Consider the following 134,404-nt stretch of genomic DNA (forward strand, 5'->3'; position numbering starts at 1 on the left):
TGGGTCAACCACAGCTCAAGGAGTGCCTTCCATTGAGAATTTACATGCCCATTAACTGCAGCAGCACATCGTAAATATATGTACTCGAATAAATGTAAAGGCTGATATACAGTTGCGGTTAAGATAATAGTAAAGCGACAATGTGATAAAATTGAAGGACATTGCTGGTACACGAGAGCTTCGAAGGTTTCATATATCTTTGAAGTATGTTCTAAATATTATCGAATACTAAAAAGCCTATCCTTATATCCTCCCACTCTCTCTGGGGAGCGATGCGAGCGCCACAAATAGAATTGAATAGAATTTATGCCTGTAATACGAAATTTTAGAATGTTCTGTAATATTTGCTCTCCGTATGATCGTAGCTAAAATTGCGAATACCAAGGAATACCAAATTAGATCGATCCAACTTGTATATTCTCTCTACAGAAGAAAGGCGAGAATCTTGATCGCATGTTTCATAATAAGTGGTTTGGATAATTTGTAAAGTAACCTTTTATGATCCCCGCAATTGTATCTGCTTTCCTTAGATTTTGCCATACGTGCACCACTCGGATTGGAGCTTGCAACGCACTCAACTGTGCCACAAAAAATATGCTTTCCAATGTGCATTTGCATGTGAGAGCACAGAATGCAGCGAAATAGTTTTGGCTAAATATTCGGGAAAATAAAATTTCATTTGGCTGCCGGAAAGCGGCTGTAAGAAAGGGAAACCGAAACCCTAAAAGAAGTGCACACACTTTCATGTTGACCCAGAGAGAGAGAGGAGAGGAGAGGCCAGGAAATGTTGCCAATGTCAGAGCCGGAAAATGGAAGTACAAATTACAGTGCATATCCGAGTGTAAAATATTTTTAGGGCCAGGCTAGGGCTAGCCGCACATCAAGTGCGGAGCACAATGAAAAATAATAAAACGCCTCTTCAGCACTTTAGGCCCGGCCTCCATGTATCCATGTATGCGGTCAGAATGTGTTGCCAAAAATAGTCTCTTCTGTTGTTTCTTCTGTTGCTTCTGGGACTGAATGTAGACACGTGCCCGCGAGCGGGGCCCGGTAACAATAAAGTAGGAACGGCCCGGTAGCCTCGAGAGCCGTATAAATGCCAGTGGCAGAGCCTAGCAATCAACAATCACCATGGAAGCCCAACCGGTTCTACGATATCTGCTGGTTTGCATCGCCGTTGCACTGGGATTGGGTGAGTACCATTAAGAACTCTTAAGGGCTGTGCGATTTGACACATTGTTTCCTCGACATGATAGTCCTTCAGGCGAAGGCCGACTGCCCATTGTCGCGGGCCATGATTGAGGGCACCAATCGGATATTTGCCAACCGCGATCGCAGGGGAAATTACGCGTTGAAACGTGTCCAGAGAGTGCAAACTGGCGAGGTGCTCCACATGATCTGCCAGCCGAACGACATCGTACAGACCACCTGCCAACAGAACACAAACTTCACCCGACCGCTGCCGTTGCGTTGCAATAACCCTATGCCTGCCACGGCCACAATCGTCACCGATGCATCCTGTCCGGCCACAATGTACTCCATTGGCTACACGATTAACAACCGACGACTGGAGCTGTATCGCGCCTGCTACGATCGCACCAATGTAAGGGCCCTCTTCACGACACACACGGTGTACGGCAAAACCTTCTGTGAGTACTCAATGATCTCTCCCAGCTCCATTGACTTAAAAGGCTAGGCTGTTCTCCCATCCCACAGTTCCAGCGCGTCCCTGCGCCGATTTCAGCCGAGATAACGCCCTGAGTGCGGCGGATGCCAGGACCTTCACTGTCCGCAGTATTTACGATGCCTTCAGGCGTATCTTCGGAAACAACCAGAGATACATTCCCAACAACCGGGATGTGGTCATCAATCGCGGACATCTGACTCCCTCAGCAGATTATCTGTACGGGGACCAGATGTGCGCCACCTTCAAGTACGTGAATGTGGTGCCCCAGTTCAAGACCATCAACGACCGCAACTGGGAGACCATCGAGCGCTGGGTGCGCAATCGCATCCGCGGAGGTGGTTCGCTGAGGATCAAGACGGGTGCTGTTGGCACTCTCATCCTGCCGAATACTGCCCGGCCCCCCGTCCCTCATCGCGCGATTCTGGGAGCTGGCACAAAGAACCCCGTGCCTGAGTGGATGTACAAGGTGGTGCGAACCTCAACCAACCGGCCTCTGGCCGTCTTCCTCACGTACAACAACATATATGCTCCACGCCGTCCCAGTGCCCCACGATTTTGCACTAGCGTCCCCTGCCCCATGGCCCTGGTCAACAATGCAGCCGCTGGCTTTACCTACTGCTGCAATGCCACCATTTTCAACATCTGATTATCAACGAAAGTTCACTGAATGAAAGCTGTCAAATTTATTCGAAAATATCCCAAATATAATATACTCCATTAAAGAAACCAAAATGATCTGTTCACTAGTATTGAAACATTTGAATAATCTTTTATTACTCCAAAATAAAATAGGTTTTGGGTTGTCATAAATGTATAAGGTCTAATTTTATTATAAACAGTTTGAGTCATAGGTGTTTGTGTCTTATACGTAATAGTTAGTACTACAGCCATGCTTGGGGTTTTCCAGGGTGTTCTATTATATTTTATTTACTTAATTAATTTGTTTCATAATTGTAGGTCATAACATTTGTCTAATTAGAGATTTATTAAAACTTGCTTTAAGCTGATTGCTACTGAGCTACTACTGAGAAGACTGATAAGAACATGTATTGATAGAACATATTCGTCCGATCCGATCGTATAAATTCCAGAGGCAGAGCCTAGCATTCAACAATCATAATGAAAGCCTCACGGGTTCTACAATATCTGCTGGTTTGCATCGCCGTTGCACTGGGATTGGGTGAGTAACATTAAGAACTCTTAAGGACTGTTCGATTTGACACATTTTTTCCTCGACATAATAGTCCTTCAGGCGAACGCCGACTGCCCATTGTCGCGGCCCATGATTGAGGGCACCAATCGCATATTTACCAACCGTGATCTTAGCGGAAATTACGCGCCGAAGCTGATCCAGAGTGTGCAAGCTGGCGAGGTGCTCCACATGATCTGCCAGCCGGACGACATCGTACAGACCACCTGCGAGCCGGACACCAACTTCAACCCACCGCTGCCGATGAGTTGCATTTACCCCATGCCCGCCACTGCCACAATCGTCACCGATGCATCCTGTCCGGCCACAATGTACTCCATTGGCTACACGATCAACAACCAGCAACTGGAGCTGTATCGCGCCTGCTACGATCGCACCAATGTCAGGGCCCTCTTCACGACACACACGGTGTACGGAAAAACCTTCTGTGAGTACTCAATGATCTCTCCCAGCTGCATTGACTTAACAGGCTAGGCTGTTCTCCCATCCCACAGTTCCAGCGCGTCCCCCCGTCTATTTTAGCCTAGATAACGTCCTGAGTCCGGCGGATGCCAGTACCTTCATGCCCAGCAGTATTTACGGTGCCTTCAGGCGTATCTTCGGCGAAAACCAGACATACATTCCCTTTAGCCGGGATGTGGTCATCAATCGCGGACATTTGACTCCCTCGGCAGATTTTCTGTACGAGGACCAGATGAGCGCCACCTTCAAGTACGTGAATGTGGTGCCGCAGTTCAAGACCATCAACGACCGCAACTGGGAGGCCATCGAGCGCTGGGTGCGCAGTCTTATCCACGGAGGTGGTTCGCTGAGGATCAAGACGGGTGCTGTTGGCACCCTCAAGCTACCGACTGATTCGGAGCCCCCCGTCCTTCGTCCCATAATCCTGGGAGATGACACAAAGAACCCCGTGCCTGAGTGGATGTACAAGGTGGTGAGAACTTCAACCAACCAGCCGGTGGCCATCTTTCTCACGTACAACAACATATACGCGCCTGAACGTCCAAATGCTCTAAAATTTTGCGAAACTGTGCCCTGCCCCATATTCTTGCCCAACACGGCTGTCGATGGCTTCACATACTGCTGCAACGATACAAATAACTTTGAATTAGATATAACCATGTACGCACTCCTTGCATAATTGCACACACATACATATGTAACTTTATTACTTATATATTGCTTACATGTATTGCATTTCTTCAGTTCTCAGTCAATTCAATTCACAGTCAAAATATTCGCCAGTCCGTCGATCGGCATTACTCGGAGTTTACGGCCAATGTAACTTTTTACATTAAAAATTTGAACAAGATCAAGATTTTCGCTTTTTTTGGTACGACAGGACACAGGATATATGTACATATAGTCACAATGAGACGATGGTGTATCTGTATCTCGAGCCGCCAAATAATTTCCCCCTGCCAATGTGAATGCCTGTCGGTGCCTGCAACTGTCTAGTAGCTTAGACCTGCTAGTAGGGCCACCAAAGATTTTCTCCTACTGTATCTATATGCCTTGCCCCCTGGAACTGACTGCTGCTACCCGTTCGCTTGGCCGCTAGATCGCTAGACTGCTGTTATCCGTCCTGCTCCCCCTACTAATGAATGTTGGGACGAATAGACGAGTGGTTTCAAGTGCGACCTTTTATTTGATTTTTCCTGCTGCACCTTAGATTTAATTTTAGATAGGTTTTTATGAGTGCTGATGACAAAATGCAAGCCACATAAAGTTCATTGGATGCAGCTTGAAAAGACAAGCCCTTTGTTATTATACGTGCCCCGGCAAAGTAAACACCACAGCCGGAAAACCACTTGGCGATGCCTGATAATAACCGCAGATAAGAAAGGGTGGGAGGAGGCAGCCCACCTACTCGGCCCGGGGCAAGGACTATCTTGAACTGCATGTGCACGGCTATCAGCGATGACCTGAGAAATGGAAGAAGGGGGGCGGTGAAAGTTGCAATTTCTGAGCTGGCGCCACACGCACGTTGTCATCTGTTGGATTCTTAAAACCAAAAGGTATACGCAGTAGAATAAAAGATGCAATATGGGAAAGGCCATATACGAAACTGCCTGAATAAATATAAGTCTACTAAATCATCTCTCAACAAAAATCATCTCGCATCATCTATTGAAAAACATCAGAAAGATAACGCATGAGGCATCAGAGCGATAAAGAAAATCCCTAGTGTCTAGCCAATCTCTCGAACGGTCATCAGTTGTCACTCTAAGCTTAAGCTGTGAAGATGATCTACATTCGGGACCCATTCTCATGCTATCTCTACGTTGCACACTCTTCGTCGTGCAGTGTACTTATGCTGGCGGAGAGGAGCGGAGAGGAGTGAGAAGCGAAAGACAGATAAATAAGAGTAGAGGAAAGAGCAGGAATGCCTGTCGTGGTTTCAGAAATTTCATGAAACGCAGGTTATCATTAGGTTCGTTCTTAAAATCAAGAAAATAAGTAATACAAAAAAGAGACCTCAGAGCGATTAGGAAATTCCCAAAAAAATATGTGCGAAACACCTAGAGGCTAGACAATGTATCAAGCGGTCATCAGCTCAAGCTGTGAAGATGATCTACGTGCGTCTCTCTCTCTACGTCTTAGTCTATTTCTTTATAAGTTGTAATATAATGTGTAGACATTTATTGTTTATAAGAGTCATTATCTTCGTAGTACTCGGAAGCGCTCGGGCTGATTGTGTGCTGAGCAGACTATCTTGGACGTTGACATGCAATGACTGCATCTTTCAAGAGGCGATGCAGTTACTGCACCGTCAAGTGACCCGTGTGAAACCAGCAGAAGGCTGTTACGCGCGGATCCCAGGCAAAACGCAGCCCTCCTCCCGCCCAACCGACCGAGGGGCATTGCCGCATGACGCACGGTGCGTAGTCGAACCGAACGCGAACATGCAAGAAAGATAGCTATTAGACTAACATTCGCGGAAAATTAGCACTAAACTTACTAAGAAACTAAGCATGCAATCAAAATACAAATACCACTACAATTACTAATTAATAGAAAGGTGTGTAAGGATGAGTAATTTAATAAGAGGAAGAGAATTAGTGGTGGATATAATATGGTAGAGGGAGACCCGAGCATAAGACCCTAAACGGTTCATGCAAGGAATAATTCGATCTACAAAGTGGAAGGAACAACGGTATAAAATTTCTAGTCAGTCTAATAGGAATCGTGAAGTTTATGCGGCTCAACAGATCAGGGCTGTCTATGTCACCCCTGATCAAGTTGTGCATAAATATCACACCAAGCATTTTTTCGGGCTTGTGCCACACACGATGGTTTGAGTTATCATCTCCAGCATAAGGCTCCTTAGGTTAGGTTCTTAGGTTCCTTGAAATGCGAACATAGTTCGATTCTCGAAGCCTTTTTCTACATGTTCTGCAAATGCCTTCAAACCAGCAACCACAGATGGTTGTGCTCAATTCAGTCAAAGTCGAAACGAATTTTACCATTTACATGGCCCACACAAGCAACTTGGCCTGCCCCTCTGCCTCCTTCCCTTAATTTTGATACCAATTTGATACCACACCTCGGCACAACCAACCGCGGAAACTGGAAAACCATCGAGAACTGGGTACGCCGACAACTATCTGATGGACACATCGCTGCTCTAAGAGTCTGCACAGGTGCATTGGGGGTGCTCGAATGCTCATCGCGCTGACATTCCAATGTTTCTGTTGGACAACAACCAGAATCCCATTCCCAAGTGGATATCCAAAATTGTAAGCCACAGGCGCCCGCTTCGTTTTCCTCACCTACAACAACGCAAGTGCAACCTCACGGCCGACTGGAAAAGCCGTGTCAAACGTTTGCAGAGAATTACCATGCCGAAACTTAGGACTTAATGAACGGGAAGCAGGGGACACCTTCTGCTGCGACGCATACTACGATTATTACTAGTAATAGTACTACTCCCACGATTAACGGTCGTTTGCTGAAGCCTGGCAGCGTGAAAGCTTTTGTTGCGAAAATCAAGTTAAGTTTGTAACTGTGTTTGGAACATGGCTAAAAAGCTCCGAAAGCCCCCGGAGGAAAAAAAAGCGTTTAATTCTTAGAATAAACCCTTCCTTGAAGAGTGTGCTATAAAATTGATCAAATTTAAGCATCTCCGACCACATAGGAATATTCCATAAAAAAAGAAGCTACTGTGAGGAAATATATGTTGTTTCTATAGGTAATTTATATGTTTTGACTAATATATAGATTCCATAGTATGATACCGATAGTATGATCCCAAGGCTCTGTGAATGTAGAGGAACTGTGTCAACCTTGGGGTTGGACGAATTAAATGACGCACGGTATACGGTATTCCCCAGAACATTTTTGTGCTCTGATCTGGCACTGCAGGGAGCTAGTTAATCAGTTAATTACAATAGATGATTATTGAAGTACCCAGAGAAGGCATCTATAGGATCGGCTGATAACACAAAGTTTGTTTCCCAGTCAGAGCTCAAGTGATTATCAGTTGCATGGCGGAAGATGAACTGGCAACGGAGTCTTTCCTCAGTTCTAGTCTATCTCTCTGGTCTTTACTATGGACACCAAATGCGTGCTGGGTTGTCTTTGGCTCGATTAACTGCAGTAACTGCAAAATCACTGAGGGCTATATGTCCGATGGCTAGCCAACACAAGATTCGATGTTCTGAAAGTCTGCACCGGTGCAATGGCTGTCCAATACCAGGAATGGAAACATGCAATCAATTTACCTATGGGCCCCGACATAAATTCCGTTATCAAGGTGATGTGCACAATCTTTAGACATCGCTGAGGCATCTGCTTCGTTTTCCTCACCTACAACACCGGATGGGCCTGTGTGCCAACAAATCTTCATCGAAGGATGCACATTCTGCTGCGATCTATGGTATATTGTCCGAACTAAAAGTCCGAATTTAAAAGGAATTTGTTAAAATATAACAGATTTGTGGGTCATAATATTCTATGGTTTAATGGCAACGTAATTGTGATACAATTCAGATACAGTCAGATAGCCGTATATTAGTATTTTACTCCAAATTAGGCTTTGTCTATATTTATCCGATCCCTTTGGCTATAATTTTCTATATTTCTTCAGTACGTCGTCAGCATTCATACAGAAAACATTATACAGCTCAACAAAAACTGTAAACTTAAACAAGCTTTTTTTTCAAAAATGTAATTAATAATTTTGCATCTTTTCGCATAGATAGTAGATTTTTTAACAAGGCCTTTCAATATTATTCTCGTATATGGTACAAAAAAAACTCTGAGTTGTTTATAAAACAAACATTTATCCGAAGACGGCATGTAATTCAATTATATAGTCATTCGATTTGGATGACATAACTTAAGCTTAGGTAAAAAAAAATAGTTTAGTAATGTAGTTTAGTTTAGTAATGCTTTCAATTCAATGCTATTGCATTAATTAATCACTTATTAAATTTGCGACTTGCGTTTTGTGGAAGCACCCATTTTTGCGTTTTCAAAACTGAATCGGAAATGTTTTTCGAAATTGAAAACCGCATACCGGCCTGCCTGATTAATCATGTTAGAGATATGATATATTTAGATAGTCGATGTACATATGTATATGTATTTATGTACATATGTCACCTTCCTGTAGCTCTAGTAGTCATAAAAATATGAGATAATATCTGATTTTCAATTAGTTAATTATTTTGTTAACGACAGGAAACAACACTTGTGGAACAATAATGTGCCTAGAAGGTATCTATGTAGGCTACTCTTTGAGATTGCTCAGACAAATGCAGTACGATTTGTCGGTTTTGTCGTCGATGCAGGTGGCATCGTCCTCATAGGAATCGAGGCGACTTATAGACGTCACATTGACCTCCAAAGCTTCTGTAACATTATTGAAGACGACTGTGGCCCGGAAATCGGCACTGTTCTGTTTTACCTTGAACATAGTGCGATATACGGCAGTCTCGGAGAGCGATATATCATCGTGGAAGCTCTGATCGAGGGGGATCAGAATTTCGGTTTCGTGTACATAAGACAGTGATAAATTGGCACAAATTGCACTGAGATTTCTGCCGCTGAGGTATTCGTTGATGCGGTCAATGACCCGAGGAGCGATGCGAAGGGGCCAGTCGCCGGAAAGCCTCTTGTAGGGCAGACAGGTGCAATAGTGCTCCGGTATGCCAGCATCTTCGCATGACCGATGCTCGTCCATGGGATAGAACACCGAGTGACATTTGGGGCAATCGTGGGACTTGGGCAGCTCCGGTTTCCGGCCTTCGGTATCTCTATCTCCGCCTATCTCTACGATGTGCTTCAGAGTGTTGTGCAGATCATAGTTGGAGGTCAACCGATGCTGATTCAGTTCCAGGGCCTGGGCATATTCGGGGTAATGGGCGCGGAACCAGGGCGGCAGGTAGATGAACATTGAGGGAAGTCGCGACTCCAGAAAGCCACTTTCCAAGTACATTAAATCCCCCCAGCGTGTACCGTGATCGGAGAGAAATATCACAATGCTCTGCTCGAACACGCCATCAGCCTCAAAGTCCAGCATGTACTGCAGGACGTAGTCCTCCATTTTCGATGGCATTCGGTAACTGTCATGGCTGAAACTGTTCGACCAGAACAGGCCCCAAATGGGTCGCTCATCCACGTACCGCCTGGCGAACTCCTTGCACAGATCGTAGGCATAACTGCTCGTTTCCCGGCGACCAATGCAATATCTCCGCGAGCACTCGGCACACTTCCATGTGTCCAAATCCGACTCGACTGCCTTCTGGAGAGGCCTGACGTAGTAGTCCGTTGGCTGCTCCTTGAAGCCAGGCTTAAAATAGTTGAAGGTGTTTATCCCAGACTCGTCCTCGGCAAACGCCGTCAGGTAGCTGGCGTTCCTGAAATATTTCCAGATGAAGGGGATCTGGTCCAGACAGCCTTGGGTTTCCCAGTCACAGACATTTTCCCTGGCCGACTCGGGACTATAGCCGGCCAGAAGAGCCATCAGATTGGGAAACGTGTTGTCGCCTATCTGGAAGGCCAATTAGTTGCTGCTACGGCCATGGTCCTTAGTCACTTACCTTGTTGTATCCCTGAAGCTCGTACCATCCACTGCGCGTGAGAAAGTTGTATACTTTGGGCATGGTGCGCCTCAGATTGATTCTCGATAGACTGTCGATGCCGAACATGATGACGGACGGCTTCCGCTTCGATGGCTCTAGGAAGAGTCCTGGCGGCGGGGCCCTGTACTGGACGAGCGTGTAGGCATCGCTCTGCAGGATGTGCGACGTATTGTCTATCCGATGGCAGCCCAAAATCAAGCCCTGAACATGCACCGGCACCACATAGTCCTGGGAGAAGTACTTGCGATCCACGCTAAAGACAAGAATTAGGTTCCGAGGCAAACCAAATATCCCTTCGCGTATAGTACCTGTCGTAGCCGTCAGACGAGCTACCTTTTATCTCCTGGTAATAGCAATTGTACTCAATCTCGCTCGAATTGAGCAGCTGGGAGGCAAGAGTCTCATTGATGTGCAGCACATAGCGCCGTCTGATCACATCGTAGATCGGGGTCACCAGGGCGGTGTCGTTAGAGCAGGGCTCGTACACCATAGGCTTGTAAATGGCCATTGCGTCCGCCCCAAAGGGGTCCACATACGGAATCTTGCATTTTGAGCTCTCCACAAAGTACAACGGCAATGCAGTTACATCGCTCACATCGATCCCATCGGTCCCATCGCTTTGAAAGGCATTTGAGTCATTCGCGTCTTCGGAGTCGTCTAGGCTTGTTGTCACTGCTTGAGGTGCTCTAAATTTCGGTGACGGACCATCGCTCTTTTGTTGTGGCAAAAACACTAGACAAATCGCAAAGAAACAACAGAATACGATCCATTTATATATTGGACGGAACCCGGAGCCCATGTTGCGCAGAGCAAGAAACTCGAAAGCCGACTGACTATTGTACCCAAACCACACCTTTAACACATTTACTGATAGACTTGCCGAGCTAGTACATAGGTATCGCTGTTGTCAACCCATTGACTGTTGAACTCCTTCCCACCTGTTTAATATCTTGGGGCTCCCAATTTTTTGAATCTATCAGAAGTAAATTGAGTACATATTACCAATTGACAAACGAGATTACATACCAATCAATGTCTTATCAGCCCCAGCCCAACCACAACCCCCGCATGCTGACATCGCGAAGTGTAAAGGTTATCAATCAGAACCCACTGCGTATGCTTTTCTGCCGAAGAGCATCATTATCCGTGAACGTTGCAGAGTTATTTCCCAAGAACTTGTCCCATAATCGCTGACAGTGAACGATTGATTAACTGGAAATGATTATCTCATTCATATGCCCCTCGTTATACCTTCGCAAAGGGTTATTTGAGTATTGAATATATTCTCCTTAGAACTAGGGCAACTAATGACAAATATTTATCGCATATTTTCCTGACAACTTCAGTCGTTTTCCACCGGAAACGATAGCAGCATATCGCTATTTTATTTTGCGCGCCGTGTTTTTATTCGATCGAAATAATTACGGTCAATACCTTCTACATTCTTAAACTTGATCCCACCCATAGATATTTATCCTGCCCAACACGACTTAATAGACGAAGAAGGCCTTAGTGAAGCATCACAGCGCTGTTGAATAGTGTCAAAGTCAACTTTGCTTATATAATGGTTTCGGAAATTCGGGTCATCGACTCGACTCGACTAACACTTTAGTGTGATTTTTTAAAGATTTATATTAATTTTGGGTGAAGGTTTTGCTTTGGCTGTTATTTACTTGGACTGGAATCTCAACTACACTCTAAATCAACGTATCCATTTTAACGAGAATTTAAATTTGATAAGTTGCTTACATGTGTACATTTTCAAAAGTTCGCGCCAATCTCGGTGCACTGCTTGCAGCACTGGTATTTTTCCAGGATTTCTGTTTCAGGTTTACACTAGTAGTGCTATTTTCAAAATAGTGTAAAGCACAGGGTGACCTTTTACGGTATTTTTAATACTTTTCGGTATTTTTTGAGGTCAAAATTGAACCGAAGGTATATTTCGAAATATTTTACCGATTTAATCAATCTATTAAATTTCATTTTCAACGTTATATAGAAATCTAATAAAATCAAGTATTTAGAATAGGCCAGTCAAGTAGAAAATTGATTCATTAAACGGATAAAATAATGTGGGCAGGGCAAAATGTTCCATATAGCTTGTTATATTCCACGGAAGATCAAAAACGAGGAATATGTAAAATATAACTTGAATTCGTCAGTATATTTGCGGTATATTTTTGAAATGAGACCGTATATTTTGGTGCCGTTCTGAGGGTCACACTGGTCTTGACCAACATTTTTTTTCGCCGCAGTTTCGCCTTAGTAACAATGAGTCCCATTCCATACACAAATGTTGATGCAACATTTACTTGAAAACCGTTTTTTGGTCAAAATAAAATACTTACAAGCAATTTAAAGAAGCAATCTTGTAAAAAATGTATTTATCTATGCGATAAAGCTAAGTGGGCAAATCTATATAGCTTGGCAATACCCGATTCGCCGCAGTTTCGCTTTAGCAACAGTGACTCCCATTCCATACACAAATGTTGCTAATTTACCAGCAACATTGCAACTGTTTTTTTGTTGAACTATTTTGCTTAAACCTTGTTTAGTCAAAATACAATAAAAGCAAGGACTAAAAACTGGCCAGTTAAGTAGAAAATTGATTCATTAATCGTATAAAATTATGTGGGCATAGATAAAGGCCCGGTTGACAACATTTAAATCCTTGTCGCTCACATTCAAAAAAGTTCGATTTGGCGCGCACCACTCGGTATATTTTTCAAATGAGACCGTATATTTTGGTATTTATTTGAATCGGGTAGAATATGTAATAACCGGTTCACAGAAATGAGTCCCATTCCATGCACAAATGTTGCGCATTCCATACACAAAAGATGCAGCAACATTTACTTGAAACCCGTATTGTAGTCAAAATAAAATACTTACAAGCAATTTAAAGATGTTAGAAAATAGAAAATGTATTCATCTATGGGATAAAACTAAGTGGGCAAAGCTGAAAACTCTATATAGCTTGAAATATTCGGATTTGGCAATACCCGGTTCGCAGCAGATGAGTCCCATTCCATACACAAACATGTTGCTAATTCCATGCACACATACCCTGGGGAAATGGATGATATAGAATTGCGGAAATGTGTGTCATTCCAGGCACTAATTAATGCAGAAACTTTTAAACGATATTTTGCAGCTCATCGTCTGTCTACAGAGACAAAGAACTGGTACTGGGATCAGGATTTATATACAAACACCTAATCAAATGCATGAATAGACCAAAAAAATGCAATCTAAAACAAGGCCTTTGTTAATTACATTTGAAAGCAGCTTGGAACACAGTATCTTTATATAATATTCACGAAATAGGGTATAAAAACGCCATACCCTGGTTGACAACAAATGAGTCTGCAAATACCAGCAACATTGACGTCACAACCTGCGACTATTGAACATTTTTGTTGAAATCGTGTTTTTGTCAAAACAAAAAACATGCAAGTACTTAAAAATAGTTAATCTTGATCAAAATTGTTTCAGCAATCATATAAAATTATCTGGGCAAAAATAAGTGATCTATATAGCTGGGAATATTCGACGAAAGAAAGATTAACCAAGAATTAGTCGTCATAACCGGTTCAGAACAATGAGTCCCATTCCATGCACACATACCCTGGGGGAAATGGACGTTATAGAATTGTGAATATGTTTGTCTTCCAAGGCTCAGTAGGTATCAGGATCGACATAAATATATACAAGATACTAATAATGTACTTGAATATGTCTAAAGAATATCAATTTGAGAAAAGGTCTTAATAAATTACGTTCGATCTTCATATAAAATTAGCGAAATAGGGTGTACAAAGGCCTATACACGCATCACGTCTTCAAATACCAGCAACATTGCGACTCTTTTTTTGTTGAACTTTTTCGTTTAAACCTTTTTTTACAAGAAATACAATAAAAGCAAGGATTAACAACTAACCAATCTTGTAGAAAATTTATTCATCAACGGCCTAAAATTATGTGGGCATGGCTAAATGTTCCATATAGCTAGTAATATTCGACGGAATATTAAAAACGAGGAATATGTGTAATAAAACTTGAGTTGGTCAGTATATTTACGGTATATTTTTTTAGTGAGCCAGTATATTTTGGTATATATTTTCGAGGGTGTGACGGTATATTTCAAAGATAACTCCGCGGTCACACTGGAAAAGCGGTCGGAATCAACAACGGTCTGCGTCTCGCAAAAAATTTAAAATAAATAAAAATGTAGTAGAATTGTGCCTGAAATGTCGTGGTCGTGATCCGTGTGCAATTGTCGTGCTCGAAATTGAATGTGCGCGAATTTAGCCGTGCAACAGAATCGAGGCGGCGCCACCGCGACGCCAAGCCAAGCCGAGGCAAAGCAAAGAAAGAAAAATATCCTTTGCCCACGCAGGATGGCTGTGTGAAGCAAATGGGAGAATAAGTCGTCAAAGCAGTGGTAGCAGCTGAAAAAGGAGAATAATAAGGGGCAGTGGCAGGAGGGAGAAGCCAAGCCGCAACTGCTGCAAGAGGATTACAATAACAACAACAACAACAACAGCTACATGAAAGTGCTTTCGATGTAAGAAATCCAACAGCAGCATCACAAGTGTAATATGTGGATGATGTTGCAACGTTGCGGCGAGTGCAACGCAGAGTAAAAGCAAAGCAAAAGCAGAACAAACAAAACGAGAGAAAGAGAGGGAGTGTGTGCTGTGTTTTCTCGCTCGCTCGCTTCTCAGTGTGTGCGTGTGCGAGAGTGTTTTGTCATTGTGTGTGTGTTTGTGTGCGAGTGTGGGTGAGGGCGCCCCCTTACAAAAAAAATTATCGTTTAATTTCTTTCGCTTTTGCCACAAGCGGGTGACTTTTGTGCAACTCTGCCACAAAAGGGGATGTCCTCTTAAGCGGTGGCTACAACAACAACAACAACCAAAGGAGCTGCACCAGCCACCACCCACCACGCTTCTTATCAGCCCACTGATAATCCGAGGTCGCCGACGCTGCCGCCATGAACTGATTGCCACAAAGAGGTAAGTGAAGACAGTTAGTAAGACACCTAACAAAACGATGGTTTGACCTCCCTCGCTGCAAGTCGTGTAGGAAACGAATGCCAAATTTGCCAAAAAGAAATAAATTAAAACACGTTTGCCAACGCCAGCCAGTGGCAGCGGTAGAGGCAGTGGCGGCTGCATTCAGCGATCTCCAATTAAAGTTGCAGCTGAAAGAAAAACCGGCATGCCGCCTGCTGCCTCCGCATCTGCTGCTGCTGCAGCGCCTGCTGCTCAAAAGTTAAACGAGCCAAAGAACAAGCAACAACAAACGGCATAAATACGAGTAGGGGAAGCATCTTTGAGGCTCTGGGATTCGAGGCTACAGATACCCTGGAAGATCTAACGTTTGTGAGGCATTCAAGATATCGATGAAACTTTTATGCAAAGTCAACCACTTTTTCTCTGTTTTCCATTTGCTGTAAAATATTGCAGAATTTAAAAAATAATTGTTTAAGTCTCGTGGCAGCTGTATGATTTAGTAGAGCATGAAATAGAGATATAATTTCGATCAATTTGGTCTAAGATTTCTATGCATTTTACAAATTATCGCTCAGGCGAAAGCCCGCAGAGTAAGACCCTTGCAATGAATATTTCCGAAACATGATGAAAATACAAATTTAAAAATCCACTAACTTTGGCCACGTTTTTATTATTTTAATCATTCTTAAGCAGGCCCTGCTTCGATGCCTGCCTTCATTCTTTTTCAATGCCAAACACCTCCTAAAACGAATAAGGCCCTCCGTACAGGGTATAGGAAACTACGCACCAATTGCAAAGGCAATTCATGAATATGCATGAGTGTATGTGTGTGCATAAACATGTGGGTGGCTGTGTGTGTGTGTGTGTGTGTGTGTGTGTGTGTTGGCCGCACTTTAAATATTTCAGCCAACTACACACAAAGTTCTCCTCTGGATGGCGGCCGTTTTTTTTCTGCGCCGCCAACTTTTGAAATGAAAAATAATCATAATAAAGGGCCGCTGCCGCCGCTGCTGTGGAGAGCAAGAGATGAAGAAGGCTCCTCCAACAATGCCCCACGGTCCGTCCCCCACACTCTTTTTTTTTTGCAGGAAAATCCTGAATGTATGAATGAGTTAATCAGAGAGAGGGAGGAAGGGAGGGAGGGAGAGGAAGAGCGCCAAAAGGCAACAGTCGGCAAACGAGACGCAGCGTCTGCCACAATGCTGGTTGCTATCAACAACAACAAACAGCGAAAACAATACCCACTAAAGTTTCACTAGCATTCACTAGCAATGAATCGGAAGATGGAAAACCCAGAAGAGAGCTCTTTGATGACGACTTTATCCCCCCCATTTATACCCTTTTCCCCAACCAAGGGAGGCACTCGTTTAGAAGGGAGGATAAAGTTTATGGAATACTTTGAATATTTGCATAAAATTCGGGATCCATGTAAATCGGAAACAAGGTATATACCCTTTGTTCCAGCAGGGGCCTGTGAGGATGTTCAAATCGGTATAGGATAGTGCTTATTTCAAAGAATGATGGATAATGATGAATAAAAGAAATATCTGCCTGAAATGTCACTCAAAGAAAACTACTTATTGCTTCCTATGAAAATATCTATCTGATCTACCAACCTCATGAATGCACCATACTACCCCGCACTGGGTGGAGTGTATCCCCAATGTTATGACAAAGATTCTGACGATGATTCTCTTGTGCCATAAATTGCGATGGCATTCTGTGTGCTTTTAACGGGTTCGCTTGTTACATTTTTCGACATTTTTCGCCATTCACGTAATTGTTAGACCCAGAAGCAGACCCAGACCCAGAGCCGGAGTCAGAGTCAGAGCCAGACACACTACTACTCAACCGGAGGCTCTACTCAACCGTTTGTGTCTGTCTGTCTGTCTGTCCATCAGCAGGTTTCCAGTGCCCCCTCCGCTACCGTCTGACTGTCTGACTCCCAGCTCCATTTCCATTCAGGGTCTCTCCCTCTCCCCCCTCTCTCTCTTCCTGTGTGTGTGTCTGCCTCTCCATACATTTTTTTCAAGCTCAAGAGCACTGCCGACAGCTGATGTTGGACCCCTGTTCCTAATTCTCGCTGCTTTGGTCTTTTCATAAATTTGCATTTGCGGTCCAGGCCAGACCGAGGCGGTGGATTTTTTCATAATTTGTTGCACAGCACAGGCCACGGTTCGTTGCACTTTTGTCAAGCATTTGGGCACAAGTTTTCGGTTGAATTTTCGTCTTGTACTTTCCAGAATTTACACAACAGTAAAACGAGTAATCGCATGGCAATTAAAATTTCATTTACCCAAACCCCATCGAAAGATATCGCACACAAACCGCAGCATTAAAATTTAACCACACAGCAGGTGCTGCGTCCTGGTCCTACGCTGCCACTTTGGGGCAAGGCACTTACCGCCGAACCTGCCACCGAAACCCCAAAAATTAATTGAATTGAGACACAAAATTTACAGAAAAAAAATTAGGGAGAAGGGAAAAAAAGGGAATAATTTTATGTGGTGGCTGTCACATCAAATACATTTCATAATTTTATTAACGGCAGCAGGGGTTTTTTTGTGAAGGTCCTTTAACGCATTTACTGTCCTACAGTGCCAGGGATAGGGACGCATGGTTACAGGGCTGCGTCATCCTTGGAGCGGAACGGAGAAGTGTGAAAAGCTGAAATGGCGCTTAGGGCCAGGCCATAAAACGATTGTCGTACTGTCGCACAACCTTGTAGCGGAGTTGATTCGAACTTCACTTGAATTTTCGAGTGTGCCCCGGAGTGTGGGTGCCCCGGTGTGTGGGTGTGCTAATGACACCGCACTTAACCCATGTCTCACAGAAATGGGCGTGTCGAAATGCGGCCTTAACAGGTAGGCAACACATTTTTATGAGCACTTGACGAGGCGCTGCTTATCACCCAAAACACCTACTCAACACTGGCCCCAGGAGTCGCCGTCTCACTGGCTCTCGCTGTGATATCTCCAGCTGCATCTCACTCGCTCTCACACTGCTTTCTCGCTGTCCCTCTACTGCTTGCTGTCCTGTTTCGCGGTTTCCCTGTTTATGCGGAGTTTATTTTGCAACATCAATCCATGAAAATCGATCAGGAAAGAACTTAATTCCTTAGAGAAATTAGAAGGCAACTCCTTGATTATATATTTATGTATTTATATAAATTCTTTTAGTCGAGAGCCGAACAGTAGGGATTTCTGGCAAAGCCCAGTTCCGATTTCGTGAATTCTACGCATCGTATACGCCCCGCATAAACATTGGATCACTCTCCACTGTGCAGCTCCTCTTTCTCTTGCTCTGTCTCTGTCTCTCTTCCATCTTTCTTTCTCGCAGCTTAACACTTGAGTTGGCAATTTTCACACGGCTTTAATGTCTAGTTTTATGGCTGATATGCCAGTTAGATAGAGCCTAAGCCGGGCTTAAACTCTGACCAGACATGGCCCGTTGCCGCCCCCTACCGACAGACAGACCTCGCTTTTACATCTGTTTTTCTTCGTTTTTCCCAAGGCCTGGCCAAAATGAAAGCATTGCCAAAGAAAATAGTGGAGAGGATGGAAAAACTTGCCGGCAAAGTTTTCCGTTTGAGGAGGCGGAAGGGGGGACTCAAGATGGTACATATTTTTTTTTACAGATCTCCAAGTTGCATGTTGTCAAAATTGCTTTGACGTTTTATTAGTTTCGAGCGGAGTGGAGCCCCCGGGCAGTCCCGCACTCCAAAGCCATCATCATCGTCGTCGTCGTCATCTCCATCTCCATGCCAAAAACAGAGAGTACAAATCGACAGAAAATTTACATAAGAAACGACGTCTGAAGGATGCTTCACAATGAGAGAGTGCTGGGCACAGCACACTCCACTCTAGACGGCGCTAAAAATAACAAAAAAAAAAGCAGCCCAAACCCCAAATGAATGCTGACCAAAAGCGAAATGAATATGGGAATATTCAACGAATATGCAACGAACGGGATAGACATATTCGAAAATAGTTTGTGGCTTGTGAAAGAGCCGGTGACCGCATTAAATATTTCCCGCTTTTTTGGAACGTTTCCAAGCAATCCAGGAACTGGAGCCTCCTCCACCCCCCAGGGACTCCTAAAGAGATTTTAGTTCTTTTACATATTTTATTGCCCTTTTTTTCCTATGATGGATAAAGAAGTATAGATTCCAATTTATAGAGTATCTGTGGCACGACTCTCTGTAATGTTCGGGTAGGTTCAGGCTCTGCTTCAACGTTATTTTTCTAGCCACAAATGAGATTTGTGCGGGGCTATTTTCGTGGCCATTGCAACCAGCGATAAATAAACCAAGAAAAGTGCACAAAAGTACCATTTGTTGGAGTTTTCGTACCCTACTGTCCAGGTGGGGTAAAGAGGTTGATGCGAAAGAGGTTCGCTGTAAACAATGTTCCCATAAACGAGGGGCTGGCACGAAAAGAGACCATTCACCACGAACGATTCGATATCTTTTATGTGGAAATCCTCGAAGAACAAGGAAAATACCTGCTTTAAAGTTCAAAAATTTACTTTCCAATACTTCCTGAAATTATGGATGATATACGATTTATGGATGGAATATTTCATCTGAATGAAAAGTGTTGCCCATAATATCCCAGAAGCATTGCATACCCAGGGTATCTGTAATACGACTCTCACTAATTGGTGGTGCCTCTCCTTTCTATGCGGCAAATAGAGCACACGGCGGTGGTGGGGCGGGGCGGGGCAACTCCCCAAAATGAGATTTGTGTGCAGCGCTGGCTATTTTTGTGGCCATTGCAAGCAGCGACAAAACTAAAGAAGAAAAAAAAACAAGCCGAAAAAAACCTCCATGACAAATAGTTCAAAGGCCCTGCTGTTCGCAGAGAAAGAGGGAGAAGAGAGAGAGAAAGCCGCAGCAGCCGTCAAGTGTGTTCGTTGTTTTTGTTATTTTTAGCAGAACGGCTGGACGCACCCCAGGGGGAAAGAGAGCCCCAGTCCCAGTCCGAGCCCTGCCACATGTCAGTGGAAATAATTAATTCATTGCAATGGCCAAAAAGAGGTATTTTTTTTTAGGTTCAACCTGGAAATGGGTCAACCCAAGCAACCGGCCGGCAGTTTCCTGCCTTTTGTCTTTTGACGATCATGATTATGACGACGCCCTCATGGGGCACACCCCACAAATGCCACCACACACACACACACACACACACACACACACACACACACACACACACACACACACACACACACACACTCAACCCAGTCGATTTGCCCTTTTGGCCTCTGCCCCAGAATCTAGATAAATTTGATTATTGCGTTTTGGTGGCGTGTAAATTGTTGCAACTTGCAATCAACCAATTTCCATCGGATTTTATCGATTCTTGTGGGGCTCTTAGGCCTCAATGCAGTCACGCCAAAGAAGTTCATTAAGGAAAATCGATTGCAAAACGAGGCCCTGTCTTGGGGGCTCCTTTGACTATTCTCATTTGATGGGTTCTGTTTTTATAAGTGGCGTACAAAAGGCGGTAGATATTTCACAGATAGAAGAAGTCCAGTATCTAGGTGTTATTCTGGATACTCTATGTGGTGCTCTCATTCTTTATAGCCACTAACTTAAGACGTCTAAGCATTACATCAGCCATAATAGCCACTAATGTTGTGTGTCCGTTTCCACCATCTGGATCTCTTAGACTCTTAAAGTCGTATGGAAGTGTCATGTTCTGATGATATTTTAAGAACACAAAAATTATGTTTGGCTTCAGTCCGCCTAAGAAATATTAGGAAAATGCTGTAGTACACACTGTTTTACACATAACACATCGGTCAATAAGTCCCCGGTCTGAGAGTAGAGTAGAGAGCGCCTGTACATAGTGGTTTGGTAGAACAGACGCTTTGTATGTATGTCATTAGGATCATTATTGTGTGAGTTATTGAACGATTGTGGCTGACCCTCAAAATACGCATCAGTTTTGGCGAGGACCTCACTATTCGATCGAAATTTCTTCCCGAAATAGTAGCTGGGGGCCAAATCTGGCGAATACGGTGGGTGCGGGAGCTGCTCGAAGCCCAACGCGTTCCTCAAAAAGGAGTAGTCTATACTTTTCTGTTTGACCATAGAGGCATGTCCCTCGGTCAGGATCAGGAAGACTTAGGAGGTTTAGGTTCCAAAGGTACCTCAAAATTCTATAGAATGTAAATTTTAAGGCTCTTTTAAGATCAAGGGCTATAATATTGAAATATAATCTGCCTATCCATCGAAAATCAGCCGAATCTTATAGGAATTAAAGATAAAATAAGTTCTCTCTAGGAATAAGAACTTTCTGTGGTGGAAATGTCCCTTAAAATGCTTTTATTTGGAAGTTTGTGTTCCAATTCCGTTTCCAAATATAAAATAGTGGGTATCCTATAGTCGTAACATACCCTTTGGTGTACTGGCTGTCTGTAATTTAACTGATTATGAGATTGTTGACTTGTGGTCTCCGCCGCGCCTTCTCTTCCTGTTCTCTCCTTTGAGCTGTTGATGTGGATGGGTTGGAGGGGGGTGGCATGGTACTTAAAGGGGTGGGTGGAACGAGGGGGAAAGTTTATACACACACACCCATACATATGTATGTTTTTACAAGTATAAGCACACTTTTTACGCAGCTCCTCTTGCTATTGTATTTTATTTACATTCCGCTTTGGCGCTCCTCTCCGTTCTCCCTTCTCCATTCTCCTCTCGCCTTTTGCCGTTCTCCCGTCATGGTCAATGGCCGATGGGGCATGAGGCATGAGGCATGCGAGAGAAGGCAGCCACAACGACTACGGAGAGCTCTGGTGCCGGTGCCGGTGCCGGTGCCCCATGTTATGATATAATCTGCGGTTGCACCCCAAACAACAAGAATGATATTTCCTTCGGAGGCTTTCCATGCGAGCATTTCATCAAGTTTGCTGCTGCCGCTGCATAATCTCTGCTCGTTCTCTCTCTCTCTCTCTTCCCTCACTATCTCCTTCTGTGTCCCACCCTCTTTAAGTATCTTCAATGTAGCTTTCGTCAGCTGCCAACAGCAGCGTTCTAGCGTCTAAATTAAACACGAGAGAGGGACAGAGAGAAAGAGAGAAAGAAGCACACACAAGAATAGAGAGAGAGACGAAAATTTTTCGGGTCGAAGCTTTTAATACTCTCTCGGAGCCGACGACCATTTGCACGACTTTTTCTGTCTGTACTTCGTCTCTGACGGCGGCCTCGCTGCCGACTCAGCTTCGTTTTTTCGTCACTGCCTTGGAAGAAGCCCGTCGCTGCCCAGAAGCCAATAACAAAATACGCACAAGTCTTTCCCAGGAAACCAAAAACAAAGTACGTTGCTTGGGCAGGGATTTGTGGATGGACACGAAGGAAAATATATACAAATTGGATTTGTTATACCATCCCGCAGCCTATTTCTCACATAAACGCTATAGAACATTTACATGAACATTTCGTGATACCCTCTGCAAGGGCACTGCGAAGTGTAAGAGAAAGAAAGTGTAGTGTGGCTGCCAGCGGCAAGTGCCGTTCAGTTTAACTAACGGCCTGTCTGTCCGCCTGTCTGTCTGCCTGTCTGTCAAATGGGTGCGGTGTTAGTTTTTCACGTTCTTCAGTTAGTTTTCCATTTGCCCGAAGATGAATGCAAACAGCAACAGAAGAAGCAGCAGCAGAAGGGGCTTTGGTAGCAGCTACTAAGCAGAAGCCAGGAGACCTTGCAGCAGGTCCTTTTTACGGGAGCATCGGCATCCCTAGTCATAATTTGCATAACACTCGCACTTGCACTTAGTGGATGACCCAAATTTGACAGCCGCCCTCATGGGATGAGGCAAGGCATGAGGTCTTTTAGGCGGCCGCTGCTGCTGGCAGGAAGGAGGAGGCTGTGGGGCACGATCGTGTGTTGTAATTAACGGGGGAGGAGGTAGGAGGCAGGAGGAGAGCTGGGGGCCGCAAAGGTCAGGGATTTGCTGTCTGACGGCAAAGGCGTGAGGTGAAAGCGAATTTGTTTGTAATGCCTCTCCCCAATGCCATGAAACCATGACAGCGGCACGGACGGTGGCACAGAGGAAAGCATGTGGCCGTTAAGCTCTTGCTAAATATTTCATAAATTACGCAATTAGGCTAATTTGTTTGCGGGGGCCAGTGTGGCATACCACATGGTATGGTCTAGGACCAGCCATAGAGAATCGCAGCCTTGGAAAATTATGTGATTCATTCAGGGCAGGGCTTTAATTTACTGCAACTTAAACATCTAAAGAGTGCAACTAAATAATCTCTAGTCGGAAGTCAACTGCCTGAGTCATGGAGCACCTTGCGATAAGGAAACATCTACGAATCGTGGCTGAGTCCACAGCTGTAGGTCATGACTGGAAGATAAAGACAACCCAAAGTCCAAAGTGCTTGCTGGATTATTGTGGGCAGTGTTCCACTGGAAAACATTCATCAAATGATGTTGAAATTACCCATAAGCGAAAGGAAACACGGGCTTTGCGTACGGCATGAGCGATTTCGTATTTCGGACGATAAATAATTTAATTTTATTTCAAATTAGATGATAGAAGATGATAATTGATTGTAAACACTCCTTTATAAATAATAATTCTCATTTCAAATTCAAAAACAAACCCCACAATTTTAAAGACCACAAGAAGAATGCAGTCCCGCCCTCCCGCCTGATTCATTCCTTCGTGAATACTTGAGGTTTTATTCCCTTTTGCTTCCACATCTCCAAGGAACCATTGACCATCATTAACAAGTCGTTGATAGGCACTTGAACGTCACCTGCGGCGTGTCCCTGCAGCCCCCATCGTACGATTGATTTCCCCATGCAATAATCTCTTGTGCAACACACATTTATCATCGGTGGCAGGGCCCTCGAATGGCATGCGAGCCACAGACAATTTACGCAATGGAAAGTGCCACCATGTGTGGGTGCCCCTTGCCGCCCTACCGTCCAGTGGCGTAGGGGGGTTACGGCGAAGGGGGACCATTTATCTAAGTTTTGCTGCCATCTCTTGGATTTTCATTTATACGGAGTGCTGCTGGTGCTCTCAATTTCCGTCTGCTGGGCGTGGCCCCCCGCCGGATCCCTGATTAATGAATGAACGAATGAATGGCGATGTCAAGTGACAGCAAATGCTCTTTAATTTACGGCTTCACTGACTCTTCGACATAGCTTTTGCAGAGAAAGTAGAAAATAAATGTAAAGCAAGTGGAAGTGCAAGTGGAAGTGCAAGTCCTTATGTAAACCCTGACGCTGACACAGACGCTGACACAGACGCTGACTCATGTGGCAGGACTCATGTGAAAAGCGACTGTTTATTGCATTTTAAAAATGCAGAATGACAGCCAGCACCGCACTGCACTCTATGCCGCATTTTCCCTCTCCTCCGTGGCTTCCGGTCACTTCTCGGGCCTCCTGCTCTAGCCTGCCACTTTGGGTTTTCCCAAACAATTGTAATGGGCTTTTCCTGTTGGCCAGTGGCAGGAGCAGGCCTGACCCAAATATGTCTGCCATTTGAACGTATAATTGCTTTGTTTTCTGTTCTCTGGACTCTGCTTTCTGCTTTCTGTTCCCTAAATGAAGTTGTCCAACATTTTGTACGGAACTGAAGCCCGACTTCGTTCCAATTAAAATACGAAATTAATCCCCGAAAGGGAGGACTTTCGAGGCGATTTCCTGCCTCTTCAATTTTTTTTGTTTTTTTGTTTAAACAAAAATCGAACAAATACGTGGCGCACATTTCGCACACGCTGCTAATTCTACAATAAACAAAAACTCAAATTGTTTAAACATTTAAGTACTCTGTGGGGCTGCCCCTCTTTTCTATTTGCTTTTTAAGGGGGAGAGGCGCAAGGCCTGTAATCTATATATAAACCATGCCTCGTGGAGTGCCATAAAAATACCGCTTTAATTTATGAGATTTCTTCGATTGGCGACCAACTGTTAATTAGCGTGGCACAAGGTCCCTGCCACAGCCCAAAATGGAAGCATGGACAAGCCCCACAAATGAGGCATGGATGGCCAAACGAAGCGTGACAGCAATCTAGCCAAAAGTTGCATGCCACGCCCACAACGTTACCCAACCAGGCGCCAGTCAATTGTTTGGTTTTGTTGGAAGAGGGAGTGATGGGCAACACACTTTTGGCTAATTGTTTGCGGCAACACACAGACCAGACCCGACACTTGGCTTGGCTTCAGCTTTGCGGATGATCATGGAAGAAGTTTGAGGGCCCCTCCGGAAGTTGGGAACAACTTCTGTTGACTCGTATAATCTTGTTGTTACACATTCCACTTGTTGATTCATTTACTTTTATTTATCTGCTGATGAATCCACCATTTATTTAATCAGAACTCTTTATCGCGATCCTGCTGCTGGTTCGTCATATCCGTGGTGAAAATTATGTGTATACGAGTATTGCAAATATTAGACGTTGCTGCAGCACCCACACAACCGCGGCCCCGCTCTCGCCACAGAATTAAATGCAACGGACCGCAAATTGGCAAATTGCTGCAGTGCGCCCATCATCGCATCGATGCCATTAAATTTGATGGAGGGGCTCGGAGGCGGTGGAGCCTTCTGTGGCGGTGTCTATGGTCATGTCGAGGCGGGACGGGACGGAACGGGACGGCACCCAGCGTTAATGTTGTTTGCCAACGCATTAACATGCAACCAAGGCCCAAGGCACAGCCGTCACATTACGCATATGCCGCCACGTGTCCACCTAACGGTTTGCTGGCTGTGTGTGTGTGTGTGTGTGTGTGTGCCGATACCCTGTTTTAGAGGGCAAGGAAGGAAGAGGCATCCTCAACATATGAGATAGGGGATGATGGATGCCACAGTTCTTGGGATTTAACAGGGGAAATTCTTATTTCAAGCAATACAATATGGAGCCAAAAAATCGTATTTCACACGCATTTTTTTTATTTTTTTTTTTTAAATCATCATATTTTTTTATGTTTATTTTATTTTTAATAATACCTATACAGCAGTCATCAGTCAGGAAAAATTAATAATATCCTCTCCAAGTTCTTCGACTTTAATAACACACATTTTTTTTGTATTTTTTTTTTAAATCCACATAATTTTTTCTGACTGTTGACTGTTGTATAAATTGCTCCAAAACTAATAGCAAACAACAAATTGTATTACTCTTTTTATTTTATAAATAAAATACAACTCTTATATGAAAAAAAAAATAAATTTAAAAATTGTGTTATTTTGTATAATATTTTAACATTTCTAATATTTTAAACAAAATAAAAATATTTTTGAATTTCATTCACCTAAAATTAATATTAATTTTAATTATTTCAATATTTTATTTAATAATTAATATTTAAAATTAAATTTTTCAATTAACTTGTAAATAAATAATAATAAATACCGCATCATTTAGTGAGTGTCGAATGATCCCGTTTTGTGTCATTCCCAAAGAGTATGTCCTTTCGCTTATGGGAAAATCAAAATCATTGCCATCCTCCCCAGTGGACCCTAGGGTATAACCATATTCGTTAATAGAACTGTCCTTCCCTTTCCTGGTTTTGTAGTGTGCATTCTGCCAATTAGTATCTAGTCGGTCGACCAGTACCCTGTCCCCCCCCTCCCTGGCCCCTGGTGGCCCCTGGAGTGGCAACAAAGTGACGGCGTAAATAATTGAGTGGCCAAAGTGCCGGGTCCACAGACGAGTATCTGCCATGGAAACGAGCACGAGTATATGCTTTGTGATGCAAAATGGAAACGCCAAACGCCAAATGCCAAATGGAAATCGAAATGGGAAATCTTATCGAATTGACATAGTTAAGTCAACGACTGGCCGCCAGACAGTGGTCGCCGGGAGGCGTAGCCGTGCGCGGTAGGCGGATATTCGGTTGTAATTATGAACAATTTTTAGCACTAAACAAGCGGCCATTGGCTTCCATGTGGCATGCGTCCCACTGGGGGGACCAGCGAGCGGCCAATAAACTTGTTTCTCGTTTAGCCAACATTTTGATTGCAGCTATCGCCCACTGGCCCCCAGAAAAAGCCGCCTGATGATTGCTGGGGGGGCCATTGATTCCAAATACCAGTCTATGACGCAGCCACGGAAGGGGCCATGCTATGCGTATGCGTAATCCGCCCTGTACTTCCTTTGTTTGCACTGATATCACGGCCGTAAAGATAAGGTTCGGCAGCAGTTCGTTGGCTGTTGGCGGGTGCATTCATCCATAGATTACGGGCCATAGATCTGCCCCACAAAGTGCACTCCGCCTCGGAGAAGTCAACTGCTCTTAATTGTCACTTAATTGACTTTATTTTTAGTTGGTTTTTTGACTTGGAGAAGGCGGTGGGGGGAGGTCTTTGCATTCACAATTTGTTGAGTGCTTCAATTAAATGAAAAACTTTTCCATCTGACACACACAAAGGCGAAAAAAAGGAAAATCCAGCCGTGGACTCCACTCGGGACGACCTGGCGATGCGGTGAGCCGACTTCCTGGCGCTCTGCCTCTGCGGTCACAAGCCGCAAAAAGCATTTAACCCACATTTGGCTTTGGGCAGAAGAGACCAGAGACAGAGCCTCAGAGAGCTGGCTTTTGCATTATGCAAAGTGCTCTGGCCGGCACAAGTTTTGCCCGTAAGCCGCCAACTGACTTTGGCTCTGTCGCCGTCTCCGTCTCTGGGTTTAGTTTGAGGCCAAGATGGGGAGTGTAGGCACATGTCGCGTGTGTGGAGGATAGGACGGCGATGGCGATGGCGATGGCGATGACGCTGACAGCTGCAAGTGGCGCTGGTTAAGCAGCATTTTAATTTCCCTGCCGCACACTCGCATTAATTAGCCAAAGTCCAAGCCAGAGCCAAAGCCAGAGCCACAGCCAGAGCCACGTGAAACGCGGAACAGATCCAGTCAGAAACGGCAGCTGGAGAGGCGAGCGGCGTTTCAATGTGTATCAAGTGACCAATTTGTGGGCCCCGGAGTGGTGCGGGGGGTGTGGGGTGTTCCCGCGGCTGTCATTTCTTTGAAATATATTGGATGTATACGGAAATTGAAACCCTACAAAAAGAGCAGACAACTCTTAGGCCAAACAGTGGTTGAATATTGCTTGAAACAGGAGGGAAATGGAGGTGAGGTAGGGGTCTTGAAGATTGAGAGGAAACTATGGGAAAAGGGCATATTATATTTAATATTTAGTGCCAAGATTTTAAAATGAATATCAAGCGATTTGCTACGAGAGTGGAAATTGTAAGGAGAAAGTGCTCATATTTTTAAGAAATATATTTCATATTTAAAAGAAATATATTTCAAATTTAAATAAACAAATATTTCTTATTTATTTTTCTAAATACATAAATATTTCATATTTAAAAAAAATGTATTTCATATTTAAATAAATTAATATTTCCTATTTAAAAAATATATATTTTATATTTAAATTTTTGGATTTTTTTTATTTAATAGTAATGGCCTTGTAATTGATTAAAAAATAATACTAAAATTTGTTATTTGCTGTTACTTTTGGAACAACTTATAAAAAAATCACAGGAAAAATTATGATTTAAAAAATAAAATTTGAAGAATTTGGAGGGGGATAATTTTTGGTTCAATTATCTGTCCAGGTTTCTAGGGTAGAGGTCTTCTTAGATCATCCTGTTGGGCATGTCGACTGGTTGTATTTTGGCAAATTTAAATTAAATATTTCTATATATATTATATACATTTTGTAAGTGTTTTATATTTTTATTAAAAATACTTTTTCATACATTTATGGACGCTCCGAAAGAGGGAAGGAAGTAAGGGGGAAAATTTATGTAGCAGAAGGAGTGAAAAGGCAGAGATTCTACCTTGGGCTCAAAAACCGCTTCAAAATATGGCTGTGGTGGACCCAAGGGCTTTCTGAAATTGACTGCGACTTCAACGAATATTTAATGCAAATACTATGGGTGTGTTTCCCTCTACTACCCCACATTCTCTGAGTGTACAGATGATATTCTTCCCCCGAAAATACACTCCCTTTTCCCACAATGTTGTGGGTCACTGTGCCGTGACCGATTGTGGTGGTCCCTTCTGCCTCGTTGGTGAAATGTATATCAAGAACAGCAGACACACACACACACTCGCCCCGGACATGCCCCGGACATGCCCCAACTATCATTCAACGGCGCTGCCACACCACTGACACAATTTCAATTTGCAACAATCTAAAGTTTGAGCGCGCGAAAAATGCAAATGCAACACGTGCCCCGGTCCCTACAAGACCCCACTCCCCCCCCCCCCCTCCCCTATAAAATTGCCATTAAATTAAATGTATGCGACAATAAATTAAATAAAATATGCAATATGCAGAGAGAGAGAGAGCAAGGGAGAGAGCGATAAATGTGAGTGTCGCCCCTGCCACCTTCTTTTTTCTCCCTCTCTCTCTCATGCCCGTTGTTGTTGTTGTTGCTGTGCGTGGGGCATCGCTGACATCATATGCCATCATCTGTTGTGGCACCGCCGCAGCTGGCTCTGGGGTTGAGCGGGTTTTTGGGCGTGGCTCGGGCTCCCCCGCTCGCTGCATTTGCATGCTAATGGAGGAACGCTGTCTGTAATTTATGCCCTGTTTTTTGTTGTTATTGTTATTCTTATCGCAGTGCCACACAGTGTTTCGCAAGGTCAAGCGGTGCGCCAACTTCCGGAGAAGTTGAATAGCCGTAAAGTAACACAAATCATGAATAACAATTGTACGTACGAATATCTCTGACGAAATGCAGGATTTATTAAGTGGGAAATTAACAGGGGAAAAGACAATACGGACTCCGATGCAGATATCTCCTTGGAAGACTGAAGAACAGGGAAGATCGGCACGAATCTAGTGTGTCCATTCGCCTATGGGAACATTGTGTCCACGCAAGTCGCCGAAGGTGCCGCCGAATCGAAAGCGTGACCCACGTCTCGCTGTCTCGCTCTGCCCTTCAGTCCTTATGGGCTATGACTCAATCTCTTTCTCGAGAGAGAGTGAGCCATCGTTCTTGTTTTTGTGAGATTTGTTGCCATAAACAACACGTGTGTGCCTTGTACATGGCCTCGCACTGAAAGATCTCTGTGAAGGCCTCATGAGTGGAGGAGTGGACACCCTTTCTCCTGCCTCTTGTTGGTGCTGCTTTGATGAAGAACAGCTGTTCCGTCGAGTATTTGTCGTGCTCGAAGATAAGTGGGGAATATTTATGGTTGGGGAGGTGGTTGTGGCCAGATTTTCGCAAAAGGCGCCATAGGAGGCTCCTCGACAGCAGCTCATGGCTGCCTCCCAGGGTGGATGGAATAGCCTTTGATAAAACGGCTCCAGTGGCTGATCATGGACAGACCCGGTATCATTCAAGAGGTTTCCGGCATCCCAGGCATTCCATGCCCTCGACGTCAAAGGCGTGCTGCCGCTGCAGCCGGAACTCGTCCATCCGGGCATCGTATTGCAGTGGCAACAGGGTCTCCGGGGAGGATATACTCTGTGGCTGTTTGGAAAGAAGGCAGTATTCGTGACGGGGAAACGCTCAATTTGTCCTTTTTCCGGCGTGCCGCAAGGCGCCAAAGCTGCAACTGGCTGTCGTGGTAGCCTGTGCCTTGCCACTGCAGCTCCTTGTAGTAGTCTATGGATTTTGAAGGCCCGCATAGCCCAAAGATGGTCCCGCATAAAGGCCGTATGCTCATCATTCATCCATCATTCGTTTTCTTCAAAGAGCTGCTCGAATTTCATCATTAGCTTCTCCACAAGACGCTCCCTCGTCTCACTCGTTCCTCTGGAAACCCTGCTATGACCAGGTGGGGCACTCGTTTCGTTGTGGAAACACAGGCAGAGCCATGGAAATCCTCACAGAGATTGACACTGAGTAGTATCCGTATCCGTGCCTGCTTCGGCTTCTCGAGAGCTAATCTGCAAGAGATTCGAGAGCTGCAGGGGCGAAACGGATACGCAGAAAAGGAGGGTCATGATGGATGCACAAGAGACACTTCCGACAGCTCTGAGGCTGTCTGGAGTCGCCTCTTATCGGGCACACTCCATTATCCAGAGGAATCATATTTAATTCTCAATTAAAATGATTGGCTCTGGCTTTAAATTGAATCGATTTTCGACTAGAGATGGCCCTCCCTCGTCTACTGCTGCCACCGAAGGTTCTCCACAGTGGAATGTGGGGCATGCTTGTGGCATGTGTTGCTCATTTGGGCGTGTTGTTGTCGATTTCGATTAGCAGTCTCTTATACGAGTTTGTGCACCTGCTGCTCCGGGAATTAGCATCAATCCATCACGACGGCAGCTCCACTTAGGCCATAACTTTCGATGGCATCTGCCTCTTGAAGCTGGTTAACACATCGTTACCACAAATTGCCACAGCCAATGGCTGTGGGCCCCGAAATTGGGTCTCCATGTATGGATTTTGGCCCCACTTTTTCCAGGCAAAAATTTAATTAACTGCCAAAAACTGATTCAATTATTGCTTCATTCAATATGCGATTATATTGGATAATTGGCCGGCTAAATCTCTGTATCTATAAATCTAACTTCTGGCCTTCGATTTGCCCTAATTGCACTTCAAACACACAGTTGCCACAGTGTGGCATCAACAGAAAACCAACAATATTTAACACTAAATTTAACTCTTCCTCCCCCTCCCTCTCTGTCCCGATTGGGATAGTTTTTGTTTGCTTTTGTGGCAGTATTTTCCTTGAAACTTGTGTGCTTTCTTCTCGGCCAACAAATGCAAGTGACAGGCAATTTAAACTGCAGTTAAAGCTGGCAACAAAAGGGGAGAATTTTCGATTTTCCAGAGGAGTTTAGAAGCGCTTTGTGTGGCTGGATAAATATTTTAATGAAAATTGTGCAGGAAAATATTTTATTTTATCAAAAAGGGGACCAATTTATTGGTAAATGTTTTTAACAAACTTTAAAGAGCAGTGAATGAAAGATATAGGCCTTCCCAACTGCCTTAATGGAAAGAGAGCTAAAACCTTGCCATATCTTCGGCGAAATAGGGACCGATATTGATCGGTAAAACCTCCTTTTGGAAGCAGCTTTATTTGTATTTTTTTGGCACATTCAAACCATAATTGTATAGGAAATATTAATCACATTTTAAACTCCACATAACTCCCGTTTTTCAGTTCTTTTATGACCTCGAATGTCTTTTTTCCTCCAGTGGATCGCTGGGATTCCCTTCCCTGTTGGCCATTTGGCTGTCACTCTGGCTTTGTGCCTGGGTGCCTGGTTGCCGGTTACTTAACTTCAACTCAAGCCAACAATCCACGTGGCTGCTCGCTTGATGTCAACTTGAATTCCGCTGATGTGCGGTGCACTTGACCGTGCCCCGTGCCCCGTGCCCCGTGTCCGGAGTGGCAGCGGAAATGCAGCAATTAAGCGGCAATAAGCTGAACCCAATGTGCACGCACAAGCCACGCCCAGTTTTCTTTTGTGTGTGTGTGTGTGTGTGTGGCAGGGGCACGTGTCAGCAGGGCTAAATCAAAGCCGAAACGGTGGCGTCTCCGACAGAGACGAGGCAGGCTGCCCCTCTTCCTCTGTCTGTCTGTGTGTGTGCAATCACAACGAACATTAATTAAACCTGGAGCTTAGGAGACTCCAGACAACGACCACGTGCTCCTGCATTCACTCGTAATTGACCTGACCCTTGGCCTTTGTGTGCCTCTGGGAAAAATCAATTCCATTCGGAAAAGCTACTTGGAAATGCCCTTTCAGCCATCGAGGCAGACGGACAGACAGACAGAGACAAACATTTCGACAGTTTTCAGTTCAATTAAGAAGATTGCCAGAGAAATGGACTCGTAATGGAAGGACAGTGAATGCCACAAGGATTCGCCTGTCTGGAGACGGAATTTTAAAGGATTCGTCGGTGGGGGGACTGAGTGCCAGAAGGGAAGCAGAAAGCCCAAGGATCTGCTGTTCGGAGAACAGTTTTCCATAGTTGGGGACTTGGAGATGGCTTCACAGCGAAAACGAGGCCCATCTGAAGAGGGGGGCATCGTTTTCCACTTATCCATTGCCACGCCCACTCATTCATCAATAAACGAATGAAAGGACAAGGTTGTAAAACGTCAGGCAGCAGTCAGGACAAACTGTACCCCCTCTCTCCCCCACAGGGTATATTAATTTGATTAAACACATGGAACATGGCATATAACCCAAATATCTGCCTCCTTGTGCTCCATTTTGGGGCCAGGACACGCTTCTGCTTCGTTTGGGCCAGGTCCTCTGTCGCTTCTGGCGGTTCTGTGGTGGGGGGTTGGGCCAAACACGCAGTTATTGAAAGACAAACAGAGAGAGAAACATGAAGAGAGAGGGACACAGGAGGACATGGAGACACACAGAAACATGAAGAGACACAGGCAGAGAAAGAGAGACCAGAGCAAAGGAAAGGAAACCCTGGGCTGACAGTCGAGAAGGAAACGGAAATGCCAAAAGGCAAGTGCGTGTGCCTGCATATGCCACAAGAAGCGGCACATGCGGCACACGAAGCGGCTAGTGGGGTAGGGGGGAACGGGGGAGGCAAGTGACAAGTGTGTGGAGCAGATGTAAAGGTGATATCGGGGTCATTGTAGTGTTTGTCGAAAAAAAAACGATGTCAATATGGAACAACACCAAAGACAAGGGGCAACATGGGGGGGGGCAACATGGCAGTTGACATAGTTAGACAACCGAAAGGGAGTCGTCTCTCAAGGGGGGAGGGGTGGGGCTGTGCCTTACAACCGAGATACAATGCAGCTGCATGATAAAAAAACAAAGAGAGGGAGAGAGAGAGAACGGAGCCACAAATTGGAATATCAGCAAAGCAATTCAATAAACAGAGAGAATATGGAATAATCCAATTCCGTATCAAATATTCAATTTCCATGTTTATTGAATTGCTTTTGCGAGATTTCAATTTATGGCAAGGCTCTCGGGGGGGTCGCCAGAGGAGCTTATCAATAATAAATATATAAAATAAATAAGAACAAACCGGAGAAGACTACGGTAAACGGAACTGCAAAAATGTAGAAAATATTATCTTTCCTGAAATGTAAATTGGAACGAGAGATAACCAGTAGGCGGAACATTTTATTGTGGGGCAGAAGTGTCTGAATCGACACCAAGTCGAAGCTCGGTACGCGAGGATTCCAGGCAAAAACTCCCACCGACCGAGAGGCGTTGCCGCATGTCGCGGGAACTTTAATGAATATTTATGGATATCTGACCCTTTTTGGGATTTTAAAGGGCGATTTAAAGTATAAAATAATCAAAAGAAAACATTTAAAGCATCAGTTACAATCTGTTGAATGCAACTCTATAGTTTCTTGGATCTTCTAGAACTTCTCGTTGCTTTATGAAGCAGATTTAATGGCTGTTTCGAGGAGGTACTGTTTTGCAACCCACTTGGGCCCTTAAGTTGCAAATTTAAATCCTTTTAAGAGCCCTTCGACTGCAGTATTTGATGTGATTTACTTCTGGACTTTGTCGACTGAATGATACGATGATTGGTTTATACGATGATATACGATGATGATTACATTTAGTCATAATTAAGAATAATTCTAAGGGACTTCAAAGTCGTGTTTTTCTCGGAACAAAATAAAATATTCAGGCTGTTGTTCAGGCGATGCTTTGCCGTGAACAGAGGCTCTACTTAACTTTATAGCACACCCCTCTAGAACCCAAATAATCCTCATTGATTCCTGCATTGAAGCCCACTTTTCTTGGGGGTTTTTCCTCTGCCACTAAGCAGGAAAAAACCATAGTTTTCCTAGAGCTTATCCCCAAAACAAATCGACGTTTGGCAGTTGCCCTGCTTGGGAGTTAATAAATGTATCATAACTCTGGAAATGGCACGAAATTGCAGGATATAAAAGGGGAATGGAATGGGCACGACATGTGAAGAGTGTTCTTTCGCCACTTCAGATGTTCTCTTGGCCCCGAAATTGTGTGTCGTCTGTTGAGTGCTGAAAAATGCATGGAAAGTGCAGCAGCAAGCAGGAAGTTTGAGGGAAGCCTGCCAAAGGAGGGCAAAGCAGGGCAAGGATACGGCACTCCGTACGCCGTGAGGCAGTCATGCCATATTATACGAAAATCCTTTGCCAAGAATGATGATGATGACGATGATGATGATGAGGGCGGTGTCAGGCTTAATCTTGGCATTTATATACGTGATCCTTTGCCTGCTCCGCCTCGTACTCTGGCGGAATTTTCATATTTTCCTGTGCATGAAATGCATTTATGTAGCCATGAAAAATGTAGGTTTAATTAAGCGTTCACCCTGGGGCCACCTCATCGTGCCAGCATCCCGACAGCATCCTGTTCCCATTTTGCTCTGCCTGGCATACGGCATTGTCCTGGATGTCCTGCTGGATGCCCGCATTGAATCCGCATCCGGTGCCCGAGAATTTACAGCATCGCTAAACACAATGCCAGGTTTTTTGGGCAGCAGCAGCCCACGGGACGGGAGCACTTGGGAGAGGCCGCCATTGTATTACAGAATTAAGCGCATCTGAAAGCCGAACTCGGTGAGCATTTGCCTGGATCTGTGCTTTGTGTGAATACCCTTTGAAGGATGGGGGCTACATGGAGTTCGGGAATCGCTTAAGGATTGAGTGGCGCCAAAGGGATGCCTCCTTTTTAATCACTCTAAAACACTGAAGCTGTTCCCTGAAAAATACCCCAAAAAAACCAATCTGTACAGTCTCAGGCGTTTACCTGTGAATGGCAATGGACAAGGTGAATGGCAAAAGTCACCGATGAGATTTTCGATGTTATCGTAAAGATTTTGTATAGTTTTTCAATCCAAAGTTTTCCAAGGAATCAATTGCCTCCCATTGAGGGCTCTATTTCAAATGATTTTCCATCATTGAGATGGATTTTATCGTTAAAAAAACCCATCGGAAAAGTAAAATAAAAGATGGAGATCCTTCTTGAGGATTTATTTTTTAATCTTCTGAGCTATTTTCAAGGGTATTTCCCCTTCGTTGCTGTTGATTTTGATGGGTTTTTTTATAAGTTTTTTTTCTACCCATTTTTTGTACTCGTTTGTCATCGCCTGCAGCCAAGGGGGGAGGGGGGCTGGAGCGCTTGAAAATCGATACGGAAGCGTTCCTCAGTGCTTCTTTTGGGTGTCGCCCCTGAGCTGATTTTTGCTGCTGTTTTTTGCACGTACAACAAATTTGGCTGGATTTGTACCTTGGCTTTGGACTCTGCTGCTGTGTTGCCCCTCGGCAAACAGTTTGATGCAATATTTGATCTGTTGTTTACTCTCCCGATTGTCGCCTCCTCTGATGAGTCCTACACAGCAGGCCATGCAGTATCTCTAGATGGTATGGTAGCGGAACGGAACCCTATCCCAATATGCATATATTTATCCGTGTCTGCGCACTATTTGTAATGCATGGAATATATTTTGTTTACGAAAAGTTATGGCGTGAATAATTCAACGAGTCAACAAGTCGGAAAACTTATTACTTAAACATGAGCCGGGGCACTGGCCCCGCCCCGTCCCGCCCATGCCACAATGCGTCCATGCCTCCATGGAGACCATCATCGTAATCAACGGCGCAAGCGAATTTTACAAAAAGAAAAAAAAACTCAAATGCGAAACGAAACCAAAATATGTATGCAAATACAAATTAATGGAGTACTTCCTGTCTGCCATCCTTTCGGCAATAAAAAACAAACAAAAAAGAGTGCTGTCGAGTGGGGATTCGACGAGCAGGTTCCCTGTAAAGAGCGGGTCTTGTATCTCAAACAACTACAGCGACAAAAAATACACTAGCTACACTGTTTTTTTTTTTTAAGTGTTATCCTGGAACAGTATATGACAACATTTATTACCAAACATTTTTTAAGTAAATTTATTCAAAGCTTTTACTTTCATTTTTTTACCCGATAAGAAAAATCAATACAAATCAAAAATAATAACTAAGCAATAACAATCCAAATAATAGTCATTCAATAAAAATCAAGAATAACAATTATAATAATAGTTCTTCAATAAAAATCAAGAATAACAATTATAATAATAGTTATTCGATAAAAATCAAGAATAACAATTATAATAAAAGCTATTCAATAAAAATCAAGAATAACAATTATAATAATAGTTATTCGATAAAAATCAAGAATAACAATTATAATAATAGTTACTCAATAAAAATCAAGAATAACAATTAAAATAATAGTTATTCCATAAAAATCAAAAATAGCAATTATAATAATAGTTATTCAATAAAAATCAAGAATAACAATTATAATAATAGTTATTCCATAAAAATCAAAAATAACAATTATAATAATAGTTATTCAATAAAAATCAAGAATAACAATTATAATAATAGTTATTCCATAAAAATCAAAAATAACAATTATAATAATAGGTTTTCAATCAAAATCAAGAATAACAATTATAATAATAGTTATTCCATAAAAATCAAGAATAACAATTATAATAATAGTTATTCAATAAAAATCAAGAATAACAATTATAATAATAGTTACTCAATAAAAATCAAGAATAACAATTAAAATAACAGTTATTCAATAAAAATCAAGAATAACAATTATAATAATAGTTACTCAATAAAAATCAAGAATAACAATTAAAATAACAGTTATTCCATAAAAATCAAAAATAACAATTATAATAATAGTTATTCAATAAAAATCAAGAATAACAATTATAATAATAGTTATTCAATAAAAATCAAGAATAACAATTAAAATAATAGTTATTCCATAAAAATCAAAAATAACAATTATAATAATAGTTATTCAATAAAAATCAAGAATAACAATTATAATAATAGTTATTCAATAAAAATCAAGAATAACAATTATAATAATAGTTATTCCATAAAAATCAAGAATAACAATTATAATAATAGTTATTCAATAAAAATCAAGAATAACAATTATAATAATAGTTACTCAATAAAAATCAAGAATAACAATTAAAATAATAGTTATTCCATAAAAATCAAAAATAACAATTATAATAATAGTTATTCAATAAAAATCAAGAATAACAATTATAATAATAGTTACTCAATAAAAATCAAGAATAACAATTATAATAATAGTTACTCAATAAAAATCACGAATAACAATTATAATAATAGTTATTCTATAAAAATCAAAAATAACAATTAAAATAATAGTTATTCTATAAAAATCAAAAATAACAATTATAATAATAGTTATTCTATAAAAATCAAGAATAACAATTATAATAATAGTTATTCCATAAAAATCAAAAATTACAATTATAATAATAGTTATTCGATAAAAATCAAGAATAACAATTATAATAATAGTTATTCTATAAAAATCAAAAATAACAATTATAATAATAGTTATTCTATAAAAATCAAGAATAACAATTATAATAATAGTTATTCTATAAAAATCAAGAATAATAATTATAATAATAGTTATTCTATAAAAATCAAGAATAACAATTATAACAATAGTTATTCAATAAAAATCAAGAATAACAATTATAATAATAGTTGTTCAATAAAAATCAAAAATAATAATTATTCAATATAAATACATACGCAAAATGAGTATATCCTAAGATATCCATAGCCTCTATAGAGTCGAAAACGGGTTTCTCCTACGAGTACGAGTAAGAGTGCGAGTACTCCCCGAGTACAGGGTATGTACATTAAAGCAGACCGAAAACGCAAGAGGCACTCACAAGCGGCAGATGTAAACGCCCTGTCTGTGGGTGCAACATTTCAATTACATCCGCCCCATGCCACATCCGAGGACCACTAACATCCTTTTACTTGCGGTGCGGTGCGGTCTATCTTGGTCCTTCCTGCTGGCAGAAATCACAGCTCCAGCATCCAGCTCTCTCTCTCTCTCCCTCTCTTTCTCTCTATCCTGTCGAAAAATTTACATGTTTTCTTTTACTGTGTGGGGGGGTGCCTGGCATTTGGCAAAATATTCCCACGCCGCATATTGCTCAAGTTCATGCAGCTGCCAGTGGCAGACAGAAACAGACGCAGATAGGCAGCCACAGATGTGTCTGTGTGTGTGTGGCCCCCATGCGGATTTTTAATGAAATTTCCACATAAATAATACGGGGCACTTTGTGTGTAAATCGAGTTCCTTTATTAATTAAATCTTTGCTGGCAATTTGTTGAAATGCTGATCGATGCCCTGTCCCGATTCTGTCCATCTGCCATTCGATGCCTCGGGGCTGCGAATTTCTCTGGCCAATTACAATGCGTGATTAGCAGTCCGTGTTTAATTAGCGTAATTGCTGCAGGGGGGCATCTAATTAAACTTTACAAAACTACAAGAAAATCGCTGCAAATTAATTGAGGAGAGCCACACCGGGGGGAGGGGGAAAACTGCTGTGGAAATGGCACTCGAACGACTGCCCCTCGATTGTAAGACACGCACTTCTGCCATTAAAACTTGCATAATTAGCAGGCACACTTTCTGTGCTGGAAAGTCTTTAAAACTCCCCAAATCAGAGCCAGTCTCCGTACCCTTCCGATTCCCATTTCCATTTCCATTACAATCGCAAATCAATTTGGCCTCATAAAGGACAGAGAATCGAGAGAGAAACGTGCAAATTGCAGGATACTTGAATGCAAACCAGAACCAGAACCAGAAGACGAACCACAACCACAACCAAAACCCACTGTGTACGTGCTCCATTGTTGGAGCGACCAAATAACGTTGGAGGTGGCGGTTGCTGCCTCCATGTGGCGTGCATCCCAGGATCCATCCATTCAATAATTACGTTTAAGCGGCCACAGCGGAGGACGCGTCGCGGGTCAGGAAGTTGATGTGTCGCCTCCCAGACCACACCAGACCGGGGGCTGGGTTCCATTTGACTTTCTTCTGATGGAGGATGTCCGGGTGGCTGTCCGGGTGGCTGTCACACGCTCAATCAATGGATTTTACAGCTGACTGGGCCAACATTATGGTAATCTGCCACACAGTCCTGCCTTCCCGCCTCGCATCACCCTTCCGCTGCGGTCCGGCTGCAGCCGTCGTCAGGTTGCAGACGTAAATCATTCATTTCACTTGCGACGATTTTTTATCTCGTTGGAGTGCACAGAACGTGCTGAATTTGCTCCATTTCTATGGCGAAAGTTGGACAACAAGAGAGTGCCGTGCCGTGCCGTGCTGCGCCGTGCCGTGCAGGAAGGGATGTATGTATCATTAGTTACATTGCCGTTGGTCGTTGCTCGTTGCCACCTACAAAAGTCCCATTACATTACATCCTATGCGCCATGCCACCCAGCCCCCATCCAGCACCCATCCAGCACCCATCCAGCACTCCTCCAGCAACCATCCATTGCTTCCTCAGACAAGACTCAACGGCTAAATTGAAGTTTAAAATAAAAACTTTGTGGCATGAAAGACATTATTTACACAGAGGCAAGTCACTTACACTGAGCGAAATAAAGGAAAAGTGTAGGTTTTTCCTGGTTCCTGGTTTCATGGTTGAGAGAGCTCTGAAATCCTAGAGGATATATCTCGAAATATGATGGAAATCGGGTGTAATGAGAATTTAAGGTAGTGGCTTCTAAAAGGAAACATTCGTAGAAAAATGCGCTGTACAAATGTCCCATAAGCGAACGGACATATACGCTCCGAATGCCACAAACAGAGACCATTCGCCTCAAGGGGTTCGTAGAACAGAAATTTGTAGTGTTATGCGACAAAATATAGCCAGCAAATGTGAGGATTGCCTGCAGACATAATCAGCTGATGATTCTTGTTCTCCCCCGAGTGAATGGCAATGGACAGTCACACGTTAACGTGAGCTAGAATCTCATGAGCACATGGAACTGAGGCATAAGAAGGAGATTTGGTTGATAGATGGAAACTATTGGAACCTCCGCTCAAGTATTTGCCCTGCAGCTTCCTTTGTGGAACATATTTTTCGCTTGGTGCACCGCAAAGCCGTGCCCCGGCCTCCCTGCCTCCACACCCTAGTCATCCTCCTCAGGACACACACTCGTATTCGTACGCTTATTCGTACTCGTACATTCGTAAGCTTAGAGATATTCTATGGTATGGCATGGTAAAACCCGAGAACAAAAGATACTGCGCGTAAGGACAAGCGCAGGACAGAAAAAAAAAAAACTGATGACATGTTGTATGCATGAGTGTGTCTATGTGTGTGTGTGTATGTGTGTGTGCGTGTGTGTGTGTGTGTGTGTGGTGGTGGGGTGAATGCCTGGGGAGGAGCCTGCTGCCAAAGGGTTAAAAATGTACAGAAATCAGGTCAATTGTTTTGCAGGATGCTAAAAAAAAGTCGTATAAAAAACGAAAAGCGAAAAAATGGTAAAAGGAAAGTGCTATTTAAGTTCAAGTAATGGCCCACTAAAAGCCCAGCATAGACGCCAGCAGAAAAGGTAATTTGCGCTATCTTCAAGGCATAATGCCACTAAGGAGGGAGATGGCGATGCTTATCGTAAACAGAGTCTCAGATCGTTAAGATCTCCATTTGGTTTTGTTGTAAGAGAGCTTAAAGATGGTTCAGAGTTTGAAGGTTGAGAGTTTCTTCCTCCATGATATTTTCAATGTTTCTGAAGTAGTTTTAAAAGTAGTCCAACAACAGCAAAAACAGCTACCCCTATGGACGCATCTCTCGAGTCGATCATTAATTAATTAATCATGCTCACGACATGTATTTGGTTTTTCGGGCTCTCAGACATTCTCTTGGACACTTTTTCGGAGCAATGAGAGCAGTAGAGAGGGCGCATCCAGAGAGTGAGATGATAAACTTGTAATTTTATTATTTTTTACGTCTTTTCATTATTTTTTTTGGCTTTCTCTGCCCCAACGAAGGCACAGCAGTATTGTCGTAATATTTTAGATCTAGAACTATGTGAAAAGGTAGCAAAGTCCAGCAGAATGTTATATTTTGATAACACGTTTTTTGTTTTGTTTTTTTTTTTAACTTATTTTTGTTGTTTTTTTTTTAAGTCATCATAATATTTTCTCTAGACTTTTTTTTTAAGTTGCTCCAAAAGTAATAGCAAACAACAATATGTATTATTAAAAATAAATAAATTACTTATATTTATTTATATTTTTTTTTACTTTTTTAAAAATTATTTTTAATATTTTTTTTCTTAATCATCATAATTTTTTCCTGTGACTTTTTTTAAAAGTTGCTCCAAAATTAACAGCAAACAACAAATTGCATTATTATTTTATACTCAGCCTTTAGTAAAAAAAAAGGTAAACAAATTCTATATGATCCCCAATATTTATGAAATATTTAAACAATTTAAACAAATTATCACCCGAATAATACACGTTTATTCGACTCAAATATGATTCGATTAGTGGCATGGGATAGACGTACGATGCCAGTGAATTTTCATGGTATTGGTATTTGAATGATGGCTAAGCAGATTACTAACCTCCTCTTTCGCAGCCAGCAGACAGCAAACGGATTACCGGCATCCTCCAGATACAGATACAGATACAGCTGGAATCAGCTCTTCGGCAGAAACAGAAACAGCAGCAATGTCTAAGCACACGGATAACGATAATCTGCGCAATGACATCTATGAAAATCTGCCCTGTCAGGCGATGTACAACGAGTCCGTGCGGAAGATCCATCAGCAGGCCTCCAGCATCGTCAATCCAAATGCCAACTCCATAGGCAACTGCAACTCCACGCCGGCGAACCACAAGGCCTCCTCCGGCGGGGGCGGTGGCGGTGGCAAGGAGATGCTGTATGCCACGCCACTGCGAAAGTCGGATCGCTACAAGAGCGGCGAGCGGAGTCGCCACACGACTGCTGCCGAGGCGAAGCTCTCCAACTACCGGGACTCGAATCGCCTGGCCAGCGCCCGCAATGGGAACGCTGTGCAGGTCACAGACCTGGATGCCGACGAGGACGACGCCGAGGGCGATGGGGTGGTCGGCTGTGCCTCGACCAGCGCCCTGGTGGGCGGCTCCAAGTACAGCAACCAGCACTTGGGCGGCGGCACGGGCACGGGCACAGCCACAGCCACAGCCAACCAGCAGCTGGAGGACCGGCGGATACTCAACTTCCTGAAGGACACCACGCAGCTGCAGAAGAAGCTGGAGATCAGCGGGCGGGACTGCCCCAACGCCAGCTTCTCGAACCTGGCGCGCGAGGAGCACTTCGCCAATCTGGTGCAGCAGAACTTCCCCCAGGAGGTGGCCCAGCACTCGAACGGCGACACGAACGGCGGCTCGGCGCCCGAGGAGGACGGCCAGGAGGCGGCGGGCGGCGCCAAGGAGGACACCGACGGCAATCTGGAGGCGCTGATGCAGCGCAAGGTCTCGCCGGACAAGGAGGTCAACGGGCTGATGCACAGCAGCGGCCTGGAGTCGAACAGCCGCATCGTGAGCACCGTCTACATCCATCGCGAGTGGGTCCTGAAGAAGATCGCCCTGTGCCTGGAGCAGCGGACGGCGGGCAAGAAGCCGCCCGTGCCGGTGGGCGGTGCCCTGGGCGGGGCAGCGGCCTCCTCCTCCGGCTATGTCTCGGCGCGGGCCAAGGCGGCGGCCATCTCCAGCTCCAGCTACAACGGGTGCCTGGTCCTGGGCTCGAACGGCTCCGGCAAGACCTCCATCTGCCAGGCCATCATGAAGGGCAACTCCGGCACGAAGGGCATCCTCAACAGGAAGCTGCTGGCCTGCTACCTGATCGAGTCCCAGAACCCGGAGTGCCACAGCCTCTCGCTGTTCATGCGCAAGATCGTCCTGCAGCTCCTGAGCCACGCCTCGCTGATCAGCCGCGACGACAGCCAGCGGATCATCGACGAGGGCTTCTCCTTCCTGCGCGAGGAGGCCCAGCAGCAGGAGTTCAAGCTGGACGAGGCCATGAACAACATCAGCCTCAGCGCGAATGCCGAGGAGCTGCTCATCGAGGAGCTGAAGCGCGGGGCCGGCGACTGCGACGCCCCCCAGGCCCTGGACTCGGGACACTTCCAGTCGCAGCGCACCTCCACCATCAACAAGGCGGCCAAGAGCTGTCTGACCCGCCAGCAATCGGAGCCGGCTCCGCTGCCGGACCAGCCGGACGATCAGCAGGCCGCCAACAGCTACGGCACGCATCCGCCGAAGCACGGCAGGGAGCGCGGCGAGCAGGACAAGGACATGGGCAGCGAGAAGGAGCTGAAGGAGCCACCTGCCAGTCGGCCAGTCGGTGCCAGTCCCAGCAAAACCAAGTCCAAGATCCCCATCAAACGGGGAAGATTGGGCAGCGGCGTGCTCTCCCCCTCGAAGCTGGCGATCATCAGCAACGGCGGTGGCACGGCCGGCGGCCAGGCGATCCAGCAGGGCGGCGGCGAGGACATAGCCGATCTCGGCACAGAGCAGGAGAAGAGCGAAATCGAGGCGGCCATCAAGGAGGACAAGGCGGGGGCCAACAACGAGGAGGAGGACAAGCCGGAGGCGGACAAGGACTTGACGCCCGGCAAGGAGCAGGAGACGGCAGAGGCTGAGGCGGCCAAGCCGCTCATTGATTTCACAGAGAACGGCCCGGTGAATGGCAAACGGGAGGAGGAGCAGGAGAAGGAGGAGCGCCAGGCACCGCCAGCGCTCGCCGAGAAGCCCAGGAAGCACACGAACACACTGCCGCCGCCGTTGCCGAGGACCAAGAGCTGCCGCACCATCATCGCGGACGGGTACTACGAGCTGCTGCTCTCCAATCCGGAGATCCTCGAGTGCCTCAGCGTGGACAACATCGAGACGAACCCCGACGAGTGCTTCAAGAAGGCGCTGCTCTTCCCGCTGCTCGAGCTGACGCCGCCGAAGACGGCGCTGCTGCTGCTGATCGACTCGATCGACGAGAACTACATCAACGAGGGCCACCTGATCTCCACTCTGAAGGGCGGACGCTGCAACGCGGCCGTCCACAAGAGCCGCAACGTGGCGGAGCTGCTGTCGAACCACATCCACCTGTTCCCCAAGTGGCTGTTCCTCGTGTGCACCACCAAGAAGCAGACCAAGCAGATCACCAGGATGTTCACGGGCTTCAAGAAGATCACGCTGGACGACCTGCGCAAGTCGCACGTGGTCAAGGACGTGCAGGAGTACATCATCAACCGGCTGAACTCGGACTTCAAGGACAGCATCATGCTGACCAAGGAGATCATCGAGTCGCTCCACCAGCTGTACATCAAGTCGAACGGCTGCATCCTCTACTTGGAGAAGGTGCTGCACGGCATCAAGGACAACTTCTTCAGCTTCCGGGAGATCAAGCTGATCCCGTGCACCCTGAACGGCCTGTACTTGTACATCTGCCAGAAGTCCTTCAACAAGAAGCAGTACATGAAGATCCGGCCGCTGCTCAACGTCCTGCTGGCCTCCTCCGGCTACGTGGACAAGCTCTTCCTGTTCAACTGCCTGCGCACCCACAACTACGCGATCGACTGCCAGGAGTTCGAGAAGCGGCTCCAGCTGATGCGCAACATCCTCGCCTACGACGCGAACGCCCAGCGCCTCAAGATATTCCACAACTCGTTCGCCGACTGGCTGGTGGACGTCAAGTTCGCCACCAAGAAGTTCATCTGCGACGTCAACGAGGGCCACGTGATGATCTCCATGTACTACCTGCTGGTGGCCGACACCTTGTGCGCCAACACGGTGCGCCGCTTCGCCTACCATCTGATCAAGGCGGGCGAGTGCCTGGCCAGCCGCCACGTGGACATGGACCTCATTCTGATGCTGCTGGAGTCGCGGCTCAACCTGAGCGACTGCTTCTACACGAACCCGATGAACTGCTGCGCCCAGTGCGAGCACGACTTCAAGTACGACGGCAACTTCCTGCCCAAGACCCGCGCCATGCTCGAGCGGTTCCTGGCCAACGACCTGAGCGAGCCGTTCGCCCAGTTCCTGTGCGACTTCTTCAAGCCCAGCCTGCCGACGGACGCCAAGATGCTGAAGCTGCTCATCGAGACGGGCATCAACAACGCCGAGGCGCAGAACTCCTGCGAGTCCTCGCTGATGTCGCCCGAGCTGTCGGAGAAGTCGCAGAACATCGACTTCGAGCTGGCCGACCTGCTGCTCTCCAGCGAGAAGAGCTGCCTGCTGGAGACCCAGCGGGCGGGCAGCCCCTCGGAGCACAGCGAGCCGCCGCACGAGAGCCAGGACGACAACGCGTCCAGCACGCTGCACCAGCTCTCCGACTCGCACCACATCGAACTGCACAAGGGCAAGGCCCTGATCCACATCCTGGCCAACGACGGCAACCACCAGCTGCTGGAGCGGGCCCTCAACGCCTGCAAGAGTCCCATAGACCTGGAGATCGAGGACTACAATGGCCAGACGGCGCTCAATATCGCCGCCAGGAACGGCCACCTGGAGGTGGTGAAGCTCCTCCTGAGCTTCTCGCAGCCCTGCAACGACGGCACAGGCAGGATGAAGCGCGTCGACGTCAACCATGCGGATCGCGATGGCTGGACCCCGTTGCGGTCCGCCTCCTGGGGCGGCCACAGCGACGTGGTGCGGCTTCTGATCTCCCAGCCGGCCTGCAAGATAGATCTGGCCGACAAGGAGGGACGCACTGCTCTGAGGGCCGCCGCCTGGAGCGGTCACGAGGACATCCTCAAGCTGCTGATCGAGTCGGGAGCGGATGTGAACTCGGTGGATCGACAGGGTCGCACGTCCCTGATTGCCGCCTCCTACATGGGCCACTACGACATCGTGGAGATCCTCCTCGAAAACGGGGCGAATGTCAACCACCTGGATCTGGACGGACGCAGTGCTCTGTGCGTGGCCGCCCTGTGCGGCTCCTCGGGCTACAGCAAGGTGATCTCCACGCTGCTGGACCACGGGGCGAACACGGATCAGCTGGACAACGACGGCATGTCGCCGCTGCTGGTCAGCTCCTTCGAGGGCAACGCCGAGGTCTGTGAGCTGCTGCTGGAGAACGGCGCCGACCCGGACCTGGCCGACTTCATGGGACGCACGCCCCTGTGGGCCGCCTGCACGGCGGGGCATGCCACGGTGGTGAAGCTGCTGCTGTTCTGGGGATGCGGCATCGACTGCATGGACTCCGAGGGCCGCACGGTGCTGAGCATTGGGGCCGCCCAGGGGAACGTGGAGACGGTGCGGCAGCTGCTGGACCGCGGCCTCGACGAGACGCATCGCGACAACGCGGGCTGGACGCCGCTCCACTACGCCGCCTTCGAGGGCTTCCACGAGGTTTGCATGCAGCTGCTCGAGTCGGGGGCGAAGATCGACGAGTGCGACAACGAGGGCAAGACGGCCCTCCACCTGGCCGCCCAGGAGGGGCGCCTCAACTGCGTCCAGGCCCTGCTGGACATCCACTCCAGCTTTGTCGACCAGAAGGCGCACGACGGCAAGACCGCCTTCCGGCTGGCCTGCCTCGAGGGGCACATGGAGACGGTGGAGTTTCTGCTCAAGTTCTGCTGCGACGTCAACTCGAAGGACGCCGACTCGCGCACCACGCTGTACATCCTGGCGCTGGAGAACAAGCTGGAGATCGTCAAGTACCTGCTGGACATGACCAATGTGGATGTGAACATTCCGGACAGCGAGGGCCGCACGGCCCTCCACGTGGCCTCCTGGCAGGGGCACGCGGACATGGTCAAGACCCTGATCGAGGCCGGGGCCGATGTCAACTCCATGGACCTGGAGGCGCGCTCGCCCCTGCACTCGTGCGCCTGGCAGGGCAACCACGACGTGATGGGCATCCTCCTCTACTACGGCGCCCTGGCGGATCACGCCTGCAAGCAGGGGGCCACCGCCCTGGGCATCTCCGCCCAGGAGGGGCACGAGAAGTGCGTGATCGCTCTACTGCAGTTCGGCGCCAATCCGTACAAGTCGGACCACTGCGGACGCACGCCGATCAAGCTGGCGGCCAAGTCGAGTCGCACCAGCATCCTCAAGATCTTCGAGAGCTACACCAAAAGTAAGACCAAACGCAGGAGCATCCTTGTGCTCTGTTACTAATGCTTTGCCCCTCTCCACCTCTCCCTACCACCCCTAGACGATGCTAGTAATCCCAACGAACCCAAGTTCCATGCCCACGCCAGCATGCTGCGCTCCCCGGACCAGCCGCCGGCACTGCCCCTGCACCAGAACCTGGCCCCCTATCCGGCCCACGCTTCCGCCTCGTCGGTCTGCTCGGCGGCCACCACGGCGACGGTGCACAACGGCAGCCAGCTGCACGTGCTCAACGCCTCCAGTTCCACGCACAGCTCGAACAACTTCTACCAGAACACCATGCAGTCGGACACGAGCAGTTTGCACAAGCGCAAGAGCGTCATCTCTAGTCAGTCCACGGGCAGCAGCAATGATGTGAGTACAGGCCACGTGGCCCATCGGCGATCGGCCTTCGAATCTCATGGGTTTTGTTCGTTGCAGCAGGCGCCGCTTACCTTCACACAGCAATTGCAGCGACAGAGCAAACTGAGCTCGCGGAACAATCTGATGGTCAATTCGAAGCATGCCTCTGGATCGGGTCACAAGTCCAGTGGCGGAGGCGGCGGCGGCGGTGGCCAGCGGCATTCACAGATGCTGCCCGATCTCAGCGAGCATCAGCTCGGTAAGAATATCAGAACCACAGAAACCACAAACGAATTTCATTCTTTAATCTGCGAATAGCTTCCAATATGACCAATGAGGCGGACATGTACGACATGGAGTGCATGTCGCCGCTGTATGCCACGCCACCGCATTCGCCCAGCAGCGAACTGAGCTCTCCCGGCCAGCTGCCGGGGCTGAATGCATTCGTGGATGACGACAGAGCCGGCACGAGCAGTGGCGCAGCCAAGGCCTCCCTGCCGGACAATCATTTTGCCCGAGACACGCACATGCGCATAATACTGGGAAATCTCAAGGAAAACCAGCCCAGTTCCTCTAGGTAAGTCAAGGGACGTTCAAGCAATCCTCAACAACGAAAACTAATCCTTTTTGTGTCTCCCGAAAACAGCAAAAGTAAGCGCAGTGGTGTGTCCAGCAATCCGGCAATGAGGCTCATACGCAGCCGCTTCGATGCCGCCTCCCAGCTCATCCGACGCACCAACAACATACTCTCCTCCAGCAGCAACCAGGGCTCCTCCAGCATTGGCGTCAAGTCGGGCACCTTCCAGTGGCGCAAGGAGAGCCAAATGTAATGGGGGAAGCAGTCCTCCAAGCCGGACGAACATACTCAATCTTCAAAGTTATAATTCTAATTTATTTCATTTGTATCGTACTTTTGATAAAGTATTTGGTTTTTTTGTGATAGTTTCAATTTTAGTAAACTTTTAATCTGTATTCTGATTTAACTAAAATATATGTAGGCATATACTATCCATACAGAACGTAGTCTAAGGCATGCGCCGAGTATCAAGCTAAAGAACCTTACATACAATATATAGAATACGATATTTCATCATAACCACCCTTTTGGCATGCAACTTGTAACTCGTAGTGGACTTTTTTCTTCAATGTAGGCAAGAAATCAATCGAAATTCAAATTCAAATAGAGACACAACACCACGACACGAATGTATACTGGCGGAGCACAGCCCTGTGCTCAGGATGTAATTTTAAAGTATTTATTAAAATTAACAAACAGAAGCAATAAATTATAGTTCGAGTTTAATATAATTTACGCTGTATCAAGCCCCAGGATTGTGGGGCTCCAATGCTCATCTATAAGCAAACGGCAAACGGCTATAGCCATGTAATTTATTTAAACACTGATGATTTATGCTGCTTATGTCAATTCCTTGAAGCCCACAACCCAAGCGATATTCGCTCGCAGACAAAAGAAAAACACTCAATGCGGTCCGTTCCTGTACCTAAAACACTCGTCACTAATTTTATGTAAACCAAACCCCTCGTAAGCCGAACGAACAAACAAAATACGCATTATGGAATACCCTCTATGGAATACTATTTTCTGAGCCTCTACTCCCATTACTGCAAAGCAGCGAAATAATAACGATACACACCGCAGACAACGTACTTGGCTAAACACCAAATAAACCACAAAAGTTAAACAGCGAACACACAACAGAACACAGCATTGACGATGGAAACCTAATTAATTGTTAACGAAGAACCTTCAAATATAGTAATATACCGCAGAACACAGTTGTTTAGATATAAATACATATTATATATATATACATATATATTTCAAAAATGCATATTTACAAGTTACAGAACAGAGTTATTCAGTGAAACACCGTATTATAATAATCATTAAAGATAACCGAACAGACTTACACACACACAACACACACGGGCAGACAATGCATCAGCGATAGATGGGGAGAGGTCTAAGAAACCAAAGATAAAGGATAAAAACCATTTGGAAGTAATATACACATGATACCTATACCTAACACATAGCTGCATATATATACTATATGCCTACACACATATGTACTTACACATTGTACGAGCAGTAGTGTTGTAGTTTGGAAATTGAGAAACAAAAAACAAAAGGTTGCAATTGAATTATTGACAAAAATTGATACAGGAACATTTACACAAGAATTCTGAGTGTGTTAAATTTACGAGTAAACAACTTTTTGAGCGTGGCGACGAATACCGAAGCATATATAGGTACATACATACATATATATACATAAATATATAACTCTGAATCTGAATAAACTGTATATTCATACAAATAAACTAAAGTAGTCTTTTCTTCAATGTTCTTCGAGGAATGTACTCTCGTACGCAGTCTACGACTTGCTGCTGGTGTCGACCAGTATCTTCGGATTGGCCACATGAAACACGCTGGGCACCATTCCCGCCAGCGTGGTGAACAGGCTCTCCGATATGTCATCCGGCAGTAACAATTGCAAAGTGCTGCAAAAAGGACAAACCAATTAATGCGAGGCTGGCGATCGATTAACACAAAGCACGGACCTTAGCTCGGCGCCGCCCCAGGACGCTGATTCAATCATGAATCCTTTGGCGCATTTGAAGACCAGCTCCGCGCGCCTGATGCACCACTGCACTGTCATGTCCTCACTCATCTCGTGGCGCAAGAGAGCCGGTATCGTCAGCGTGGTGATGTCATGTCTGCTGGCTGTCTTCAGGATGTTCCTCAGGCCCAAAATCACCGGATGACGGGAGTTAATCTCGCTCGGACTGTTGATGGGCTCGTCCGAGATCAGGTGGAATATCACATGGGATTGAGACAGATTCGAGTGCTTGGTGATGAAGAAGTCTCCTGTTTTAAGTCGGGGCACGTGCTTTTTGGTGGGCGAGGGCGTGGCGCTGCCCTCGGCACTGCTGTTGCTGCTGGCAGTGCTCGGAGTGCTGTTCGAATCGGTGGTGCTGAGGCTGCGGATCTGCTTCTCGATCTTCTCCAGCTGAACGTCGATCTGCTCAAAGTGAAACTCTGTGGATCTGTTGGCGTTCTTAATGATATTCTTGTTGGCCTCGGCCTGAATAGACGGCGTCAGCACGACGACACCGCACAGCGAGCTGGAATAGAGGCCTAGGGCCATGTTCAGGCCATTTAAGCTCTCCTCGGCATGCAGGGGACTGCAGAGCTCTGTGACGTTGGCACTGAGAATGCGGATGTTGTGCATGTGCTTCAGCTGCGAGCCCAGATGTATGGTGAAGCTCTCCTCCATCGACGGCTGCTGGGACACGAACATCGAGGAGCGATTGCCCAGCGGCGTGGCCACCGGCGAGACCTGAAACATTTGGCTCACTTGACTCGTGATCCAGTCCCGGTATTCGTTCTTCTGGTGACCCATCTTCGCCTCCAGCTCCGACTCGTAGCGCTTGCGGACAAAGTTCTGGGTGGTGTACTGCTGTGCCAGCAGGTTGTTGATGTCCTCCGAGGTGGTGGTTATGTCCAGCTGATTGATCTGGCTGTCCATCTCCTGCTGCTGGCTCGTGTTTAGCGTCTCCACCTCGCTGTCCATGTGCTCCGTCATTCCTGCTATTACTTTGGCGTAGGCTCGTTCCCGTTTGAGGATTTCCTCCAACGAAGAGGAGTGCACCAGCCGGTGGAAACTCTGCGCAAATATATCCTCGTCCCTGGGGCCTACACGATCGGCAAACTGCAGCAGCTCGTCCTTATACCGCCGGTCTGTGTCCCGCACAATGGCCTCCAAGTCGAGCTCTTCGTTGGCCGCCTGTGCAATTAGCTTCTCAGCGTAGTCGTCCAGGAACTTTTGGTGCTCAGTGTCGACAAAGTCCTGCAGCTGGTTTTCCAAATCTACAACAGAGATCATGGATCTGTCACCAAATTCTGCCTGCATTTCGTGGAATACCTACTAATGTTCTCGCCCAGATACCGCATCATGGGATCCATTTGGTTGAGGAGCAGCGTCAGACACTCCTCCAGATTCTCCTGATCGAAGGGGAATTTGATGTCCAGCTGGGCTACGCAGTCTTTGTTTTCATGGTCCTTGTAGTTGTACACAAAGGTCACAGTACGTGTGGCAGTAGAGTCCATGTCGGAATGCGTTCGAAGCCGTTCAAAACATTAAATTGTCAATTTACGCCCCCGGAAAAACAAAATTAGAGCGGCTAACAGCTGATTTTGCACGTCAGTGTGACCGCGGACCTATCGTTAAAATATACCGTCCAATTTTAAAAATATACCGTAAATATACTGACGAACTCAAGTTCTATTATACATATTCCACGATTTTGATCTTCGGTAGAATATTGCTAGCTATATAGAACATTTAGCCATGCCCACATATTTTTATCCAATTAGGGAACATATTTTCGAATTGACTGGTTTATTTTAAATACTCGCTTTTATTGGATTTCTATATACCGTTGAAAATAAAATTTAACAGATTGATGAAATTGAAAAAGTATATTATATACCATCCGCAAAATAGCAAAATGTGCTGTAAGGCGCAACGTTGAGAAAAGGCCATTTTTTATTTAAATTCAAAAAGTGTATAATATTAAAACAAGTGCAAGTTGGTTTTCAGTACTTCTTTATTATGGAAGGTAAAATAATAAAACAAAACAAAAATATTCAAATACGTACAAAATGAGTCATATTTTCAGCTACCTCGAGGGGAACGAACTCGTACAGCTTCCCTTCCTCCTGAGGCTGCGCGTTGAACGAACATTCCCAGAAGCCAATCTGAAAATTACAACTTTTGTGCTGTTTTGGAAGGAGGAGACTTACCCCATGGGCCGGATCCCGGATCCCCCATCATCGAATTGCAAACAAAGGGTGGAGATGGTCCGTGGCTGCTTAGTAGCGCGGGCGGCCGTCTTTTCAGCGCTTCGCATTACTTTTCAGCCAACTTGCAACAAAAATTACAATAATACATAGTTGTAAATGTCATGATGTTACAGGGAGGGTGGGAAGAGCGTGAAATTGTGATAAACGAACGAAATATTGAAACCAGATTGAAATAGAGTGAATAGCAAGAAGAGTCGCAGTAAATGAAGTAGATGTGAAATGGCCCGCCCGACAACGAACGCTACGTTAACAATTTGCTGGCTGCTTGCCTTTCTTCTCCTTCCTCGAATCTCTCGAAATCTCCTTCAATCCAACTTTCCAACTCTCAGACTTACACTTCTGCTCAGATAGATAGATCTCTGCTTCGCTCTGCTGACGCGCTGCTGCTCTGCTACAACGTTTCAAATATATACACAAAAACTACAAAAATCTTTAGCTAAACATTATTTTTTTTGTTTGGTTTTTTTTTGGGTTTTTTCTTTTCGAATTTACATCATTCATTTGCTGTATATACTTATGTATTTTCGAATCTTGTATTTCGCTACATTAAAGTGTAAAATTTCGTTAATTATAATTGCGCTGACCTCAGACGACAACTGCATACAGACTGATTGCTAAAAGGTAGATTACATTTAATTGTTGCTTGATTAAAACTAAACATTGGAGATAAGTTAGTTCCATGTCGTCACTTATGCGTACAAGAAAGCTAAGATATTCCACCGAACGGTTACGGTTACGGTTAGGGTTACGATTAAGGTTGGGTTCGGTTCGGTTCAGCAGTTCGCTTGAAACTGAATGTGGTGTGTGGTACTCGTAATCGTACACGTGAATTAACGCTAAGGCGGCGTGCGGCAGGGGCAGCTGTGAAGGATGGATTGCCATTGCCGCCGCGCCGCGCCGCACTCTTTTAAGATTATGACAACTTAAGCCTAGTGAAAGTCGTAAAATGTAATACATATTTTCATAAGTTTGTTTTGTGTGTGTTCTGCGCACTGATTATCAGAAATGTTTGGCGGCAGGCCACAGCACAGATTGCTACATACTCGAAATTGTACAAATAATGAGGCCTCTCGGCTGCCGCCTTGAAGTTTTACATAGCTGATTGCACTTATGGGGTCTCGGTAACAAGGTGGTAAGGTAAAGACGGTAAAGAGATGGTAAAAAATTGTGTGGATTGGATATACAAATGTTCGCTTGTACGCGCTTTTCATCTAATTTACAATGTTACTTATACTGGTTGTTGTTCTTGTTGTTGTTGTTGTTGCATTGTTGCTACAAATGGTTTGAATTTAAGTAAGTATATATTTCTATGGGGTATTGGATTGTTTAGATGCGTCTCATAGAAGGTAATCAATCAATCATCAAGTGCAATAAGCATTAGTGAATCGAAGCGAATCGAATCGAATCGAATCGAATCCTGGCCAGCTGCTGTGTACGTGTACTTCTGCTTGTTGTGTGTGTGCATGCTGTGTGTGTGCGACTCGACTCAATTCGACTCTCTCTGAATAATGCCTTGTCTGATATTCAATCTGTGCCCTCTGTAATCAATCGATGCACACACACTGCTGCTCTGCTCTGTACTTGTACTTGTACTGCTGCACTGATCTCTCATTCTCATCTCATCTCATTCTTTTCTCTTTCTGAACTGCACTGCTCTTCTCCTGCTCTGCTCTCCTTTCCTCAGCCTCATCCTCATCCACTTCTCTGCTCTGCACTGATCCTGATTACTCTCTTCTCTTCTCTGTCATGTTTTGGTATGGTTTGTGGTGCTCGGAAAACTTCTTCATACTTCTTCATACTCATTGAATTGCGTATCGTTTACTTGACTGTGACTTTTGGGTTTATACTGAGCGACTTCTAATTTATCACCTATAAAATGTCGATAAATGAGAAACGTTATTTAAAACAGGTTGTATACGAAGAGAATTCTTAATTGCTGGTTTTTGGTAATGGTAATGGTATTGGTATTGGTTTTCTTTGCTAAATACGTTTATAAAATAAAATAAAAATACTATACAAGTCTTAATTAATGTTCATATAGATTGGCTGATTGCTTGGTTGGTGGTTTCGTTTCGTTTCGTTTTAGGAAAAACAAAATGTTGCTTGGTTTTCAGGTTTGCGTTTTCAGTCCCAAATTCTTTTACAAACTACCAAAGAAATGGCGATAATTTAAAAGGCCTACTCGCTATGTTGATAAAAACAAACAAAAGAACAGATACACGTTTGTAGAATCAAACGAAAGATTAATGGATTGATTGGCCATGGATTGGATAGTATTAGTTGTTGGTTGGTTGCTTGGTTGGTTGCTTGTTAATCGACCGACTTTTACTTCACTTTACTTTACTTTACTTTCGTAAGCCATAACTAAGTAAACAGATAATGGTGTCTCACCTCGTCTGGTATTCTCCCTCAATATCTGCGGCTGTTGCCGCCACCGCTATTGAAGCCCTGATTGTTGCCGCCATAGTTGCCTTGGTTGCCACCGCCTAAAAGAAAACCCAGATCACATAAGATCGTGTAAGCATTCTCCACTAATTACTTTGCTGATCATCTCATCCGCCAGACGGACTACACGAAATACAACTAAAATCGTAACGAGGCTCTACTCGCATCACATAGCGAAAGCCAACGTCCGTTTATCTCACAGTATAGTGTTTATTTTTTTTGTTTTTCTTAAAGCTAACTGCCAAACTCTATCGATGTTCTAACAGTTAGGTGTCAGGGTATTGTGTGGTAAATCTCTCAAGTGCGTCTATTTGTTTTAACATGATTCATTCGGTACGATTTCTCTCACCTGCTTTGTTGCCGAAGTTTCCGCCTCCTTGGTAGGGCTGCATGCGGTTGTTGTTGAAGTTGCCGCCGCGCTGGGGACCGCCGCTGTAGCTCTGTTGGTAGCCGCCGAAATCGTTGCCCCCACCGCCGTTGCCCCAATTGGAGCCGCCGCCACCGTAGCTGCTGCCGCCATTGCCATTGTCCCAGGGACCCATGTTGTTGCCTCCCCAGCCGCTGTTGCCGCCGCCTCCATAGCCGCCGCCGCCAAAGTTGCTGTTGCCGCCCCAGTTATCATTGCCCCCACGGTTACCACCCCAATTACCGCCGCCATTCTGCAGAAAATATCCATACGTCAGTCAATTTATAATGCAATTAGAAAGTGGATTTAATCGAATCACTTACCCAATTACCGCCGCCATTCTGATTGCCGTAGCTGCCGCCACCGCCGCCCATGTTGGATCCACGGCTTCCGCCCCCACGACCGCCCTGACCGCGACCCCCACCACCGCCGCCGCCGCCGCCTCCCATCTCGTTCTGCTTGGGCAGGGCCTTCTTCACGTCCACCATTTTGCCATTCAGCTGATGTTGCTTTTGCACTGAAAATAGTCGAGTGAGAGTGAACCCAAATTAGTATTTGATTAGCAATTGATTAGGCAATCAATCCTGCATTCGAGAACTGGGAAGCAGTGTGCCAAATACTCTTTCATCGCTGATGCACGCAAGCACCAACAACAATGATATAATACTGGCTGGGTTTTCATTTTACAGTCATGAAACGCCGCACAGACACATCAAACATTGCTATGCGGAGCTGGGACTGTGTATTAATTGGACATCAAGAACCATATGGAGATAGATTTTATATGAGTGTAACGAGGCTGCGTGTTACACAGAATAGTTTTTGATTTACATTCGCATAACATAGCTTAGCCGACGCTATCATTCATCTCACAGCGTTTAAAAGGAAACTATTCAGGCGTGGGGATCATGCCAGACAGTTTGTCAGTACTGTGTACCCTTGAAGGGTGGTTCTGGCGTTTCAAAGGGTCATTTACAGTGTATGTGATGGGTATAGTGTGCCAAATACTCTTTCATCGCTGATGCATGGAAGCACCAGCAACAATGATATAATACGGGCTGGGTTTTCATTTTACAGTCATGAAACGCCGCACAGACACATCGAACATTGCTATGCGGAGCTGGGACTGTGAAGAATATGGAATGATGATGATATTGTAACGATGAGGGTGGATTGTTCTAGCTTGAGGCTGTTGTGTATCAACTTCACATACAGGGTGGATGGCTAACAGCCCTTACATTGAAAATTTTCCGGGTGTGCCGGCTGCTTAGTATACAGAATGAAAAGATGCCTTTCTACTTACACACAACTTTGTCCACGGGATCGTAGTCATCGAATTCAACGAAGGCAAAGCCACGCTTCTTGCCAGTCTCCTTGTCCATGACAATATTGATGTCCACAATGCTGCCAAAGTGCTGGAAGTAGTCGCGCAGACTCTGCTCATCATGGTCGTCCTTGAGGGCGCCGACAAACAGCTTCTTGACGGTGGCCCCGGCATTGGGCGAATCAATATCCTGACGTGGCACGGCACGCTTGGGCTCGACAACACGTCCGTCAATCTTGTGCGGACGGGCCTTCTGGGCCTCGTCAATCATGGTCGAGTGCGAATAGGTGATGAAGCCAAAACCACGCGACCGCTTGGTACGTGGATCCTTCATGACCACCACATCGACAATTTGTCCCCATTTCTCGAAATGCGCCTTCAAGTTATCATCGGTGGTGCGGTAGTCCAGACCACCAATGAACAGTTTACGCATATGCTCCGGCTCGGTAATATCCTAGGAACATAGGCAAATTATTGATTTTTTCACGGTCAGACATAACCTCTCTCCCTCGCTTGGAGGCACATGCGTAATTTTCAAAATGGCGTCCGCCGAGACACGCACTGAAAAATCTCAACTCCTGAAAATATCTACTTACATCATCGTGGCCGTTGGAGTTTCCGTTCTGATTATCGTTATGGCCGCCCATTTCGACTATTTTTAACGTTTAATATGCTCCACTTATATTTATTTACACGAAAAATTCACAGCTCACTCACACAAGCGACGGCGTTGAAAAAAAGTGTGACCGCGGATTTATCGATAAGATATACCTCAGGAATATAACAAAATATACCGTCACATTTTAAAAATATACCGTAAATATACTGACGAACTCAAGTTCTATTACACATATTCCTCGTTTTTGATATTCCGTAGAATATTACTAGCTATATGGAACATTTAGCCCTGCCCACATAATTTTATACGATTGATGAATCAATTTTCTATTTAACTGGTGTATTTTTTATACTGGCTTTTATTGCATTTTGCGTAAAAAAAGGTTTAAACGAAAAAGTTCAAAAGTTGAAAAAATTAGTGAGTGTAACCGCGGATTTATCGATAAGATATACCGTCCGACCCTCAGACAAATACCGAAACATACCGCCTCATTTTAAAAATATACCGTAAATATACTGACGAATTCTAGTTATATTTTACATATTCCTCGTTTTTGATCTTCCGTCGAATATTACCAGCTATATAGAACATTTAGCCACGTCCACATAACTATATCCGATTAAGTAACCTATTTTCTACTTATCTGGCTTATTCTAAATGTTTGCTTTTATTGGATCTTGTCTAAAAAAATTTCTTCCAAGAACAAACGAACTGTATAAATAGGGAACTTGACATTCGTATTCAGCAATTACTCTTCATTACCTTCTGGGCGCTGTCTTGCCGCTTCTTGTATCTGCGGATAAGGAGCATACCCCCATACCCGGATGGTGGAGACAAAAGTTAAGGATGAAACAAGCTATAGAAGTTTCTGTACCCTTATTACCACAGCCGTTACGTTTGAATATCAATTTGAATCAAGCCTGAATGGTATACCATCCAAGGGCCAATTATATCCAAAAAACATTTTGAATCGCTCCAGCTCCTGAACATGACCATCTCGTTCCCGATAAATGTAATCCAAGTCGGATGACTATACATGCGTAAAACGTGCTTTTATCTCCTCAATTCCTTCCCCTGGCCTTAGAGCTAGCGACTTTTGAACTTTGTTTCTATGCTGTGTGTTGTACTGAGGAAATATAATGTTCTGAATTTGTGCTTGGTTTCTTTAGTAATATCCAAAATATGTAACATTTAAATCCTACAAGGAATTTACTTATGGCTTTAATTGAGACTAGGAATTTTAATAGTGGACTTTGGCTTTCTACTTAACGACGCTGCTTGATTCTTAGGCGTTTCCAGATGGCCAAATTCCTCTTATATATGTTCATAGCAATAGAAGCTTGCAATTTCCAATTGTCTTTTTCCATCTCGTCCATCTTCCTCCAGATCTCGCCCGCACGTTTTCCCATTTGGGAGACGTTGTAATTGGGATGCTCCATCTTTATTCGATGACGTCCTTGTACGTTCATCCACATTACATATGACGGAGCGGGACGTTTAGGTTTAGGTGGAGGAGACATGCTTGCAGATTGATTGCAGGATTTACTAATTTTTGTTGGCAGAAACGGAAGAATATTATTTATTTTGTAAACAAATTACAGTTTGGTTGATAGGCGTTGGTAAAAAGCCTACTGTGGAGTCCAAAAAGTTACAATATTATTAATTAAATTTTTGCAAGCAAATTTGCTGTGAGTCTACAGTTTTGGTTGAGCTATGTGATGTTTTCCGCATGAATGTTGAGAACGTACTGAAAAATATAGAAAATTATATTCAAAGGGATCGGATAATCATAGACACAGCCTACATTGGGGTAAAAAACTGATCTACGATTATCTGGGGGATTAATATTTCGTACTATTGAAATACACTAGAATTGCACATCCATTCTTTATAAAGCAGCTATGTTAGGTGTATATAGTCATCAGATCTTAATAATACTTGTTCGAAACCCACAAACAACATAAGAACTTCGTTGGAAATACCTTCAAAATAGATAATTTCTTGTCTTCGCAGTAGGCTGTGTTTATAGTTTTCCGAAGACTTTGAATATGATTCTCGAACACATTTCAGTAGATCGTACATTCGTAGGGAACACACGACTAACAACAAGTTGAAGCTAAAAACCAATACACATACATATTGTATTGTTGCAAACAAAATTTACTTTTTTTATTCTTGATTTTGTATATTTTGTTAAAGAATGGAGAGGTCTCGATGTCCCAAACGACCAGTAAACGCATATATAATGTGGATGAACAGTTCAGGCCGTAGCAGCATCAAGACCCAACATCCCAAATACAGCTTCAAGCAAGTGGCCAGAAAATCTAGTAGTCTATGGAAGAAGATGTGCGAGTACGACAAGTCTTTGTGGCATATATACGCGTCCGTGGCTATGATCCAATATAAAGAAAGGATGAGCGTTTGGCAATCACAACAGCGCCCGAAACCAGAAGATCTGATGTCTCCCACACAGTCTCCACAGTCTCAAGTTCATCGTCGTCGATCTCTGCGTTTGGCCAACAATAGACTGAACAATTGTCACTCGTAAAGAAGTTACATAAATGTTTTGGATGTTATTTAGAGTTCCTGGCAGTCTTACCAGATGATTAAATTTAAATCGTTTTAAAAAATACAAATGAGAAACGATTTCAAAAGAGTACTACACCACAAGTACTCTCAACTGAATTCTAGCACTAACCAATAGAAAAGGGACTTTCTGCGACTATTTAAATTTTTTAATGTCAAATTCAAAATTAATAATTAATTTGATCGATTAATTCATTCAAAACTGAATCTAAAGGTTAAGTTAATTACAGTAACTATTTGGCTGGCTTACAATTTCTAATAGTGTTTGTGCTTTGGCTAATACTAAAGAAAGTTTCGTATGAACTATTTACAATACCATAAATAACTACGCTATTAATTTGAACTAATCTAAATGTATCACGTATTTGCGAGCTCAGGCCGTCTCCGAGCGCTTCTGTGTGTAGTTCCGCTCCTTGAGCAGCTCGTCCAACTGCTGCTCCTGGTAATAGACAACGAACTGCGCCGCGGACACTTGCTCGAAGATGGCGCAAATGCTCGGCTTCAGGTTGTAGAAGAAGAGCAGCTGTCCCCGCTGATTGAAGTCGCTGATCAGGGAGTCGATGACTGTCGCTGTGGTAAAGTCGGCCCCATAGACGTGCGAGGCATCGATGACGACGGGCACATTCTGCCGCATCGACTGTTTGTTCACCAGATTCCTGACATAGTCCACGGACGGAAAGATCAGGCATCGATCCGGCGTGATCATCATGTAGTCCATGCCCGATTGTGTGGTCAGTAGCTCTGTGGAGAGTTTAGGACGCGCCGCATGATACAGTATAAAGATGACATTCAGGCCGACACCGATGAGAATGCCCCATTCCAGTGGCAGCACCAGACAGGCAACGAAAGTGCCCACACCAGGCACCAGATCGCTTTCTGCAAAAATTTCCATGTTACATTAAACGTTTAATCTTCTTTAATCTTCCAATATACTTACTCTTCGATCGCCACATGGGCTTAACCACCTTGACTTCGATCATGAACACCACTGCCGCTATGATGATGGCAGCTAGTGTGGGACGCGGTATGAAGTAAAAGTACGGAGTGAGGAAGAGCAGAGCAATCATCACCAGACCGCCAGAATATATATTGCTGAGTGGGGTGCGGACGCCGCTGGCATTGTTGACAGCCCCACGACTCAGAGCTCCGGTTCCCGGAAAGCCCTGGACAAAGGAGTTGAAGATGTTGGCCGTACCTATGGCAATCAGCTCCTGGGAAGCGTCCACCGACTTGCCATTGGCTGAAAGAGTTTGCATTAAAAAAGAGCCAAGGACTTTAGAAAGTGCGGATCACTTACCGAAGGCCTTGCAAATGGCAATGTTCTCCATCAGCGAGATCAGGGGGATCACAATCAGGCCGGAGCCCATGCTGTGGACCATCTCCACGAAGCTCTCGGCAGCGCCATGGCTTGTCTCGTTGGCGCTCAGCGAGGTGGGAGGCCACTGTACGCTGGGCAGGCCGGGCGGAATGTCGCCGACCACCCGGAATGGAGCACCATGTTCCTCACTGTGCAGAAGGTAGCCCATCAGGCAGCAGACTACCACCAGAATGGCATTGCGCGCTGTGCCCACAATCCAGAGTACTTTGTTCACAATCCTCTGCAAGGACGAGCACTGCTCCTCATCGTCGGGTCCGATGCGGCAGGAGGAGAGGGAGCGCATCAGGAGCAGGACCACAATGCAGGTGAGTCCCAAGACTGTGTCGCCGGCTCGCGTGTGCTCGATGTTGTGGAAGACCTGCGTCCAGATCTCCACGAACGTGTTGCCCTTGGCCGTGATGCCCAGCACACTTTGGATCTGGGAGGTGAGAATGATGAGGGAGACGGCGGAGGTGAAGCCGGACGAGACCGGGCCCGAGACGAAGTCAATGAGGAAGCCCAGCCCAAAGAGTCCCATCAGGAGCTCCACAGTCCCCGACAGCAGACACAGCAGCACCGACTTTTGCCACGATCCCTGGGCCACCTGGAAGGTCAGCAGTGCTACAATGGCCGAGGGACCCATTGGCACATCCTTACAGCTGCCCAGAAATATGTATACAAAGCATCCCAAGAAGGAGGCATACAGACCGTACTAAGAAGGCAAATAAACAGGTATTAGATCATTATTAAAAGAAGTTTCGACAAAGATTACTCACGGCTACTGGGAGTCCTGCTATTCCCGCATAGGCCAGTGCCTGGGGAATCACCGTCAGACCCACGGTTATTCCCGCCACCAAATCTCCGACTGCATCCTGGCTGCTGTAACGCGGCAGCCACCCAAGAATGGGCAGTTTTTTGTGCAGGGTCTTGCGGTTGAAGGTCCTTCTGCTGCATTCCTGCAGCCAACTCTTGGTGCACTCCACCGTACTCCGCGAGGGCTTCACCTTCTTGCCGTCCTCGGTCACTGAAGGGTAAAACAGAGAGAGAGAGCAGAGGTTAACGAGAGGTCTTTCTAGCCGGAAATTGCGAGCCATGGCGAAAAAAACCAACAATGAAATCGTACTTGTTGCTTATTTTTGTTATTTTCTGGCAAGTCGTTGGCTTCATTTTCGACTGTGATTCATAATCACGTACTACAGAGCACCTTTTACTATCTGCCCCACTCTACATAGTATATCTCATCTGTTCATTCCCATTTATAATTTAACTGTATTTTTTTTTGTTTTTTTTTTCTATAATTCTCCATGATCTCCGAGAATTTCATTGTCAAGGTCTCTGGGCCGCATTTATCGGGTGAGAAAACGTGGAAAACAATTGGATGTAACGGACGGCACGTTTCGTATGCCTAATGCAAACAAAAAAAACATTTCATTTCCCTGGGAAAAAATTCCTTTCATTGGAATCTAGAATTTTAATAGCTGCCGGATAAGGAACTAATCACAACATCTTTAGCTAATGGTTCCAATTTTATTTTTGTATTTAATAATTTGCATAACAATTTGTTTTTCTTTTTGTGTAATCACAGAAAATTATTGCAAATTTGATAGGTTTTTTAAAAAACCTTTACAACAATTTAAATGACCAAAATTGTTCAATTACTTTAATTTGTTTTCACAGCAAATCACTAGTTAATGAACCTCTCGAATCACTCTAATAATTCCGTATAATTTCGTATACAAAATCTCATAGATTATTAATCAATTTAAATAAATTACAGAACCAATCATCCACAATTCCCTATTTAAAATATTTCACATGTAAACAAAATAAACTTATATCTTTAAAAGGACATCCCTTCAGACACAATTTTCTATTAGGAGGTATTTTTTAGTAAAACTCACATATGAACTCCTTGGATCCTTGAGATCCCACACTGTTGTTGCTGCCTCCATTCTGTTCGCTGAGGTTGGTATGGATGCTGATTGTTGAGCACTTGAATCCATCGTTGAGGTAGACGTGGTCCGAAGCAGGATTGGACTTCATCATTCCGGGTATTAGTGTGCGAAGGGGAGTTCCCACAAATGGAAACAAAGACTGCCGACAAACTTGCAGTTAATTATAGTCCCAGTTACGAATAAAAACCTCAAAAACAAAGGCTTCTCTGGGGGCTGACAGCAGGTGAAACGTCTACGAGTGCCGCCTCCGACAATAAAGTTTATACGATCCAACAGAAGCACGCGCCGCCAGGTACTGGCGGAGTCAGAGGTGTTGCATCTGTATATTGGATGCCTGGTGGGTGCGGAGGGGGGTACGATTATTAAGTAACTTTTTCTAGACGCACTGAATCTGTCTCGGAAATGCTCGGTCGGCTCGGCTCTGCTCTTCACACGGCAACGTTTCGAACGAAACTGTTTTGTACTTGATCCGAACCTTGTCTTTTATAAAAATCAAAACTTTGTTTTCGCTGTTGTCTCGTTGTGTCGTCATCGTCGTTATCGTTTCTCACTATAATATCCGAGTCGATTCGGGTCTCAAACTAAGTTTTTGTTTGGGTTTGGGTTTGGGTTTGGGAAGCCGCACCTGATCGTCGTTTTACCTACAATAATCGGAGATGTGCGTTAAACAGATAATCGAGCATAGGGAAAATGGACATGGAAAAAGGCAGTAGGCAGCAGGGAGTAGGGAGCAAGGGTGAGTGCCTACAAAGACCCAAAAATGATATAAGGTTCGGTTCCCATTGCGTGTTTTCGACTCCGCTTTGCGGCACTAAGTGCTCGAATTTCAGATTTTCGGTTGAATGGAAAGGAAGTTGTAAATTCTTTTCGTATTAGTTCGCAATTATTTGTGTGGCTCGGCAATTTTCGAGACACTCTCCCAACACGTGAGCGTTTGTCACTTGTCTTATTTTGTTTTGTTATTTTCTCTCATATTTCTGAAAAAATTCAATGGAAAGTTACCCAAAACACACACGAGGCGTGGGAGGAGTCAGAGATACAGAGATTTTTTGGGGTGTTTCTTGAGTTTTTGTTTTTTAAAATTTTCCATTCATTGGAGTGCATTTCATTTGAGTCATTTCTTTGGCTTTCAAACGAGTTCTAGTCGGGGGATTACCATGGAGGATGGGGCAGATCTGTCTGCCAAGTGTTAACTTCTTCAAACCAGATTCGACTGGATCGCTCTGCTTCTGCTGCACACCAAATCACTCTATAAATGCGTGATGATCGGGTCTTGCATATAGAGATTACAGGTATACATATATGTATGAAGAGACAAGTGCTCGTACCTGGGTTTTCGCTTAGTTTCTTTTGTCTCCGTTTCGATTCTTTACTTCGACTGGTACGGGGTTAATTTTCTTGGTAATTTGTAAGCCGGGCTGGAAATCTGCCCAGCCTTTAATTTAGGTAGCCCTTTAGGGAAGCAATTACATTTTGCATCAGTTTTTAAATTTTTACATGCGCATCAGAATTCGCACCAGGATTCCTTGCTCCTCTATCGAACCATATTTCATGACTACAGCATTTTCCACTCAATCCACTCCATGCAAAGCCACCTGCCATCGATGCCACATCAACAATTAATTGTTTACCTCGGAAATATTAGTCGCAGGCATTCTAAACATTTTCGAGATGAACTTGACACTTTGAGAAAGAATGGGGTTGGAGCCTCTTCTCTAGATATGGCCAAGCCGCAAACAAAAGCCGATACCAAAAAATGTCATGGATAAATAAATACATAGACACAGAGACGCATAATATTCAAATGCTGCTTTCGGTGACAGCTTGGGGTCGAAGCGGTTTCCAAGGGAAATGCGAGAATTGAGGCTAAACATAAAATGTGCCTTAATATTTTTGTAAATATTTAGATATCAATTTGTAAATGCATTTTAGATCGACCCCAATGTGATTTCAAAAGGTTGTCGCATAACGATGGGGAAAACTAGAAAAAATGCATATTTAATAGTAGTTTGGGTGGAAACTTTCTATGGACCTCGGGTCGGGGAGTTATTTATAGGCCGTTTAGCTGAAGTTGATTGGGTTTGTTCGTGTTATTTTCATAAATTATGGCGATAAAATTGCTAATTTATGGCATTTGTTGAGGCATTGCACTTGGAATTCAAGATGAACATCAAAATTCAAACAGACATCGCCAAAAAGCTTCCTAGACAGCCACTGAAGCTGTGACAGATGGAATTATTTAAATTAATTGAAACGGGCTTCATATGATAAAAGGCCATAAATAACATTGTCTTTAGAGTCTGGCCAAGTTCAGAGACGAAACGGCAAGCGTACCGTATCGGTCTCTGCTACCCAGTATATTGTGAGGTGTTTGAGGATGGTAGATCGAGTGGTGGTAAAGATTTCGGAAACACAGATCTAAACATAAAAGGAAAGAAACACAGATCCTTAGATCCAATGCCAGCCATAGATATTGTATGTTACCTATATCTTTTAGTCCATTACAGTTTTCACTTCATTATTCCCTATCTAAAACTTTACTGGGTATTCCCTTAGTCGATTCACACACCTTCCCCACTGTCTTACACGTTTTAAAAAAGATTCGGGGCTTTATTTTTGTTTATTGGGGTTTTTTGTTGTTGTGCATTTCGTTTCCTAAACGCAGTCCAATGACTTGAATACGATTCGAGTATAATCAGTCAGCTGGCCGTAGTTTATTGGCCAAAACATATTTATTTACTTAGAAAGAGACGTCAAGACGCCGGCAACAGGTTTCCCTCCATTCATTCAGATCCCAGATCTTGATGGAGAGGCAAAGGCAAAAAGGTAGAGGTATATCCCGCCGGTTGATGAAATTCCAGCTGATTTTGGATGTTGTCAAACAAGCTGGCGCCCGAGATAATGCCATGAATGCTCAAGTTATTTGAATAAACGAGTACTCCTCATATACATAATCGAACACTCTAAATGCTTTTTCCTTTGTTTTGTTTTATTTTTAACTATTATTTTGAGAGACTGAGAGAGAGAGAGAGAGGCTGACAGCGGGGGTGTGGTGGGCGTTTTATTCAATTTGTGTTAATTGCATTTCAGTTAAAGCTTCCCCCTAACGTATTAATTGTACCCGTACTCGAATTTAATTAAAGTTTACTCACACGAATTTACGTATATGTAGGTACTTTTTTTAAGAATGCCCCAGACAGGTGTGCAACAGAGTTGTGCCCTCAAAGTTGTTTCCAAAAATTATATATATGTTATTCAGAAAGGAAGCTACAGACCGATCGGTGTCACAATTGAGACTAAATTTATAAAATAAACCGTAAAAACTCCTGAAGTATTTTCAACATGCCAACAATTTACAAACTAATATTTAGCATATTTTTTGTAGAGAAAACCGTAATCACATTATTATCCGGCTAATCTACCGAACTATGACTAACAGGAAGTTATACACTTAATAGCCAACTACAATTGTTTGGTGGTTTTGTTTACTTTTTTCCCACTTTTTTCGAGCGTTTGGCTTACGGCCCAAATTACAGGCCCAATTGCAAAATATGTTTCACATCCCTGGAAAATTGCCACAAGGGGCGTAGCTCAGGCAGAGCGACTGGGCGTGGCTGATTACCCTGTAATTTGTACAGAGCCAAGCAATCTGCGAACTGTCGTCCAATCCAATGCGATTTGCTTCCGATCTTCCAGCCGTTTCTAGACTTTTTATGGTCGAAAGCTGTAATTGGTAACACATCATTGGAGCCGGTGGGAAGCAGCTTTTTCGGGGGATGCAAGCATGTGTGGCTTATCATGTGAAAATTACGTATACGCTATGGCAGCCTGCTCTACAGCGATAGACACGTGCCAGCTGTGCTCTGGGCTTCGCATTCAGGTGCATTTTAGTTGATTTTTATAGCAAGATTAAGTCGTTACGTACATACTTTATTGAGCTATTGAGGAACTTATTTTCCACATATTTTCAATTGCGAATGTAATATAATACACTGTCTATAAATTGGTACAAAATTAATAATTCAAAATTGATAATTTCCTTGATCGAAAATTGGTTTCTCTGTTTGTTCTCTGTTTAGGTAACAAAGTTTTCCGCCACTTAAAATTCCATATTTCAGTTTTATTTTCAATTTCCGAAAGTGTTCTCATTTAAATGGCCGTAAAGTAAATTGCGAAACGTGACTGTAAAAGTTTTGGTAATAATTTGAAAGCCTGAATAAGTGGATGCCGGCTTTTAAATGTGACTTATGCTGATGCCCGCAGCTGTGTCGATAATTCTTCTCCTGAAAATTGAGCTAAAAACCAAGTCCACAGTGCCCCCAAAATATTGAGTTCAATTTTGGACAGTGCTACGTGAATGGCTCAATTGTTAATGTTCAAAGCATGCCAATGGGCTCTGACCAAACATGGATCGTTTATTTTCGTATTTCCTATACTCAGAATTCTGTCTGTAATTTAAGGGATCCTCCAAAAAAACAATCAGTCATCAATGTTTGGTCAAACGCAGGTCAAGCTAACTTTGAACAAATCTTTCTAAAAGGGGTTTCATAATCTGTATCCAACTCCGTCTGAGTTGTCTTATAAGGCAGGTCCCAAGTGGGATGTCTGCTGCCGGCTTCTGTTCGATTTGATTTGAATATTTATGAGTTTATTGTTTTGATGCGGCGGATTTCGGGTTTATGATAATTTTGCGATTTTTATGCAAAACGCGTTTCACTCTCCGCCGATTACGCAGCAAAGAAAACCACAACTTGAATCAGTGCGGATTCTTATCTATCCCATAAAGATCAAACATTAAAATAACTTAAGACGTTGTCATTGAGGTTTTTATATCTTTTGTTGCATGCAGGCGACGGCGACGCCTTTGTCTGAGACTAAAAAACTACCTAGAACCAGTTTAAACAGCTACTATCCATTATCACACGAGGCGACAGTGCGTTTCAGAATATTTGGGAGGGCTCTAATAAAGGGGGTTTCATTCTCTATAAAGTGATGGGACTCTCATTTAGTCACTTGATTTTGCATGGTATATAAACGAAATGCGACTGCATCTTTGGCTTAAACGTTAGTTAATCGACCACTTTAGGAAATCTACGCTTTGAGCACGTTCATGGGGTTCCGTCACGTAATCTAATTAATTTCCCCGGCCGCGTGCAAATAGTTCTCGAATAGTCACCACGTAAGGTATTCTTTTAAGTGCAGAATTTAGTAAGAGCAGTAAAAATGTACACAATAATATTTTTGGCTTTGGTCTAAACGAATTTCCGTATGGATCTTCAATGATTCATTTAATTGACACCTCATTGAGGGGATTATAAAATTAGCACATTTTATGCTGTCTTTCAATGCGAATTAGCATGTGGCTTCGGCTTTGAGGGAGTCATAAACAAATTGGTAATCGGTTAATGTTAAAAGTTAATCGACCATTCAAATTGCGTCAATTGGGAGGCTAACAAAAGTTGCGAAAAAGCAGAAGATCGCCAAAATATATTTACAACTTTCGAAACGGGAATTTCCCTTGCAGTCGCTGTCTCTGTCTTGTTTCTGTGGCTATCTCTGTCTTTTGTCTGAGGCTGTATCGATGGCTCTATCTCTATCTGTACGATATAGAGTCTGATGTCATATCTGAAATATCTCATGGGCTTACCCCTTGGGAGCGGTGATGGGGGCGTTGATACCCCAATTACAATTGGAATGCCAGCTGCTGTGGTTTTTTCCCTCTATTCAGTTGTGGCCCAAACGTTTTATTGTTTCACCTCGATCAAATGACACCGGAAACGCGATTCCATTGACTTTGGCCCGCGTCAAACTTTAGTTTTCTAGCGCATTCTAATATTATTTTATTGAATATTTATGTGCGCACACTATTTCGACTAGTATTTTTGGCACCCGCCTAATTCTTATGCAAATGCACTAAAACCTCACACATACACACACGCACACACTCTCACTCGCTTCCGATGCAGGTCGATCTTCGTTCTGTCTTCGTTTCCTTTTCTTTGCGGTCTCTTTCGCGCAACCGCTGAGACCCAGCCAGCTGAATCGGTAAAGTACACAAGCGTAACTGTTGTTTGGAGCCCAATCGGTTCGGCCGTCACCTGTTGTCAAAGCTATATTAAAGAGAAGGTACGTCCGTTCTGCTCCAGCCTCTCTTCGGCTCGCCCTCTTTTACATGCATTACAACACAGTAGAGACTGCCCCACCTTCTATTGAACATAGCTTTCCTTCGGCAATTGAGCGTGTAATTGGCTGCGACAAGCTTCCAAGCTGAGCTTTGGTGAGCTTGCACTCTCTTTTTCTCTCTTTGCGTCTTTCTCTCTGTTTTTGTTTGAGGTGAGAAATTTGAAAGTAAACAGCGAAAGGCGTTGGCATTACAAAGTATATTTACATGCTAATAACATCTTGTAATATATACACCAATCTATTTTAATCAATGTCGATTAGGTATCGATTAAGGTTAGATAACGTTTAATTTGATAGTGCGGTTAGCGCAGTTCAATGGAACACATTTCACTGGTCGTACATCCTTGAATACGGAATAGTTTGAGAAAGGTATAAAGAGAAAGTTGCTAGAACCGAGAAAAGTTATGTTCTAGAACACATAAAACGTTGAGGCTAATATTTTGATAATTATGATAACAAAAATAACTCAATGATCTCACTAGTGATGCGATTTAAATGTAGCTAAATACCGAATAACTATTTAGGACCAAATTAATAGACCAAATATGCAATGTTCAACTCAACTGAAAAAAAATTCCCAATAAATAATTTGTTGCTGGTCATATCAGTCCTTCAATCACCGTCTTACGAATATTCTGCCCTTTCACTGGTGAGTCTATGGTCTTTAAAAAGTGCTCATGTAATAAAAAAGTGTAGTCAAAATCGATGATGTCTTGGTCCTTTTCCTTTGGTTTAAAATATTTGTAATATCATCATTTCTATGATAGGTTTTTATACGTATCTCGAATATTAAAGGACAAAGACAGGTAAATCTTTGCTCCTGCGCTCCAGCAACATGCAGTAAAGCACCGACTTATGAATATTTGCCAAGAGAGATTCGTCAAAACGTATTTTATTCTCTCCTGATGAAAGGGAACGCTCTAAACACTCAATTGTCGCTTACCATCCATCATCAACTAGTAAAAAAAGCGGTTTTAATCTTTTTATTATTAAATAATATCATATATAACTGCTACGGACAAAACATTTTCAATGGGGAAAAGTTCATAACTTGCGAGGCATCTTTGAGCTGAAATCAAAGCTGCCAGGACCTCAAATATTATGGTATTGATATATGGATAGATCTCTTTTCATTGCGAATTCTTTCGTTGATTTGATTGTGGGCTGTGAGCTCGTAAAGCTATTCCATTTTGGATACATACAAAAATTAAAATGTTTCACATTTGTAATTGCGATGTTAAGCGATCTGAATGCCATTCACAGTGCAGTGAGAAAATGTTGCTTATTGAATATATGCGTTTTTTTTTTTTTTCTTTTTTTATAATTGTTGGACACACATCTGAGTACATATAAAATTACAATAAAATTGTGCAGACATTTGTTAATGTTTTTGTAGAATTAATTTCGTTTTACTAATTTGTGGAATACAGACTAGGGGTTGGTTATGGGATCTATAGAAAACCATTATCAGATAATATATATTGTTCTGTATATCGTATTGTATAACGCGACCTTGGGTGAGAAGCGAATAAAATTGACGGTGGTATATATGAAACTTATACAATAGAACGACCTTTAGGCTAATGGCGATTGTAACTACATATATCTTTATTCTTTCCTTTCCTTCTTCTTTTTATTTGGTGAGGGCGATGGGGGATATGATCTCTTTGAATTGGTTTTACTGAGGCACATTTGATGGATCACTAAAGGGAGATAAACGCCAAGCTTCGATTCGATTCGTCGTAAGTCCCGTCTTCCCGGCTTCTAGAAATGCTTCCGCATGTGGGCGGACACCACGAAGGGCGCCAGCAGCGAGCAGATCGACATCAACATATTGACCAGACCCTGAAGACTGGCTGCAATTTGAAGGGATTCATTGGGAGTTGTCATTATGTACAGCCCTACTCCTCTACTTACCTCCACTGCAGATGTCATGGAGTATGTCCTCCACGTAGCCGTTGTCATTGTCGCAGAGACACAATTTGGTCTTGCTCGACATGAACTTGGAGACGCCGATGGTGCGGTTGCTATTCTCATACTGGCAGACCATTCCGTCCTCACAGTCGTTGTTGCTGTTGCACTTGTGGCGCAGTCCTGAAATTATTTAAATTGGAATAAAACATTGATCCGTAAGGCAAAGAATATCTACATAAAAATTGCAAGATATATGTTATCCCTGTATTCGAAAGGGAAGGATCGATTCATCTAAGATAAACCCTTAATAATACTGATTTCAAACAATTTGGTAAGCCTGCAGTACATCATTCTATATAGTCAAGGGAATAGGGTATTCATTGTTTTAAATATGTTTGTAGGAACCTTTTCCTTAGCTCCTAGCACTGGCTACTTTGTAAGCATGCAAATATCGTACGAGTATGAGTATATACGAGGTAATGCATATCATCACAATTTGCTCAGCATTTTCTGTGCATGTCACAAATTGGCACTGCGGCGATTTCCATTACCATTTGGATGTTCTCTCGGTTCCAGTCACGACATCCTAACATAAATCCCTTCTTCGACATGGCGCTGCCATAAAGGAAAGACCTCCGTTTTAGGCCGTCCCTTCCGTCCACCCAAGTAGGTCCTGAATGCAGTGGAAGAGAGTAAGAAAGCCAAGGGGGAACAATGGCGCAGACCCAAGGATCCAAGTATCCAAGGAGCCCAAAAGCCGAGGAGCACAAGTGTGAATTGCGCACGAAAACTAAATAAATAAAAAGCAGGCAAACACAGGCCCAAGGAGAGTACGGGGGTGGTGTCGGATGAGGAGGAGGAGCTCTGGTAATATCCATCTGGATGGATGCTTTGTTTAATTCTCATTTAGGTGGCGCCTTGGACATCACACATCGCCCTACGACCTGCCTGACTGCCTGTCTACCTGCCACTTGAGGCACATCAAGAAAGTGACACAGAAGCAGGTGAGGACAGAAAGCAGCAACAGCAGCCTCTTAAATAATAAATGTAATGTGCATGTCTTAGCAATTAGTTGACGTTTTGTTGGCTGTTCTATTTCCAGAATCTAGCCAAAGGAATCTATTCCAAAACAACCAGAAAGAACTGTTACAAACTAGAGGAAGTACTCGTATTGAATACAAACTGAATAATGAATTGAAGTATATCTGGAATATAGATCTTAAAATAGTTATGTACAAAATTAATTCACAATTTGAAGAACCCAAACTGATCAATATTTAATCTTATAATCGAATCTATCCCATGCTCGAATTAGGATATACCTTTAGAAATATTTCGAATGGTTTTCTTCTACATTTTCCTTAGAATATCTTACCTTTGAGTACATCCGGGCAGTTCCCAGCCGCGGGTGCCGAGTCATCGCCGCAAAGGCAACGCATTTTGTAGTCGTTGGGGTCCTTAACACAGCTGGTGCGATCTATCGCTGTACAGTCATCATGGGCACTGCACTCGCGTCCTTTGACTGTTTAAATCAAATCAAATCAAATCAAATGTAATTAAGAGAAGCTTAAACGTTGAAAGTTTGTTCAACTAATTCCACACTAATTGTATGATTATTGCCCCACAAATTATCGGTTACTAAGCCTATCTATTCCATCTACTAGTTCACCAACTCCACCTCTAACACATTGCCCACCCAAGCCACACACTCACTGCCTGCCACACTATAGTATTGTACCTATTGGTTCATGCCCCCGACTAATGTCCGTGATTTGGGTTGGGAGCGTGGGTTGTCATTGCATTTGAGTGACTTGTTTGATCAATTCCTGATTTATGTGTGCCGCTGTTTCTGTTCTATGGGCATGTCATTCAATTGCTTTGGCGCTCTGCCATAATTATTATTCCATTTATTTAAGGGGGAAATTCAAAGACAATCGAATGATAATGGATTCGCTTTCGGATACTAGTATTTGTATGGCAATTATGATTCTGAAAGTCTTAATTACGGATTTATGGGCAATCCAAAGGGCTCTAATGTTGGGTTTATTCTATAGCATAATTATGTTTATTCTTTAAGGGAATGTTTATGTTTGAATATTGCTTCAACTTAATTATTGTCTGGAACATTCTTAAAGATCTATAGAAAGTGCCCCTTCTTCTAATAAAACTATACTACCCTTAGGTTTAAATTTCAATAAATCTCAGATAATCAGGCTCGAAAAAGGTATGAGTTTCAGCCTCCCCCTAAAATCACGATTTAACCAGCTCAAATCTTGACCTTCGCACAAATTCCTCCAAATCAAATTTAAGTGCCCGAAGCCCCCTCCCCGTTCTTTGCACTTACCAATGGGCATATGGGTGGGCGGCGGCCCGTTATTGGTCTTTCCGAAGGTGGTCAATGCCGTGGAGCTGACCCCGAAGAGGATGATGAAGACGCCGAAGAGCATGGTCAGGCTGCCGCATTGTGTGAAGCGCTTCAGGGGCTGCATTTCGGATGGTTTCGCGTGGGTGGTCGGGGGTCGAAGGACAAAGCCAAAATCGAAATCGAGTCTGAGGTCGAAGCTTAGTTTTGGAATGGATTTCGCAGGTGTTATATAAAATCACGGCACACAAACGAATCTGTTCTCCCTCTCCCAGGGAATTTCTCACGCACTTTGAAAACTGAAAAACTGCCCAGAGGCTTCAAGTCGGTTTGTTTAGTGGATTATTCTTCTACTCTTTAGTTGTTTTTGCGAGGCAATTTTATGCAAATTTTCACACCAAAATTGTTTCCGGTAGAGAGGCCGAAACAAAACTAAACCGCACGGAAGGCGTTGACGCTCAAACGGGCCACTAAAAATCCTTTAAAATTTGTACAACTTGTATGGGTATTTGGTATGGTTTGGTATGGTTGTTTTCCCTTAGATGGTCTCTCCCGATGAGGGTCTTGAAAGCTCGAACCAGTCGCCTGCGCGTTCGGAGTGCAAGTGAAGAATTCGCGGCGCACACGGGGCTTAAGTTAAGGTTCGACGTCGCTGCCGACTCGCCGGGCTACTTGGCGCTCGCGCACGCTTCTCGAAGGCGCACCAGTACCACCCTGAATCCTGCACCCCTTGCCACCCCTGCCTTCTCACCTTGCTGTTGCTCAGCAAAACACAGAACCCCTTTCCCAAGTCGTACGCAAATTAACAGCAATTGTTGTATACCCTTTTGATAAGAGAATGCAGGAGAAACTGAAGTGCAAAAAGGTTTATTTTAATTGCCATTTGGGAAGCTAAGTGAGGGAATACAAATCTTTTAAACAAGTCGAAGAAGTTTGCTTCGAATCTTTCTATCTTTTGAGAACTGAAACTGGTGATGTTTGCTCCAAAGAGTATTTCAAGTAAATTAATATTTGAACTTGAAATGGTTTAAAACGAAGCTGATAAGAATATATTGCACTCATTTCGTAGCCCTTTAGAAAAGCAGATTTCTTGGTTAAAATTTAATTTATTTCAAGACGCATCCCACACCATATCCGTACCCGTACTTGTTTCCCCAAAAATAGTTGCGTTGCGCTGATTTCCAGGCATCCACGAAGTGTGATTCCATCCCGACAGACAACACACATGCATGCATAATTAAGAGATCCCCAGAGCAGGTGAAGGGTATTCCATCCACTACATTAATGTTAGGGGGTGTGTGGGGGCCTCAGGGGGAGGAGCAAGGGTTAGTTCAGGCGCAAAATCTCTAGGCAGATTCAGAACTTGCCAGCTCCATATAATTTGTATATTATACTCGTACGTACCTTTGGTCCGTATGGGTGTGACGAGGGGGGAGAATACTAGTAAGTCGGATCCAACGCACTTGTAACTTGCTTCGTTGTTTCGTGAGCGAGTTTTTGTTAACGAAGATGGATTTTTGTACGCGGTACGACTGGGACACCAAGGGTATATTGTCAGCATAGAGGAGATGTTTGTTCTTTATACCGAATGATATTGAATCAACAGCGTGGTTCTTTCCAATCCGCAGACGTCAATATGGTGTGTCCTGTCTCTGTATCTCTGTGTCTGAAGTCATGAATCTTCTAGGTTTTTTAGGCAACAACTTCTCCTAACGCTTTCTTTCAACACAATCACACTGCAAGGCTGGTGTAGGACTCTAAGTTTATCTATTACGAGCATTCAGTGCTGATCAGCTAAAAATCATACCAATTGGTATATTACCACAGTCCGAATTAGGAAAAAAATCGACGTTCTAATTGGATCAATGGGTATATCTTCTTCCAACATTCTAAGGCTCCCCTTTATGTAGGTCTTGTGCTTGTTAAGTCCAAAAAATATATTCGATTAAGAGGTAACCCCTCGTTCGACTATCCCGTAAAATATTTCCACTAGTATTGCTGTCGTTTTTTGTTTAGTTTTACCTTCGTGCAATTTTTTATTGTTGTTGGCACGACCTCGCCTCGTCCTCGGCTTGGGCCCACGAGTTCGTATGTGTGTGTATGGGTTTTGCATGTGTGTGTATTATAATAATGACGAAGACATTAGAGCCATTGCATAGCCTACTTTTTGGGGTCCGTAGAGTTTTGAACCGCCCGCTCCTCGCCCCCCCCACGCTCACCCTCACTCCCTCTTGGTGTGTGACTTCAACAGCAACAATAAAGTATAACATTAGCACGCACCAAAAGCAACAAAAGCAACTACTAGTTAAAGCCAAATAGTTATTTTGGCCATTATTCTGCTACTCTCGCTCTGCGTCGCTCACTCAGTGAGAGTTTTTACACCCTGGAAAGGAACTTCTGGCTTTGAATGTATGCTAGGGTTTCTTTGACCTAAGGGAGTCGCTATCTGTTGCTGTTAAATTGTGTATAAATCTTTTTGTGACTTTATACAAATGTATGTATACATACAGTGATCAGTGAATCACGTTAAAAATAATCGGCCCAGGAACAATTGGTTTCTAAATATCATTCCTCCAAAAGTCTTTAAGCCTTTAAAATGCTACTTGAGAAATACAAGGTAATTTTTTGTAGATCTCCCAAGAAAAAGAATGCATAGTGTTTCCGTTTGCTTTTCCCCATGACATCCCGATAAAAAGTGTCTCAGAATTCTCAGGGAAAATAATAGCTCCCAGATTAATAGGGCAAGTATTTCAGGTATTTCTTTATAGTCAAAATCTTAAGGCGGCTGGACTTTGAAAAATATACCAAATATTATAAGAAAAGCCACATCTTTATAAACAAAACACATTTTTTGTGTATGTACGAGTAGCTTAAACAAACTGTGTGCTCTCGATAATGGACACTACATTCTCGGCCATGTCGCAGAGATGGGTATAGGTCAGCATGTAGAGGGCGTCCCGGTAGTACTTCTTGGAGCGCATTTTCAGTAGAACATAAAGCTGGGGATTGTCGCGGCGGAGTTTTCGCAGCAAAGGACTCAGCTCCTCTTCCGCAAAGGAATCCTCCTCCTCTTCTTCTTCTTCTTCGATGGTTTTAGCATAGAAACAGGCCAGCTCAGACTTGTAAGAGCTCTGTTCCAGGGATAAGACTAGCTCCTCCCACTCTTCTAGGCCGTTGCCAATGCTGCCTCGCACGTAAATGAATCGCGATCGATCCTGCTCGGTGCTGTGACCAAGGAACAGGATGGGGGTCTGAATGAAGTCCCCGGCGCCGCTTTTAAGGGAGGTCTTGACCTCAACGAGCTTCTTGAAGTTCTCCTCCCTCTGCTCTACCTCGGCGATGCGCAGGATTACCTTCTTGATCGTTTCCAAGCGCAGATCCCAGGCCGGTTCACGGGGCTTCTTCAAGGACTGGTACAGGGTCTTCAGTGTTTCCAGATCGTCGAACCGATCGCAGTGGTAGCCCACGTTCTGGGAATTGAAGATCTCACGCTCGTCGAAAATGCGCTCGTAGGGGCAGAGCAGCTCGTGGGGCTGGATGAGAGGCACCAGAGTGGCCTTGAGCTCTGTTAACTTTGTGGCCATCTGTGTCTTTGACTTGTTCAACACAAGGTCCATCTGCTTCTGTACCTTCTGTGTGTACTCCGGTGCAGGTAGGCACTTGCCGTGCAACTTCAAGACGATTGTGTCCCGATAATTGCAGAAGACATTGGGGAATACCCGCAGCTCCCAGCGCTGCTTCTGCACCAGGCACCGGCGTGGCCGGAACAGGACATTCGTTTCATGAACCTCGCCCGGAAAGAGGGCAAAGTTGGTGCGCTCCAGAAAGAAGGTCTCAAGATTAGGACCCAAAAACTGCGGATTGCGTTTGTAGAACTCCACATTGGCCCACTGACAGGTTATGACCTGCCGGCCCACGTTCTCCAAGCGAAGGACCTGCTTCATCACGTTCTGGTATGGATGACACTCGAAATATATGTCATAGATCACAGAGTCCCGGCTACGTCGTTCTGGTTGAAAAAATACCTCATCATTGATTTTGAGAGCTACCGCAGGGATGTGTTCTGGGGCATATTTTGGAATCTGTTCAACTTCTGCGTCCTGCTCCTCCTCCTGCTCCTCGTCCCCCAGCTCCTGGGTAGTGCTGCTGATGTTGTACATAGTATCAGTGGACAAGCGTTCAATATCCTTGACGCCGCCATGGTACTCGAGGTTCAGTACCTCCTGCATATTGGTGCCCACCACCTCGAGATGATCCACGTCCGGATAGTGCTGAAGCACCCGCTTGATGTCGCTGCATTTCTTCTCGATGCCCTCGTCGAGCAGCTCGGAATCAATCCACTTTCCCTTCTCATTCGGGTGGGAGTGCTTCGCATTGTACAACGGTCCCAGTATCTCCTGTTTGGTGGCCTTGGTTAGTCCAATAATCTCCACGTTGGCTTCTCCTTGTCTTTCGGCCAGCGGTAGTGTTTCGACCAACTTATTCACGTCATGGCAACGCTCCGTATCAAAGTAGCCAGGCATTTCGACGGGCCTCTTCTGGACCAGCGATGTGGGATTCATGCGCGTGGCGTAATCCATCAAGCGCTGAACAGTGCCCTTGTCCCGCTGCTCCACGGAGGTGGGCAGATTGATGAGCATTTCATGGGCACTGCGGCCGATCTTGCGCTGGATCTTCATCTGCGTCTCGGTGCGGTCATGCAGCGTATCGTACCAGAGCTTCAGGCGCGGGTCCATCTTCACGGACTCCTGAATCTCCCTTTCAACGGAGCACTCCGAGCTGGACAGGTTGGCCAGGCCCTGCTTGCTGTTGAATATATTGTTGACTATGTCCTCAACGATCTTTTTGCCATCATGCTGGCTGACCTCCCTCAGAGCATTGGTCCTCTTGTACAACTCCAAGGTCGAGGTTGAGCTGAACTCAAAATCATTCTCAGTGGATTGAGTCTTCGGCGGCTCGACGGTGGTCAAGAATGAGGCGAGAAATGATCTCTGTCGCGACATGATTTCTTTATATGTTATATATACTATGTACTTGAGTTATGTTATTGTACTTTCGTTTTTGTTAATTTTGTTAAATTTTATCGTAAGAATGTGAAAGCTATGTTTACTAGGGTATCAAAGGCTTCGAAACCCCCTTGAGGTCCCCTGTTCTTGATTATATTGTGGTGGTGCATGCACCTAATTACATTGCAACTTGCAACAAAAGTAAGCCGCAAATGAGTGGGCGCTTGTTGCTTTTTGCAACACACACAGCAAACCGAACTGCAAAGTGTGGCAGGCAACAAAAAGGTTACAGGCCACGCCCCCTAGCCCCCAAAATAAAGCCAATTTCACAAATCACCATTTGGGTGGATATCGAACAGCGCAGCGAAACGGATGTGCACCCCTTTTGGGGCAGCCCTCGAAAGGATTCCACTGTCTCTCAAGGAGGGTCTTTGTCAATAATTTACAGCAAAGCGAAAACACTTTGGAGAGCTCTGGCCTGGCCTCCAGACATGAAATATTTCCCAATTTTCCGACACAAATTCTTTTTGAGTCTATTTTTGGGTTTCCCGCCAGGTCCGATTGTAGTGGGAAAATGTCAACCTTTTCGCTTGGATTCTCTTCGGTTTGGGTTCGTTTGTGCTCCGTTCTGGTGTGGTCTGTTGTGCTCCTTATCTCGTCGCCCAATCTCCTTATAAACGATTGTTTTAATCGCAGCGACAGCAAAAACAATTTGCCCTTAACTAAACGCGCAACATCGCGGCAAATTCATTTTTTGGCACGCACATCGCACAGGCCCGTGAGCCCCCATGGAAACCATGGAAAGAATATATTCACAAAAATCGAGGGGATATACGAGTAATTTGGATACATTTCTCACTTAGTGAAGGCACTGTGGAATGAATGATAGAAAGAGGGGCAAAAGTGCTTTCATCAAGTATCTACAAAAATTAGACATTTCCATATTTTTGCCTTAACAAGAATCTTCTGAATAGCTTTTGTATCTTTATCTTAGTGTTAGAATCTTAAAAGACAGAACTATTTCTTGATATTTCCTCTTTTTTAAGTCCCATTATGAGAATCTTTTCTGATCTTTTCCTCTGTCTTCCTCCGTTTTATGTGTCTTCCATGGGGACCCCGTTCTTTGACAATCTGTTGAAGATGGTTCCTCATTTAACTTTTAATGTTTACTTTCACTTTTATCCTAGATTTCCCTGCCTTTGCCCCACTGTTCTGAATCTACGCAAATCCACCGAAGCCACCGCAGACTAAATCTGAAATATACCTTTTTGCATATAATATATATTGTATAATAAATTGTAGAATATTTATGTGTACAAATAAATTTCGTTTAATTATTATTCAAAAGAGGCAGCAGTCCACGCCATTGGACCGACGGCTAGTCCTCATGCGGCAAAAGTCGTAGATTTACTTCAGATATTTTATTCTTGACATTATTGATAAATGTTTTTCTGGCACTGGCAGCAGCAAAAACAAAAGAAAAAAAACACACAGAAAAGTACCGGGAAAATTATATAGAAAACTCACGAAATCAGAGACTGCAACGAATCGGAGGAACCAACTTCTCCGGAACCAACTCCTCGATCCCCTTTGCCTGTAATTAAAGAACTAATTCCCTTTCGACAATCCGAGCGTCATGTTTTTGGTCTTAACTGATGATTAATTGGTTGGAGCCGACTGTGGTGGGGTGGGGTTCCTTCGTCTAGGGCCGACCCCGGCGATATATAATTTTCTCACGAAATCTCATCGAGGGCTTACTCATGCCTAGAGGTCATCACAATTTTGCTGATTATACGACTAACTCTGAACGGAACCTGGGGCCAGACCGCGTCCAGAGCTCTCGAAGAAATGCCAATTTAAGTCCTTTAATTTCATATTAGGCTCCGGACTCTAATTGCACACACACTCTCACACAAGCACTCCGCCGAATGGCAGAATGGTAGGGGGTTTTCCCTACATGCAATATTGTTGCCGTGCGTTCCTGGACATGCACAGAGCCCCCCCGTTCCCGCCAGTGGAGGCTACCGAATGTTGCATGCAAGATGGTCAAAACTACTTGCCGCGTCGATAGCCGCAACTTGTTGTAGCCTTGTCTCCTCGCCAGCAAGAGTCGTGTGGCCTGACCAAATAACCTTTCCATGACTTTCCCAATTTATCATTCGCCGCTCGAGCTCGAGTGCCACTGCAGGAAAATGCACATGCTAAAAAGCAACTATAACGATTCCTTCAAGTTCATTTGCTAATGTACACCTTGATTTTGCATTGGCGACACTTTTGGGGGTCTTTTGCGCCTTGGACTTTGACTGCGGCTCCGACTCCGTTACGTATACGCAATGTGGGGGTCTGCTAAGGTCTGCATGTCATGTTGCCCCCGGCGCCAAAACAGCGCAAAAAACAAGCTCCTGAAAACATAAAAGCAACTACGAAATGCTAAACCTCACGAACATATTATAATAACTCATGCGTGGTTAGGTTTAGGACGTCATTGGCCGGGTGTACCTGAGGCCCTTTCCAGGGGGAGGATTATAATTAGAACGTTTGAGTTTTTGAGGAATTCGCCAAGAGCTGTCGTCCATTAGGCAGTGGACATTATGTTGGATGAATAGTGCAGAGTGCTAAGTGATTAGAGAACTAAAATTTCGCAAGGGAATGCTAAGAATAAGGATCATTTAACGTAATATACTCAAAGATTTCTGGATGCGGAGCTAAGGTGCTTAGATATTTTTGATCTCTTCCGAGTAAGTACCTAAGAAAATACAACGATAACTTTCTGAATTACTTTCGTTTTATACACAAGAAGGTGTAATTTTCTAGATCTTTTCTAAAGTCTAGTACATTTTAGATATATGTATGTATGTGCAATAGGAGGATCATAATGGCCATGATGGGCTAATATTATAGCTAACATTAGTGTCTTCTTCAGGTTAGCCCTAACATATAGAAAGTTCTTTGGTCATTCCATTGATTATATCATAATAGAGCCATAGACCATAACAAATAGCCAGATTCTTTCAGGTTTCTGTCAGCTCTATCAGTTTCTTCACACATTCGACCGATTTCCATTTGGCTTTCGCACAGTTTTATTGCAAAACCATACACCCACTCGACCTCTATCTGCATATACATATTGACGACCATCAAATATGGTTTATGGAGCCATTAAAAGAGCTCCCTAACAAGTCTCTCATTAGAAGAACATGAAATGCAGTAATACCTCTATTCGAAGGCACGCTGTAGAGTATAGCCAGTACCCCACTCCCACTCTCAAACCCCAAAAGACCCATATGACGATAACAATGACCTATCTAATGCCAAAAGAAGAACGAAACAGTCATTAGTCGGGGCGTCATCATCATCGGACCTTATTCATTATTCAACTCTCGAGACAGCTGAAGGAGGAAAAGAGGAAACACTTTGGGGCACCCTGTATACCGCCGGCAAATATGCAAATTTACGCACATCAAAAAGTGAAAGTTCCAGAGGAGACCATTAAAATACCGAAAACATGGGAGCCTAGAAAGACGAAAAAAAATCAATGCAGGCCACCGAAGCATTGCGGTCAGTGGAGGAGGGATGGATGGGATCCTTTGGTGGAGGAGTGGAGGAGGCAGGTGCCGATGGGGAACCCAGCGGGTGGCAGGTTCGCTTGAGAACACGATTAAACCGCTCTGATTATGGGTTACGGCCCGTTTCGTATGGTACTCGAAAAGCGCCAAAAAACTTCTTCTAAAAAGTTGCTCAAGTCCGTGGTCCGAGACTATTGATGACGGGTCCTCTGCACGCAATCCATGACATCACCGAGCACGAGTGCTAGTCGGTGCTCCTTCGGTCTCCGGTTCGGTGTCGGGTTTGTTTTTCTTCTCCAAATATTGCACCTAGGCGAAGTGACCCACAATTAGTGTGAGTGCCCCACACCCCACCGCACCACACCACATATAAGGGTAGTTCTTACATCAGCCCCGGGCATCCCTTCCCTCGGCAGTAGATGGCACCCTCGCACAAGGCCTGGAGGTAGGAGTACCTACCACAGGAATTTAGCTCTATGCAACCTGCTAAATTATTCTAATAACTTCTGTTTCTGCTGTTGCGCCCATCAAGAGCACTGAACTTGTGGGGACCTCTCCTATGGCTGGGGGTTCGGAGTTCAGTGAGTGACATTCTTTAATTGGAATTCAAATTAAAAACTTGACCGATTTAATCGCATTTCGCTCATTGTATTATTAAAATGCAATTATTTTGGCTTCGCATTCTGAGGCGAGTATTCCGGACATGCAATTTTCAATTGTTTGAAATGAAAATCCCCATGACCTTTTCGATTAGTCACTTAGGAATCTCTCTGACTTTTTCCAGAAGAACCCAATAGGATTTTAATTTTCGCTTGAGTTTTGAAGTATACAATCATCTTAGTCTATAGGACTCTAAATTATTTATATTTAACGAAAAATTCAGAACATAAAATCATATTTAATGGGGAATATGGTTAGAAGCAGATGCAAGCTACCTGCAATAAAGGTTTATGCATGGGAGAAACCATCTTTGTTCCATTTAATTGATAGTTTGAAGGAATCATCCAAGTTCGGAAGGTTCCACAGCTTGAAAGTATCGCTTCGATTCTGTCTTTCCCATAAATAAGCCACTTGAAAGCCACAAGCCGAAGTGGCTTGGCAAGTTTTACACTCCAGTAAGAAACAAATAAACCAAAATAAATGTTTTGAAAAGATAACATCAGCAAATAGTGCCAAAATATATTCCTAGTGGTTACACCACCTCATACCCCATACCACCAACTAAGCCATAAGCCCCTACAAAATGTTTCGCGTTTTATCGCGCGGCACGTGTCCTGAATTTACACGAAATGAGTGGCTTCCGTTCTCATGAATGAAAAATTACTTACCAAAGTATCAAACAATAAGGCCAAGCCTGGGGCTTGGGATTCATGGATTTTCAATTTTCGCACTTAAGAGGTAGGGCTAAAACCCGCAGAGCATGTACTAGCCTAATCTATGACTAATTATCAGAGGAACGGGAACGTGAACGTAAACGTAACCGAAAGTCAATGTACCACAAAAAGGAGGTTAATTCTATGCAATTTCGGATGGGGGCACCCTGTCTTGGCTCCGTGATTACTTTCCTGTTGGCAGCAGACGTATTAATTACAAAGCGGAGTACATTAGGTCGTCAACCACTCTCGCTCTACGCTTTTCTGCATAATGCTAATCGCTGGACATAAATGGATCGATCCCATGCACGTGGAGCAAATAGGGCATATTAGGTTTTTGTATATTGTATGCGTGTAGGTAGGGATAACATTTGACAGAGTACAGAGACTTTAACTTGGATCGTGGCAGACGGCTCCTTAGTTGGAGAGCTGGGAATTGGACAAGTTTGAATTGGATAGATTGGAGCTGTGCTCCGAGTCGGAAAGAGCGGCAGTCGCCTGCTGTTGTTGTCCCGGTTGCTGTTGCTGTTGCTGCTGTGAGAGGTGTGGATGATGGGGCTGCTGTTTTGCTTGAATGGAGGTGCCCGACTCGTAGTTGATGCGGATCCACTGACCCTCGCTGTTCTCCTTCCAGAGAGTGACGTTGTTATCGCCGCCAGTGACGGCCAGTATGTTGCCGGTGGTCGACCAGGAGATGCTCCAAACGGCATCGTCGAATGTGTGCAGGACACTGGATGTCCACTCAGTCAGATTAGCATTGCTGCTCCAGATGATAACGTGACGGTCCTGCGAGGCCGTGGCTATCTGCGATCGTGGCAGACCAATCGATGGCGCCCAGGCCACATCACGTACCCAGTCGGAGTGGGCCTCCAGACGCTCCTCCTCCACCCAGCGATCATTGTCCTCACGCCAGATCTTCACGAGATTGTCGCAGCCACCGCTCACGAGACGCTTGATGGCCGTATTGCGCGAGTTGGCGCGCTGATCGAATGCCGGATCTGGGCCCTGGGCCGGGCACCACGAAATGGCATTCACTCCAATGGTGTGAGCATTTGGTATTTTCTTGGCATCCCAAGTCCCGTACTCCGTGTTGCAGGTGAGCACCGAAATAGAGCCATCGGAGCTGGCGCAGGCCAGCACCAGACCGTACTCAAATGGGGCAAAATCCACAGAGTTCACCGAGGAGTCATGGTTGCTGTACTCGTAGCTGAAATGTGGCAAACGATGGCGGCAGCCATTAGAAGATAACGTCATGCCTATGTGCAACTGTGTGCGTTGCGTTTTCACTTACAGCTTGGTCCAGTCCTTGGGCGTTGTCGATTTCCACACAATCACCTTGCGGTCGTACGAGCAAGAGGCCAGGATGTTGCCAAACTTGGGATGCGCCCATGCCACCTGCCACACGGGCCCCTGGTGGCCTTTGAGTTCGGCAAGAGCCTTGTTGTTTTTGCGAGAGTGGAAAATGCGGACGCTGCCGTCGGACGAACAGGTTGCCAACAGCAGGCCGTAGAAGTCCAGAGCGGCGTGGTGGACCATGTCCTCGTGCTCTGTGTCGATTTCCTGCAGCAGGCTCACCATTTCGACTGAGTTATATTCAATTTAATTCAAATTAAAAACAAAAAGTCGTATTTTTCCGGTTCTTGACGTGGAATTTGTTGGGTCGTTCAGTGTTGAAAAAAAAACAAGTGTTGTAAAACCATCCAAAAGAGCTGCGTTTTGCTCATGAGTGAACGAACTGAATAAGTTCACCTTAACCCACTTAACCCTAAATCAAAAAATCTCTATTTGAACAGGCTGGAAGAGGGAAGGCGCGGAATAACATACTTTTTGCCAATTCTCCTTGTAGATCTTTTCTTTCTTCTTTAAATTTTCGCTACCTGGTACCTAAATCAAAAAATCTCTATTTGAACAGGCTGGAAGAGGGAAGGCGCAAATTCTCCTTGTAGATCTTTTCTTTCTTCTCTAAATTTTCGCTACCTGGTATACTTACCAATATACAGGCCTGGGTCTCGGCCCATAACAGCCAACTAATTTTCGCTAGCAATTTTCATGGGTAAAATCCCATATGAACAACTTGGAGAAATGTGGACTAGTCGACATGCCTCACTTTGTACATAGTCGCTTTTTCCACCTGCAATATAATACCGATTACATTTTGCTACCTAGCGTCCAAAGATATTAAACAAATTTTCTAATCTAATGAATATGATTTATTCTATAGTGTACACGATATCCTCTTCCTCCTTCATGTAGACGTTAAGTCTACAGGCCTGCGTCTCGGCCCATAGAAGCCTCGTCATTTTCTGCTCCACTGCCTCTGCATCCTCTGGAGACAATTTATTTAATTCCGAATCCCAGTATGCGCATATGGGTCTAGTCTGGGGAGCGGGCATAGCCGACGACCTATGCACAACCTGAGGAGCGGTCCTAGCCGGCGGAGGACTGGGCCTAGCCGTGGGAGCGGGCATAGCTGGCAGACTGGTCCTAGTCTGCATACTGCGTTTTGCCTGCGGACTGGGACTTGGCTGCTTGTTGCGCTTAACTTGCGGACTGGGAGTAGTATCCGGCTTAACGAGTTCTCCCACAAAAACGGTAGAAATATTTGCTGTGGAACTGTAGAAAACACGCAACATAAAAATCCATTTATAAGTAAAATATCCATAATACATACCGTTTCTGCGGATATGTATACAGGAATTCCATGTGTGGAGCAAACCGCCATTTTACACGGTCGTTTTCCTTTGGGTTCTTGTGAGCCAATGGGTCCCATTCATCACTTCCTCTCCTGACAGTCCCCTTTCCAGATAGTTTCATATGGTAGCGGTAGCTGTCCCTCAAAGATTTCCAAGCGTTTTTGCAAGTAAAGACTGAAAAACATACATATGAATAATTACACATTCCAATTAAAATCAGTTTAACTTACCATCTCTATTCATCTCAGAGGCCACAGCCTCCCATGAGCTCCTCAGCGCATTGCCATCGAAATGTTTTTTATTCCTCACATCCCATATAGTAGTCCTTTTTTGAACAGCATTGATGAGTTTCAGTTTGTCTTTATAATCGAATTCTTCTAGCCGTCTGGCTCGCGTGTAGCCCTCGCCGTCCATTTTGCTTGTGTTTTGTCAGTTCGCTAGCGAAAAGTAGAATATATATTTTTTTCTTCGCCTCTCGTCACAGCTGTAAACAAAGATTTCTTATCGATTACGATTCAAAAAGCAGCCCTGTTTTTCGCTGGAAAAAAAGAGCCAAGGCTGCGTGGTAGAGCTGCTAGGATCTGTATTTGTTTGACCTTTTTCGCTAATACCTTTTTTACGCAAAATACAATAAAAGAAAGTATCTAGAATGAGCCACTTATGTACAAAACTGATCCATAAATCATATAAATTTATGTGGGTAGGGCTGACAGATCTATATAGCTAGTATTATTCCACGGAAGATACAAATTGAAGAATATGATACATTTTCGGTATTTTTTAGGGTGAGACCGTATATTTGATTGGGACTTGTTCTTTTGTTTTTTGGGACCTGTTCTCTATTTTGTGGTCGGAAATTTTCTCAAATTGAGGGAATTTTTCCGGGATACAATGTCCTTTTCAGTTCAACGTTTCATTTGTTTGAAAATGTTCGCTAAAATGCAAAATGCAATAAAAGCAAGTGGTTAAAATAAGCCAGTTAGGTAGAAAACTGATTCATTAATCGGATAAAATAGCATGGCTAAATGTACTATATAGCTGGTAATATTCGACGGAATATCAAAAACGAGCAATATGGTTTCCAATCCTTGACGGAGAACGATTAACCTATTATTAGCTAACGGGGAATTTCAATTTTCCATCGAATATAATGAAAATGTAATAATTTTAGCGCAGTTCAGGTTAAAGGTATCGTGGTTTTTTTAAGTTCAGAGGATATTTTCCGCCGTTTACCTCAATAAGTGTAACTAATTAAAGATAGGGGGCTTAAGCGGGCTAAGTTCGGTTTTTCATCATATGAGACGATATATTGTTGTTGAGGAACCAAAATTGAGGCAAAAACCATCCAAGTCAAGTATTTAAAATCAGCCAGTCAAGTAGAAAATAAATTTATTGATTGGATAAACTTATGAGGGCAGAGCTGAGAGATCTATATAGCTAGTTTTATTTCACGGAATATCAAAATCGAGGAATATAGAACTTGAATTCGTCAGTATATTTACGGTATATTTTTTAAATGACATGGTATATTTTGGTATATTTCTGAGCGTCAGACCGTATACTTCATCGATATCGCGGTCACACTGTCAATCACTTTTCAACAAAAAAGTTTGCAACGAATAAAAGGTAAAAACTATATAGAAACAATATAGAAAAGGATCTGGAAGGTGTGTTCTAAAGGACTTTGTGAACTATAACTAGCGAAAGCTTTTGATAGCTTTGTGAACTAGCAAAACAACACCACATATTACATAACCTTTTTAAGGTTACATAGGAGAGGATAGCTGAAATTCGCGCAATTCTAAGATATTCTATTTACCTGCAGATGCTGTCGCAATCAATTCTGACTGGCGTGCGTGTGCTCCGCACGGAGGCTCGCCGGAACTTTGGCCTGGCTGCCCCAGCCCTGAACAAGGTGTCCGATCCCATCCAGCAGCTGTTCCTCGACAAAGTGCGCGAGTACAAGCAGAAGAGCACGTAAGTGTAGATGGGAAAAGTCTTCCATAGAATCCATTCGTTATCATCTCTGTTTTTACTGCAGCGGTGGCAAACTGGTCGATTCCAATCCCGAGATTGAGCGCGACAGGAAGACGGAACTGGACCGTGTGGCCAAGCAGTTCGGCAGCGATGGCAAGACCGATATGCTCAAGTTCCCCGAATTCACGTTCCCCGAGGTCAAGATTGATCCCATCACCCAGAGCGCCAACTAAACTATCCGCAGATATATTCGTGTGAATTAGTTAAATTGTTTTTAAGTTCTCCCTTTCTCTGCTTAGCAAGAGAGTGTGCTCCGACAGGAGAGGATTACATCTACAAATAAATCCGGAAAACATCAAGAAGCGATTGCATATAGGTAGATATATTGAAGATCTACAGATATATATATTGGTGCTCAGTTGATTTATAAGTCCTGAGGCAGAAAGATGTGGGATATTATTAGCCCTAATGTCTCTTATAACGCTTATGTACTCGTATATTTAGATGCTATCGATACAAATGATTTCCTTAATCTAAGACGAAGAACGAAACAAAACCCTATCTGGGGGTATCGATGGCCTGCTGCACTGTTTGCTGGAGCAGCTGCATCTTGTGGTTGGTGGCCACCTTGCTGAATGTCTGGAGCAGTGTCTGGATGTCCTTGCCGCTGATGAGGGGCACAAAGTTACCCGCACAGGTGCAGAATTCGGCCAGGTTCTCGCGCTTGATCTCATTGCAGCGGGCACAGCGCAGATCCTGCAGTACGAAGGACATCATCTTGCGCTGCAGGGCATCCAGCATGCGCATCTCAATCTCCTCGTTGTCGTAGGCCACATAGCACTGGGCGCACAACCAGACAGGTCTAGAAAGAATCATTCAATTAAAAGGGATTCGAAAGAGCAATGAAATGGGGTTTCCACTCACATGCCATCCTTCATGGCGCGATGCTTGTCCTTGCAGAGATCCAAATCGCGACAGTGATTGCAGGCCTTGCAGATGACCTCGTTGATGATGTAGCTGTCGCAGGGATCCTGCCACTCGGCCATGTCCGAGAACTCGCCAATGCCCACGAGTCGCAGCATGTTCCGCCGCAGCTCGTTGATCTGCTCCGCGAGGGTCTTGTCCACACTCAGCACCTTGATCATGGTGCGGATCAGCTCCAGTCCCGGACTGGGCTTCCCCTTGCCATAGTTCTTGTGCAGCTTGAGGATAAAGTCAAAGGCACAGTGCGAGATGTCTCTGATGGCCTGCTCCGTGGTCTTCCGCTCGGCGAGAGACTGCATGAAGAGCGTAATGAGCGACTCGAATTTCTCCCGGCACTCGTTCTCCTCGGGCAGCCGCTCCCCGATGGTCCAATTGAGCTCTAGAGCGAGCTCATCCTCTGCCTCTGGCTCTTGGTCAGCATTGGCTGAGGGATCCCTGTTCTCCTCCTCCTCATCATCATCATCGTCGTCGTCGTCATTCTCCTCGTGATTTCTATCCCTCTCCTGCCGCATGGTGGTAGACACAATGGAGGACACTGTCTCATCTATGCCCTTGGGCAGCTTCCCACGGATCCCGGAGAAGTTGGCCTGGTCCAGCCAGAGCATAAAGTTCCAGCACTGCTCGAAGGACAGCTGAATCGAGTGGAACATTTCCTTGTTCCTCAGACTCTGGACAATGTAGTCCACATAGCCCAGGGCATCCGACACTGTCTTCTTCCCTGAGCTGAGGATAATCCGATTGAAGTCCGCATAGACGATGGTGGCGCCCAGGCGCTTGAACTCCGCTATGATCCGCAGGAACATCTTTCGCATGAGATTGTTGAGGGATCTCCTCAGGGCAGGATCGTAGAGCAGGGCATTGCTGGACCGCACCCAGCGATAGAAGTGCACGATCTGAAAGTCGGAGAAGATGTTCCGATTGATGGACACCTCCCGCAGCCAGCCGTTCACCATGGAACGCATCACGCGAAAGGCCGCGGAGCAGAGGGCCGTCTCATCGTAGCTGGGGAGAGTGGCCGCCGGCACAGTGCCGATCATCTCCTCCAGGGAGGCCTGCGGCATCACATCGAAGGTGATGGCCGAGGAGGCGCCCTCCATCTCCTGAATCTTGTTCGACTGCAGCAGCGCGCTCACCGCCAGGCTGTCCAGCGCCAGTTCCACACAGACATTCGGATAGAAGCCCGCCTTGTTCTGCACCACGCTGATGTTCTCCTCGAATTCCGCCAGTAGTCGACTGTCGTCCGCCTCGCGTCCGCCCAGATCCGGCCTCGTACTCGCGGACCACCAGAGCACAAAATTGTGGCGCTGCAGAAGGCGGGCGAAGAACAGATCCGCTCCAAAGAGAACTGTGTCGGGGGGCATGTTGCCAATGGGTACATGGAAGTACCGACACTGATCCAGCATCAGATCGAGGACATTGTTGAGGTTCAGGAAGTGCCGAAACACGGCCCTGGTACCCTGCCGCTGCCAATCCAAGCCCGAGAGCAGGCTGGCATCATCCGAGATGTGGATCTGGGCCTGGGGAAACTCCAACAGAATGGGCATGGCCAGCGAGAGTTTTCTCGCCTCCAGCGCCGTCTGCAGGCAGATCATGGTGGGTCCCTGGTGCTCCTGCTTGTAGGTGGTCAGGGCACGCTGAATGTGCCTGTAGATCTGCTTGACATCCACTTCGATGACCACCTCAAAGGTGTAATCCTCGGCTGGTATCTTCTCCTGCTCCGCCGCCGTGAGGTTCTTGAGTAGAGCCAGCCGTTCGGCGGCGTACATCTGCCCGAGATTGGGCATCTGATTGGCACGCACCGTGTCCAGGGCGAAGATGTAACCCTTCTTGCTGGGCATCAGTATGAGCGACCAGATTTCCTTCTTGGCCGTCGGAGTGTTGTGCTGGTACAAGTAGATCTTCCGCATCCGCGCATTGGCCATCGCCAGGTACTGGACCTGCGTTTGGGGCCGCTGTTCCAGCTGCTCGATGCTGAAGCTCTCCAGCTCCTTGGTGGAAAGCATGGCCAGGCGACGGGACTCCTCGCGCTGCACGCCACAGATGCAGCCCATGTCCATGAGGGCGCGGAACTCCAGCGTCATTTGCGTCTCGTAGATGCCCTCGATGTCTGGCGTGGCCAGATCCGCCAGCATTCCCAGGGAATTATCTCGAAAGAGCTGCTCGGGCACACTGTATCGATACAGATTGAACATGGGTCGGGAGCGGGGAAGCACGCGGTTCACCTTGCGCCACAGTTGTCCCTCCTCTGGAGGGGCAGCGCTCCTCTGATTCACATAGAAGATCCTGGGCACCGTAAGCTTTATCCGATGCAACTCCTCTCCGATGAGAGCCCACACGGTAAAGTGTCCCAGATCATCGACTGGCACCAGCTGCAGGATCTGCCAGGGCTGGTCCAACAGCGTGCGCTGTGCACGCCTCAGGAATCCTCCCAAAGTGGCTGTCGCTCCGGGGGCCCTGGGGATCGGTGCCTCTTCGTTGCGCACCCGCTTGGAGGCCTGTCGCGAGCGCTGGCGCTGCTCTTGCTGCCATTTCCACTTCTTCTTCTGGAAACGCACCCACTCGACGATGGTCTTGCGGGTGTCGCCAATGGCCGGTGGGGCGCCCAGAGCCTGTCTCCAGGTAGTGGCCTGCGGCGTCTCCTCCTCCTCGCCTTCGTCCAGTTGGACTCGTTTCCTCTTCGTGACCATTGGCAAGCCTGTGGGGTCCTCTATTTCCTTGCCCGCGAGATCCTCCATGTCCCGCAGCTCCAGTTGCTTGTCCTCCAGCGCTGGCTTCGGTTTCGGGCGACTCGTGAAGATCTCATTAATGCGCCGCTGCTTGAGGACATCGTTCTTCTCCAGCATCTTCTTGTGGAGCCAGTCGGGATGCTGGACCCTCGGCACGGGATTGGCCAGTCCCTGCAGGGCCGCTGGAATGGTGATGATCTTCTGTATGGTGCCACCCAATCGCTCGATGTAGTAGTTCCAATCGAGGACATCCCTGATGTCCGCGTCACCCATGGTGTTGTCCTTGAGCCAGCGACGGAGATGATGCCGCCGCACACTGGCCTCCGACTGGAAGATGGCCAGCGGAATGGCCCGCTCCGTGACGGGAGCACCTTCGGGTTTCTTGGAGATGATGTACTTGCAGGCGAGGCCCGCATCCTTGACCATTTGCTCGCCCAGGAACTCGGCCAGCCGCTTGGCCGTCGAAATGGAGGTGCTCTTCTGGGCGCCGTACTCCTCCAGCTTCTTGGACATCGACTTGTTCTCGGCAATCAGCTCGAATAGCTCCGAGTCGGGCAGATTGGAGCCGCGGCTGTAGAGGACATCCAGCCAGTAGTCGGCCACTTTGGCCACCGATCCATAGCACTCCTCCAAGGTGCTGCCCGCCAGGAAGGCCTCAAACACGGAGCTCTGGAAATTCTTGATCAACTGCAGTTCGCCGCGACGCTTCACCTCGAAGCCCTTGAGCTCCGCCAGGGATCCATCGAAGTTGAAGACGGCATAGCGTTTCTTTAGCTTCTTGCCCTCCTCCTTCGCGGCGGGCAGGACCATGGCGAGGTAGGGACCATCCACCTCAAAGAAAATGGAATTCTCATCACGGATGTCGTACTGGGGAGCGGGATCTTCGCCCTCTTTATCCTCGTTCTTCCTCAATTCGTGGTACTGATCGTTGGTAAAGTGATCCTTGACCATTGTATTGAGCACTGCATTCGGGTAGGAGATGTTGATCTTCTTTTTCTTCTCGTGGCTCGTTTGCACGGTGAACTCCTGCGGAAAGGATCCTGGCAGTATGCACCATATACCATCCGTGTCCAGTTCCAAGGGACGACCCACCCGCTCGATGATCTCCCGCGCCTTGGTGATGATATTCGATCCCGTGAGGCAGACAATACCCGCCATGGGCATCGAGTGCCAGCGAGCACCTCGTCGCATCACATAGCCGTAGAAGGAGTTCAGGATGCACTTGTGGGCCAGCTGCAGGGAATCGTAGAGCACCTCTCTGCCCTTGGCCGCCTTGATCTCGGCTGCATCCCCCGAGGCCACAGCGGACGTGACTGAGGCCTTGGCCACCTTCGTGAGACCCTTGTACTCGTATCGCCGGTCCCTGAAGGCGCGCACCGTGTCCACATAGAAGCTGTTCTCCTTCTGGCAGATGGTCGAGTTGCGGGTCTCCAGTTTTGTGAGCTTCGTCTTCTTGTACGCCTTGCGGCAGTAGTCTGACAGACGCTTCTTCTCGTACGCCGCCTGGTCCTCCTTGGAGAGCTCGTGGAAGGCGCGCGTCGGTCCGCCCGGGAAGAGCGATGGAAACTTTTCCGTCTCCAGCTGCTGCTGGATCCGCTGGAACTCGTTGCGCGACGCAGGCAGCATCTCTCCGCGCCACAGCCAGTCCATGGAGCGTTTGCACCGGACCCCGGGCTTGTTGAAGTCACAGGCGGCACAGTCCAGATCGCTGACCATCGCCGAGGGTTGCAGGCGATTCGTGAGAATGATATTGGGGTACATGGCACCCACATCCAAATGATAGATGACCGGCTGCTCCAGACGATTGGGTATGTCGTGAAGGCCCTGCAAGCCTTGGAGAATCTCCTGTTTGACTTCCTCGAGATTCAGGACCTGCTCCATGGGTATGCCCTCCTCTACGACGATGGCATGACGCAAGACACCATCGATTTGCTCCATTAGCTGCTTCACCATCGTGGGATCTAGTCGGAAGCGACAGGGGATATCCGCCCGAAACACACCAGACTCCAGAGCTTCCACATGGCCGCCGACATAGGTCTCGGAGTCCAGGACATGACCCTCGTTGGAGAGCTTGTTCAGCTCCGCCTGTTGCTTGTTGGGATAGACGATGTTCGCGTGGTAGGCCTCCACCATGAGCAGCGTCTCGCAGAGGGTGCCCGAGCCCTTGCGCAGAATCTCGTCGGGTTCCATGGGAATGATGGTGTTCAGGGCAAAGATGAACGGATGCACGTACTTCATGTAGAGGTAGTACGTGGCCACCGCATCCGACACCGAGTAGTTGGCCAGCACCTGGGGCTGCTCTACGGCCATGCGGCACATGTCCTCGGGATCCAGCTCCACGGGATCGTAGCGCAGCTTGGCTTTGGCCACCGCCTTGAGGCCCTGAGAGCCCACCGGTAGATACGAGTCACGTTTCACCCAGCAGAGGCAGTCCATGTGGATGGAGGGGCGACTCAGATAGATGCCATCCCGCATCTTGGAGAAGCCAATCTCCTGCTTCATATCCAGGTCGTAGACGGCGGCACGCGTCTCCACAAAAGGCCAGTCGAAAAAGTCCCCGTTGTAGGTGACAATGATGTGGGGACGCACCTCCATGATGTGATCGAAGAACTTCTGCAGGAGCTGCATCTCGTTGTCCTCGTTGTAGACCACGAAATTCCCCTCAAATTCCGGCTTTGGGGTGTACTCAAAGTCGTCCACATTCGAGGAGATAATCTCCCGGTTGGTTATCAGAAATCCTTGGCCATCGATCATGTAGGATATCATCATTATCTGATCCGTTTGGGCATCGGGAAACTTCAGCGGCAGCTTAGTGGTCTCTATATCGAAGGCCAGGACCACGGGTTCGGGTCTGTCCAAGATATCCGGCCTCGGCGAGATGTGAGGCATCTCCACGCCGCTCCTGCAGCGAATGTTGTACCACAGACCGCAGAATATTCGCAGATCTATGGAGACCCTCACATGGTAGGGCACATCGTGCTCGCGTATGTCCATGATGCAGTCCATGTAGTCCTGCTGCCGCTTGCCCAGCCCCTCCTCCCTATTCGCCGAGGATTGGGCCAGGGATGTGGCCAGCATTTGCATGTAGTACGTGTTAGATTTCTGCCGCTCCGTGTTACGCCGCACGGCGGCCATTAGCTCGCGGCGCACTTTCGTCATGGCCGTCTGGTTGAGGAACGAGAGCTTCAGGTAGTTCTGCTGCAAGCCTGACAGATGGTTGGGCAGGTCCAGATCCTCTTTGGAGATGTGCTCCAGGCTGGCGATCTGCCCGGAGTATTTGCGGCCCAAGAAGCGTGCCACTTCCAGGTGCATGTTGTCATCGGGTCGGACCAGCAGATAGGGCTTGTAGGCCACTGTGCACTTGAAGCGGGATCCATCCATTTGGATAAAGAACAGATCCAAGGCGGCTATCAACCGACGATCCTCATCCAGCACTTCGTTCTGTATGGGGAAACTCTCTGTTTTAAGAGGGTTTTTAATGCCTTTAATGGTTTAATTCTTACCGCATGCATATTGATGAGATAGCCGGTGCGCTCCTGGCTATCCTTGACTCTATCGAAGCCATATTTTGAGTCAATTTTATCATTCTCCCGCGACTGACGGTAGCCTGCCTCGTTGTAAAAGTCATCGCTGAAGGAAAACCCGCTAATAAAACGCACTTTTCCCTTAAATCCTAACACTCACCCTTCAGTTCTGTTTTCGCTAACGAATTTTCCAGTGTTTTGCAGAGTTTTGGCTTTGCCAATTTCAGCCATTTCTGCGACAGAACGTAAAATAAATATAAATAAATATTTGCCGCCAAAAAGTGGATCGATAACAAATCGAACTTAGCCCACCTAACCCCCCTCTATTTAAGCAGTTCAACGACTTGAGGTAAATGACGGAAAATAATAGTGTTTGTAGGTTCTTCTCGTAGATCCATCCTATCCTTCCTCTTAACTTAAAAAATCGTGGTCTTTTATCTTTTACCTAAACTGCGCTAAAGGTAATAAATTTGCATTATTTTCGATGGAATATTCAAATACCCCCTTGGCTTACAATGGGTTAATTGTTCTCCGTCAAGGACTGGAAGCCATATTCCTCGATTTTGATATTCCGTGGAATATTACCAGCTAGATAGATCTTTCAGTCCTGCCCACATAATTTTATCCAATTAATAAACCTATTTTCTACTTGAATAATTTATTGTAAATACTTGCTTTTATTGAATTTTGCCTAAAAAGAGTTTCGGCGAAAATGGTCAAACAAAAATAAGTAAGAGAGTAATCGCAGCTATTGCTAAATTTGGAGCTTATATTATTATGTTATATTCCGTTATGTTATTATTTGCAGTGCACCATTCACTAAGCCTAAGCTCTAAGCCTTAGATATAAGAGTCTTAGTTAGTTAGTAGTTATAGTCACATCTGTTTTCGGTAACCTAACGTCAGCTAATATTTTAGTTTAAGTCTTTAAAACCGTACATAAACTATGTACATATGTTGTATGTACATTCATACATACATATGTATATACTATATAGCACATACCACATACGAAACCAGAAAGATAAACAAAAGACTTGGAGCATGCAAATTTTTTACACGAAACACAAAACAAATAACGAATTTTTGGATAGAAACCAAATCAAACATATATCTACTTATCATATTTGGATTAGAAATAATGTATGAGAAGTGAGCGGATTTCAGTAATGTCAACAAATATTCGAAGGGCTACATTTTAGCTGGGGGCTCGCTCGATTATATACATATGTACATATGATCTCCGTAGTGTTTGTATATGTTATAGTGTGTATTTGATGAATCAGTAATAGTATGTATTCGCCACAAATTGTTTAAAAAATATATATGTGTTTAAATGCTTAAACTCTGACCTTAGTGAGTTAGAGTTGTATTATAATTCGAAAGAGAACCACCATCTGTTACTTCAGTTTTCTTTTGGGCTATCGCTCATCAATGACTTGGACAGCGCTGGAAAGTATCGGCCCCCAGAATCCAAAAACAAAAACTCGAAACTCTTCTCGGTCTCAGGAATCTAAAAACAATACACACTGCTTACATTCAAGCTTTCAATTGAAGAATCGCTCTAGAGAACCACAGAAAAGGTATAATCTTTTTCATCCAATAGGGTCTACTAATCGTGGGAATACCGTACTCCTTGACTTTCCGTCACATCCTGACCCAATCAAACCGCAGCGAACTATCGCATCCAAAGTCAGTCGCAACATGTCAGTGTCAAGTGGTGTCCCATAGCTAGATGAGGCTTGTTTACATAAGCGATAAACAAAGAAACAAATGAAGAAAAAATGGCACACAGCTAGCCACCCCTGAAAATGCAGCTCGTTGTGGAAATCAAAAATCCATTAAAACACCATGGAAACGATGGACCCTGTTGCGAGTGTGCTGTCAATCAGCTTATACATATATATGTACACGAGTGTTCGCTTGGGTGGGTGTCTCTATTGATATTGGACTTTATTTATGCGAACTTTGGACAAGCTAGAAGCTATCCCCGGCCTGGAGAGAGCCACTCTTTTTCGTCCCATCCGATGCTGAACTTTTGGCATGTCAGCTGATAAGAGCCACACGCTGATGCTGATGGTCCCGCTCCTGGTCCGGGCCAAGAGTCCAATATCATGCTAATGTGGCCGCACAGTTGCATCAATTGTTTTTCAATCAAAGTGCCATCAATCTTATTGGCTGTTTGTTTAATTAACGCACGGGCCGGCATTGTCTACCTCACGAGTACGTTGGGACTCGGCAGTGGAAGTGGGAGTGGGAGTGCTTGGGTGGCAGCTGGGAGGAAAAAGAGCTCAACGTAAAATACGTAAGAATATTTCATGCCATGCCAATCCATTTGACCCCCGGTCACGCCTGATTGCCACGCATCCGAACCCCTGATGCAGCTCCCCCTGTCCCGACTGTTCTGTGCCATTTTTCTTTCGCATTTCACTTCTTAACTTTGTCCATGTCTTTTGCGTCCATTAAGTGTGTCTGTGCTAAGACTTGGAAATTGTCTTTTGAATGTTTCAATTACACGCCTTCTTAAGCACAGCTTCTCTTTCAAATTGAGCCAGCCCCTGTCCCAGTCTGTCCCAGTCAGACTCCAGGACTTCGGGACTCCGGGACTGCTCTGCTGCTTCCCTGTTCGGATGGGAGAGAGGTATCGGATCTGGGTTGCCGTTTCCTTTTCGCATCTTTCCTTTTCCTTTTCCTGTTCCGTTCTGTTCTGTTCGGTTCGGTTTTTATGCGCCAATACTCGTAAAGTGAAATACAGAGATAGTCGAGGAATTTACTGCCTTTAGAGTAGGCTACAAGGTTTATCGTGTGCACACTGTGCATGTGTGATTCGCTCTACGTCTCCCGCTGCCTTGTACTCCAACCGTCAGCCAATTTCGTTAAACACTTTTGCCTTAAACCATTAATTTCCTATATGCTCGACTTGTACGTGCTGCTGCTGCTGGCTCCTCGATCCCAGCCCCCCCCCCCCCCCGCTACCCCGCTCAATGGAAAGTTAATTTTATTGCTAAAAGCGGGTTAAGTGCTTGACGCACAGCTGAGTGCCTCTATTCTGTGCCCTGCGTGGAGGGGGAGGGGCAGGGTGCTGGGTGATGGGGCCAGATGGATGATAGAAATCAAATTTGCTTTATGATATGTATGCTAATTTGGTGTCTGGTCCAGACTGCGACACGGATGAAAGAGAATCGGATCCAGCCGAAGTACTTTTACTACTGCATTGCATATGATGATGATGATGGGACCCTGATTTCGAACTGAGGCTACTTACTACTCTTAGATGTTGAGATACAAATGCATACGATGGGAATTCACTTGGAAGATACTGAGGGAAGACTGTACAGTACGAAACTTCCTTGAGGAAAGCTGTGTTCCCGAGGATATTTATTTATTTTGTATTCTGCAAGTTTTACTTATATTTCAAGCACTTGTCACAATCAACATTTACTGATTGATTTATTTTATTATTAATTTGAATGTGAATATTTTTTGTTTTATTTTTTTTTTTTTTATTATGTACATACTGGTATTTATCTTTATTAATTTCTAGTAAAGTTCAAGCTTAAATTGCGTTAAATACTAGTACTCATCGCAAATGACATCAACTCCCCTTTGGACTCACTCAAAGTGCTGGGAAAGCCATTAATATAAACACAGGCAATTTGAACATCGAAATAAATGTATAAAATGTATAGAGTCTTTGGTGATAATGCGAATAAATCAATCGAAATAGCCGCAAAATCAAATGATGCATGAATAAAATCCAAAAACCGTTCGGCGTGCCAAACAATATTTTCCAGAGGCCGAATCACCTCGAGGTCAAAGTACACGTGCATACATATGTTGCGGTGGGCATTCATGTATGCGGGGTTAACACTTGGGCATATCACCAGAGAGAGAGCAACCGACATGACACTTGAAAGCAAATTAAATAGAAAATTGCGTTTTTCCAAAAGTCATCCCGGAAAATGGTTGTGAAATTTTATACATAATTGAATTTTTGGTCAGGCACAAACAGAGAGATACGAGTACACTCGATCTGTGCATACAATTACCTAAACACATAGACAGTTGAGGTCAGGTCGGGTCGGGTCGGGTCAGCAGGGGGATGACCAGGAGGCGTGGCCCATTGGCCTGTGGCTGCTGCTGCACCACACGCCAAACAATCGGAAACCGAATGTCATCTTCAATTTCAAATTCAATTATAAAACAAATTGGTTCGAGAGCAAATACAGAGCGAGATTGAGATTGTGGGGATGTGCAGGGGTATGGGCAGAAGGTGGGGGAGACGGGACACGGGAGAGTACTCATCCTCGAGGCGATATCAAACGGCAAAATCCATTCATCCACTTTGCAATGGAATTGTGTCCAGTGTGGAATAAATGTAATGAAATGTTAACAAATGACAACAGGCTGGCAAACAAGTAGCAAAAACCACAAGGGTGGCAGCCAGCCCAGTCACCGCAGACTTCTCTCCATCTCCGCCGCCGTCTCCGCCTCCGCCTCCGAGTCCTTCCTGACCAGCGCGCACACGGAGTCGAGTCAGAGAAGAGCTCGTCCGCCACGTATCGAATTAGTCTGATGAGATTTATTGGCTCAAGTCCCACTTGACCAACGGCCCAGACAATTATGGATTAGTGCCATTTGTTCCCAGCTTCATCGGGATTTGATATTTCACATGGTCGCATGACATTGATGATGCTGATGCTGATGGCTGCTGCTGCCGACGACCATGACGATGACGATGACGATGAGGATGATTATTTGGCATAATATGGCACCGATTTTCAACGCCTTTGATTGCGGGCTCTCTATTACCTAAAGGGCATTGGATTACATTACCATGCCTGGTGGCGGCCCACACACCCCCAGTCCACCCCCAACCAGAGCCAAGCCATGTCCATGTCCGTATCGGTGTCCTGCTCCGACCCACGCATGTCAACGCCGGGGCCCAGCCCCCTTGTTGCCGGTCCTTTGGGGGAATTTGTCAGAGCATCAGCAGCGTTAAGGTGCCAATTAAGGGCTTTTTAGTATCAATTACAAAATCGCACGTTTCCACACCTTTCCTTTATCAATGTGCCAGGCCGGCCTTCGTGTGTGGGCGTCCTCGCTCTCCTGTGATACTGATGCCGGTTCCACTTCCAGTTCCGATGATGCTGATGCTGATGAGCTTGGGGGCTTCTCGTATGCCTCGTGTTGCGCTTCCGCCACTGACATGTTGGTCAGCATCAGCATCCACAGGGGTTTTGCTTTAGCCTCTCCGACTCCTTTCCACGCAGCTTGTTGGGGTTCTGTCCTTGTGGAAATTGTTTTCTGGCATTGTTTTTATTGTTATTTTCGCTGGTTTACTGTGCTTTTTTTGGCTTCCTTGTCACTCGGTCTTTGACAGCGTCGTTTTGCCAGTGATTTATTGTCCTGTCATTGGTAAATTGGGATTGTCATTAAAGTTCCTGGATTGGCGATAGAATAATCGACAGATTACTAACGAGGAGGATATTTGGTTTCACTTTATTTTTATACCGTGGAATATAAAGAAGGTATAACCATTATTCCAATCTATATTTGTACAAATCAGAGTTTACACAACCCTCGACAAATGAGAATAATGTTGAATAGATCCTAGGTCAGAAATAATGGAATATTCAACAGACGTTTGAATACATTTATGCTTAATTGAAATCTATTTAATTTAGCATGTACTTACTTAAACACTAAATATTTAATTTAAATATGGTATGGCATTTTTCTTTGAGTGTATTTACGATGATTTGGCATAATTTGGGACCGATATTCAACGCTTTTGCTTGCGAGTATATATAATATATATGATATCATATGCTATCCCCACAAAGTTCATCTGATCTCTTATGCCACGGACACTTGTCTGATTATTCACGGCTAACTTATTTCGATCGATAGATATAGAGACTACTTTGTCCCTTATTTGGGACCTTTCATCGGCATTTTCTCAGGCGTTTTCCCATGGAGTCTTTAGTCACACTTTCACACATGTGTCTGTTTGCGGTTTGATCCGGTTCTCCATACACTCAAATTCACACTCCAGGTGGCAGCTCAAGAGAGAGCAGCCATCTACATAGATGGGTGTAATCCACACCCGAATCCCATGGCTGCGTGTCTAAGTTACACCCAATTTCTACTCGTATTACAAATTAAAATGTGCCGCAACCCACATAGACAGACAGACAGACGGACCCATTTCCACGGACGGAGAGACACAGGGAGAGTGCGGCATGACAGCGTTTTAAACTGATTAGCTGACACTAGGAGCTGGCTGCCTTTCTCCGTCTAGGGCTGGGGCTGGGACTGCGGCTGAGGCTGAGGCTGCCACGGGTCAATGAGATGCTAAGCGTATGACAGGCATTGAAGGGGTGTCGTCGGAGCAACCTTCAAAAAGATTGTTTAATTTTTAAGCAGCAGATCTCCCAGCATCTGAAAAAACTCTCTCGACGGTCGGCAAGGATTTACCGGAATTTGTTAGATGTTGCTTTGTGGCTTTGACAGTTTTTGGGGGGATTGATGGATTTGCCTTTGCTTCTGCTTCTGCCACACTCACAGTTCAGTGAGCATATCCTGTCGGGCCGGGGGCATTGATTTATTTGCCTGGCATTCCCAATTTAGTTTTTTAAAGTTTCTGCTAAACGCCCAAAACTGTCAACGGTGGGCCAGCGTTTGGAAGAGAATGGGGATGAGGCCGGGAAAACTCATCTGGGGTTTATGATTAATCGCTGGTAATTATATTGATTAATTGCCTTATTAGAGGCGTCGCGTCGGCTCTAGGCGTGAGAATCGAATCCGGCTGCTGTTATGGATCATAATTCTCTGCCATGAGCCGTTCGGTTAGGGAGCGTGCTATGATTTGTTGTAAGGAATACTTTAAAATAGAACAGCTCCGTTCCGTCCCATTCCAATCGATCGCCCCTCTTTAATTACCAGAAAAACCATTTGGCGCAAATGTTTTCCTTTGTTTACAAGAGAGCAAACTGCTCCTGATGCTCTTACTCCTGGTCAAGCAGCTATAATATTTCATTACATGCTGCGCTTTTGCTTGTGTTAGCCCGCTCCTCGTTTTTTTTCCGCCGTTTGCCGTTGCCGTTTCAGCCATTTCGACGGGGCACTTAAAATTAAGCGTGCCCAAATCCCCAAAGACCACAAGCCCAACATAAACAAACTAACCGAATGAATGCAGCCCGTCCTTCCCCAAGGAATACGCCAGGAGCCAGGAGCCAGGAGCGGGCTGTCGGCTGTCGGCTGTCGGGCCACCGCAATCATAAAAATAATAACCACATTATTGTGTTTAATAATGAAAAATATCATTTTCGGCATAACTTTTGGCTTTTGTTTGTGCAGTCCACCCCAAAGCTGTAACCAAAAGCAGAGCCAGACCCACCATTCGAGCCATCCTCCAAGGAACGCCCGCATTTTGGTTGGTCGTTGGGATCACAATCCACAGCAACCCTTAAAAGTCCGCCTAAGCATATTTTCTAAATTATCGCCGGCTGTGGGGGAGTCTCGGAATCGGAATCAGAATCGAGTGCCTTTTCCCTAATTTGTGGGTGCACACCCCACACCCCCACATTTGCCGCCCCTGGCGGCAGGCATCTAAAAGGGGTGCGTCTTGAGTACCTGCTGGCATCCACATCCACATCCACCCTCCCGGGTAGGACTTTGTTGTTTTTATTGGCATGTTGACTCTTGAAATTAGTTTTTAATATGCGCAAATACTTTTGCATATTCGGCCCAAGTGCCTCCCCATTACACCACCCCCCCCTCCCCATCCGGAAGCCCAAATACCGCCATATGCCCTTATCAGATATACGTACACACGTTTATATACTCGTATAAAAAGTGTAAATATTTGTTAACAACCAGAATGCAATCCACCAAATTGTTTACCCATTCTCCCCCCCTTCACCCCACCCCTTCGGTACAGAGAGGGAAAAAATCGCTGCATATTGACATCAATTAAAGTGCATCAAGTCGACACTCAAACAAACAATGTAATTCACAACAAATGTGTTTGAAAATAGCTCGCCTCCGAATCCGAGCTCGAATCTGAATCCCGGCAAACGGTAACAGGAACTATTCATTAGCTACCCCCAAGGGGCAGGCAAGCGGCAAGCGGCACACACAAAAAAAGGTCCAACAAGGACCAAGCCACAGCATCCCAGTCGGGGGTATAGCTACCCTTGTTTCAAAAAACTTCATGTGGCCAGATTCGGAAGCAGGAGCAGGAGCTAGAGCCAGGGCCAGAGGCGACAGGCGGCGACGGCGGCCACATTTGAGTGCGTTGATTTGCGCCTTGAGCTCTGTTTTCCAGGGCGGGCCGTAGAGGTCAACGGGAATAGTTCTATAATGAACAAAACACATTGTAAATTGTCCTGCTGGCATGGTAAATGGGTGCCAGTGTGCAGGGACCCCACAAAATAGAGATATACACTCGGAGAAAAGTTACAGATGGAAGAGAAAATGAAATTGGTGGAAGAGGAAACCCAAATGGAAAAGAAACTTACTCTGATTTGGTACCCAGGATTCCCAGGAAGTACCTTCTAAAAAGTGGCAGCTACGACTTCCATCTACTTGAAATTCTGCAGTGCATCTGGCAGGCATCTCTCCCTTCTGGCACTCACTTAGGCATGCAAACAAAATGGAAACTCCAAGTCGACCCCAACTCGATTTCCTTTGGCATTCTGCTAAGTGTAGCTGGGTCGGGTCGTTCGATGTAAAAGGCAAATTAGCAAAAACCAGCCCGGCAATTTAAAATAAAATGTTCTCGGGCAATACCAGGCAGCAGGCAGAGAGAAGAGAGACAATTCTCAACTGCCTTTTACTCTATTAGAAACTTGTCCCCAGACGATTCAATTTAACTACCCAAGGCACAAAAGACACTGACACTGCCACTGCCACTGCCACTGCATTGGGCTGCCATTCCATGCTCGGTTGAGGCACGCACAAATCACTGCCACAGCCAGGACGAGACCCTGCCCCAGCCCTACCCACCACCAAGGGCAGGCGATACAATACACATGCAAAACTGCTGCCACAGCTAATTTAATAATTTATCATTTGGCTGCGAGGCAACAACAAAAGATTATTTAAATTCGCGTGCTACACGGCCGGGTAGAACGGATCGTATGGGATGAGATGGGTTGGATCGGGTTGGGATAGGACACTGTTAGGGTTGTGAGTGCAATTACAAGAAGTGTCGAGCCGCTGGCAATGCAGCGCAATAATTTACAAATTTCCACACCCCCCAAATTGAAGAGCGGTACGGAATTTAAGGAGGAAAGGGGTGCAGTGAGGTGTATCATTTGTTAAATTATTTAAAATTAAATGATGTGGCAGAATTCAAATTTCTCAACTTTCGGGAGAGTGCCAGGCACTATTCTAATTGGCGCAACTAATGGCGAATGCAACGAATCGTAAAGCAAATCGCTGACAAAAGGCAACCAAAGCCTTGACAAACACAGGGCGAACCCTTTGACGCGGAGAACTGGAGTTGCGAGCTCTTGAAACAAATTTGTTTACGCTGCGTTGTGAAATATTTTGATTTATATAGACAGGCACTCGACACATCTCTCGGCATCACAAACAGGAGAGCAGAGCAGAGCAGAGCAGAGCAGAGCAGAGCAGAGCAGAGCTCTCGTCCTCCTGGTCGCATGTGTAATCCTTTCGTGCCCATTTCAATTGTTCGATTTGACAAATTGATTTTCACTTTTACTCGCTCGAATCGGTTCGCTCTGATTGCTTTTGGCTTTGGTTTGTTTGCTTTGGAAATTGGCATTTTCGTTGCTGCTGCCGTTGCTGCTGCTGCTGCTGCTGCTGTGTCTCTTTCACATTTTTTGGCCACATGTGCGTAAATATTTATTTAGTTCTGGCCATACCCACACCACAACCAGTTTAGTTTAGGCCCCGTCCTGGACTACCACCGCATTGTCGCCCATCATTTAAATGCATGCAAATTGTTGGCTTTTCTCCAGCTCCAGCAGCTCCCCATCTCTCTCTCTCTCACGTTCTACACTCGCCTTGACTCGATTACGAGATGCGCTAACAGGACCACAACAACTTGGTTGAAATTTATGTGCCATTGGGCACAAGGCAACGCTTTAGCCGAAAAAGCGCAAAAAACAAAGGGAATATTAATTGGTTTTGCAAATGGAGTGCGCTATCCAAAATGGCGCTGCCCAGCTAGTGCACATAGCTGGTAACTTGGCCTTTTGTTCTGGCCATAAGTGGAGAACATTTTTTCCGCCCCTAGCTAGGCTTACACTGAGAGAGACTAGCAAACCCTAAGAAAAACCAAGAACTCATTTGAAAGAACACGGGGAATAGGGAATTCCCAACAAATTTCGACAGGCTTGGTAGATGATTTTTCGATGAGTTTCAAGGATATAAAGAGTAGACAAAGAAAATACAGGAAATAGTAAAGAAACACTCTCTTCTCTCTCTATGGCATTTGCTATTCCTTTCCTTCACACATAAGAAGTCGATGATTCCGTGGCTACGTCTGGAGATACATATAGAAATGATCCAGACATAAACTTTTGAACTGAGAAGAATTTCGTGAGGGTCCCTGATACTTTTTGCACCAGGGACCATGCTAATTCTCTGTATAATACATCCTCAATATATCAGAAAGGATTGCCAAAGAATGCCATCAAAAAGGATTGTTATGCGAAGTGGGATTCACCTGAGGGATAGCGTTTTTCAGGCACGCCAAACAAGCTCGATTCCCTTACACCTTCTCCAGAGATGGAAACACTCTTAAACCTCGCTTGCATGTACTGTTTGACTTGAATTTCTCTCAGTGCAGTGAGTGAGCTTTGCATATAAAATCATAATTTTTTGTCTTGTCCGCCATGTCACTAAACCGGCCATTGTTCTCGTAAACTAAACCCGGCAATTGCAGATTGCTACCCCCAATTCCGGCCGACACATTTTCTATGTAGTCTATGTAGTATCCTTCTCGTACCTTTCGTCCTCGTACCTCCTCTGACCATCTCGACCACGTTGGCGAATATAAATTGCGGCTTTATCAAAGCTCACGTCAAATCTCGTTTAAATTAATGAGTTTGAGCACTTTTTTGTGTGTGTTTGGCTCGCTGTTAGTCACACGGCTGGCGCCTCTAGTTTGAAATTCCGTTTATTTATGCGTCATAAATTGCAAGAAAAAACGATGGGGGCTGCAACCGGAGACCAGACCGTGATGCCAAAGGCAAGACAGGAAGCTGCGCCGCCGGGCAAAGCGTTAAAATTATGAAACATTGTTTGGCACTTTGCGATGAAAGCCGAAATCGATTAGGGGGGGGGGAAGCGATGGAGGAGGGCCCAATGAAGCGCTCTTCCGACTCTTCAGTCCTGTCCCGGCAAGTGTGAAATGAGCAGCGGTTAAGTAGTCATAAACTTCCAGGCGCAGATCCACAACAACCCACAGAGCCTGCCTCGAGTTAATTAAAATGTTTAGCCTGCCGAAGTGTTGATAATGACAATCTATATGTATATATACACAGGGCGGAGCCAGGACATAGGAGAGCGAAGATGGGCTGCAAAGTTATTAAAGTTATTGTGGCGTGTAATTAGCTGACGAGCTGTCAACAATATAAGAGGCCTCTGCCCCAGCTCCAACCCCAGTCACAGGACTGCCTCCAGCGGATGGATCATTTTACGGGCCTTTCCTTGCTTTGTTTGTCGACTGATAAATCAATTGCGGAGGCGCTGATTCTGATTCTGGTGGGGGCCCCGGGGTGAAATCTTCCCCAGTTATTTGTTTAATTGACTTGTGAGCAGCGTTTCAGCCTGCCCTCCCCTGCCCGAACAGACTCCGACTCTGACTCTGCCCGTCTATAACTAATTTTGTGATTTGGCATGCTGTGGCGTAAATTAGGGGTCCTATTACAGGACGTGGTACGGGCATGGCAAATGCCGGCACAATTGTGTCACGCAGTCGAGTCGGCATCTCTTTTATCATCTTCGAATTTAGTGCGCTTCCGTTTACATACCACCTTTCGATTGGTCACAAGGCGCCGCCGGCTCCAGTTGCAGGGCCACTGATTGCCTTTCCCCTCGCTTCAGTATGGAGCCTGCAATTGTTTTTCATATTAATTAATTTAATTTGTTGCCGGGGCGAAAGTTGGCAATCCTAATTGAAAAATGCGCCTAAGCTGATAATTAGCATTTTCCGAAGGGAATGGGAGAGGGAATGGGATTCAATTACTCATACTTGGGGCGTGAATGGAAAAGTTTTGGACAGTCGGGAAACTTTTGCCTTAGTTCCCAGGCTGCTGTCCTTCAAGTGACCGCTGCTGCAACTCTAATTGGGCACAAAATACACACACACACGCACACACACACACGCAGGACATTGCAAATTGTTTTATCACAGTTTTGGGGCAACCTTTTGTCGGAGTCCTAGCACCCCAATCCCGCTCCCACTCTTCCGGCCACACACTCAATTAAAACTCAAGACCCATCATAATGCCTGCGCCTTTTAGTCTTGATGTTACAACCTTTTCGACACTTTTTCGTTTGGTTTTTTCCTATGAAAAAGGATTTATTTTGATTCTTTTTCTGCACAATTTTTTGTCGTGTTTTGGGGGAAAGGTGGACATCGTCGGCATCTGAAAAGTGTGTAAAGTTTAAAGAGCCTTAAGGGATTATGCGCACAAATGTGTTGAAATTCGGGTCTTAATGATAGACCAAAAAAAAGACAGCAGAAAAAAATGTTGCTGAAATGCGGCTCGGCTCCAAAAAAAAAGGACAAAAAGGACAAACATTTCGGGCCGTGGCTTATGGCCATTTATAGATAAGAAGGTGGCCCGGAAAATTGCCAAAGCTCAGGCACTCGACCCGATTGACTGGCTGCTTATTAGTGTCCTGCCAACTGTGTCCCCTGTCCGTTGGCCACTGTACAGCTGTGACAGGGATAAGTGAGCATAAGCCCACAAAGGAGCAAAGGAGCCTTTGCTTTCCAGGCAACATTTGCCAAGATTTCAGCCCCAGCAGTCCGAAAATACGGCAGGTGGCGGTCTGTCCCGGTCTAAGAACTAATTTTCATTTAATATTTTTGTAATATCCCTTTATTTACATTTATTTGTTTGTTCAGCATTGACTCGCTGACATTTCTACCCGCTGATGTTTGCTTGCCCGATTGTTTGTCTGTTTGTCCCTTCTAAAATCTGTCAACTTCGAGGCATTCGAGACTCCGCTCAAGTGGACTTCTCGAGTGACTCTCCGGGAGATGACTCGTCGCGTGTCCAAATATTGTTGTTTACACAGCCTCTAAGGGGACAGCTCGGACAGTGATTCGGAAGGTTGTAAGGTCTAAGGGGATAGTACCAAAAATGACAAGAATTATAACAAAATATATGAATACAATTGAGTCTTGAGGATCATAAAGAAACCTTATCCACGGGTAAATACTAACTGATCTCTGGCTGTAGCTAAAATTCTGAACAATCTGATTTGTACTAACTTTTTCTTTTCTCCATCAACGAGCTATCTATTTCTCTTGAACTGCATTAGTCCCTGTAACAGCCGTCAGTTTCCGTGTAGCCTCAGTGTATCCCATGAGTAGTGGAATTATTTCAACACTTTCCTATTTCAAACTTTCAATTCTGTAAGCTCTGCACAGCCCGATGCTGCCATTATTCCCATTCTCTATTTGGCCAACTTTCAGCTCGAAAATGTTACCTAGACAAGATGCTACAATGTGCCTAAGCACTAGCCATTCGAAAATTCCTTTGGGCTTATACTCCAAACCCATCCCGAGGCCTTCCTTCCTGTCCCCGCCCAAGCATCGCCCATTACGGGCAACAACAATGGGAAATAGCAAAAACAAAAGGCAATCAAAAAAGGCGCACTGCTTAAAATAAAAAATAACAAAAAAAGAGGAAACTGGAAACAGAAAAGGAAATACTTGCAACTAAGTTTCCACTCTTCATGGCCGTGGCCGAGGAGGGTAAATTATATTACGTGAGAGTGCACATGGTGAAATTCCCAAACTCTACTTAGTGTCTCATCATCAGTGACGGAGATGGTGGGGCGACGGGGGGTAGACGGTGTGGGAGTGGTGCTGATGGTGGTGCGTTCCGGTAGGAATCAAATATAAAATACATTTAAAAAAGTAAACTTCTAGGTATTAAGAAGGCGAATGCCGAGCAGAGGCGGGCAAAAGAATCGGCATCAGAAACAGCAATGGAATCGGAATAGGAATCGGAATCGGAATCGAAATCAGAGAGACAAAGCCGAGTGGATGGGACACTAAGTAGCAAATGCAACTGACTCTGTGGCAAGTGGCTTACACTTACACTGCCATCCTGCCACTGCCACTCTCGAGAGGGTGGGGGCGTATGTTAATTTGGTTGCTACACAAAGTGAGATTGATTTCGGCATCCGTACACTTGACTTGAGTCGATTTAAAATTTCTGCCACCACAACAGCAGCATGAAATATTCAAATGGAATTCAATCGCACACACACACACACAGTTCGATTTGTTCTCGAGTGCGACTCCAGACATAGTCCGGACATAGAGAGCCATAGGATTCCGGATTGTTGATTCCGGATTCCGTGTCTGGGCCAGGCCCAGGGACTGCCAGCTCTTAAGTGCGGTTGCAAATGTCAATTGGCCGTTCGGCCAAAATCGAACCTGGTAACCGATTGCATTTTAATTTTCCATCTCCCTTTGGGGAAATGCTTTTCCTGCTGTGGCTTCTACGTCTCCTTCTGCTGGAGAGATTGGCAAACTCTCTCTGGCATCGATCTCGTTTTCTTATTTACATTAAAAGTTGTTTGCATTCACTTAAAAGGATAAGCAATGTCCTTTTAATGGGTTTCAAATTGAATAAAGGATTAAGTTGTTAGTTTAAAATTGAATTGCGTACGCTCGTTCGGTTCAGGACCAGCCAGCCCAAAGGGTTAGTTTCCGCCCCAGGGCCCTGGGCCCAGGGGCTGCAAACCCATTTCACGCTGCTGCCCGGAAATCGAACATCGAACAATGAAAAACAAATATGTGAGTAAAAACCAATAGATATAACGACCTGAAGCCCATACACTAATTAGCAACGGCTAACACATTAGCGACACGACAGTCCTGGCAACCAGCAGCCAAATCCTCACAGGACCAGATAGGCATTGCGCTCTGGGGTTGACAGTTGACAGCAATAGCAACCAGCAATAATTATTTGGCAATTTTGGCAAATCAAATTGATGCGCGGGGCATTGTCATGGCGACCAGATGCGTGTACCGCCTGCAGGTGTCGCAGCGCATCCTGCAAGTCCTTTGCTCACTTTCTGCCAGCGTAAAACTTTAACGAGCACATTAGCAACATCCCCGGAATGAGTCGCATTCCATTCATTCTGTGGTGTGGCAACGGGAGCAGGCAGGCAGGCAGGCAGGCAGGCAGGCAGGCAGGCAGGCAGGCAGGCAGGCAGGCAGGCAGCTATTTGTTAAGCCCACCTCATGCTGCGGACCAGGACTGGGGCAGAGCCTGGGCTCACAATTAGTTGCCGGTCGGGTTGCTCATTTTAAAACTGCCAAGTGAGGGCCAACCCAAAGCTTAGTTTCCCGTCTCGTCTCGTTCTTATTAAAACAGATTTCCTCATTATAGCCGTACCTCCAGAAAACCAAAGCAATTTGCAAATGTCCTGTGCCCGAGTGGCTGGGGGGACTCTTTGTTCGTCTTTGGGCATTTCGAGAGCCACCGCAGTTGTGTCTGCCCCCCAGATTGGGGACTAGTTTCCGTTTGGAGGGGGTCCCTTGGGGACGACGGTCCTGTGTTGTCCTGTCCTGTCCCGTATGTGATTGAGAAAAATCTAGCGCAACAAATGAAACCGAAGGAGAACATGAAAGGTGATGCTGCCCCGTAATTGTGTTCTATGGCCTTGGAATAAATTAAATAAATTGATGCCCCTGTACTACAGCGTCCCGATGATGGTCTAGGCCAAATGTAGCATGAACCTTAAGGAGAAGCGAGTGAACCCTCAAGTAAATGCAAATAAATTAATCCTTGTAAGAGTAACATCAAAAGATACTTCTTCAAACAGGAACTGCTCCTTGCGGCTGCTTAGCTTTGCCGCAATTCGCGTTTTATAATTGCTGTAGTTTGTTGTCTGCCAGAGCCAGAGTCTCCCCACTCTGGCCCTGCTGTTTTTCTTGGCCAAAACTTCCTGGGGCTCGGAAAACACGGGTGCGAATGTCTGCCTGCTGGCGGCGTCTCCTTTAATTATGTGCTGGCTTTGTAATGTCACACTTAAGAGGATTTGCGCAGAAAGTGCCAAAGCAAAGGGTAGCAGTGACATAAATAATCAACCAGCTTGGCCTCAGCTCTTCTCCACTTTGTACCTCTCCGAACGCTGATAGTTTTATGTTTGTTGCTGACAAAGATGGGACGGGCCGGGCGGGGGCACCAGCACTTGCCCACAATTTGTGAACAATGCCCGTCGCGGCCGCGTGGCTCAACAATGGCAACAACTGTAACTGATTTGCCAGCGGCGCCCCACATAAGTATGCAACGGCAGCAGCAGCAGCAGCCGAGGGAGGCGGAACTGGAAGGCGAACAGGAGTGGGAGTGGCACGATCCGGGTCCCCAGTTGACCGAGGCACACGCCCACAGTATAAACAACTCAATTTGAATGCATTTAACCGCGTAATTGAGCCACGTGCCACGGACTGCTACGCGTGCGCTATTTGTGGCCAACAACCCCCGCTACTCTCCTCCTCTCCGCAGGAGCCCTGTTTCTGCCCCTTCCTCATCAATCACCGTTCCGTTCTAAGCGCGCCAAATTGCAAACCAATTGGCATGCAACTGGTCTTGGTCGCGCGGGCTAATGGGATGGGGGTACGGGTGCGGAATGGAGAGCCCAGTCAAATGCCCAGAAATTAGAACGTAAATGTTTTCTCACCAAATAAAAACGGCCGACTGGCCGACTGGCTGACTGGCGGACTGCCCGACTGGCGGTGGTTTGTACGGGTCTGACTTGCCCGTGGACCGGCCTGTCTGGCCTTTGTGCCTCATTTCGCTACGCTTTCTGGGAAATTAACTGCGAATTATTTTGGGCAGATGAGGCAACGTTGCTTCGTTCAGGGCAAGGACGGACACACGTTTAATTTCGCTGAATTTGCCATGCATTTCAAACAGGGAAATTCTGCTTGACAGGTGATTGGTCCGGGCGGATGATGCTCCTGCTACCGCTGCTGATCCTGATGATGATGAATGGACGACGCGTGCTCCTTAAATGTAAGCCAATTGCGCAGTCAAGTAGGCAAAACAAATGTGAGAAACGATTTCAAATGAGTTACCATTTAAGGTCTTCCAAATGAGATTATCTTACTTTATTCGACACAAAGTTACACTATACATAGAACACAGGAATACTATATATACATAACACTAGTACCTATATGGTTTTCCTTTCATTAAATTACACTCTGCGATAAAATGGTGTAGGCCTGGTTTAGTAGATTTTATTCTGATACTTAATTCCAAACAAATATATATTAAATATATATTTTAACACTATTAGACTTTCGGATGAGAGGCGTGTCAAACGGGGCGGAACCTGCAATGAAAACTAAAATTAGTTTCCAATATGTTATAGTTGATTCCAAAATGCTCCTATTTCCTAACTCCTTTCTATTCCTATTTGTCAGTGTTCCGCCGTTAATCGACCATAAGAATCGACATATAATTTTCAGCACAAAGGTAGTTTAGAATTTTATTGCCCATGCGCAATTTCAAATATTAATAGCCCTGGAAAACACAGAAGTAGAACCAGTTGCAGCTCACAGCTCAGAGTTCGGTTAAGTTCCGGGGCAAGCAATGGTAAAAAAATAAAAACCCGTAACACTTACTGCCAGAGCTGTAGCTCGCTCGGAAGCTGCTCAGCTTCAATATTACATGAGCACAAATTGCAATTTAATCCACAGATGTCAGCATTACGATCAGTGTCTCTGTCTCAGCCCTTTTGCACGTGCCCAGGCTCCGGCTCCGGCTACTGACTACTGGCTAGTGTTCCGGCTGTGGCAGTGTTCGTTGGCTCTTGCCCCGCCGCGGCGTGTGTCAAGTTGAAAAATGGCATTAAAGTCACATTGACAATCATCAAAATGTGATTCGCTTGGAAAACAACAAAGGCGAAGGAAAACCCACCCCGGCGAGCGGGTCTGGCTCAAGACACATGTGCAGGACCCGTTCCCTGGCGACACTTTAGCGTATCCGGCCGCTCCCCCTGGCCCACCCGCTCGCCGCCCCCTCGGACTCTTCATCAAAAATGCCCTGCGCAAATCTGTCATATAACTTTGGCAAAAGGACTCTTGGGAGCTTGTTTATGTCAACTTCTGGCCATAATTTATATGTGCCCAGCCCGCATGTGTATGCATCCGAGTGGGCGTGGCATACTTATTAAATTTTAATTGCCATCGGATAGGGTGCAGCGCGCTGTGTGCTGCTGGAGGCACTAGCAAATGGCAGACTAAATGAACTAAACTAAGTCGCGACTTTATCTACCACTCACAATTAGACATCCAGCTTGGCTGCTCAAGCGACTGTCGTTCGCAGTCCCCACTCTCACCCCCCAGCCCACAGTCCTTAGTCGGGGCTCTTCGGGGTCTGTTTCTGCAGCTTTCCATTTATCTCTACTTCGGCAGGGGGTTTTGGAGCGCACTCAGACGCGAAATTGTCGCCGTCGAGCAGCAATCCAAATTCAATTAAACAAACACAATAAGTTTTCGATAAAGCCGCACTGATAAAGAAGACAAACTAAATATTCGCATAAAATTTACTAGCACCAACCAGCACTGGGGGAGGATGACAGTGGCAGTGGCATGGAAGGGTGGGTCGGACAGACGCAGAGTCTTTTGCAGCAGAGTCAATGGTGCAGATTAAATGTGGCTCACACCACACACACACACACACACACAAACAAACAAAAATACACTCGAAACGATGATGATGATGTGATGTATGCGTAATCTGGAGCAATTCAGGCGCATAAGAAGGAGCGCTCCCTCGTGCGGAGCGTAGACCAGAAAGGAAACCACCCAGGAAGCCCACTAAAACAGGCATCCGAAATCGAATTCAAATTCGCTAAAACTCAGCTCGGATTATGCAGAGGCAGAGGCAGAGGCAGGGAGTGGAAACATCTTAATTGCGTGAATGTCGCGCCTTGATTTTCCAACAATTTTCCGGTTTTCCCCCACTTCCAGCTAGTGGCCATACAGACGGGATTGGAAAGCAATTGTCTTGGATTTGAGTCAAGGCGTTGGGCTTTGTTAAGGGTAGCTTAACGGTGTCCTGCCCCCCGTTAACTTATCGTTTCACTGATTTGTGTATTGGTATGGTACAGGGGCGTGCAGCAAGAGGGTTTATCTCTTGGGCCGGAAAAGTGAACCCACTTGAGTTACATTTGATTTGAACCCCACTTTCCGAACGCCCCTGGCAGGGTTAGCGTGGGAGCGAGAGTGGAGTGGAGACATTTCCTAAGTGTCAGTAAATTGTATTTACAGGCTTGGGTTAACTCTAATCTAATGATTATGCTTCAAGAAGAACCGAATTTTACACCAAAAGAAGAAAGCTCATTGCGTGAATGATTGAAAAACATTCGATTTTATGTCAGAAACTATTGAGACTTTCGATAATCTGATATTTTAACAACAGTTTTTTACTTCTACCAATCGAAGTTTTACTTTGACTCTTTAGTCATCTCCTTGGCAAATATCAAATATCAAGTGATTTTATATTTAGTTGGAAAGGTGAAACAAAGATCATTTTTAATCTCTGTGATATAAGGGATTGAGAGATACAGGTAAATAGAAGAATATACAATATATGTTTACAAAATCCTTATAGTATATCGGATAGTTCTACGAATATCTATCCCCACAATTCTATATATACAAAAACAATATATACAATATAGTTTTACAAAATCCTTGTAGTATATCGGGTTTTCCTGCGACTATCTATCCCCTCAATGCTATCTATCCATGTATCAACATCTATCTTTAATCTTTAATCCCTATATTCCATTTTTTAGTACTTATAATACGTAAACGGACGAGCATAAATATAATAATTTATGGCTCTTTTCTCAAAGTGTAATTATTGTAATTACAGCATAATTTAAGCTTAAATATTTTGGCATATTCGAACACTACATTTTCGATTTCATTGCGATTCTGCAATGCTCAAGGGAATTCTTATTCACACTCACCTGTCGTACCGCTGCCCCCCTCATCGAAAACTTACCTGGGCCAAAATGTGTATGCAACTAAAATTAGCATTTAATTTTATGCAAATTAAACAAGCTTCCTCTCAGCCCCTTTCCACCCACTGTGTGGCAGGGGCTCTCTTATGTGCTTCCGTTTGAATGGCGTGCAGCAGCATTTGCTCACATGTCTGCAGCTGAATAATTTAGCGACTTACATTTACAGAAATTAACGCACACCAACTTATTCACAGATACACACACGCGAGTTTGCATACATATATGCATGCATGTGTGGGTGCTAGTGCTCGTTGCAAATAGGATTTGGGCGACTAATTGCAAAGTACTTAAGCAAAAGCTTTAAACAAATGTAAAAGCAAAATTTTTCATAAATTATTTAGCGAGCAAATGCAGTGGGGAACCAAAAGAAATTCAGAGTAACACAACCAGAAAGAAGTCCAGGATGCAGGAGAGAGTACTTTTCGGCTATGGCAATAGATATAAAGGGCTTTGCCCGGCCATCCGTTTGGCAGTTCTCAGTCTTTGTGCATCGCTGCCGCCGTCGCTGTCAGCGGCACTCGCGCAGTCAATCCGCATCGAGCTGGCATCGGCCATGCATGGATTTCTGTTTCAATTATACGCATCTTGGCTCAGACCTGGCCAGGCAGTGGCGGTCCTGGCCCGCTCCTGGCGATTATAATATCAATGGGTCTGTGTGTGTTTGCAGGAGAGAGGTGTGCGTGCGTGAATTTATTCATTTGCTTGTCACTGTTTTGACAACCTCTCGCACGCCCAGCTAAAGATCTGGCCCCGGCTCCGGCTCCGGACTCTCGGCATTGTATCACACAAATCGGATTAAGAAATTTCGTATTCGCATTCGTTTGCCACATAATTGAATAGCCGGGCGCTCGTTCGCCTGGTGAGGTGAGTGAGTGAGTGACTGAGTGTTTGGGTGCGTGTGAGTGCTTGAGCCGCTCATAGCAAATGAGAAGCAAATTTAAAATTTTACACTTGACTTAGCATTGTTGTCCTGTCATTTCACACGCCTCTGCCACACACGGAGCCGACTCCTGCCCGGGTCCGTGTCCGTGTCTGTGTCTGTGTGCGGCTCTGCGATAAATTGTTTTTCCCTCGCACCCTCGTGCGTACAATGGATATTCGGCAATCTGATTTAAGGATACGCTTTGGTTATTTTTAAAATGTTTATTTTTCACTTGACATTTATGCAATTTTTGGTTTGCTCTCTTTTTGATTTTGCTTGCCACTTAAACGCTACAGTGTTAATATTATGGTTTAATTCTAGATATGGCATTCGAGGTTCTCTAAGCGCTAGCATATCATACCGTATGCATATATAAGTATAGTATTTTTACACGAACTATGTACAGGCACAACTTAATGCATGGAAATAACACAAACCAGGGATAGTACTAAGCACACACTTAAAGCAGTTCGACATTTACAATTCATCTGTTTGCCCCCCCACTGGGGGCGGTGCGGGTTCCTTCGGGAGGCTTCCCTCGCTTTTCGAATAGCTGCAACAATCGCTGTTGCATCTTGCAATTTTATGAGTGCGAATGGCTCAGATGGTGGGCGCCCAGGGGGTGGAAGTAGGGGCCGTAGGGTGGGTATGGCACGGCATGCGGGTAGAGCAGGCTGCTGGCATAGGCACCGGGTCCATAGGAGCCGCCCGCTGGTGGCGGAATGGTCGGACTGTTGACATCCATTCCAGGATTCTGTTTCTTCCACTTGGTGCGGCGGTTCTGGAACCAAATTTTCACCTGAGAACAAAATTACAACGAAAACGAAATGCTTTACATGTGGATCTGCACAAAATATATCGTTTATAGGGAACGGAAGCGATTCTCACCTGTGTCTCAGTCAAGCTCAAGCTGAGGGCAAGGTTCAGCCGCTCGCAGACGCTCAAGTACCGGGTGGTTTTGAACTTGTTCTCCAGCGACACGAGCTGCTCATAGGTGAAGGCGGTGCGGGCTCGGCGAGGCTTGGAGCCGCCACCGCCTCCGCTGCCACCGCCGCCTCCAGACTTGCCATCGCCGTTGCGGCTGCCGCCCTTTTTTGAGTCCGTCTCGCTGCTGGGATCATCAATGTCGCTCCCATCATCGCACATATCATCCTGATCCATGTCATTAAGATCCTGAGCTGCAAGACAGAACGAGAGATAAAGAGCGGATGATAATTTTTGCATAAGTCAACAGGCCGGCCCGGCCAGCGAGTGGCCATCCATCAAGGGCCAGTGTCCAGGATTGGCAAACGGAAATGAAATCAATCACCTCGGATCCACCACCACCGCCGCATCATTGTTGGATTAATTGGAATTTTTCGGCGCACATGTGAGTGGCTGATGGACCGGGCAGAGGCTTGGGATTGGATCGGAGTTGATTGCAATCGATTCGGCAATCAAAATTCAATTAAGGAAGCTCCCGCAACCCCACTGACCAACTAGCTCTGCCGTATCACCGTATATGTATCTGTTGCGGAATCTCTTGCCTTTACAGCAGATGCAGCAGATCTTTAAGAAACCGAATACCCGTGCCCAACCCCAACCCCGAACCGCGCTTAAGGCCATTAAAACTTTGCTTGTTAACAAATTTCGCTGCGGGAGAAAAGCGATTGAGGCAAACCCTTGAGCAAGTCAGGCGACAAAAAGGGTCGAGAAAAGTGTCAACCCTCCATCAAAGATGTTTTTTCGTCTGCATGGAATATGCATGGCCCTGCCCCGGTAATTGGCCAACATGATTGGCCATGTTTGCATGAAATTAGGCAGTGGTGCGCGGAGAGGGGAGCGGATGCAGATGCGCCTAAAAGCGCACCACAGCATCACAGACAGTGCGCCAATTAAACCGAAAATTTACGTGAACGCTTCATTTAATATTTAACGAATTTTCAGCGGCCAGCGACAGACAGACGAGGGCGGATCCCCATTACCGCTGGTAATGGGCTGTGGAGTGTTTGCAGCCACTTTGATATGCATTAATGGCACATTAGATGCTCTGCCAGACTGCCCTATCGTCCGGCTGCCTCATCAATACCTAACCGAATGTGATGTGAGTCGACGACTGGCCCTGACCACAATTGGTTTGAGTCAATTGAATTACCAGCATCAAAAACACACAGAACGAAAGGGGAGCCAGCCGACTAGCTGGCAGTCGGACGGGAGGCTTAATGCGCTGGCAAACAGACACGCGGAAAAGTCGAAAGGGGAGCTACATCCTGGCCACAGCTGGTTAATAAGCGTTGCAACCGCAAGCGAGCGGGGAGGGGAGACAGATCAAGAGAGGGAGAGTGCGCCTAATTACGATGGCCATTCAACTGAACGTTGCAACATGGCGAATGCGTAATGTCTGGCAGGGAGAGGGCATGAAGGAGAGCCATTTGGCCAGACAGGCAAAAGTTCAATATTTACAGCTGACTGTGAGAGCTACGTTTAATTATACTGAAAGGATTATGCATATTTACGGCAAGTAAGCCAGAATCTGGTAGGGGCTTGTGATGGTTTGTGTGGGGATGTAATTGAGAGCCAAGTCTTAACTTTGGCCAAGAATGATTCAAAGTTTCTACAACAACAAAAACACTTCGAGTCCCTTGGAGTCATGGGCCGTATATTTTATGGGACTTACAACATCGTTTAGTCGATGGCCCCCATAAAGGGCTGATCATCATTACATTCCACAATCGTGTGGACTCTGCTTATCTGCCATTTCCAAAATGACTGCAGTTAATTATAATTATGGCCAGAAGCACTTCATAAGCAATTTTGATGATATGGTGGGGCAGACAGAGGGAGAGACAAAGGCTCATATGCCCAGACAGAATGCTCGATGGAGCAATTTTGGAGCAGACACATGGAGAGTGGAGAGTGGAGAGATGGAGAGATGGAAAGATGGAGAGGAGAGATGGCGTTACAGCCATACAATTTAAACTTAATTATGAAATCCGAGTGTTAATTACCACAAACTGGCGCATAATTTACCCACCACCCCCCAGAAAATGGCTTACAAATTTGGAAGTTCTTTGTGGCAGTGGCAATCATTGTAATCGCATCCCGTCTGGCCAATGCGACCCCTGGGAGCATTTGTCGTCTCATTTTGCCATTTTCATAAAATAATAAATGAGTTGCTGATGGACGGAAAATACTCGTAAAAGCGAGCTCCAACCACGCCAGGCTCTCCAAAATTGTCGCTTAAAATGGAGCTACGGCACAGCCTTCCTTCGACAGAAACACGCATACAGATGGGGAGAGAGAGAGAGAGAGTGCTCCCCCGAGTGCGAACACTAATACATATGCATGCCCCCCCACCACCCCATTCACAAGAGCGAGACAGCGACAGAGAGAAAGAGAGAGCGCGCCAAATGGAGTGCTGCTGAAAAAGAATAAAAGTTTCTCGCAGCCATTTTACATTTTTGTGTGTGTCGGGGGTTGCTGCCAGGCCATGCCCGCCCACATTTAAATGTTGGCACAGAGCCCGGGTTGTCCCCTGCCCCCTGCTGACGGATTTTCCCCCTCTTAGCAACTTACTTAGTTATCGCATCGCATGTTTTTTCATATGACTTTTGGGGCGCATTTTCGACGCTGGTCTGGTCTGGTCTGGCTATCTGGATTATGCAGGCAACACTCACTCGTATGCATCCGTATCCGTATCCGTATCTACACGGCAGTCGTGTTATTTTTGTTGCTCTCTCAGTTATCGCCTAGTTTGTGTTTGTGTTAGTTTTATGCTTCACTTTTGTTTTGCAATTTAAATGAAATGCAAATTACTCGGCCTGCTACCGCACCGCTCCTGCGCCTAAAACGGAATGAATGTCTCCTTGGAGACCTGCATGCCGTCTCGTATGAGTATGCGTAATATTTATGAAATATTAACCAGCGCTGCTGCTGCTGCATTTGGTAAGCGAGAGGGAGAGATGGCGGTAGGGGGAGCTGAATGTGCCATAAAATCTAATTAGTCGCAATGACAAAAGGCCGCATAATTACGCTAATCTTACGCCGAAGCGAGAGAAGCAGAGTCGCATTAGCACCTCCTCCCAATAGGCCATAAAATCAGGGCAAGGCAGGGGGATGTGCGACAGCGGCCATTGAAGCGCCTAATGAATGTGCGGTAATTAAGTACCTTGCTAATTAATGACTACAGCAACACCAACACCAACCAACCAACCAACCAACCAACAGTCGTTGAATACAAGCCCGCAAACAGTGCGTATGCGTGATGTGCACACAGACACACAGACAAACAGACACACAGATAGAACGCAAAGTCCGGGGTTGACTGTAAACTGGCAGCAACAGAGCCATGGCGGAGCAACATAATTATTTCCAACATCATTATCGTCCGTAAATTCTCCCCTGGCCTGCCCTGCCCTGCCTTTCCTGTGTCTGCCTGTCTGTCTGCCCAGTTTGCCTTGGCTGTCTGCCTGTCTATATTTCCCTCCATTCGTATGTTTACCTACAAGCAGAGCAGAGCAGAGCAGAGCCTCTTCTCTATTTACGCCACTTCCTGGCTGGGGTCGTTTCAGCCGCTTTTATTAGCAGTTATGTTCGGAGCGGAGCCCTCGGAGGGCCCGCCATTGATGAAGTTAATTGTGTTTTATTAACACAAACACAAATGCACAAACAGCAAAAGCCGACAACGGACAGCAGGACAACAGGACAACCAGCAATGGCCGATAATGTGTCGTTGATAATGAGGTTGTTGGTGGTGGAGCTGCTGCTGCTGCTGTTGATGCTGGTGTGCGCCATTTTCTGTGTGCTATAATTTCCGTACATAAGCGCTTAACGAAGGGTCCCATCAAATGAGTGTGAGTGAGTGCGTGTGCTGCTGTGTGAATGGCACTTTGAAGTGAGTGAATTAATTGGCAGACTACTATATACATACATACATACATACATAGTATGTATATTGACCCGTTCCAATGTTGGCTAAAGTCAAACAGCCAAAACGGGCTTCAAAGGAGATCACAGGGAATGGAGTAAGGGAAGCCCAAACATGTCGATCGACCACTCTTTCTCTCAACTTTCGCATGGAATTCAATTATTTTTCTCCATTATACGAATATAACCACAAGCCATTACCAATTAAGTCAACGATTCAGGCCACCGTTTCATAATCAGATCCACACAAACCGCTCCGTCAATTTCAAAACTTGAGCTTAAGCTCCATCAACCCCCAACCCATATCCAGCGACTTTTCTTTTTCCCGTTTTTTGGCGCTTTGGCAAAAGCTTAGCACCCGCCAACCCCCATTCCACAACAATTTCAATCAAATTTGCAAATTTTTATTTGAGCAATTTCTTTGCGGCAAGCCGAGCATGAAAATCAATTAATTTTCATCAAAAATTTTTAGCCAGAAACCGAAGGAAAGAGGCAGCCGAAAAAAGGCATTGGAAACCCCGGAACCTGATCCGCAGCAAGACAAACATTGGAAGGAGAGAGTGAGCGGGAGAGTGAGTGGGGCGGGGCGGGGCGTGGGCAAAAAAGGAAATGTAACTTTTCCAGAAAGCAATGGCTTTTCCCCAATTAAAACATCAATCAATCAATTAAAAGCAATTCTATTGAAAATCCTTATTGGATATGAGAGCATATCCTTTCTGGTCTAAACAAGTTTGTGTGCACCTCCTGATTTTTTGTTCATTTTAGCTGCCTGTTCCGGTATATGTGCTTTTGTTTTCCATTGAATATACGCAAAATATAAATGCCTTCATGGGCAGCACAAGCACACACCCCCACAGAGCGCACATGGTACGTGACTTGCGCCTGAAAGCAGGCAACACAAAAATCTCCAGTGCTTCAAAATGGTGGTGCCCTCCTGATGAAATGGCAGAGATGTGTGGGAGTGGGGCCGGCAAAGGCAAAGGCAAATTCAAAATCAAAACATACCTAAAAACGATACAAGCAGCAGTATAAATATAACATGCCACCACCCACATGGGGTCGCTACCCCATCCAGAGGCAGAACGAACTTTTTCAAAGGAAGAGCAAAACCCAACTGTTTGCAGGTGGTTTCCTCTCGTTTTTTCTGTGTCTGTCTGTGCTGCTCTCTCTATATGGCAGATATACATACGTGTGTACATATGTATACGTACGGATTCCCAGCGACACTCGAGGGATCGAGTTGCTAGCTGATGTGCCCTGAATTCCAATTGATTTCAATCAAATCTGTTAACGATTACTTAGCTTCCTCAGTGATTTGCAATTTATCGAGTGTGAACACAATCCCAGTTTAAATATATGACTTATAGGATAAGACACTCACCAGACATATCCTCGCTTTGATCATCGTCTAAACGCTCGTGCATCTCCTCATCGCGATCGTAGCTCCATTGCCGTGGATGCCCGAAGGGATGGCCAGAGGCGGGCATTTTGTTGCCAGTGAACTTGTTGGGATCCAGTATGTTCTCCACAGAGAAAGCCAGGCGCTTGGTGGCCGCCTCACGATCACTGGAGGCACTGGTAGAAGCGGAGTTTGCATTTGGTGTGGCACTTGTGGTCACGGAACGCGTCAGATCAACGGGGCAGACCTGTAAAACATGAGAAATATATAGTTAAGTTAGGTACTGGAAAAGTATAAGCCATATGATGATAAGAACAAAAACCTCCTCAATTTATTACATCTTTAGATGTACCCAGAGAAGATTAAAAAATTTATTCAAAAATATTTGCACCCAGACTTACACTTTGACATTGATATAAAAATATTTGACCATATATTTAAGATAGTTATATTTCATTTTTAAATTAAATATATTTTAAATATTTTCATATCTATTTTATTTCAAAGTATCTTCCATATAGACCGCACTATTCATTTTTATTCATTTTTCTCTAAGTGTTATAGCAATCTCAATTAATTTCAAACTCAAATAAGATTCTTAAGATATAAATCTTGTCTGAAGTTTATTGTTATCCCTTAAATGGAACTAAAAACAAGATCTGAATTCAAGCAGGTTCTGTGCCTCTTTAAACAAAGATTCAAATGTGTTTCTCCACCCCCCCCTCGAACACTTACCGACGGCGTGCTGTGGGATCCATCGTTGCTGTCCTCGTCGTTTCCATCCACATTGAGCTCTTCGCTGGTGTCGCTGCGCGCATAATTAGCGGCCGCTATCTGTCGTGAGGTGGCCGCCGCAGCTGCCGCCGCGGCCGCCAGTCCGCCCAGCTGTATTCGGAAGCCGTAGTCGCTCAGATCCCGGCCAGCCGGCGAGACGGAGTTGGAAGTGGAGCTGGAGGCTGCCGCAGATGTGCTCGGGGCTGGGGCCTGGCTGGAGCGAGCGGCCACAGCAGCCACCAGCTTAATGCGCTCCAAATCCATGTCGCTGGCGGACAAGGGACTCACCGGCTGCGGACCGCTGCTTAAGAGGATCTGGGCTGGTTGTGGTTGTGGCTGGGCGGAATGTGCGGGAGGATTGGCTGGTGCTGCGATGGGAGAGCTCTTCGGCTGCTCGGAATGTGTGGCTGGAGATGTGGGCGGCGACAGAGGCGATGTGGCTGGCGAGGGCGGGGCAGTGGTGCTGCTAGTGGCACTGGGTGCCCGCAGATGGAACACTCCAGCTGCAGCCGGATGTGGATGCTGATGCGGATGCGAGTGCGGATGAGGCTGGTGCTGCTGGTGGAGGTGATGGTGATGATGGTGGTGCATATGCTGCTGGGCCGCGGCCGCGGCCAGGAACTGTGGATTCTGCAGCAGATGCGGATGCTGTTGCAGCAGGGCCGCGTGTGGATGCTGCAGTGGCTCGGGGCGCGCCAACTGCCGCACGGCACTCAGTTCAAGCAGCTTTCGCTGTTGAGCGGGCGAGGAGAAGTTGGTGTTGATCACAACGTTGGGTGTTCCTGATACTGGCGGGGATTGCGATAGACGCGATTGGTTCCCATTGATGCTGTTGTTGTTGTGGTTTGTCAGGCTGTTGTTGTTGTTGTTGTTGGTCTTGTCCTTGTCGGACGGACAGTCCTCCTGCGAGGGGCTGAGGCGGCTGATCAGGCTGCCGGACTCGCTGCTCATCTGCTTGAGTCGCTCGATGGAGAAGCGCAGCTCCTGCTCCTGCTGCTTGGCCGCCGCCTGCTGTCCACTGGCGCTGCTGATGATAAACTTGGGTATCTTTGGAGGCGTAGAAGTGGCTGTTCCACCGCCTGCACCTGCATCCACGTTCCCCAGCTCCGGCGAGGTATTCGACTTGGGCGAATCCGGATTGGAGTTGGGACTCATCAGGCCACCGACGGCCGTGGGCTGATTGTCGCTGCTGGCCTTTTGCGCCGGCGACTGCAACATGACCATGTTGGATGACGGGTTTCGTTTCTCAATACACTTGCTGTTACTTGCGATACACTGTTCAAAAACACTGCACGGGGCACGGGTGGCACGGGTGGCACGGCTGGTTCACTGCGGTGTTGCGCGATGTGTGTCTTGTCCGCTTGATGGCAGCCAATCGACTGTCCACTGATGCCGGCGCGTATCTCACAAAATATCTGGCGATGCTATCCGCTTATCCTGAGCGTAATCCGGGTACGACGACGATTCACACTGCACGGGGCGAGAGCCGGGAGCGTAATGAGGGTTGCTCGGGTGTCGGGTTGATAATCCAGCAGATGCGACGCTGCCCTGCTTCCGTTGAGTGTCCCTGTGGCAAGTCAACTGCTAAATGGGGAAGCACACACAAATCTGTTTGTCGGTTGGTGGTGGGCTATTTCGAGTGCACAGCACAGTGCCTCTCTCTCTCCCTCTCTCTCTGTCTGTCTCTCTGTAGCTCTCTCTCTCTGGCGGCACTACACGCCCCCATTTGCCAGAGTTGAGTGGTTCCTGGGACATTTTGAGTGGGTTTGACTCCTCCTTTTCCGTGCGGGAGGGCGGTCATGTCCTAATCTCTACTAGCATCTAATGATTTAATTTGCCTTGCACTCGTTAGCAAATGTAATGGTCTGTTCCGAGTCTAAGCCACAGCAAGCCAGAGCCGCAGAGCGAGAGAGAGCCGTAATTGGAAGAGAGTAAGAGAGGAAGGGGAAGAGGAAGAGCAAGAGGTTGTCTTTCGGCTCTCTGTTTTACATAGTTCTTCACTCAACTGTAATAGCTGTAAGCCCGAGGAGAACAAAGGCGTGTGTGGGTGTATCTGGGGTCCCTCTGGATGTGAGGATGTGAGTAATTGTCAAATTATTTAGCGCAAAATTTGTTTGTTTATGCGCTCGGCTGCTTCCGAAATGGATCCCCAACTTTTTTATATTTTATTTGCTTTCCCTCCTCTGTTGCGATGTTGCGAGTGGTTTCCTTTTCCTTCCTCTGGTCGCTTATGCCTGGGTGGTTCCTAGTCATATATGCATGAATGCTTTGTGCCTTTATGGCAGCGGATGGATGGAGGATGGAGAATGGTGGATGCAGGATGGGGGCAGAGGGTACACTGCTCTGCCAGATTTTCTTCAGCTTAATTGAATTTTAGAATTTGCATGCTTCTCTAATTATGTTGCTAATTAGTTGGTTTATTTATTTGCTTTTTTCCTTTCGTTTTCTCTCTCGTAAATCATCTTAAAGGCTACTCAGAGCTGACCATTGTTGGATCTGGTCACCCCGCTTCCCCCCCTCTTGCCACTTGACTTGACGACACTTCTTTCTATGTAAAACTCGCAAGTGCTCGAGGGAGACGGTAGACAAACTATTGCTGCACTCTACTTGGGTCTCTCTCTTTACCCTCTCTCTCTCTCTCTTTCTCACTCTCACTCTCTCTCTGCGCTTGCTCGCTCTCGGCAAAAGATTCTTTTAAATTGAACCAAAAATTTATATGCGCTTTGGCACAGACGATTTAATATCGCATCCAATTTGCGGTTTATACGCATCGCAGCAGTGGCCTTCAGTGCGGGGTGAGTGAGGGTTAAGGGTGTCCGAAGGCGGATAGGCTCTTTTGCTCTGCTCCTCTCTACTTTCTGCTCTCCCCGCTGCCTGCCCTGGCCTGGCTGGACCGAGGCTGGGTTTGAGCGCACAATGGGGCGTATAAGTGACATCGTTAAGTGGACGCAGGGCGGACCGGACCGGACTGGAGGATGCTGCTTAATGAACTCCAACGGCAGCAGAGCGAAGATGGAGATTTGGATGGGTGGGCAGCGGAGATAGAAAGCGGAAAGGGAAGTCAATGTGGCGAGGGGGGCAGCTAGATCCTCTCCTCTATCTCCTCTATCCCCTCCATCAGCATCGTCTTCTTCTAGCTTTTTCTGCTCGTTTTATTGTGCGCCTCGTCACTCGTTAGCACTGCACGGCCCCGCTCTTCTATAATTAACCGCAGAACGAGTGGGAGAACGGGAACGAGATACTTAATGAGCAGCTTGTTATGCCGTTTTTCGTTTTAATTAGTTTTAAGATGCCCGCCGCCGCCGCCGCCACCAGCACCAATCCAAAGCGGCAGCCACTCATTTTAATTGGCCCCCATTGATGGGAGGACTTACGAGGATATGTATGTATGTATGTATGTACATTAATACATGCACAAGACTATGTACAGAATGCCTGTGGATTTGGAAAGAAAAGAGATCGCTGAGAGAATAATCTCTTGTCATCATTCGCTCTTTACACAGAGAAAAAAATACCTGAAAATGTCATAGATTTCCCCCGCAATTGGAAATTTTACAAAGAAAGTGTTTTCACATTCTTATGAAAATATTTAAATTTAATTTATTTATTTAAAACAAATTTATTCCATATTTATATTGAATATTTTCATATTTCGATTATTTTGAAATCGAAATTAATTCTACCTAATTTCACTCTCTACTATGCGGACTTCTTTTTGCTGATTTCTCTCAGTGTGGGTAAGTGCTTAACTCTTTTAGATGCAAAATTAAATGATGCGCATACGCACGGTAAAACCGCAAATTATTTTAATTGCTTGTCTCGTCATTATTCATTATTTAAGTGCGCTCAAACAGCCCCGACGTACTATACGGAATACGTTAGTATGTGCACACACGCATACACATACATATGTACGCCAATACATGGCTGCTGTGTGTGTGTGTGTGAGTGGGGCAGGAAAATTGGCAGCTCGCCAGACGCACACACACACACGTACATATATATGTGTACATATGTATGCCGTTCCGTCCCCACACAAAAGCCGCTGTTTACATAGACATCAAACTTTTTACGCTGCGGAAAAGCGGAAAATTGCTCTGGCTGTCGCATGTGTGATGCTCTCTCGCTCCCCCTCATTCTCTCTGGGTTCTGTCTCGCCCTCTCTCTCTCTCTTCTGCTCTGATTTACTTACTCTTCCATTTAATTAGTGAAAATAAGTATTAAATGAGCAGCTCTTGTTAAAATAAATAGTGCATGCAATGGCGGCAGTTCCACCTCCCTCTCCCCCGCCCACCATTCTTTGGCTCTCAACAGGCTGCGCAAGATTTACAACTAATTAAAAGGCAAATACTGTACTTCAGGGCAGGAGAGGAGGGGCGAGCAAATCGATGGGCAGATCGAAAAGCCGCTGACCTCGCGACAAATGCAATTAAAACTACAAGTGCGCGGCCATCTGCATAATTATGCGTTAATTGAATTATTCTCAATTTATTTCTGCACTGTCAATTTTGCCGCCCTAAACCCATGTGCATACGTATGTGTGTGCCATTGTCCGCTGTATTTGTATATTTAATGAAGTGCGAGCGGTACGGCCTCGCCTCGAGTGGAGACCTCGACACACTCCCCCTCATCCTCCTCCTCCTCCTCCTCCTCCCAGGACAACGCCTCTCTTCGCCTCGCTCTGTTTATTCGGCCATTTTGTTGTTTGCACTCCACTTGCCGTAAGCCCCCACGTTAATTTGTTTGACTAATTAAACTAATGAGCGTTCAAAGTTAATACATAAATTAGTCAGCCAGCTGGGTAGAACGGAGCGGAGCGCAGGAGCGGAGGAGAGCAGACAGCTGCTGGATTGCCGACTAAACTCATTATCCAATTTTGCTGGCAAATCGCTTTTTCGCTAAGCTCAATTTTGAATAATTCATTAGTTTGGTTTCGATTCAGTCATTCTGTGACTCGTATTGGCTTACGAATATTTCGAAGTATGAGTTTTGATAATGGTAATAATGGAAGGGAAGAGAAGCCTCTTTAAAACATAATGATTATCTTTAGTAATTCATGGTTCATCATATATTCATATATTTCTCTCATCCTGCCGTCTTTTCACATGGTTTTTCTTTCTATCTATGCCTAAACCTCAATACCTTTCGTCCTTAGAGGACCTGTGCGAAATACTTTCATTCTTTAGGCATTAATTGTCATCAACTTAGAGCTAAAACAGGGATCCCAAAAGACTTGACAATAATAGTTAGTTCGGATTTTCCTAATAAATACACCAAATTAATTTTTGTGTTACCATAACGGCCTAAACTGTTGCCGATGTGTTGTTGCACACTTATAATTAAACACTCTCGATTTCGATCAGTGCCGCTCACTATTATAATCCATCACGTAGCGACCCCGCACACGTTGCACGTGGGAATGCCGTAAATAGGCTGAGGCCATTCCCTTGATGCCCAAAAACGTTATGGCGCCGAGGATGATGCCCAGGAGTCTGTCGTCTACCTTCGCGTACAAGGTGTTTCCCAGGAACACGGAAACGCTGGGCAGACTGAGGGCCACGATGAAGCTGGCAGAGGGTCTGCGGAGTGTCTCATGGTGAAAGACGGCCAAGTCGGGGTCCTGAAAGTCTAAACCCATGGCCGGAGGATCCAGGGGCAGATCATCGAAGTAGCTGTCGTCGAGCGGGGCCCCAGGCAGCAGCTCGCCGCCCTCATCCAGATTCTCTGGCGACACGCGACGTCTGCGGAAGATGCGTAGGAGGCGCAACAAGTATTCATCCAATTTGACATTGCGAAGCAGCAGAAGCCCCGCAGGAATCATCGGCAGGACGATAATCAGGAGCGTGGTCTCCTCGTTTAGTAGCGCCAGGCTCTTGCGGTAGCCAATGACCTGTATCACCGTCAGGGCCCCAAAGGTCATGGCCGAGAAGTAGAGGGTGGCCGAAAGTGTGCCCACCGCCACGCTGGGACACAGTATCCCGTATACCTCGTCGATCCGAAGCAGGAGCGCATCGAATCGGCAGAGCGGCGTGTCCACGATGAGGTACTCTGTGAGGCACTGGGAGCACGCGATCGGCCGATTCGGATGTAGGAGCTGTGTCTCATCGATCCAGCGATTCAGGCAGCTGCGGTGCACCCACTTGTTGCTGCCGCGGCAGCGGCACGGATGCAGCCAGTCCAAACGCTGCGGCGGCTCCCCGTCACTTTCCAGGCAGATCCAGCACATTCGCTCCTCCTCGAGCCCCCCATAAAACCGTTGCCGTTGGGTGCGTCGCAGTCGCCGCAGTCTAAGCATTTTCGACGCAATATTTTTTTGTTAAATTTTGTTCGAATTGGTTATTTACGATATACAAAATGAAATGTGACTTTCGACTCTCTCCACAGATGTACTCGTGACATTTATCTCGACACCTGTCGATCCTATAATCCTTCGAATCTGTGCTAAGTCTGCATTAAAAATGTGCACCTAAAAGCCCATTAGGACACCATCCCTCGGCATCGGGAGGGTGCACGGGCGTGCAAACACTCATTCAAGCGAGCCGTGTTGTTGTTGCCACAAATTAAATATGCTGCGCTAATTCCTCCATCAATTTGCAGCTCATTTCATATGCCAACCCATTTCGCAGGCCATCATCGACATTCAACGCACGTGTTCCGGGCCGAAATGCCGGCGGCCAGAGCCGGAGCCGGAGCCAGAGCCAGCCAAGTGTCCAGAGGGGCCAGGCCAGGCCAGGCGCGGGAGCATGGCTGAAACTAGTTTGCATTCAGCTTGTGCACGTAATTAGAAAATTTCAATGGCTATATGTACCGCCCATAGGCCAACCAGAAGACCAGTACAGCCGGAGAGCTGGACAGCTGAAGAGGTGAAGAGCCGAAGAGCAGCGGCGATGCTGGTGAAATGAAAACAAAAACAGAAACGTGCTAATTGCAAATTAATTATGCAGGATATTGAATTTGCACTAAACGCAAAAGCGGAAACGGAATTGGCCAGCAAGAATAAGAACACGAACAGGCAAGAGAGAGACAGAGGAAGAGAAAGAGAGAGCGATGGAAAAACTCGCGAAGTAGTGAACGTGATTTGCATGGAGAATGCAATTAGATTTTAGGCAAATGAAGTGGATCTAGGTCTGGGTCTGGGTCTGGGTCTGGTGCCTCTAATGGCTGACACGATTAAGCGTGCACAACGGAAACAGCAACAAGAACAACAAAGAGAGGAAGCGGAAGCGGAAGCGAAGGCAATGGGCAATGGCTGAAGCAGCTTTTCCGCTGTCACTGCTCCACCAGCAGAACAGCAGCATCAGCGTATAAACAGCTAAAGTGTTAATTGCCATAAATGCTTGTCATTGTAGCGGTAAACGGCAGTAGATATTTGCAACGTCGTCGCCACTGCGCCAGCGCCCGAACTCAAAAAAGACAACCACCCAACCACCCATCCACCCACACCGCACCCACACTGCCACTCCCGCTGTCGCTCCGAGAGACACAGAAAGAGCGTTTAGACGGCGACACATTCTCTGAGCAGCACTTGCACTCAAATGAATGAAATGAACTGCTAAATTATGCACGCGATTTAACCCTCATTTCGGCAGCCACAATTTAACGCGTAGCTTCACTCCACTCCCCGCCCACCCTCCTCCTACCACACACTCACCATTACTCTCTCTCTCTCTCGATTTCTCTTCTCACTCACTGCGCAACGAAGGTCTCTCTGAACACGCCCCTTTCTGTGCAGCCAATGAGAAATTCGAGTCTCACTCAACATTCAGGAATTGCTCTTTGACGTTTTCAACATGGCCGCCAGAGAGAACGCACTCACTCAACAGAGAGACAGAGAGAGAGGGAGAGCGAGAGAGATGGCAGTCTTTCACTCAACAGAAGAGCAAGGGCAAGAGTGGGATACACTATATATGCGGGTTTCGGGATTTCCCCTGCAGCTTTTTGCTTTTTGGTCCCTTTGCAGACTTTTTGCACCTTTTATTTTGTCATTTGTGTGTAATTTCGAAAAATGTTGGCGACATTATGACGCCCGTCACAAGTTGGGCTGGGCTGGGTCGCACGCTTAAGTGTCCTCTAGGGTACTTACTTCGTTAGCAGAAGTTTCTCTTCTCGGTTCCGTCCCCACCCCTCCTCCGCCTCCTCTTGTTCGTCCTCTTCTTTGTTGTTGTTGTTGATGCTGCTGGACCCTTCCCCCTGCCACACCACTCTGCTCCTTCTGTCGTTGCGGTGGCGGTGGCAAACTACTGTGCTTGTCGTTTTGCGGATATGTCTCTTATTTTCATAACTGTAAATTGCTTTAGATATTAAGTCTGCTCTACACAGAGCTCTGAGCATGCCTCTGTATGGGTGATGCTGAGGGTGAGAATTGTATGGGAAGGTCGAGGAGCTGAGCAGGGGGTGGCCTGAATTTGTATTGGAGCGCCGCCCTTGTTGTCCAGCAGGACATTCTCTGGCCAGAACAGGACGATATGCCCGCATGACACTATGTGTAGCGATTAAAATATACACTTTGAAAGCTGCAGTCATTAGCCATAACAATTGCCTTTTGCCAGCCACCCCACCCCACCAGCACCGCACCGACTCTTCTCTTTTGGCTAAACAATTAAAAGTGTGCATCAGATATGCATATCATCATATGCATTAGATGCATAGATGATACAAGAAATTTAAGATATGAATGTTTGGGATTTTTTATATGGTATGCATGCTTGTTAGGTATAGGATAGGATATTTTTGGTTACTTTTTGAGTAATTATTGGAATAATATTTAACTACAATTTTAGACATTTTTTTGGATAAGAATATATCAAATGGTAGATTAGTACCAGAGGTTAGTAACGTTCCCAGAAATTCAGAAGGTTTAAAAGAGCAGAAATCATAATTTTTATTGTCAAGATCACTCAGGATTGTGCCACAATGGTTTTAGTTTAGGTTCTCAGATAACTAATCGAATTTATTTATTCAAAATATTATATTTATATTTAAAATTTCCCCACCAGCATGCCAAATCTTGAAAGTTGAATCACAAAATAAAGATTTTAATATGCGCAAAATTGAGACATAAATTAAAGTCACATAATTCTCATTAAAAGACCGTAAACGAGGCGCACAGACAGCAGGCCAGACCGCAGACCCCAGACCCCAGAACAGAACAAAGAGACGTGGATTGGTCCGGCCAGTAATAAAAGTATATGTACTGCCACCAATCTGTTTATATAAAGACATTATTTCCCGCCGACTCTTGGCATACAGATCAAAGAGCACATCGTTTTGGCCATAATTTAATAGTTTCGAAATACAGAAATTAAGATCCAAAGCTGCCTGCTTAGGCAAATCAAATTAAACTAAGCGGAACGCCGAGTGGCCACCGTAATAATCCCAGCACACACACACACACAAATGCTAATTGGCAGAGATTCTTACTAAAATCAGAGGGAGAGAAAGGGAGAAATTCGGAGAGACAGAGACAGTCACAGTGGAAGAGAGGGAGCCACCCAAGGCGGCAGCATTCATTGCGGCGCTAAGTGGGCGGCGTTCGCTTTTCCCAACCAAAAAGCCTAAAGGGGAATGGAAGGCTTTTCCTTTTCCTCTTGGCTGCTGTTCTGCTCTGCTCTGCTCTGCTCTGTTCTGTTCTGTTCTGTGGGTCTGCGCGCGCAATTTAAGATGAAATTTATGCGCAGAGTCGGACGGAAAGGGCATTAAAAATGGAATAAATGCGCAGCGGCTCAATGTGTTAAACGGCACATGTTATTTAAAACTGTATTTAATGTTTTTATTATTTGGGAATTTCTGCCAGCTTTATATATTTTGGCATATTCTGTTTTTTATTTTGTTTGTTGCGGCTCCGGCCATTTGTCTTCGGTGGAGCGTGGAATATTTTCGGGCATAAAGAAATTTGTTAATTTCGATATTTGCCTTTGTGTTGGGGATATTAATGATTATAAATATATTCAGCGGCAAAACAAAATCATAAACCACACAATACCACCATTCGCGAGTGTGTGAGTGTG

At 45.5% G+C, this 134,404-nt stretch overlaps 15 protein-coding genes and 1 long non-coding RNA gene across 21 annotated transcripts; 5 read left to right on the forward strand and 11 right to left on the reverse strand.

Moving 5' to 3' along the window:
- Window positions 1–1,131: 1,131 nt before the first annotated feature.
- On the forward strand, window positions 1,132–2,333 carry LOC108154025. The gene is made up of 3 exons (XM_017284118.2): window positions 1,132–1,192; window positions 1,257–1,649; window positions 1,717–2,333. Exons 1-3 carry the CDS (start codon window positions 1,132–1,134, stop codon window positions 2,331–2,333), a joined length of 1,071 nt encoding a protein of 356 aa, XP_017139607.2.
- Window positions 2,334–2,763: 430 nt separating this feature from the next.
- LOC108154301 lies at window positions 2,764–4,213 on the forward strand. Its single transcript, XM_017284555.2, has 3 exons — window positions 2,764–2,867; window positions 2,932–3,324; window positions 3,392–4,213. The coding sequence occupies exons 1-3, from the start codon at window positions 2,807–2,809 to the stop codon at window positions 4,036–4,038; spliced, it is 1,101 nt and encodes a 366-aa protein (XP_017140044.1). The 5' UTR covers window positions 2,764–2,806; the 3' UTR covers window positions 4,039–4,213.
- A 3,035-nt stretch (window positions 4,214–7,248) lies between these two features.
- LOC108157818 lies at window positions 7,249–10,819 on the reverse strand. Its single transcript, XM_017290017.2, has 3 exons — window positions 10,294–10,819; window positions 9,944–10,238; window positions 7,249–9,894 (listed from the first exon to the last, which is right to left on the reverse strand). The coding sequence occupies exons 1-3, from the start codon at window positions 10,782–10,784 to the stop codon at window positions 8,632–8,634; spliced, it is 2,049 nt and encodes a 682-aa protein (XP_017145506.1). The 5' UTR covers window positions 10,785–10,819; the 3' UTR covers window positions 7,249–8,631.
- A 3,326-nt stretch (window positions 10,820–14,145) lies between these two features.
- LOC108155104 (ankyrin repeat domain-containing protein 50) lies at window positions 14,146–50,164 on the forward strand. Of its 2 annotated transcripts, XM_017285734.2 has the most exons (7): window positions 14,146–14,552; window positions 14,828–15,000; window positions 42,376–47,856; window positions 47,935–48,245; window positions 48,312–48,492; window positions 48,552–48,810; window positions 48,880–50,164. In XM_017285734.2, exons 3-7 carry the CDS (start codon window positions 42,468–42,470, stop codon window positions 49,061–49,063), a joined length of 6,324 nt encoding a protein of 2,107 aa, XP_017141223.1. In that variant the 5' UTR covers window positions 14,146–14,552; window positions 14,828–15,000; window positions 42,376–42,467; the 3' UTR covers window positions 49,064–50,164. The 2 variants fall into 2 exon arrangements, with proteins under 2 accessions (XP_017141223.1, XP_017141224.1); XM_017285735.2 differs by having other exon boundaries at window positions 14,146–15,000; window positions 48,315–48,492.
- LOC108155105 (protein C12orf4 homolog) lies at window positions 49,444–52,477 on the reverse strand. The gene is made up of 3 exons (XM_017285736.2): window positions 52,188–52,477; window positions 50,820–52,128; window positions 49,444–50,759 (listed from the first exon to the last, which is right to left on the reverse strand). The coding sequence occupies exons 1-3, from the start codon at window positions 52,366–52,368 to the stop codon at window positions 50,633–50,635; spliced, it is 1,617 nt and encodes a 538-aa protein (XP_017141225.1). The 5' UTR covers window positions 52,369–52,477; the 3' UTR covers window positions 49,444–50,632.
- Window positions 52,478–52,756: 279 nt separating this feature from the next.
- LOC117187343 lies at window positions 52,757–54,176 on the forward strand. Its single transcript, XR_004472051.1, has 2 exons — window positions 52,757–52,880; window positions 52,941–54,176. It is a non-coding gene; the product is annotated as an uncharacterized LOC117187343 (long non-coding RNA).
- On the reverse strand, window positions 52,851–58,051 carry LOC108155106 (heterogeneous nuclear ribonucleoprotein A1). Of its 3 annotated transcripts, none has more exons than XM_017285739.2 (6): window positions 57,896–58,051; window positions 57,279–57,753; window positions 56,299–56,492; window positions 55,919–56,228; window positions 55,516–55,610; window positions 52,851–53,185 (listed from the first exon to the last, which is right to left on the reverse strand). In XM_017285739.2, exons 1-5 carry the CDS (start codon window positions 57,944–57,946, stop codon window positions 55,534–55,536), a joined length of 1,107 nt encoding a protein of 368 aa, XP_017141228.1. In that variant the 5' UTR covers window positions 57,947–58,051; the 3' UTR covers window positions 52,851–53,185; window positions 55,516–55,533. The 3 variants fall into 3 exon arrangements, with proteins under 3 accessions (XP_017141228.1, XP_017141226.1, XP_017141227.1); XM_017285738.2 differs by lacking the exon at window positions 52,851–53,185 and adding an exon at window positions 54,932–54,993; XM_017285737.2 differs by lacking the exons at window positions 52,851–53,185; window positions 55,516–55,610 and adding an exon at window positions 53,644–54,993.
- A 2,006-nt stretch (window positions 58,052–60,057) lies between these two features.
- Window positions 60,058–69,482, reverse strand: LOC108156857 (sodium-independent sulfate anion transporter). Of its 2 annotated transcripts, XM_033389273.1 has the most exons (6): window positions 69,464–69,482; window positions 63,763–64,150; window positions 62,638–62,885; window positions 61,802–62,573; window positions 61,442–61,744; window positions 60,058–61,380 (listed from the first exon to the last, which is right to left on the reverse strand). In XM_033389273.1, exons 2-6 carry the CDS (start codon window positions 63,905–63,907, stop codon window positions 60,878–60,880), a joined length of 1,971 nt encoding a protein of 656 aa, XP_033245164.1. In that variant the 5' UTR covers window positions 63,908–64,150; window positions 69,464–69,482; the 3' UTR covers window positions 60,058–60,877. The 2 variants fall into 2 exon arrangements, with proteins under 2 accessions (XP_033245164.1, XP_017144073.1); XM_017288584.2 differs by lacking the exon at window positions 69,464–69,482 and having other exon boundaries at window positions 63,763–64,291.
- A 1,805-nt stretch (window positions 69,483–71,287) lies between these two features.
- Window positions 71,288–74,868, reverse strand: LOC108157849. Its single transcript, XM_017290053.2, has 4 exons — window positions 74,258–74,868; window positions 73,289–73,435; window positions 71,917–72,093; window positions 71,288–71,855 (listed from the first exon to the last, which is right to left on the reverse strand). The coding sequence occupies exons 1-4, from the start codon at window positions 74,400–74,402 to the stop codon at window positions 71,764–71,766; spliced, it is 561 nt and encodes a 186-aa protein (XP_017145542.1). The 5' UTR covers window positions 74,403–74,868; the 3' UTR covers window positions 71,288–71,763.
- A 2,277-nt stretch (window positions 74,869–77,145) lies between these two features.
- On the reverse strand, window positions 77,146–79,278 carry LOC108154024. The gene has a single exon (XM_017284117.1). It carries the CDS (start codon window positions 79,276–79,278, stop codon window positions 77,146–77,148), a length of 2,133 nt encoding a protein of 710 aa, XP_017139606.1.
- A 5,262-nt stretch (window positions 79,279–84,540) lies between these two features.
- On the reverse strand, window positions 84,541–85,906 carry LOC108156868 (protein SEC13 homolog). The gene is made up of 2 exons (XM_017288596.2): window positions 85,512–85,906; window positions 84,541–85,427 (listed from the first exon to the last, which is right to left on the reverse strand). Exons 1-2 carry the CDS (start codon window positions 85,796–85,798, stop codon window positions 84,638–84,640), a joined length of 1,077 nt encoding a protein of 358 aa, XP_017144085.1. The 5' UTR covers window positions 85,799–85,906; the 3' UTR covers window positions 84,541–84,637.
- A 501-nt stretch (window positions 85,907–86,407) lies between these two features.
- LOC108156869 lies at window positions 86,408–87,410 on the reverse strand. Its single transcript, XM_017288597.2, has 3 exons — window positions 87,144–87,410; window positions 86,892–87,087; window positions 86,408–86,833 (listed from the first exon to the last, which is right to left on the reverse strand). Exons 1-3 carry the CDS (start codon window positions 87,325–87,327, stop codon window positions 86,431–86,433), a joined length of 783 nt encoding a protein of 260 aa, XP_017144086.1. The 5' UTR covers window positions 87,328–87,410; the 3' UTR covers window positions 86,408–86,430.
- Window positions 87,411–88,432: 1,022 nt separating this feature from the next.
- Window positions 88,433–89,252, forward strand: LOC108156173 (ATP synthase-coupling factor 6, mitochondrial). Of its 2 annotated transcripts, none has more exons than XM_017287503.2 (3): window positions 88,433–88,539; window positions 88,739–88,890; window positions 88,955–89,252. In XM_017287503.2, exons 2-3 carry the CDS (start codon window positions 88,739–88,741, stop codon window positions 89,121–89,123), a joined length of 321 nt encoding a protein of 106 aa, XP_017142992.1. In that variant the 5' UTR covers window positions 88,433–88,539; the 3' UTR covers window positions 89,124–89,252. The 2 variants fall into 2 exon arrangements, with proteins under 2 accessions (XP_017142992.1, XP_033244674.1); XM_033388783.1 differs by having other exon boundaries at window positions 88,510–88,580.
- Window positions 89,253–89,359: 107 nt separating this feature from the next.
- Window positions 89,360–96,406, reverse strand: LOC108156172 (DNA polymerase epsilon catalytic subunit A). The gene is made up of 4 exons (XM_017287502.2): window positions 96,285–96,406; window positions 96,104–96,230; window positions 89,815–96,041; window positions 89,360–89,752 (listed from the first exon to the last, which is right to left on the reverse strand). Exons 1-4 carry the CDS (start codon window positions 96,353–96,355, stop codon window positions 89,449–89,451), a joined length of 6,729 nt encoding a protein of 2,242 aa, XP_017142991.1. The 5' UTR covers window positions 96,356–96,406; the 3' UTR covers window positions 89,360–89,448.
- Window positions 96,407–117,551: 21,145 nt separating this feature from the next.
- On the reverse strand, window positions 117,552–125,959 carry LOC108157762 (homeobox protein slou). Its single transcript, XM_017289945.2, has 4 exons — window positions 124,359–125,959; window positions 123,606–123,870; window positions 118,208–118,497; window positions 117,552–118,118 (listed from the first exon to the last, which is right to left on the reverse strand). The coding sequence occupies exons 1-4, from the start codon at window positions 125,619–125,621 to the stop codon at window positions 117,903–117,905; spliced, it is 2,034 nt and encodes a 677-aa protein (XP_017145434.1). The 5' UTR covers window positions 125,622–125,959; the 3' UTR covers window positions 117,552–117,902.
- A 3,498-nt stretch (window positions 125,960–129,457) lies between these two features.
- Window positions 129,458–130,775, reverse strand: LOC108154023 (E3 ubiquitin-protein ligase MARCH5-like). The gene has a single exon (XM_017284116.2). It carries the CDS (start codon window positions 130,690–130,692, stop codon window positions 129,757–129,759), a length of 936 nt encoding a protein of 311 aa, XP_017139605.1. The 5' UTR covers window positions 130,693–130,775; the 3' UTR covers window positions 129,458–129,756.
- Window positions 130,776–134,404: the final 3,629 nt, after the last annotated feature.

Source organism: Drosophila miranda, chromosome 2 (assembly GCF_003369915.1).
Source record: "Drosophila miranda strain MSH22 chromosome 2, D.miranda_PacBio2.1, whole genome shotgun sequence".
In the NCBI taxonomy this organism is placed as follows: domain Eukaryota; kingdom Metazoa; phylum Arthropoda; class Insecta; order Diptera; family Drosophilidae; genus Drosophila; species Drosophila miranda.

Coding starts and splice junctions, on each gene's coding strand:
- LOC108154025 (XM_017284118.2), top strand. CDS start 1,132: ATGGAAGCCCAACCGGTTCTACGATATCTGCTGGTTTGCATCGCCGTT. Junction 1,193..1,256: donor CGCCGTTGCACTGGGATTGG/GTGAGTACCATT, acceptor TCGACATGATAG/TCCTTCAGGCGAAGGCCGAC. Junction 1,650..1,716: donor GGTGTACGGCAAAACCTTCT/GTGAGTACTCAA, acceptor CCCATCCCACAG/TTCCAGCGCGTCCCTGCGCC.
- LOC108154301 (XM_017284555.2), top strand. CDS start 2,807: ATGAAAGCCTCACGGGTTCTACAATATCTGCTGGTTTGCATCGCCGTT. Junction 2,868..2,931: donor CGCCGTTGCACTGGGATTGG/GTGAGTAACATT, acceptor TCGACATAATAG/TCCTTCAGGCGAACGCCGAC. Junction 3,325..3,391: donor GGTGTACGGAAAAACCTTCT/GTGAGTACTCAA, acceptor CCCATCCCACAG/TTCCAGCGCGTCCCCCCGTC.
- LOC108157818 (XM_017290017.2), bottom strand. CDS start 10,784: ATGGGCTCCGGGTTCCGTCCAATATATAAATGGATCGTATTCTGTTGT. Junction 10,239..10,293: donor TCGTCTGACGGCTACGACAG/GTACTATACGCG, acceptor TCTTGTCTTTAG/CGTGGATCGCAAGTACTTCT. Junction 9,895..9,943: donor AGCTTCAGGGATACAACAAG/GTAAGTGACTAA, acceptor TTGGCCTTCCAG/ATAGGCGACAACACGTTTCC.
- LOC108155104 (XM_017285734.2), top strand. CDS start 42,468: ATGTCTAAGCACACGGATAACGATAATCTGCGCAATGACATCTATGAA. Junction 48,493..48,551: donor TCTCAGCGAGCATCAGCTCG/GTAAGAATATCA, acceptor ATCTGCGAATAG/CTTCCAATATGACCAATGAG. Junction 48,811..48,879: donor AACCAGCCCAGTTCCTCTAG/GTAAGTCAAGGG, acceptor TCCCGAAAACAG/CAAAAGTAAGCGCAGTGGTG.
- LOC108155105 (XM_017285736.2), bottom strand. CDS start 52,368: ATGGACTCTACTGCCACACGTACTGTGACCTTTGTGTACAACTACAAG. Junction 52,129..52,187: donor GTATCTGGGCGAGAACATTA/GTAGGTATTCCA, acceptor TCTCTGTTGTAG/ATTTGGAAAACCAGCTGCAG. Junction 50,760..50,819: donor TGGGGCGGCGCCGAGCTAAG/GTCCGTGCTTTG, acceptor TCCTTTTTGCAG/CACTTTGCAATTGTTACTGC.
- LOC108155106 (XM_017285737.2), bottom strand. CDS start 57,946: ATGGGCGGCCATAACGATAATCAGAACGGAAACTCCAACGGCCACGAT. Junction 56,493..57,278: donor TCCCGTGGACAAAGTTGTGT/GTAAGTAGAAAG, acceptor GACTATTTTCAG/TGCAAAAGCAACATCAGCTG. Junction 56,229..56,298: donor AGAATGGCGGCGGTAATTGG/GTAAGTGATTCG, acceptor TATTTTCTGCAG/AATGGCGGCGGTAATTGGGG.
- LOC108156857 (XM_033389273.1), bottom strand. CDS start 63,907: ATGATGAAGTCCAATCCTGCTTCGGACCACGTCTACCTCAACGATGGA. Junction 62,574..62,637: donor TAGCAGGACTCCCAGTAGCC/GTGAGTAATCTT, acceptor TTGCCTTCTTAG/TACGGTCTGTATGCCTCCTT. Junction 61,745..61,801: donor TGCCATTTGCAAGGCCTTCG/GTAAGTGATCCG, acceptor AAACTCTTTCAG/CCAATGGCAAGTCGGTGGAC.
- LOC108157849 (XM_017290053.2), bottom strand. CDS start 74,402: ATGCAGCCCCTGAAGCGCTTCACACAATGCGGCAGCCTGACCATGCTC. Junction 72,094..73,288: donor CTGCCCGGATGTACTCAAAG/GTAAGATATTCT, acceptor AAATAATTTCAG/GACTGCGCCACAAGTGCAAC. Junction 71,856..71,916: donor CCATGACATCTGCAGTGGAG/GTAAGTAGAGGA, acceptor TTCAAATTGCAG/CCAGTCTTCAGGGTCTGGTC.
- LOC108154024 (XM_017284117.1), bottom strand. CDS start 79,278: ATGTCGCGACAGAGATCATTTCTCGCCTCATTCTTGACCACCGTCGAG.
- LOC108156868 (XM_017288596.2), bottom strand. CDS start 85,798: ATGGTGAGCCTGCTGCAGGAAATCGACACAGAGCACGAGGACATGGTC. Junction 85,428..85,511: donor CCCAAGGACTGGACCAAGCT/GTAAGTGAAAAC, acceptor GCCACATTTCAG/CTACGAGTACAGCAACCATG.
- LOC108156869 (XM_017288597.2), bottom strand. CDS start 87,327: ATGGACGGCGAGGGCTACACGCGAGCCAGACGGCTAGAAGAATTCGAT. Junction 87,088..87,143: donor CTCTGAGATGAATAGAGATG/GTAAGTTAAACT, acceptor TATGTTTTTCAG/TCTTTACTTGCAAAAACGCT. Junction 86,834..86,891: donor TATACATATCCGCAGAAACG/GTATGTATTATG, acceptor TGTTTTCTACAG/TTCCACAGCAAATATTTCTA.
- LOC108156173 (XM_017287503.2), top strand. CDS start 88,739: ATGCTGTCGCAATCAATTCTGACTGGCGTGCGTGTGCTCCGCACGGAG. Junction 88,891..88,954: donor GAGTACAAGCAGAAGAGCAC/GTAAGTGTAGAT, acceptor TTTTTACTGCAG/CGGTGGCAAACTGGTCGATT.
- LOC108156172 (XM_017287502.2), bottom strand. CDS start 96,355: ATGGCTGAAATTGGCAAAGCCAAAACTCTGCAAAACACTGGAAAATTC. Junction 96,231..96,284: donor AGCGAAAACAGAACTGAAGG/GTGAGTGTTAGG, acceptor GTTTTCCTTCAG/CGATGACTTTTACAACGAGG. Junction 89,753..89,814: donor CGCGCCATGAAGGATGGCAT/GTGAGTGGAAAC, acceptor GATTCTTTCTAG/ACCTGTCTGGTTGTGCGCCC.
- LOC108157762 (XM_017289945.2), bottom strand. CDS start 125,621: ATGGTCATGTTGCAGTCGCCGGCGCAAAAGGCCAGCAGCGACAATCAG. Junction 123,871..124,358: donor GATCCCACAGCACGCCGTCG/GTAAGTGTTCGA, acceptor CATGTTTTACAG/GTCTGCCCCGTTGATCTGAC. Junction 118,498..123,605: donor TCAAAGCGAGGATATGTCTG/GTGAGTGTCTTA, acceptor TCTGTCTTGCAG/CTCAGGATCTTAATGACATG.
- LOC108154023 (XM_017284116.2), bottom strand. CDS start 130,692: ATGCTTAGACTGCGGCGACTGCGACGCACCCAACGGCAACGGTTTTAT.